We start from the raw sequence: 114,392 nt of genomic DNA, 5'->3' as shown, positions 1-114,392 counted from the left end.
TCTAGAGTGAAGGGTTGAAGACTACAAATCTGGCTGGGATCAATAGATCGCCAATTCTATTGAAGTCTTTATTTTTCCAAGAGATGTAATAGACAATTGCCATATACTTTGTAGTAAATGCCAATGGTTTAGTCTTTCTTCAAAGTAGGCTCACCCAAAGTAAGTGTGATGTCTAGGAAGGTTCTGAGATTAGTGGTACTTAAGCGAGCCTTGCTCCACCGACATCTCTTTACTCACCTGGTCACATTTATTTTGGAATTACCGAAAGAAGTTAGACGACTACCATTGTTTTGCATTAGCTAGCATTTTGGATTAGATTTTCTTTGGTCAAAGAGATAATGATGTAACTCTGTTGGCTTATGAATAAAAATTTCGAGTTCTTTTCATTATGACTCCATTTTGATTATGGGCATACTTCTTTGTGACTACGATGGCTGGGCCATCAGTATTAATTCAAGGACAGGGAATAGCCCAAGTTCCCCTTGCCAAATGGCACCTTGATTACTGTCACAGAAACTCTCTACGCTCTTAGGGTAAATTGCACCTATCAATAGCCAACGGATTCCATGCGAAAACGCATGTAGAGAACATAAATGTGTTCATTTGCAGTACCTCTAATGATTGCTAACAAAGGCGCATCTTAGAGAAGTTTATGTGTCTTTGTAGTGGACTCTATGTCACTATTTGAGCTATTAAATCCAATAAAGTTATGAGACAAGGTCTCTTGGATTTAGACACATATTGGCTTTGTCACGACATGATAGGTCATCCTGGTCACGATATGATGATCCGTCTACTAAAGACTTTACATGGACATTCTATCTCTCGAGCGAAATGAAGCATAAATCAAAAGTTGATTTCTAGACTAAATGTGACCGACACTGCAACTAGGGCACCGCCTCTATCCACCACCAGCCTAGGGCTGGCAAGGTCCCTATCCATGACACCATGGATAGCGTCCATCATAGTGATGGCGCCCCAGGTGATGCTGCAATCACCAACTTGCTTCAAATAGTGTTTCAGACACTCAGGCCTAACCAAAATCCTCATTGGTTTGCTTTTAAAAGCTTTTGCTCGTTTTACAAAGCCCGTTCATTAGATAAATTAGGACTGAGACCGTCCTATGCAAAAGATATAAAAATACTCATTATGTTCTTACATAGAATCCGTGGGGATTCTGTGGACTAGTTCAACCAACTTGCGGACGTTTAAATATCTCATGATGTTGGTTGACACGCAAACACGCTGGTTACGCGTTGTGCTATTGTGCACTTATAAATGCTGCTTATGCTACACTCCTATCACATATCATACAACAACGGGTTTACTCCTCGGATCATCCTATTTAGTCAATTGGATTTGACATTGCTAAAGAGTTTACATCGAAAACTTTCGATAGTTATTGCATTGGGACTGATGTTGGACATCATATTCCAATGAACACACCCAAATGGTCTCGCGGAAATGACTACAATAGTAGTCCGGACATTGATAATGCGCCGCAATCTCCTTACATCCGCTTGGGGTGATGCAATATCGCATGCAGCTATGCTCATTCGTCTACGACCTACCGCCACTCAATCTACCTCTGCATTACAGCTAGTGACTGGGTACAAGTATCGTGCTTACGCATATTTGAGTGTGCCACTTATGTGCCAATTGTGTCGCCACAACGCTCTACGACAGGTTCTTATAGACGAATGGGCAACTACGTTGGATTTAAGACTCCAACAATCGTCAGCCACTTAATGCACTTGCCAGGCGATCTCATTACCGCTAAATTTGCAGGTTGTCACTTTGATGAGACAGTCTTCCCGTCGTTAGGGGGAGATAAGAACACGGATGTTCAGCAGGAATGACATGAATTGTCATGGCCTGTCCCCACTATGTCTCATCTCGATCCCTGTTAAAGTGACGAGATCACACAAATATGCTGCAAACATGTCTGCAAGGAAGAACGTCGCTACTAGGGGACGTAGACGTAGCGCCACCATACACGGAGGTAGGCATGGAGCCAACACCATATAGAGTGGCACTTTGGCGTTACAGGCCATGGCCCCAGCTAGGATGCGTGGGAGGCCCGTGGGTTCGAAGGATACTTTGACACATTCCAATACTTTGATCATCAAGACTCAAAATCTGTCTCATGAGAATCTTTCGTGTCAGGGTTATCGTTGGAGGACGCCTCATTATTAGAATATATTCCTGAGAATATAGAGCTCTATGAAAATTACACTATGTACATGAGATGTAGGATAGAAACTTCATCATAATTGATGATGTAGTTGAGCATTAATTTGTTGAGTGTGACGATATCGAACCATGCTCCGTTAATGAATGAATGCCAACGTAGAGAAATCTGGCCTAAATGGAAAGATGCGATCCATGTTAAGTTGGATTCTCTAATGAAGAGGAAAGTTTTTGAGCCAGTGATGCTAACACCTCTTAACATAAAATCTATTGACTAATAGGTCTTCATTAGAAAGCGTGATGAGAAAAAGAGATGGCAATCTCGCCTTATGGCGCAAGGCTTCTCACAAAACGCCTGGGAATCGACTACAATGAGATATATTCTCTCGTAATGGATGTCATTGCACTCCACTACTCTGTCAGTTTGGTAGTTTCCGAATAACTGATTATGTAGCTTACAAATGTGGTCACTACGTATCTCTATGAGGATCTAGATACGAAATATACATGAAGGTTCATGGTGAACTTCATTTATCCAAGTCAAGTGGCTCTAGACCACGGAGGGCGTTTACAAAGAGGTTGAAACACTCACTAAAATGACTACTTGATTGGGAAGGGATATGCCAACGTGTTTCCATAACAAGTTTCAAATTCCATCGCGGTTCATGTTGGACATGATTTTCATTAGAAGCCCTTAAAGGGTTAAGGGAAACCGCTGAACACTTCAAATCCGAGTTTGAGATGAAGGATTTTTGGAGAACAGGATTATGTCTCGGTTTGGAACTTGAGCATTGTGTTGATAGATGCTTAGGCATTTTGACAAGGTCAAGCCTCCAAGCATCCCCATGATCGTCCATAGTCTTGATCTTAAAAAGGATCCTCTTTGTTCAAAGGATGATGACAAAGATGTGCTGGAAGCAGAAGTGTCTTACTTGAGTACAATAGGCACATTATTGTACTTAGTTCAATACACAAAACCGGATATCTCATTGCAAAGAACTTATTAGCTAGATATAGCTCTGCGCCAACGCGACGCCGTTGGATTGGTGTAAAAGATATCTTTCGGTACTTGAGATGTACGATTGATATGGGCTTGTTTTATCCCTACAGAGAGATGATGGATTCAGACCCATCACACACCAGGATCGCCGCCAACATTGGCCTGCCTCCACTATCCCCATCCCAAAACAACATGTGTTTTGGAATGTTTTGCTGATATTGGGTATCTCTCTGACCCATACAAAGGTCATTCCCAAATTGGTTAAGTGTTCACCATGGAAAAAGGTCGTGATATCTTGGAGGTCTACAAAACAGACCTTAGTCGCTATATCTTCAAACCATGCAGAGATTATTTCTCTTCACGAAATGGTTCATGAATGTTTATGGATTTGATCCATAATTACGCATACTCGAACAATTATGGTTTGAAGTCTACCACATATGAGCCTACTAGCATTTAGGATAATGCTGCTTGCTTTGAACAAATGAAGCAAATGCTACATCAAAAGTGACAATACCAAGGATAATCAGCAACAACAGACTCTCCTTAAGATCAATTTGAACTAGATTTAATATGAGGACAGTATAGCAGACTTGCTCACTAAGTCATTGCCTAAATTCCACTTTCGAGAAACGTGTTGGTAGCATCGTTTGCGGAAGTTATCTGAACTCCAATGACCGTAGTCATTAGGGGGAGGTGTCTACATGTATAGTCTCGAAATGTGAAGGGTGTGTTGTGCTCTTTTTCCCCTTCGACCGAGGTTATTTTTGTCCCACTGGGGTTTTGTTACTCGGCAAGGTTTTTAGCGAGGCAACTAGAGAAACACCGCGTTTGGGCGACACAAAGGGGAGTGTTCAAGTAAATTTCTATTTGTGTGTCTGACCCAAACTCTAGGTTACTTGACCTAGTGATAATAGAGTTAAATTACAGATATTCTCGGAGAATCTTAGGAGATATCCAATCAATTTACGATTATGTTTCCATGTACAACTCTATTTCTATGCTTGTAATCCTCTATATAAAGAGACCCCTATTATCAATGAAGGGGGGTGTATTGTATATGGAATTAGTGGAACTTTTAAAGAAATCTATGGAATTTAAAAGTCTGAGTGTATTCAATATAGACTTTTAACAGTCCATGAAAGTCTTGAGGTATTCAACTAGGATTTTTAAAGACTTCATGAATTCCACCAAAATCTAGGGGTATTCAATTAGGACTTTTAAAAATGAATAAAAGTACAGAGGTATTCAAAATATCATTCATACTTATGGAATTAGAAAATCATTGATAATCATGGACTTTGTAGTGTTAACTATACATACAAAACTCCAATAATTTTCCAGCCTCCAGACCAAAGATTTCAAAAAGTCTATCAAAGTTTCCTCTTCAAAAAAAAAAAAAAGGTCTATCAAAGTTCTTCTCTCTACGCACGAAGAAGTTTGTCCTTCATCATCTCTCTTTCTTAATTTTTTGTCTTTTCTCTAATCTTTTATATTATCAACCTTTTTTGATACCCAACATGTTCATGGTTGTTGAATGTGATTTTTGTTTTTTTGTTTTTTTTTTTTTTCAATTGTGATACTTTGAACCCTAATAGCAATAAAAATGATTTATGAAACCCTAAAACTCAAATATTGTGGTCTAACCCTAAGACCTTGAACCATACTAAATTTTATTTTATTAATTAATTATTCTCATTAATTTGAATTTATATTATGGTTCAAAAAAAGGTTGAACAATTGAATTTCAATTGATTGACTGTAGATCAAGACATTGACCGATATTGCTACAATATATGTTAATCAGCAAAAACAAAATTGATGAGAATAATTAACCATAAACATTAAGTGATCTATATTGTATATTTATGTTGTTGGGAGATTAGGAATGAGAACAAACTTGCTAGACAGACTAACAATCATTTATTTGAGTCAATTTCTATTAGAAGATACTGGAGCATTGAAGAGACAACAAGTAATTACTTTGTTTTGTGTTTGGGCTGCATTTGCTTTAATTTTTTTTTTTTGTACATCCTAGGAAATATGTAGAAGTCATTCATAATAAAGTATATAGATTTTCATGAATCAATAAAAGTCTGTTGCTAAAATCAATGGTTTTAAGAAATCCATAACAGTCTATCAACTTTTTAAAGAGTCTGTGGACTTTTCAAAAAGTCTGTCATTTAAAAAAAGTCTGCACAAATCCAAATACAATACACCCCCCGAAAGCACGATTCAATTCTCTCAAATATCATTTCCCTAAAACAATTATTTAATTTTCATTCCAAAAATAATATAAATCCAAAACTAGCTAAAATAGAAATAACTGATGTAGACGTATTTTAGCCAAAATAACTTTTTAGCTACTTTAGCTAAAATTTGACTTAAAGTTTTAAATATACACCCCTAATTACTTAATACACACTCCATACTCAATACACCTATCATTTAATTTCTCATTCTAATATTTTACTAAATACACAACCCAAATTACATAAAATATCCTTAAACTAAAAAATTATGAAATACACTATTATTTAACTACATTAAAGGCTACTATTTAATTTGATTAGTATATATAATTGAGCATATTAATTACTTGTGTTAGTTATTAAGAAATCCATAAAGATTTATTATTGTTCCCTTCAAGTAGATGCTTAGAAAAAGGTTTTGTATTATTTGAGTTCTCATTTGCCAAACACGGAAACACCCTATTGATCAAGTATAAAATTTTGAGTCGAATATTCAACCAAAATTGTATCAGTTGTTTCTCCACAATGGCAAAACTACGAAATTGTCATTGGATGGTCAAACAAATTAACAATTACAAAGTTTTATACATGTGATGTTTTATGTTATATAATAAATTGACTAATCATAACTTTTAGGAAAAAAAAAAAAGAACTAAAAAGTGGGAGTAAAACGATATATGTTTTAAAAACACTTAATGTCATTGATTTTGAAATTCTAAATTATATGGTCTCTCACTCTATTTAATTACAATTTATTTAAGGAAAATATAAATTAGATGGTTTCTAACTTTATTCTTGTTTTAAATGAGGATGCCATTTATAGAAGTTCATTGTGTTTATAATTATAGAATAATATAAGGAAGATATGATTATTCTTATTTTTATTCTAATACATAGATGTCTATTTTGATCATTTAATTTACCTATGAAATCTGATTTGAAATATAAAATAATAAGGATGTGTATTAAGTAGTTTGAAGTGTGTATTTAAAATTTCTCACTATTTTATCCAACAAAAGTGGTTAGCAAAATAATTTTTTAACTACTTTAGGTAAAATTTGACTTAAATATAGCTAGTATTGCTAAAGATACTCTTAGACTTGCTATCTAGTGTTACAACAAGTGTCCAATGATCATGAATTATTCATCTTATGGGTTAAACAAAAATTGCACATTATATTTAACTTGTCTTATAATTTGGGCTATAGTTTATTTGAAATATCTTACTTTTTTTTTTCCTGACTTTTGAACAACTAAAAAGACATTTTAGAGTGATGGCTAGTGCCACGCATGTGCTATGATAACAACAAACAACATTATGATGATCTCTAGCCTGGAATACATCACAAGACTATTCACATTACAAGGAATACAAGGTAATTTCCCAATATTCCGAAACAATTCCCCTCATAAAATAATTAGGAGCCCAATTTTGTTGGATACAAGAGTTACTGGGTTTGGTTTAGTCGGCGTCCACACCATGATAAAAACAAGCAGATAGAACATTCTAGATTTAAAATAATCTCTATGGGTCTTTATATGATTATTTTTAAAGCCATAACCAATCCAAAAAAGAGAATAATTCTTCATTTACCTCTCTCATAAAATCAAAATCAAAATCAAAATCAAAATCGAAATCGAAATCGAAATGAGGAAACCCTTTTCATGGGTGTATTATGATTCAAACATGAAATTGTAAAATTTTCCATTTGAAAATCCACAAACAATGAAAGAAAAAATAGTTTCTAATAATAAGAATCTTTGTATTATTTTATTCCAGGACTGAAATACAAGTAAACCCCAAAAGCTTTTCTTTCCAAGCAAGAAATTGAGTTAAAGTCTATATAAATATCCCAAACCCCCAACACACCCCCACCTACTCTTTTTATATCTCCCTTCTCTTCTTCTCTCGGAAACAATCTCTCTGCTTCGGTCTTCGTCGGTCTTGCTGCTCTTGTTCCACCATGACCGATAAACCTGAATCGTCCGACCCGTAAGCCCCCAGATCCAATTCCTCTTCTTTTCGATTTTGACCTAACCTCTTTGATTTTCTCAAATTTTTTTTAGGGATTTTGATTTCTGATGCGATTGGTTTGAAAATTTTTGCAGTAAGGGGACCAAGAGGGATTTCAGCACTGCGATTCTCGAGCGGAAGAAGGCGGCGAATCGCCTCGTCGTCGATGAGGCCATCAACGATGACAACTCCGTCGTCGCGCTCCACCCTGAGACCATGGAGAAGCTCCAGCTCTTCAGGGGCGACACAATCCTCATCAAGGTACGGTTTTGATGCGCCTATTTGGAATATTGTTGAAGAAATTGATGGAATTTTGCTTGATTAGGTTTTGGGTACTGAGTGAAGGATGGGTTTGGAGTTGGGTTGATGGATTTTGTGTGTTTTGTTTGAGATCTGACGACTGGGTGTGTTTGGGTGTCCGATAGTTAGGGTTTTGATGTAAAGTTTCGTGCTTTTCTGCTGGCTCTGAACCCTTATAGGTGCTGTGGTTGGACTGTTTGTTTATGACCGAACATTCTAGTTTTCGTTATAATTTAATGGGAATTGTGCAGTGTATGCTTGATATTGGCATTGTTTGCAAGTACAGGAGCTAATTATCTATCTTTCTTTCAGGGAAAGAAAAGGAAGGATACAATCTGCATTGCCCTTGCTGATGATACTTGTGACGAACCAAAGATTAGGATGAACAAGGTTGTGAGGAGCAATCTAAGGGTTAGGCTCGGGGATGTTGTTTCTGTTCACCAATGTGCTGATGTCAAGTACGGGAAGCGTGTGCACATTCTCCCTGTGGATGACACTATTGAAGGGGTTACTGGAAGTCTGTTTGATGCCTACTTGAAACGTGAGTCCGTATCTAAATCTGTATATTCCCAGCAGTAACGAAAGTTGACATTGAATGCATGAGATAGAAAGGATTTGCACAGTTTTGAGCTTCCTACAGAGCTTATGTCAATAAAAAACAAGTAACACCTAATAACAGTGTAGTTCTCGTATGTTTTAACTTCTGCAGTTGGTACTGCTGTTTAGTTATATCTGCATGCATAGAAATTACAACTTTGCTGTGATCAGAGTAATTAATAAGTGGATCATCTATCTACATCATAAATACATGTGAAAACTATGATACTATTCTTTACTGGAATTTATTTAAAGAGTATGCAATGGTGAAAATGTTATGGATATCCTTGTCGTATAACACATTTTACAGTGTTTGACAGTCACTTTTGCTGTTGAGTATTGAATTTTGAGTTTATTACATCTGTGTTGTAGCTTAATGCTGGTTTAATTCCCAATGGCTCGTATATTTACCTACTCTTCTGATCTATGTTGCAGCGTATTTCCTGGAGGCCTACCGCCCAGTGAGAAAGGGTGATCTCTTCCTCGTGAGAGGAGGAATGAGGAGTGTAGAGTTCAAGGTTATTGAGACTGATCCTTCTGAGTACTGTGTTGTTGCTCCAGACACTGAAATCTTCTGTGAGGGGGAGCCAGTAAGAAGGGAGGATGAGGATAGATTAGATGAGGTTGGTTATGATGATGTTGGTGGTGTCAGGAAGCAGATGGCTCAGATTCGTGAATTAGTGGAGCTGCCACTAAGGCATCCTCAGCTCTTTAAATCAATTGGTGTGAAGCCACCAAAGGGTATTCTGTTGTATGGGCCACCTGGATCTGGTAAAACTCTAATTGCCAGAGCTGTCGCGAATGAAACTGGGGCATTCTTTTTCTGCATCAATGGACCTGAAATCATGTCAAAATTGGCTGGGGAGAGTGAAAGCAACCTCAGGAAAGCTTTTGAGGAAGCAGAGAAGAATGCACCATCAATTATCTTTATTGATGAGATTGATTCAATTGCTCCCAAGAGAGAGAAGACACATGGAGAAGTTGAGAGGAGAATTGTGTCCCAGCTCTTGACACTTATGGATGGACTTAAATCCCGTGCACATGTAATTGTTATGGGGGCTACAAATCGTCCAAACAGTATTGACCCAGCTCTCAGAAGGTTTGGTAGATTTGATAGGGAGATAGATATTGGTGTTCCAGATGAAGTTGGGCGTCTTGAGGTCCTTCGTATTCATACAAAGAACATGAAGCTTGCTGAAGATGTAAGATTAAATGCTGTCCTTCTACTCTTTTTATTCCAGTTGTGCTATTTTTTCTTTCCTTGATAAAGTGCTTATAATGTGGTTTTCTCTATATAGGTTGATCTGGAAAAGATTGGCAAGGAGACACATGGTTATGTTGGTGCTGATCTTGCTGCTTTATGTACTGAGGCTGCACTCCAGTGCATCAGAGAGAAGATGGATGTCATTGACTTGGAAGATGAGGAAATAGATGCTGAGATACTCAACTCAATGGCAGTTACAAATGAACACTTCTCGACTGCTCTTGGAACAAGTAACCCATCTGCTCTTCGTGAAACGGTAAGTATTTAGATTTTTATTTCTAGTGATAAGAGTTTTTGATGACTGAACGATTTGTTGAATGAAATCCATAACATGATGTTTATGTTTATGTTGGCCAGGTTGTTGAAGTGCCCAATGTTTCCTGGGATGCTATAGGAGGTCTTGAGAATGTTAAGAGAGAACTTCAAGAGGTATTTGAGTTTACTCTGTTGTACTATTATATACAAAATTATTTATTACTTTAAGATATTTTTATTCTACATAACAAAAAATTAATATATGTTTTGTCTGGTGATGCAGACGGTTCAATATCCTGTTGAGCATCCTGAGAAATTTGAGAAATTTGGGATGTCGCCCTCAAAGGGAGTTCTATTCTATGGCCCTCCTGGGTGTGGTAAAACACTTCTTGCCAAGGCAATTGCCAATGAGTGCCAGGCAAACTTCATCAGTATCAAGGGACCTGAATTGCTTACTATGTGGTTTGGAGAGAGTGAGGCCAATGTGCGTGAAATCTTTGACAAGGCTCGTGGATCTGCTCCATGTGTCCTGTTCTTCGACGAACTTGATTCCATTGCTACTCAGGTTTGAACCTGTCTTTAATTTTGTTACTGCACTTGACTTTTATGTTGAATATTGCAATTAATCAACCAGAAGTTGAATTATGGAGAATGGACTACTTGAATATCCATCCAGAGATCTATGCTTATAGTATGCTAATCTTATGATTATTTTTTTTCCTTGCTTATAGTATGCTTTTACTCTTATCTATACATATGCTTATTTCTTTACTCATACATCTTGCAGAGAGGTAGCAGTTCAGGTGATGCCGGAGGTGCTGCAGATAGGGTTTTAAACCAACTCCTTACAGAGATGGACGGAATGTCCGCAAAGAAGACTGTTTTCATTATCGGCGCCACCAACAGACCTGACATTATAGACCCTGCACTTCTACGTCCGGGCCGTCTGGATCAATTGATATACATCCCTCTTCCTGATGAGGAATCCCGCCTTCAAATATTCAAGGCAGCCTTGAGGAAGTCTCCAGTTTCCAAAGAAGTGGACCTTACCGCCCTTGCCAAGTACACCCAAGGTTTCAGCGGTGCTGATATCACAGAAATTTGCCAGCGTGCTGTCAAATATGCCATCAGAGAGAATATTGAGAAGGTATGAAATTAGACTTCCTGGTTGCTTGGGTTTATTTTGTTTTTTATAATTTTTTTATTGTGACCTGGAGAAATATGAATTCATTTGTGATTAACTAATACTTTCTAATCGTGCAGGATATTGAGAGGGAGAGGAGGAGAAGCGAGAATCCTGAGGCTATGGAGGAAGACGTGGAGGATGAAGTTCCTGAAATCAGGGCAGCTCACTTTGAGGAATCAATGAAGTTTGCTCGTCGCAGTGTTAGTGATGCGGATATCCGCAAATACCAGGCATTTGCTCAGACATTGCAGCAGTCGAGAGGATTTGGAACAGAGTTTAGGTTTCCAGAAAGTGGCTCTGCAGCAGCCGCCACTGGATCTGACCCTTTTGCAACTAGTGGTGCCGGGGCTGATGAAGATGACCTTTACAATTAGAATAGTTCCATTATGCACACTTGTTATCTTTTTAATTTCAACTTGCATTTTGGATTCCATCTATGTTGTGATGGAATTGCCCATTTAATCGATGATGTGCCCGAAAAGGCCTTGGGGTTCTTCCAGCCACTGGATGACCCAAGGATAGGTAAGTTAAAACAGTGTTATCACAATGGATTATTTCAATTCGACAGTTCCATGTTTTTAAAGACTTTTCTGGTTTTTGGTCCTTTTCTGGTTTTTGGTCATCTCTTACTATATACTACTTTCTCTGTGTTTTATTGCTGTGTCGGGAAGGTTTCAAGTTTCTGGGCTTTTATCCTCAATATAATGTGTTTTAACAAATTGCATTTGGATAATGGAAAAACGAGCTTCTGATAAGTCGATGAATTGTTTCTCTGGCCGCTATTTCATGTTTTACTACAGAACTGCTATCAGCAGAGTTCAGTGTTCAAAATGGACTGAGGAGATATTGGTCCGGCACCTGCCGCCTTTCATTCTAACACCCAGACCTGCCTACCCCCATGTCTTGTCCAATGCACAATGGTAGATGGCTTGATCTTACTTCACACCACTCTGGTCTACTTCCCGACGAGGGCTTCAGGTATTCAATCCTTGCACTCATTAGAGAGTAGAGACCAGACTGTTTCTCACCGTTTGGGATCAAGTTCTCATACAAGATTCTCAAGTGCAATAGTTGGATATGAAGTTCAAGATTTTCACTTTGGGCTCCGCTGCTGCTTCATGGATGTGCTGATATGTAATGCAGAAGTTTCGTGCTTTCCATACTAGTTGCGGTGTGTGCGTCCCTTGGATGCGTAAGACCGAAAAAGACAGTGGCATTTGAGAATAGTTGGAACGGAGTTTAGGTTTCCAGATGAGGCTCAGAAGTGATGACACCGCACCGCCTAAATATTGGGGTGTCAAGTTTCAGACAATAGTTGATCCAAGTGGTGCTTGTGTTGCCCGAATGGATCTCAAGAAACAAATATTTATGCAACTACACGTCTACACTAGTTGTTCCTCGTTAATATTTTTTTCTGACCAAAATTTCGTCGGTAACAATTGCTTCTCATCAAAATTTGTTTAGTTACTTTGGCCGACGATTATTTCATTGACAATGGTTGTTTCTGATAAAGAAATTACTCTTATTTAATTGGTTTTGCCCAAGACTGTTTCATCAGCAAATGTTGTTCCTCATCAAAAAACTAAATTTATTTAATTACTTTTGTTGTTGACGATTATAATGTCGGCAACGGCTAGCCCTCATCTCTTTGCTTTATTTTATTTTATGTTAGTTAACAATCATTGATTTCATGGATCATAGAACCTTTCACTGTTGCCTTCCAAAAATCTTGACCCGATTTCAATATGCCATTCTCCACAAAAAGCGTGTGCTATAATATAGTAAGCAATTGATTCTAAAAAAATAATAATAATAATATAGTTATTCAAGTAAATCTCTAATTTGTGTTTAGTCCAAACTCTAGGTTACTTAACTTAGTGGTAATAGGGTTACATTAGAAAGATATAGATTCATATTCAATGTACGATTACTTTCCTTGTATGATTGAGATTCTATGCATTGTAATCCTCTATATAAAGAGACACATATTATCAATGAGAATACACAACGATTTTCTCTCAATTTTTGATTCTCTAAAATACGTTATCAGCACGAAGCCTTAACCCTGAAACCCTAAAATTGTAGCCCTTAAATCCCAGATATCTCTACCGACCCACTTTGAAGCCACAGACTCCAGGAACTCAGAACCGGTGGCGCCACCCACAGAACCTGCCAGTATCAACCAGAACCGGCCGTTGGAAGTGACTGAACTGGCCCCAAGAAGAATCCGTTTGGACTCCTGCCTGATTCGCATTCTTCTCGTCCACCTTTCACCGCCATCTTTTGACAGAAGGTATAGCCCTACCCCAGAATCCTGGAACCGGCCAAAAGCTTCCCAGAACCGGCAATCAAGACCCTGAACCGACCAGTAAATAATCTGACATTCCTAGCCGGTCTACATCTGCCAGATTTCTGCATATTCACCACCGAGCCCAGAAACATACGTAACCCTAGGTCCAGAAGCTGAGGTGCAGCCCACAGCCTAGAAACTTGACCAGCCTCGGCCCATAAGGAAGAAAACCTGAAGCCCAGAAGCAGAAGAGGTCCAGCCAAGAGCCACGTCAGCATCCATGCAGGCACTCAGTCAGCACACGTTGGCCTGCCACGTAAGCATCGACTGCCACGTCAGTAGTTCGGTCAACCTTTTTCGGGCCACTTTCGGGCCAATTTTTCCGGCAACTTTTCAGGGTAAACTTTACTAAAGGTTCCTGTTTTTGAAGTTTTTTTTAATTATTTTCTTTTTTTTTCTCGGGGACTTGCAACCTCCCTTCTTCTACCCCCCTTTTCTTCTTCATAGGGGAGACCAAAAGCTGAACTGTGGGGGTTCGTGCTCACTCCAAGCTTGGAGCTTGTAGAGTCCTCCAAACTTAGAGTTTGTTGAGAAGAAAACGATCGACCACATACATCGTTGTTTCGATCTAATCCAAAAATCACTCTTGGAATAGGATTTTCTTGGAAGCGACTACACTAAGAAAATCCTTAATTTCTTGGAAGCGACTACGCTCAGAAATTTATTAATTTTTCGTGGTAGCCTTTTTCGCTTCGAAACTAACCCTATTTTCTTGTGGTTTTTCAGGATGAGTAACCTGAACAAGTTGAGCTTCGCTCCACTAGAGACAACAGGCACAAGATACCACAAGTGGGTCCATAATGTGCGCCCACATCTAAAGATTGATAGGATTCTGAGTACGATCCAAGAGCCAAGTCAGGACGTGCTTACTCCTCAACAAACTGCTGCTTTTGAAGCAAATAGAGCTACGAGAAGGCTAATGAAGCAAAAGCCATCATTCTCATGACAAGGCACATGAATGACGCGCTCCAAAATGAGTACCTCAATGAGGAATACCCAAGAAAAATTTGGGTAGAACTCGAGCAGCGTTTTGGCAGCGTCCGTGATTCCCTGCTTCCAGACTTAGAAGTGAGATGGCATAGCCTTTGCTTCTGTGATTTCAAGTCTGTACTTGACTACATTTCAGAAGCACTTCGTATCAAGTCTTTGATGGAATTTTATGGACAGAAAATCACTGATACAATGTTGATCGAGAAGACTCTCTTCACCTTCCCCGTCTCTGCATTGATGGTAGCCAAAAATTATCGGATTGATGTCAATGCTAGACGCATCACAAGATTTCATGAGCTAATTGGTGCCATGAACGTAGCTGAAAAGCACGACAAAATACTTGTGAAGAACTATAACTCTAGACCCGTGGGAACTAAGTCAATTCCGGAGTCTAATTATAGTTGCGCCTCCAAGGGAGGACGCAAGGAGCGAAACCCTAAGAATAGGGATAATTCTGGACGTTCTGGTCCGTATTCTAGCCCCAAAGAGGAAGGAAACCGCCAAAATAGGCATACACGGAACAGTGGAGGAAAACGTGTGAAGAGAGAGAGAGGCCAAGCCTACGGTTATGGTGGTGACACCACCAAAGGCGATAACCGTCCTCAAAGCACTCCTAAAGTGCCTCGATCAAAAGAACTTGACCATAATAATGCTTGTCTCAGGTGTGGACTACCAGGACATTGGGCAATGGCGTGTAAAGTATCTCAGAATATTGCAAACGCATACAAGATGTATCGTGAAGCAAGGGAGGAAAATTACATGGAACAAGAAGATCAAGATGGAGATCTCGATCTAAGGGTGGAAGACTACAAGGATCAAGACCCAGAAACTAGCGATTTTGATTAAGTCTTTTTATTTTCCAAGAGATGTAGGCAATTGCCATATTATTTTTGTAGTAGATGCCAATGGTATTAGTCCTTCTTCAAAGTAGGTGTACTCAATGTAAGTGTGATGTCTAGGAAGGTTTTGAGATAAGTGGTACTTAAGCGAGCTTTGTTCCACCGACATCTCTCTACTCACCTGGTCACATTTGCATTGGAATTACTTAAAAGAGTTAGACGACTACCATTGTTTTGCATTAGCTAGTTTATTGGATTAGATTTTCCTTGGTCAAAGAAATGATGATGTAATTCCGTTTGGTTTATTAATAAAAGTTGATTACTTTTCTTTATGACTCTTTTTTAATTACGAGCTTTTCTTTTAGGAATGGATTATGGAGAACTACAATGTCTTGCGGATACTGCGACTACGCACACCATTCTACGTCATAGGCAATTATTCTTAGAGATGTTGCCTACATATTCCTCTGTGACTACAATGGCTAGGCCATCAGGTTTAGTTCAAGGACATGGAATGACCCAATTCCTATTGCCAAATGACACCTTGATTAAAGTCGCAGAAGCTCTCTACGTTCCTAAGGAAAATCGAACCTTATTGAGCTTTAAAGATATAAAAGCCAACAGATTTCATGCAGAAACACATACTGAGAACGGAAAAGAGTTCCTTTGCATTACCTCTAATGATTGCGAACGAAAGCACATCTTAGAGAAACTTATGTGTCAATCTAGTGGACTTTATGTCCCTACAATTCGACCAATTGAATATAACAATGTCATAAGAGAAGATCTCTTGGATTCTGACACATACTGGCTTTGGCATGACCGACTAGGGCATCCTGGTCTTTATATGATGCTCCGTATACTAAAGACTTCACACGGACATCCATTCTTCAGAGTGAGAAGAAGTAAGAATCGAAAACTGATTCCTGGACTTAGCAAGACCGCAACAATTGCAGCATCTGGCGCTGCAGCCGTCTTGGGACTCCATAGGGCCGCCCAAGTCCCATGTAATGACGCCATCAATGGCGCCAACCATGAGCATGATGCCATGGTTGTTCCTCCCAATGGCCATAACGCCATAAACAATAATTCCTATGGCTCCACCGCCGTGATGGGAGATGTAGTCACACATTTTGCTTCTAATAGCGCTACAGACGCACATACCCAACCAAAATCCTCATTGGTTGCTTCTAAGGCCCCTCGCTCATTTTGCAAAGTCTGTTCCTTCGGGAAATTATAACCGAGACGGTCCTACGCAAATGATCTCAAAATACTCATTCTGTTTTTACAGAGAATCCAAGGGGATATCTATGGACCAATTCAACCATAATGCGGACCTTTAAATGCTTTATGGTATTGGTTGATGCGTCGACACGCTGGTCACATGTCGCGCTGTTGTCCACTCGGAATGTTGCTTATGTTAAACTCCTCGCCCAGATTATCCGTCTACGGGCTCACTACCCTAACCATCCCATTAAGTCAATTCGACTTGATAATGCTGGGGAGTTTACATCGAAAACGTTCAATGACTATTGCATGTCACTGGGGATTGATGTAGAGCATCCAGTTCCCCATGTTCATACCCAAAATGGTCTCGCAGAAGCCGCTATCAAATGACTACAGATGATAGCATGGACATTGGTTATGCGCACCAATCTCCCTGTTTCTGCTTTGGGATATGCAATATTGCTTGCAGCGACGCTAATTCGTCTACGACCCACTGCAATCCAATCTTTGCGTTACAGCTAGTGACTAGGTACAATCCTGATATCTCGCACTTAAGTATTTTTGGGTGTGCCATTTATGTGCGTATTAAACTGCCACAGCGTACTAAGATGGGTCTACAATGACAAATGGGCATCTACGTTGGCTATGAATCTCCAACTATTGTATGCTATTTTGAACCCTTGACAGGCGATCTCTTTACCGCTAGATTTGCGGATTGTCACTTTGATGAGATAGTCTTCCCATCGTTAGGGGGAGATAAGAACACAGATGTTCAACAGGAACGATGATTACACGCATTTTTATGCATGTAATTGTATCCAAAACACTAGAAATATGTTGATACTTGAGCCAATTATAGTGTAGTTAATCCAATTTTATTTGTTGTGTAGGAAATAAGTGGAATTGCGGAAATCGAGAGAAAAATGGTAGAAAATTGAGCAAAATGAAATTTCCGACAAAAAGACGAAATAGTCAAAGCGGGTCAACATGGTCAACTCCATCAAGGAAGCAGAATTTAATTGCCTCCGATAGTATTTGCGGAAATGAATTGAGAAGGGAGATGAAAGAAGAAAAAAGAAAGAAGAAAAGAGAAGAGAAGAAAAGGAAAAGAAAACCAAAAAAAAAAAAAACCTTTGCTGATGTCTGCATCAGAATCAACAATTTCCTCCCCCCACCCCCCACGTGCTCCTTTACCATTTCTTCCCCTTTCTCTTTATTTTTTTTTCTTTTTCCTTTCTTCCTATCACTTGCTGCCACATGTCATTTTCTATCATTTTCTCTTCCTATTGCAGCCACAAACCAATGGGAATGATCCCATTCCCTCATATACCCATAATTATCCCCATCTCTTCCTCTCTCTCATCAGTAGCCGCACCAAACAGAGGCAGCCCCTTTGGGCTGCTCTCTCTCCTCTCGTCCTTCTCTATTTTCTAGATTTTTGTTAGTTTTATTTTAGAGAATTAAATAATTACTCACCCAAATCTTCAAGGATTCATCAAAGGCCTCAACCTCTACAAGATTCAAGATTTGGGTATTTTGTGGGGTTGTAATTTAAGGCTAGTCATGCTAGGTTCATAGCTATTTGTGACTATCCTTGTTTTCTCCTACACTTCTCTACTCTTTTCCCTTTGAATTTTGTATTTTTGATGTTCATAATTATGGGTTGTGAGTAATTTTCTTGTTGAGGGTTAGGGTTGTGTCCCTAACCCAAATTTTGTGTAAAAGATGCTTATTTTAATGTAATGTTGCAATTTTCATATGATGGATGCTTATATTTATTTTTGTTGGGTTAAAATGCATGTCTAGGAGCCTAGTCAACTCTAGGGTGTGTATTTTGAGCATGTCTACAATGGAGTTAGAGGCTTGACCCCCTCTAATTCCTAAGCTAGAAACCTTCAATTTTGTATTCGAGGGGTTATAAGCATGGTGATTTACACCCGTTGCGTGAATGCTCGGGCGGGTCGTTTAGTAGTCTAATTCCTCGATCTTTAGGCCTCTTGATGTGAATTAGAGACCCTTGAACCGGCTCTAATTCATGCCAAGTGAGTTCCTACGACCCTTGAACCGGAGTAGGAATACCATGAAAGAGAATTTCGGTCCTTGAGCCTTGAACCACCTTGGATACGACTACCGCCAAAGTAGGAAATTTGCATCTACATTAGATTAGTTTCCGACACATGAGATTTGGGTGAAGGAACCTCCCTAACACCCGACATTCCCATTTATATTGTTTACGCTTTTATTAATTTCCTTGCATTTTTATTAGTTGCTTTACATTTTATTACTTTTTGTTAATCTAAAATCAACTCTCAAAATATTGAACTCCAACTCATTGTAAATAATCATCACTAGGCTCTTAGTTTTGATTAGGCTTTGGTGAAAATCAAAGCCGAGCATTGCTAAGGCTTGGTGCCTTAGATTAACATTTTTATTTATTTTCTTTTTCTTTTCTTTGTTTGCTAAGTGTCTTTATTTCTGATTACCCAAGGATTGTGGGTTAGCCACTAATCCCCGTGGTACGATAAACTTTGGGCATAATATTTCCCTATCTTGACAATGATACGTACGCTTGCATAAATGTGTATCAAGTTAAACGACATGAATCGTCGTGGCTTGTCCCCACTATGTCTCATCTAGATCCCCGTACCGCACAGTCCGAACTTGAAGTGCGAAGAATAATCGAGCTCTAGAACATAGCAGACATTCTGCCTGATGCGTTTTCTGATGTTGCTAAAGTGACGAGATCACACATACTTGTTGCAAATGTGCCTGCAAGGATCGATGTCCTAAATACTGAACATAACGCCACTCCTGTGACACCAGGAGATGGCGCCATTGCCCAGAATGGCAATGATGTGGCATCTATGGCCACAAGTCCCTCAAAGAATCGCGGTAGACCGATTGGTTCGAAGGATACTCACCCTAGAAAGAGAGCGAATGAGGCACAAACAAATCCTTTGATCATCAATGCTCAAAATCAGTCCAATGAGAATGTTCCGGATTATGGTTATATCCAAGAGACATCATTGGGGGACGCCTCAATGTCAGAATCTATCCCTGAGAACGTAGAGATCTCTGTAAATTACACTAGTGTACATGAGACGTGGGAAAGAAGCACCATCATCATTGATGATGTTATTCGCGTATTCAGTGGCGCGTGAGATTATTGAGACCGATGACATCGAACCAGGCTCCGTTGATGAATGCCAACGTAGAGTTGATTGGCCAAAATGGAAAGATGCGATCCAGGCATAACTTGATTCTCTAGCGAAAAGAAAGGTATTTGGCAAAGTTATACCAATACCGCCCAACACCAAACCAGTTGGTCACAAATGGGTATTCGTTAGAAAGTGTAATGAAAGAAACGAGATTGTAAAATATAAAGCTCGCCTTATGGCTCAAGGCTTCTCACAACACCCTGGAATCAACTATGAGGAGACCTATTCTCCCTTAATGGACGTCATTACGTTCTGCTACTTTGTTAGTTTGGTAGTTTCTGAAAAACTGAACATGTAGCTTATGGATGTGGTTACTACATATCTATATGGGGATCTAGATACAGAAATATACATGAAGGTTCAAGATGGACTTTAGTTACCCAAATCAATTGGCTCTAAACCACGGAGCGCGTTTGCTATAAGATTAAAACGCTCACTATATGGATTGAAACAATCTGGACGGATGTGGTATAACCGTCTAAGTGACTACTTGATTGGGAAGAGCTATGTCAACAATGAACTATGCCCATGTGTGTTCATAAAAAGGACAAGTTCCGGATTTGCAATGGTAGAGGTTTATGTTGACGACATGAACATAATTGGCACCCTTAAAGAGTTAAGGGAAACCGCTGAATACTTGAAATCCGAGTTTGAGATGAAATATCTTGGGGAAACACGGTTTTGCCTCGGTTTAGAACTTGAGCACCATAGAGATGGTATCTTGATTCATCAATCAACTCATACCCAAAAGATGCTTAGGCGTTTCAACACTGACAAGATTAAGCCTTCAAGCATCTCAATGGTCGTCCGTAGTCTTGATCCAAAGAAGGATCCATTCCGTCCAAAAGATGACGATGAAGAAGTGCTGGAGGAAGAAGTGTCATACGTAAGTGCAATAGGCGCATTATTATACTTAGCACAATGCACAAGACCGGACATCTCATTCGCTGTGAACTTGCTAGCTAGATATAGCTCTGCGCCAACACGACGCCATTGGACTGGTGTTAAAGATATCTTTCGATACCTAAGTGGTACGATTGATATGGGCTTGTTCTATCCCTACAGAAAGAAGATGGATTCGAACCCATCGAATACCAGGCACGTCACACATGATGGACTATGTTCCCTCTCCCCATCCCAAATGATATAAGGTACCTCTCTAACCTACACAAAGATCGCTCCCAACTGGTTATGTTTTCACCATGGGAAAGATCGCGATATCTTGGAGGTCTACAAAGCAGACCTTAGTCGCTACCTCTTCGAATCATGCAGAGATTATTGCTCTTCACAAAGCAGTTCGTGAATGTATATGGCTTCGATCCATAGTAACGCATGTTCAAAGCAATTGTGGTCTGAAGTCTACCACAGATGAGTCAACAAGCATTTATGAGGATAATGCTGCTTGCATTGAATAAATGAAGCAAGGCTACATCAAAGGCGACAACACCAAGCATATATCGCCCAAATTCTTCTACAATCAGTAACGACAGAAGCTCCTCAAGATCAAAGTGAACCATGTTCAATCTGAGGACAATGTGGCAGACTTGTTTACTAATTCATTGCCCAAATCCACGTTCAAGAAACATGTGGCAAGAATTGGCTTGCGGAAATTATCTGAACTCCCCTGATCGTAGTCATTAGGGGGAGGTGCAGACATCAGGGGGAGATGTCTACATGTTTGTCTAGAAGCGTGAAGGGTGTGTTGTGCTCTTTTTCCCCTTCGATCGAGGTTATTTTTGTCCAACTGGGTTTTGGTTCACTACAAGAATAAGTTAATCACACGACACATGCGTTTTTTCTGTCATCTGAGTTAGTCAGATGACAGATTTGTTCAATCAGTCATTTGTTCGCTTCTTAGCCAACACATGGTCAGATTCCATCTTTTTAATGAAATTGCCAAATTCCGGACAACAGCAACAACAACATCTGTTGTCTGAGAAGCCAAAAAAAAAAAATTTAATTTACATTTATTTTAAATTGCCCGAAACCAAAACACACACTCAAATGCCTTGGCTAGTTGGCTTTGTTTTAGGTCAGTCCCGCACAAACTCTTTCCATTCCCGCCGCACATAACTCCCTCGCTCTGAGCCCTAATTCCATTCCTGCACAAACCTTCTTCGCTCTCAACCTCTTAATTCCATTCCAGCATAAATCTCTCGCTCTTAGCCTTGATTCGATGAGTTAAGGCTCATCTCTCACTCACAATCGTTTGCTAGAAGACTATTAAAGATGCCATCGGCGAGCTTGGTGACCATAGCTTCTTCTTCATCATCTGTAGCCAGCTCTGTTCACACCAACAAAATCATCTATCTACAAATCTGGAAGCCTCTATATATACCGAAATTCGCTGTCTCTGGTTATGGGGTTCGGTTGTCAATCAAAGCTTTCAGAGTTTGATAACGTTCACTCCTCCAAATTAGTTGGTTCGGTGATTGATCAAATCTTGATAGAGTTTGGTTCTTCTTGATACCGTTACCTCTTCGATATTATCAGGTATGGTTATTGATGAAAGCTTGACAGAGTTTGGGTCTCTTTTGATGGAGTTTGGGTTTCTATTTCCCATTAGACCAGACAAAATCGTTTTCCTTTTGGGATTTTGTTGTTCATTGAGCACACAGATAAAGAGAGGGATATGAGAACTGGGGAAGGAGGAAAAGAAGAAGAAGAGAGTTTAGAAACTCTTGCTTGCTCGAGAGAAAACAAGTGGACGATATTTTTTTTAATCTCCTCAAATTTTCTGATTGAACCTGTTTATGAGTTTTGTATTCAAGTGATTTTTTTCTCAGAAGATTTGTGTTTTAGGTGTGGGTTATTTGTTTTCTTGCATGTTTATGGGTAATGTTTGAAGTAAAGAAGTAGATTGAGGTAACTTTGTGAATTGAGGAAACTTTGTTTATGGGTAGTTTGTTCATTTTGGGTTTGATTGGCAGATTCTTTCTCTGCTATTTGAACGATCCCACCACAAACACTACTGAAGCTACTGTTGCTAGCTTGTTAAACTTTTTATACATTTGGAACCTTGACAGCTATAGTCAATTGTGCTCTTATTTTTCGATTGACCAAACTATGAATTCTTTGAATTTGTACAGTTATTCTACATAAACATATGCATCGATATTCTGTTTGCTGTCAACAATTGCAGAAATATATGTGCTACTAACTATAGGGGGAAAACGCAATATGCTTTCCTCTGTGTGATTGTGTAATGGCCATGAAGCATAAAACACTGCATATTATGGTCAAAAATGGGAAGCAACACTATTCTTGTATATGTTACCAGAATTTAGTGGAAGGGCTCAGGATGTCTGTTTATATGCATGAATTTCTGTTAGTGTCCTATCAATATAGCAAAAGAAAATGCAACATTTTTTTGTTGAATTTTGCAGTTAGAAGAAAACTCTGGGTTTATTGATTATTTGATAGCAGATAAGATGGCCCAGGCCCCTCTTCTCTGCTAGGATTATGAGTTAGATTTCTATGGTTTTCAACTAATGTTGTGGATTTTTAACACTGATAATGTGAGAGCCCAAGCTCCAGAGGTATACTCTGTGCTTGTTTTTAGAAGCATGGTGTTATTATTTTCATATCTCGAATGGTAAATGCAAAGAAAAGGATGGTTATTGTTTTGGTGAATCAACTTGAGTGCATCTTTATTATAGGGAGGGGTTAATGGTTGAATTTTACTTTGGCTGGACCTTGACTCCAATATCATTTTTCTATTTACCTCACCTTTGAAGTCGCAATAACTTTGTATACTCTTCCAAGTAACCAATCCTTTGCTCTGATTCAGATCCTTGTTCTGTAAATTTATGGAAATTTGAGTTCATTTTTAATTTGGATTCGTTGAATCAGGACCTTTGTCTTCGACTTTCACTTCCAATTCGGTTTCTGAGGGCTTTTGTCTTCGTGTTGCTTATCAAGTAGCTCTCTATTTTATGTCTTTCTCTCTGCTCAAATCTTAGTGTACTAGATTTGGATTTTGGTTGGATGATTTTAGGTTTGCTTAATATGGGCGTAGTGTGATAGTTCTTGTTGCAATTTTGCTTGCTTGTATGGTTGTCAAGAACATTTGGAGAAAGAAATTTGGTATTTTCAGTTATGCTTCATGATTTGAGTAAAGAAATGAATTCTGGAAATGACAATTTTTGGTTGGGTTGAAGTCCTAAAGAAGCAACAAGAGACGAGGCAGGTTGCGTTGTTGGCATAGGAGGCAGACTGGCAGAATCAACTGGGCTTTAGAGCAGGCCTTCAATTTGAAGCCTGATTGCAGTGAGATTGGGGATGATTTCATTGTTTTTCGAAGACTGATGATGGAATGATGCTCAAGTATATGTGGTTTTTTTCTCTATATTTTGCAGGTATCTTGAACAAACAACTAATTTTTTTGGTTCCTGGTAATCGTTGCTCTCTGCTATTTCCTTTCCCATTCCCATTTAACTAATTTTGGTTTCCCAATTGCATATTTTCTATTTTTTTTTCCTATCATCACTATGGATTATGCTTTAATTTTCATGGATTCTCAAAGAAAAAATGAAAAGGTAGTGTTCTGAAATTTCATTTGATTTGATCCGCAAGTAGTAGAGTTGTTGAGAATTGGTTTCTACATTTATAGCTAGCTTTTTGCTATATATGGTTAGTTGATTTTTGGAAATCAATATCAACTATAGTAGAATTGTATTGGACTGTGATCATTCAATTATGTCTTATGATTATAATTGGGAATCATTCCCAGTGGCATGTTAGTTTGGTTGTCCCGGAACATTGACATTAAATTGATATGCAATTGTGGAGTTGTTTATAAATTGATTTGGATGCTAAGAATTTGATTATTGTTTCAGTAAATGATGGAAATTGTTAAGGTTCACTCTAAATTGCATCAGTTGATAGTTGTAAGCTTTGTATTGTAAAGAAGGGCTATTGTAATGTCTATTTACGGGGGCAAAATGGTTTTATTCAGGGCATCAGTAATCCAATTGCTCAAATCAGATGTGTTCTTAAAGAAGACATTGAAGTTAAGCAACGAGGACATCATTGGCTCTGGAGAGTATGGGACAATTTATATACTTACACAGGATGACAGCATGGCCTTTGCTGTGAAAAGATTGAACAGAGGAAGTGCAGATAGAGATCGAAGATTTGAGAAGAAAATTGAAGCAATGGGAGATATAAAGCACCGGAACATCGTGACTCTTAATGGATATCACACTGCTCCACATTATAACCTTCTTATATACGAACTGGTAGCTTATGAAGGCTTGGATGGAGTGCTTCATGGTCTGGTATATATTAATTCAATTTCTACATTGCTAAGATTTATACATTTGAGTTTCAGTATTAATTTAGTTTGCTATATTTGAAAAGTGCAAATGAAATGCTGATTTGAAAGTAACTAGCATTTGAAACATCAGAATTCCCAAGGAACACGAATAAAAGTTGAGTTCTTAAAGTTTTCAATTTCATGGTTATTAATCAACATGTTCACCAATTCTTTGTGTCTACTGTACATGCAATGCAGATCACTATCCAACAAGCATTTGGCTTGGCTGTCCAGATACAAAATAGCACTAGGTGCTGCAAAGAAGAATATCATATCTTCATTCCAATCTGAAATTGAAGGTGACGACTGATTCGAGAGAGAGAAAGAACTTGGGGACAGGAAGAACACGAATCTGGGTATTGATTGTTCTTGGAACCATTAAAACATATATGTAAGCTTGTGGTTGGTGACTTCTTTTAGTTAGTGGTGGTTGGTGACTTCTTTTGGTAACCTTGATTTTACAAGATATATAAACAATATTATTATTACTTGCTAGATTGAGGTTACTTTTGGTTAGAATTGATGGATTTGATCATATCGGGATATGGATATGTACTTTTGGAAACGTTTTGGATTGGCAATGTAAGAACAGATGGCATTGATATATGACAATGTTTTATTTTGGATTTGTTCAGGATATGAATGTTCATATTTGCAACAATTGTGCAAAGTTACTTCAGACATCATATATAGGTCAAATAACTGTAGTTTCCAAAGGTATCACACAACTGAAGGGTTCACAAAACCATTTTCTGCGGTCCACTCATACAACACAGCTAAAAATAGCAAATAATACATGTTATCTGAACTTCATTTCAGACAACAGAAATAACAAATTGATGTTGTGTGATCTCCATTCCGGTAACATGTATAATAAAGTTACTGTCGTCTGATATTGAAATCAGACAACAGATATAACAATAATATGTTGACTAAGATTCATTTCAGACAACAGAAATAACAAATTGATGTTGTGTGATCTCCATTCTGGTAACATGTATAATAAAGTTATTGTCGTCTGATATTGAAATCAGACAACAGATATAATAATAATATGTTGACTAAGATTCATTTCAGACAACAGAAATAACAAATTGATGTTGTGTGATCTCCATTTCAGACATCATGTAGTTGTGTTTCTGTTGTCTGAGATTCATCACACATAACACAGTTTTCCTAAAACTGTTGAGGTAATATAGCTTTTCTCAACAGTTAATAAACGAACTGTCGTGTGAGTTTATAAAAGACAACAGTTAAACCTAATTATTTTAATTTGGAAATATTCAGACGACACATACTTAGCTATATATGTTGTGTGAATTTTGAACAGACAATGGTTTTTAACTGTCGTCTGAATGAGGTCAAGCAGACGACAGGCTACTAGACAACAGTAGCTTTTTCATTCAGAAGACAGTTAATGAACTGTCGTCTGTTTAACTTTGTGGTATAGTGGTTACTCGGCAAGGTTTTTAGTGAGGCAACGAGAGAAGCACCGCGTTTGGGAAACACAAGGGGAAGTGTTCAAGTAAATCTCTAATTTGTGTTTTGCCCAAACTCTAGGTTACTTAACCTAGTGGTAATAGGGTTACATTAGAAGGATTTAGATTCCTATTCAATGTACGATTACTTTCCTTGTATGATTGAGATTCTATGCATTGTAATCCTCTATATAAATAGACCCCTATTATTAATGAGAATACACATCGATTTTCTCTCAATTTCTGATTCCCTAAAACAATAGTAAGCAATTTTTGTTGGTTTTGCATGCTTCCTAAGTGTTGGACCAAAACATGAATTTCAGACATTTTATACTTTAAATGCAGCTCCTAATGCCATATCCCTAAATTTGAGAGTTCTAAACCCCAAACTTACTCTATACTTTTGCAAAAATTACAATTTTGTTATTGACTCTATCCAGAGATGTGCATTGGTTTTAGTCCAATCTATTTTCAAGAATCGGCATCCGATCTAATTATAATTGAGTTTTTTTATTTTAAAATATAATCAGATGCAGTTAAGTATTCCAATAAGGCAATATGATTATAAATTTATAAGAGTTAATTACATATAAGTGCATATTTGAATGTTTTTTTAGCTATAAGGCCACAAACTAGTTTTTTTTCCCTCATAAGGCCACTAGATTAAAAAGAGTGTTATATTTTGGATATTAAAAACCAACATATTTACATAAATGCCACTAGAGTACAAAGTCAACAATCATTCTCTCTCACCTCTCCGGTCAACTCAGGCGGGTCTCCGGCCGACCTCCAACCCACTTTCGGCGAACTCCAGCGACCACAAAAGCTACTATCACTAACACCAAAAGCTACAGTGGCTAGCAACAAAAGCTACACTGATGAGATTGTCGGCAACCTCCGGCGAGGTCACAAAAGTTACTATCACTAGTAACAAAAGCTACTCTAGTGAGATTTATGACAACCTCCGATGAGATAACAAAAGCTACTCCTTACCAAAAAAACCTATGCTTCCCAAAAGGAAAAGCTACTATCTCCACCAACAAAAGCTACTCTCACCAATACCAAAAGCTACTCTCACCAACACCAGAAAACTACTCTCACAAACAGCAAAAACTGTTTTCACGTACCAACACCAAAAGCTACTTTCATCAACAATAAAAGTTATTGTCACCAACACCAACGAGCTACTCTTGTATCAAAAACTACTCTCATCATCAACAAAAGCTACTCTCACCAACGCAAAAAGCCACTATCACCACTGCAAAAAACTACTTTCACCACCAAAAAAACTACTCTTACCAACGTAAAAAACTACTATCACCACCACAAAACGCTACAATCATCACCACCAAAAGTTTCTCTCACCAACAACAAAATATTCTTTCGTCAACATCAAAAACTCTTATCGCTAACAACAAAACGCTACTTTCACCAAAACCGATAGCAACTCTCACCGACTCTGAAAACTACTCTCACCAACATTGAAAACCGCTTCACTTGCTCTCTTTCTGAAATGATACAAGTGCAAGAGAACTATTGCCAAAATTCAACCACAAAAACAAAAACACAAACCAAAATAAAACACCATCAGAAACATAGATACCATAACATCAAAATTGAACAATGAGGCATAAAATTAAGATCCAATTTCATTTTCTTCTTAACAGAAACTTCAGCAATTCTCATTATGTCCTACAATTATGATCTAATCCAATTAGAAAACCACAATGGATCTACAACATTATATAGGCAACAAGCAATAATCAATTGATCGAATAGAGATCAAACTGAAACAATTTCAATCACAGGAACTAATCTGAGGTTTTGTAAATACAAGATCAAGGATAACAATGTTATAATTCACCGAATCAAATTACAGAGTAAGAGAACGGAGACGGGAGGTTCCAGGCTTCTGGCCGTAGAACATCATCACCCGGATCCACTACCTCAGCTCACTGAATGTTCTCAGCTGCGGCGGCGTGACGCTTTGGACTCGCTTGCGTTTGACCACGTTTGTCCACGACTATGAAACCTCAACTTCGCAGTCTACGATAATCGCTTTGTTCACAGCTTCTCTTCCACAACTTGATCGAGTAACTTTCCGAGACGACTCTTCAGTTTCGCTGAACCTTTTCTTCTTTAAACTCGACCTCACCTCACTCTCCGATCGAACTGAGAATCCGCCTGACTCACACGAAATCTTGCTGCTGAAGTACGAGCACGAGGTCGAGTTCACAGAGAAACCAGAAGCCTCACTGCGTGCATTTGGTTTATGAGACGAGTAGAGAATCAGACAGATCTGAGTTGGAATCCAGTGAGGTAGCTCTGATCGGAGCTTCGTCGTAGTCTTCAGGCGTGGCTGCACCGTTTTGAAGTTTTGCAAGCTTAGATAGATTGGAATCTCACCAGATCGGAGGCGGTGGTCGTCGGAATTGAATGGGGAGACAGAGAGTGTCGTGCTGGTGGTCGCCGGAATCGGATGGGGGGATAGAGAGAGTCGTTCTGGTGGTCGCCGGAATCAGAGACGGAGACCAAAGACATGAAAAATCTGGGGTCAAGGAGGGAGAGAGAGAGAGAGAGAGAGAGGCTGATGGAATTAATTAGGTTTCTGGAGGGTAAAATTGTCAGGAATTAATTAATTTGTGGAAGCAGGTGGCCTTATGTGTACAAGAAAAATTAAGTGGCCTTATCACCAATTAAAGTTGCAAAAGATCACTTGTGTGTAATTTTCTAAATTTATAATTGGATCGGATAGGGCAATCCAATATAATTTTATGAAGTAAAACTTTAATAATATTTAAATATAAAATCCATACATAAGAAAACAAAATATTCATTGTGTAATTCCGAATTAGGTTAGGACTATGTTATATCAAGGGTCTCTTACCTCAAATATAACCAAAAAAAGTTAAATTTATTCAGATAAATGCTAGAGGCATCCATAAACTAGATAGAACCCAGTGTCACGTCTCATACCTAGATTTACTAGTCATTTGGATGGTAAATGACAAAATCTTTAATTTTTACTTTTATTTCGAACATTTAGAGGGAGCTCCAGATTTAATTTTTTCTTCGGTTCATTTTTGGTGGAAATTTCCTTAAGAAAGTTGTATATGACATTAAACCAAGTCCGTGGGCACGTCACACACTCAAATCCGAGTTCATATGAGTAAAATACGGTCTATAGAAGATTAATTTTTCGTTAGAGTTTTTTGAAACCTTGCTAGTGGTAAGCACATCATTTCTCGTCGTGAGTATAAAAAGAGAGAACCCTAGCTGTTATGGGGAGACCTTATTCTCTCAGGTCGTATCCACGGAGAGAGAGATATATGCAAACCGGGTTTCGACCTGTCCTGCAACCAGATCCGACATTTTCTTCACCTTCCGGCCATCTTAGGCCGCCGTACAGGTCGAAAAATGACCGCCTCCTCATCCTCTTGAGATCCTTGTTAGTCTTTTACATCGATTTACCTAGAGGATGGAGAATCGAAGAGTTTTGTGCTCGCGATACTAAGCGTGCTGACTCGAATAGATTTCTGATCTCTGATCACCATTGGCTGAGCCACCACTTGAGCTTGGAAGCCCTTTTCCTTGCAAACCCAATGCCACCAGCCTCAACTCTCAATTCGGCCGGACGCCTCCAGAATAGAGTTCGAAAGTTTCGAAATACTGAAACTTTTGAGGTAGATTCTGATCTCCTCATTTGAAATTAATCTTAGGTGGAGTTAAAGATGTTTTTGTGCGCATTGCGATAAACATTTTGATATAAGTTTTGCAGCCTAGTGGTCGTAAAGGCAATGCGTCCGTGTGGCCGCTCATAAGGCTGTGTGCCATTGCTTTTGATTTTCTATTTTATTCCATTTTGTCGAGGATGCTGTTACGAGCATATGAATACAGTTTGGTAGGAATACGTCGAACTTTAGGATCGATAGGGATTTCTGAATTGTTAGAAATTCACACCCGAATTCATGTAATATGACAGTTGGATCATCATGATTTTTTATTAGGTTGTTAGAACTAGTGAGTTTGTGATACCCTATAAGTTTGAGCCAATTCCAACGTGGTTTAGGATTTTTGGGAATGTTGAAGAATTATTGAATTAGGGTTTTGGGGTTTCGTTTAAATTAGAATTTAATTAAATATTAATTTATTTCCCACAAGAGTGTCGGATTCGAGCATTAATTTCGATTTGAGATTTTCTTTGGATATCATTTTACATATGATTTAAGATTTTTGATGAATAATTCAGATTTGTGTTATAATTATAATTTATGATTTCCAATAAATAGCTCGGATTTGTAGTTCATTTGTGATTCATGATTTCTGACGAATATCTTGGATTTAAGATTGGTCATGATTGAGAAATATGCTTTGGATTGAATCATAGTTATTATTGTGTTTTCGGATTATTATAGGATTGTGGATGTATTGATCATCGATTATGACACTAGGGGAGAGAGGATGGACTAGTGGTCTTGATTTCTAGCACTAGAAGAGAGGGGATAAATTTGTGGCCATGATCGGAGATGATGTCTCTAACACCATCATAGTCAGCTAATACCATCATCATCATAGATTTAGGATTCATAATAAACTTTGTATTAAGACTTATCACCAAAGTTAGAGCTAAGAAACAAGTGAAAAGCCAAGTAAGTAACAATTCAGAAGGAAGAAAATGTTGCGATAGGGTACATAGAGAAAACTGGAAAATAGGTTGTAATCCACAACCAAGATCTTCTAAAAAGAGAAGATATAAGTGGAAGCCATTTAAAAAGAAAAAAATTTCAAAAAAGAAAAAAAATTTCAACAAAGAAAAAATATATTAGAAAGAAAAAAAACAAATTTAAGTATGAATCTTTACAAGTGGAATCCGTACTTAAGTGATTTGGTTTGATGTTAAACCAAACTATTCCATTTACTAGTTTAGATTGGATTCCTCCAATCTTTGACTGAAGTGGATTATTTAGTCTTTTGTCAAAGACTACAACAAGTATTGGTGTGTCCAACCCTTGTCTGAATAATGTAGTTATAGTGATCTGCATTAGACCAATATGAACATATCTTATGTCTGGATATTTTTTTCTTCCATCTTTCAATTCTCTATTTGTCAAACAATGGGATTTCCGTTGTTCTTTCTTCAGTACATTGAGCCGTGGTGTTTCCACTAAATTGCTCAAATATTCTATGAGAAAATATTTGAAATCTAGAATTCTTATAAATATTTTGTTTATTTATAGCACATTTGACTTATTCTAAATTTTGTAATTGTTCATTAGAAAAACTTATTTATTCTCCAATGACATATTTTAATCTTATATTATGAAGTTCTTCTTCAGAATTTTCTTTAATATGCTCTTTAGGCATAAAGATGATCTCTTCATCATCTGTGCTATCACTTCCAGTTTCTAACTCATAGTGAATTTCTCTGTAGTCAGACATTTCTTCTCCGAATAGTATTTGAGGTTATTTTTTTTCAATCATTTTAACCATTTTCTTGGTGTTTTTTTCCTTTTTAGGACTTTCCGGTGCAAAGTGCCCTTCTTCATTACAAATGTAACATATGCATTTCTTTTGTTTTGGATTTTTTCCAAACTGTTTTTTCTTTCTCATATATTTTTCCTTTTTTGAGTTTTTTTTCTTTTTAAATGGATTCCACTTATATCTTTTTTTTTTTTTAAAGAAGATCTTGGTTGTGGATTACAACCTATTTTCCAGTTTTATCTAAGTATCCTATCACAGCATTTTCTTCCTTTTGAATCGTTACTTATTTGGCTTTTCACCTATTTTTTAGCTCTGACTTCCACACACCTTTCGTTGATAAGTCTTAAAACAAAGTTTATTCTGAATCCTAAATTATCATGTTTAGAAAATCAGGATAACCTTTTATCGCTAATTCATCCCATGGGTTTGGGAGTTTATGAAAAAATTACATTGACCAGTGTAGGCTTGACTCTGGTTTTACTTTGAAATAGTATTTTTATACATTTGAGCGTATTCTTCATACTGACATATATTGCAAAATTTCATCTCTTCATGGATGATTTTTTCATCCATTGCTCCACACAAATACTCTTTTATTATTTGTGTAAAATCTTTTAGTAGAATCAAAATCTTTAAAATTCATTACAAAGTTGATTTTTGCAGCTTTTTTTCCTGAGCTTTCACATTCCTTTAGTCATTGCAAAGTGTCTCCTTGCAATGTTGCTGCAAGATAATCTAAATTTTTTTCTATTGTCCATGGACTTTTATATGAACATTATGAACACTCTTAGTTCATTAAGCGTGAATCCCCACAATTCCGCTTTATTAAATAATCGAACTCATGTTCGTATATTGAAAATCCTACATAAAATAAAAGAATTTAAAAGACAAGAAAGCATGAACTTTAATCTTTAAAACTTACTTGTTGAAATTTGGAGCAGATTCGCTTCTGAACAGCTCCCACTTCGAATGGTGTACAGATCTCAAAACGACTCTAATAGAGTTGAAATTTAGAGATCAGATAGAAGAGGCATAGACGAACAACTTTGATGAAGGAAGGATTTTGATCTAAGGTCCGGATCAAGACGTTTTGGGGCGTGAAAACAGGCTAATCTACACAGGAACGAGCGTGCTGATGTGCTGCAGGGGCAGCAGGCCTGCGACGATGGTGTAGGGGCAGTAGGAGGCACACGGGTGCTCAAGGGCTGCAGGATCAGTGCACGATATGGCTAGCAAGGGCTAGGAGCTTGCGGCAGTTTTTGGTGAAAGAAATTTCGGGTGTTAGGGTTTTTTTTTTTTTTCTGGTTAGGGCTTGGGCTAGAGTATTGTGCTGATAACGTGTTGTAGAGAATTGGATAATTGTATTGTATTCATCTCACCATGAGGTTTATATAGGGTTATATCATGTATACAAAAAGCAATACATAATAGCTATACTAATCAATTGCACATTACAAATATGTTAATCGCATACATTACGAGTCTGTCAATCGCATACATTAAGCAATACCTATTGCATGAATAATCATTATCATTTACAACACTTTATTACATATAATTTCTAGAAATATGTAAAGTATGATCATAATGTTGTTCATCATATAAACATTCTAAAGGTTTTGTTATAATTTTTTTTGCCATTTATATTTCATAGAGGGTACCTAAAACCGGTTCTCTCTGGTGCTTAAAACCAATTTCCAAAAGCCTGACATCCATCACTTGATTGAAGCGGCTATAGAGGGATATGAGTTTTGACTGTAGGGTTGCCACTTGGTTTGATAATTACCAAACCGACCGAATACCAACCGATATTTTAAGTTTGGTAAACCGACTTTTTGGTAACTGAGACCGATAAAACCGAAATCGAAAATTACCGAAAAAGTTAGTTTGGTTTTGGTAAATGCTGAATCTACCGATTATCTAAATTTTAGCTTTATAATACTATGATTTTCAATACACATACATGTATATTAAGAAATAAACATAAAAATTTTCATAATAATATGAACAGTACTACATATATATATATATATATACACACACACTACATTAATACATGTATTTTAAGTAACCTAGTCAAAGATGGTTAAATAACCTAGTTTTATATAAAATGACTCAAACTTGATGTCATATATACAAAAGAAAGCTATAATTAGGAGATGAGTACAAAGTTTACGACTATAAAATTGAAGAACCTAGTTTTGTTCGTTCTAATTTTAATTACGAAGAATTAGTTGTTCTAAAGTTGGTAATACTGAAAACCGAAATACCGAATTTGGTAGTTATGATTAAAAACCGAAAATTTTGGTTGGTAATTGGTAACTCAATTTTGAAATCGAAAGCTTTGGTTTTAAAGTTGGTAATACCTATAACCGATTCGAACCGATCAAGTGACAGCCCTAGTTTTGAGAGAGTATACTATGCTCTTGGAGCTTTATTTCTGAATGATTCAAAGTTATTAAAATATATATATATATATATATATTTATTTAAATTTACTTAAATTGTTGATTCAAACATCCTCTCACCAAACACATTTTCCTTCATCGCATATTATCATTTGTACTACCTATTTTGGTTTTGTCCGCCATTATGTCTTTTCTCACATAAACTTTATTGTTACTTCCTCACAAACTGTTGATCCAATATTAGTCGACTAAACCTCAACATCTGTGTTTTCACTTTCAAATCTCACTTTACAATGGATATTGCAACCTATTTTGAGCCCTTTTGTCCTCAAAATCATTGGACTCTGTATAATAATAGTACTTTGATTTCATAGCATGGAATTTCATCATCATCATTTTTTTTTGTGCTTATATTATGGATGGTCAATACGGGTGTTAATAGTATGGGTCAATTGGTAATGCATGAGTGTCTACACTTGAACAAGTATATATAGCGCGGGAAGGGAGTCAGTCATGTCCACCAATGATTAATGTATTGTCCTTAATAAAGCAGGCATGGGTTTTAAGAAGAGGGTTGTTTGAGTAACCACATATAGCTAAGTTGGGGTCTAGGAGGCACTGATTAGACAAGTATCCACCCCCCCCCCCCCCGGGAAAGTGAAAGCAGCATAGATATGAATGGTATAGTATTTTAGGTATTGATTATCATCCATTGGTTTACTCGACTATTGCTGTGATTGGACTCCAATTCCAGCTGATAATGATGATGACAACTTCATCTTCTATTCCATATAAGGCAGCCGCTTGATTTAGTAATTACTAAAATGATTAAATATCAATCGATGTAGGTTTGGCATACCGATTTTTTAGTAACTGAGATCGATAAAATTAAAATATAAAATTATCGAAAACGTTAGTTTGATTTTGGTAAATACCGAATCTACTGATTATCTAAATATTAGCTTTATATACTATAGTTTTCAATACCCATACATGTATATTAAGAAATAAACATAAAAATTTTCATAATAACATAACATTACTACATATACTACATTAATAATACATGTATTTTAAGTAACTTGGTCAAAGATAGTTAAATAACCTAATTTTATTAAAAATGGCTAAAACTTTATGTCATTTGTACAAAAAAAAGCTATAACAAGTATATGAATATAATGTTTACGACTATAGAATTGAAAAATCTAGTATTATTTATTCTAATTTTTATTACAAAGAAGTAGTTATTCTAAAGTTAGTAATGCTGAAAACCGAAATACTAAATTTGGTAAATAAGATTAAAAACTGAAAATTTTAGTTGGTAATTGATTCAAACCGACCGAATAACAACTCTAATTCCATATTATAAGGCAAGACTTCTCCTCCTCAAACACACCCAGATCGTACAGCATGATGTTTCTGAAACGAGAGGACACAGCTGTTAGTTGGCAAAGTCTCTCCTAATAATGGGAGGCAAGACATGGTAAGCAAGACACATCAAATCATATCATAACCAAAATAATGATGTTAGGAGCAGCTAGATTTCAATTATGCCTGTTGCCACATCTTGCACCCCACCACATTTCTCATCTGCACTCCATTTTCCTCCCAATGTTATGTAGGGCAACCCTACAAAGGGGTCCATATCCTACATTATATGACTCAGCCTACACATCGATGATCGATCTTACTCACTAAAAGTGATGGGTATATCATTTCAACTATGCTCACTTCTGTAAGATTCATGTAACATATCCATCATAATGAAGCTATGCATAATCGATAACAGTGCAACCACCACTGGATAGTAGTTGATGAGCTGAACTGTAAACTCATCGGATCAACAAGCACAAGAACATTAGATTTACTCGAAGTGCTTGCTCATTTACTAAGCAATTGATTTTGATTCTCAAAACTAAGAAAAAAGTTCGATAAAATGCTTCAAAGTTCAACCATGTATCTCTACATACATCTATAGTTCTGTATTTCGTCTCCCTGATCTAACTACGCACATTCAGAATATTCTACCTCAGAACCCTACTTCTACAGCAGTACGAGCTCCAAACTCCATTCAATGATGACAATCAAATGAGTCATGGGATCGACAACTGTCAACTGACAAGTTGTTGGAGAAGATAACCAAGAAAGAGAGAGAGTTAGGGTTCTGTGGCTCCTTTAGGTCTTCCAGTACTTGTGGTTCACACACACGTGTGTCTGCACATTAAGTTTCAATGGTTGTTGCAGAAAAGTATTGTGTCAATGGTGACTTTTGGCGCGATGAATGTAACAGAGCACACAGTAACATCAATATTTCAATTTTCAACCATGTCAGCGATGCACGTGTTTGCCCTACTGTCAGGCCCAGCAGAGGAACAGCATATTGTCCTTGACTTTAATTTACATTCACGTTTTCATCTTTTGGATTTGGCATTTCATCATTAGAAGACATACTTGATCGATTGTTCTCTTGGATAGTAAAAATGGAAATTCTGTGGATTCACAATGCTGTGTTATCTGTTGCAAATTGGCAATAAATGCGACTTAAGTACTCAACCAAAGAATCTATAGCTTCACTCGCATGTGTTCAGAGTTAGAAATTTATCATTATAGAAAAATGCATGATGCCTCCTTATTGTGCCATATGTTATCTATCGATGAAGGTTAGCTACCCCCAGCCTCTTGATCATTCTTTGGATTCTTACATATCCTTCAACGGAAGCATGTTTTGAAATTCATTCGTACTCATTTGATACCGCTAATGCTTCCATAAACCTTAAAATTCATCCTCAATCTTTTCTGCAATAACCAAAATCTTTTTCTTCCAATCTCAAACCCTCTTTAAGTAATCATTTCCTAATCATGAAAACTCCACAAATATAAAAACAAAAATCCAAGCTAGATGCCACATATGCAACAATACTTCGAACAATACAAATATGCTCTATAGTTTACAGTACGGATCCATTAGCTCCTTGTGTAGACCATACATAAAAAAGTGATAATATAACGACTCCTAACTCAATATTCTGAAATACTAATATGTATATCTTACACGAAAGAATAATGCTAGGTGAACTACTTTTTTTTGGTACCACATGCATCCCACCTTTTGTGACAGCTGATGTAACAGAAAGTCTAACCAACCACAGAATTTTATTAAATACAGTGGTTGTGCCACATCAACTGCCACATAAGGTAGGATGCATGTAGTATCTAAAAAAAATAATTTACCTAGTATTACTCTACACCAAAGTGTATAATTTACGCCTGTAATTGTCAAATGATTACTTGTCAAAGGTAAGGTCTCCATCTTGATTGAAATAATTGTGTTGAACCCGAAAAAAGAGAAATAGGTCGACTGGAAATTTTACCTTCCGAGACGCAAAAATTGACTGGGCAGATCGGAGGTCGGTGAAGTGTCAAAAGTGTGTGCTTATTACAGTAGTTTAGCAGTGAATCGCATGGTCAGAAACGAAAGGAATGGTAGACCCAGAAAAAACGAACTGGAAAGGGAAACTGAGACGATGGCTGCACGAGGGGGCTGTGTGGAAAGTCTGTTTCAGCTACACCATTCTGCACCAGATCCTGCCACCAGTCTCTCTTTAGTCTTTACGATTCTCGCTGTCCCCTCTGCTGACATACCTTCTGGGCACCACATCTACGAAGCATGGGCCACGGCCCACGCACCCCGCATCTTCTATCCTCGTATGCTCGCCGGAAAAATGATCGGCCACGCCCCTGGCTCGTTTTATTGTTCGGAAATGGATATATATAGATTGGTTCTATAAGTAGTAAACTAACTTCATTAGTCCGTGCAATGGGAGACTAGGAGTACAAATGTCCCTAACTTGTTTGACAATTGATATTGTATAGAGTGTTCTATAGTTCACCTTTTTCATTATTTTGAATAAATTCGTCATCGTAGATAGTTCACCATTCATTTGCTCAAACCTATAATTCTATCATGTAAATGGTTTTCTATACACACACACACACATAATTAGTTAATTACATACTTGTCTGCAAACAGCCAAACACATGCTCTCTGCATGTATAAGAAAATTTCTCTGATAAAAAGAAAGTAAAAATCAATAAAAAATTTAGAAAATTATATAATAGTGAATAATTATCTGAATGATATACTCTCTGGCTCTCTGCAAATAACTCTAGATAATGGGTAGTTCTATAGAGTATAGAGAAAGTTGATTGTATTTTCTTATTTTCGTATTTTTATCTAATTTTTTGTTGTTTTAGTATTTTGACAATTATGTGCCTGAAGAACAAAATTGAGTTTTTAATATTTCAAAGTTATTTTAATACATTTTTTCAATTTTAACTAATAAAGTTTTTTTAATAATATGCTAGCAGTGGCCTACACACACTGTGCGTAGAAAGATTTTTTTTTTTTAGTGTGTGGTGTAGAGTTAAAAATGGTGGAAACTCCCACCACGTCTCCACTACATACAATTGAATTTTTATTTTTATTTTTATTTTGTTAATTGACTTTATTATCTATATTGCTTATTTCTGATTCAAAGTATTTTAATATATAAGGGGCAAATTGATAAAAAAAAATAATAAAAAAATTATGGAGAACAAACTCTCTTCTCTTAATAATAGTGTGTGTGTAGGGCCCTTCTAGTGAGAGATTCTTTTTTTTTGGTATTTTATAGGGATAGGGCATTATGCCAACTTTTTGATAATATTTTGGCATCTCAACCATTCATTTTTGAGGTCCTAATGTACAGATCATTTATGTAAATTTTTAGCCAAATCGATTATTGTTAAGGCATTCAAAACTGCGATTTAAAATTATAAGCATGAACGGTTCAGATTTGACAGATTTGGTTCGTCTATTGATTTAACCTAGTTTGATATCTTAACGATCACTGATTTGGCTCAAAATTTGTAAAAATAATCTACACATTAGAATCTAAAAACTGAACGATTGAGATGCAGAAATGTAATAAAAAAGTTTGTCTAATGTCTATCCCTAGAAAAGACCAAAAAAAACCCTTAATATATATATAGACATACAGACATGTGTATGGCATTCTCTCTTTTATTACATAAGATTTTGTTGCAAATCAAGGAATACAAATATGCACTCCAAAAATACTAATAATACATGAATGGTTTCCTTGTTCGTGTCTAGTGTTCCCTAAGCAGGAGGAGGCCACTTGTGATTAGATTGTCGATTCAGACAATCATGTGGGATATATAGGGTATGGGTGGCATCCGTTTTATATAAATGCATCAAAATATAAACAATGTCTCTTAATTCCATGCATTAATACAACTATTTATATAGGGCCCTTATCTCAGACATGGGGAGGATTATTTAGTTGGGCTCTTTGGAACTACAATGATAAAGCTGGAAAGTTAAAGGGAGAATAATGGAACTTATTGTTCTTTGCTTTTTTATTTATTTATTATTATCAATGGAAAAAAGAAATTCGAACTTACCACCTTTAAAGAAAGAAATCTATAACACCAAACTAATTATAGTATCTGAAGTGGTTGGAAAGCTAGTAGGAAAAATTAAATCATGCATTTAAACCTTAACTTACATCGAGCCAAAATAAAAATAAAAATATGCACTACTATTATTCACTTCTGTTTCTGCAAAATCTTCTGGCCTGGTTTTAGTTTAGAAGTTAGTTATAACCAATGATCTAAATCTAATGAAGGGTAACTTTTATATACATTTTAGACAGTCCACATAGTTCAGAATATGGATGATAAGGATCTATCGCCTAAAACCAAGAAAACTCATGACCTCTGAGGATTGGATGATAACAGCCCAGAATTCCTTCCAATCTCATTGATCCATTGGTAAACTCCATGAGCTCTTAGTTTTAAACAGCACCATACAAAAATGGAGGAGATAGAAGAGGAGTAGTTGACAGAAAAACGAACGATAAGCTAAAAAATGAAAATAATTTAAGATCCAAGTAATATTGGACAGCAAACAGATCTTGATGATTCCATCAAAAAAGGCTAATTATAATTCCATGACGAACAGTTTAATTACAGTCCCTAGATAAGATATAAGTAGATTAACAATACTAGTAATTAACACAGAAAATAGATTAAGCAGCAGAACTAACAATCTGCAGCTGCAGCTGTATATAAAGGAGGGTGGGCTAGCTCGTGGATCCTCAGGGATCGTTACGTTCGTGCCAGCAGAGAAGCATTGCTATGCAACGTCGGAGGATGTAGAATTTGGTCCTCTGCTTCTTCATAAGATGAGTGCACTTTTGACCAAAAGATCTGCAGGGCTCGCACCCGCCATTGTTGTCCAGATTCCCAGTGCTATTATTGAAACTTGCAGTGGTTGTAGCAGTAGTGGTAGTACTATCACTTTCCTTCATTGCCATGAGGATGGATAAAGGTCTCTCGCCTGCAGCCTATTCTGCTACTATAGTTTTGTCACTACTACACTGCTAGTCCACTTGAAGCAGTAAATTAATGAGAAAGGTAGATATATATGGTGGTGCATGTGCTTCCTCTATTTATATAGAAGAGTTGTTTCACTTTACATGCAAACACACACAAAGGTAGCAAATGTAGAAATTATTTGTTACCATAAAATTATGCGGAATCACATGATGACAGTGCAAGTAATTCAACAGAAATAAAACTATATATTCTCCAGCAACACATTAATGAACCAGGAAAGAACACAAGACATTGCAAAAACTGCATGTTTTTCTTCTTCATATGCAAATGAATGGAAAATGAAACTAAGGGCTGTGCTTAATATATAGAGCAGATATCAAAATCGATGACCACAAAACATAATTTAGGAAAGTAACTAAGACAACAGTAAAATAAACTAGAAAACTTAATCTCGACTTGATTTTTAAGAAAATCTAACCAAAACACAAGACTAACTAAATAAAAGACCTAAAAATAACTAAGACCTAGCTCTGCTAGGGTTTGGATTTCGGCGTTCCTTTAGGTTCGCTACTCCTGCACCTACTTCATATTCATGGAGTCTATCATGGGTTTCAGCCTATTTCTCTTTACCCTCGTCACTCTCCACAGTGGCGGTGGTGAGGTGTTTGTTTTGATTGCTCAGGCGGAGGAAGTTGGCGGTGGTGGTTGCCTCCTGGGGTTTCCGAAGTCTGGGCAATGGAGATGTGGTGGATTGTCGGTGCAGATGGCTGCTGACATAGATCCGGTGAAGGAGGATGTTGTGAGGGGCGCGTGGGACAGTGGTGGTGTTTTGGCTGTTGTTCACCGTGGATGGCTAACAGAGGTGGCAAAATGCGGCGATTTGGTTTATCCAGCTGGAGGCATCGCCGCCTTGCGCAACTGGGGGTTGACAGGGACTGATCGAGATTTGGCTGGTTCTATTGGTTTTGATTTTGATCTTGCAGGTCTGGTGGTTCACTCTTCATCTTGGTCTTGAGTCAGCGGTGGTTCTGGCAATGGGAATGGAATATGAGTCTGTTGCTTCTAACCCAGAGCCAACTGTGCATCTAGATCCGGATCTGGGATCTGGGTGGAATCTGCAATAGGATCCGGATTTGGGATTTGGGATCCGGGTGGTTTTTGGATTTGGACTGCGACACGCTATCTTTGTTGTGCTGTATGTCAAATGCTAGACTGGCTTGAGACTTATGGGCGTTATTGGTATTGGATTCAAGACCCAAGTTTATGGTACATGTTCATGAAAGATCGTCTGCCAATATGGCCATGTTCTGACACCCTTGGCTGGCTTCGATCTTTAGGTGGGAGAGTGCCCTCATTACAATGCCAAAATTGGTTTTTGTCAATTTGTGCATTGGAGTTGCATGGTAATCAAATCACCGACTACTCAATTCACTACACGACTGCAATCCGTAGTGTAAAATTAGCGATGTGTTTCGACATTGTTGCTCTTGCATTTTTAATTCTTGTATTTCTGATGCAATTTTCGCATCTTTTTCATTTCATACTTTTATTTCTTTCTTGATGCTTGACATCATTTTGTTGTAATTTTTCAATTTCAATAAAGGGCTGACCTCATTTTACTCAAAAAAAAAAAAAAAACACCTAAAAACATTAGAATGTGAAAAATACAAAATTCCCTAGTTTTCCCACCGCCTGCGAAAACCTAATAGTGGAAGGTATAAGCGTACTATCAAGCTTTCACAATGATGATCCTAACTTTCCCAAATCATTCATCATGAGTCACCAAGGATCATAATTATATGCTCATTCAAAGTTCATTATTTGTTTTCCTTGAGCAGCGTGACATCTACAAAACACTCATTTTTGAGCTATTGCGCTAAGTAGGATACTTAATATGAATTTTTCGGAGAATTTCTAATGAGAACCACTAAAATGAGGATTAGATGAGGATCTTTTTGTGAGACTCACTTTTCGATCACATTTCCGTAAATCAACTTATAGATGTTTAGATATTCATGTATAGATTATTTATGTAATTTTTCAACCAAATTGAAAATCATTAAGACATTCATAATCGTGATTTATCAGTCATGAATATGAACAGTTCATGTTTGACAGATTTAGTTTGTCCATTGATTTGATCTAGTTTATAACTGATAAATCACGATTATGAAACATTCATGTTCATAACAATTAGCAATTTATTTAGAAGAAAATTTTCAGACGTGATCTACTCATGCATACATAAACATCTAACAGTGGATTTGCCATAGTAAAATCGAAAAGCGGGTTTCCCAAACAATTGATTAGAAAGTCTTCAACTTGTCCTCATTAAAGTGGTCATCATTAGAAGAGCTCCCATGAATTTTATATCTTCAAATCATTCATTCTTATGCTTTCTTTTCAATTTGTTTGTTGAAACTGAATCAATTGTTCTTGTACATCATATGACCTTATTGAATTCTAATCTTCAGGGTAATTGGGGTTATGTTGTCGAATCCTAATCAAGAGCTTGATTTTATGGAAATACTATCTAGTCATATAAACATACCAGAGGCTACTTCTAGGCTCACAAGGTCCCTTCTCTTCTCTGCTCTGTTTTGTTATACCGTATCAATATTTGAGAGATTTTTCTATATCTCAAAATTGTTTGACAGCTTTTTTATTTTGATCTTATTGAAAACTTTTGAATTAATCAGATTATGTTTTTTTTTTTTTTGGGGGGGGCTGGGGGATTGTCCTGTTGGGATTGAATACAGAGCAGAGAAGAGGCAGAGAAGAGAAGGGACCTTGTGAGCCTAGAAGTAGCCTCTGGTATGTTTAGGTTGTAATTATATGAACAGTGAACACTGCTATGCACCAGCTGTCAGGGAAGGATAGTTACGTACACAGCATAAGTAAACATGATAAATGGCCTACTAACTACTTAGTTAAAAAGTTAAAACTTGAAACATCCAAGCCAGTGAAACAATTCATTAATATCATGCAAGTCTTGCTTGATAGCAGCTAACATGTGGTGTCATATGTCCTCCTATGAGCCTTCTCTTGGTGCTGCACAGGAAAATTTTAGTCGAGATAGGCGTCACTGATTTTTTATTTATTTTTTTCACTAAGATTGTGTACATATATATATATATATATATATATATTCATTTTCATATTTTAGTTTTTCAAAGTGTTTGATGAAACACTTTGCCTCCGGTTAATGTAGAAATTCTTTGAAAAATGCGAGTTACATAGCCCCCACTTTGAGATTGGGATTGCTACGTGAGACAAGAAATAAGCCAGAAATTCTAGTAATTTGAAACGTTGGAGTACTAATGATTAAGTTTTTGGTCAGCAAATGAATAGAATCTTTGACCATACCCCCACACACATATTTTTGAAGGCTTGAACTCTAGACTACAGAGACTGCTAGCTATGATGGCTCACTCAGTCCAACTATAGATGTCATTCTGTCATCAAAAAAAAAACTATAGATGTCATTTTCCTTGCATTGTAGTGATAAGAGTGATCACAGAAGTCGAAAGACTAAAGACCAAATTTGATTCTATCATTGTAGTGGTAAATAGGTTCTAGCTTTTTTAGAGAGGTATTTATGTTGATTGTTCACCAGTCAACAATATGGTTCGTCTTGCCATTAATGGTAAGTAATATGAATATTTTTATCGATTCCAAAAGTTCAGTACTCTAAATTACCGTAAAATTTCTACATAAAAGCGTCAAAGATCACGTCCATGAATGGGTCATCATGCCATGTGCTATAAGCCAAAGTTTGAGGCTATGGTGAGTTAAGGCTCCTTGATCTGGTCCAGGAGAAGAGAAGACTCAATAATTTCTGCTGCTCTTCTTGGTCTTAGGGAACCTTTTAATGTGATGGGTCTCCATCTACCATGATACAGCATCACTATCATCCCCACCTGCAATGATTTTAATTCAAACTATCTGCAGTTTTAAAGGCTGGCAATAAGGCATCTCTGGTTTCAATTTCTATTAATCCTCGTTCCTTATTATCCAAAAAAAAAAAAAAAAAAATCCTTGTCCCTCGCTCCACTCCCTAATTTTCACAGCCAAAAGCTTCTTGGTCTGTGGCTCCAATTAGATGGATTAAAACGTGTTGCTGGTGACTGGTTTAAGAGGTTTTCTTCTTCTTCTTTTTTTTGTCATAAGAGGTTTTCTTCTTAGGGCAAGCACGAGATAAAGAAGTCTCATTTTGGTTTGGCTTTTGGTTTTCTTACTCAATACCTTCATATTGATTTATTGAAATAATTTATCGAACATCTCACCTTTATTTCTTTGCATACGACTATACGAGGTCTTCACTCCCTCAACACTTTTTAGTCATATCTTACTTTTTCGTTTAATGATCTAGATTCAAACTACCTACAGATTTAAGGTCAGCTAGGCATCTATAGGTTTAATTTCCATTACCCCTAGTCTTGCTTTTTCTTATTCAATGGCCCTTACTCAAGTCTTTTCGAGGCAGTTTATTTGTTCTTGCCTCTTTGCTAATCATTGAGGTGATAACTAAATTGAAATCTACTGATTTTTCCATCTTCTAGCCTTGAGGTGATAACTAAATTGAAATCTACTGATTTTTTTTGTTCTCTTGCAAATATGCCAATTGTAGTGTAGAAAAATAAGGGTCTCCCGCAGAGGATTAATTTAAACTCAAGGCTTCAACAAAAGTCACAAGAAGTGACTACTGCTCCAACTGAATAGCAGTTGAAAAATAAATTGAAAACGTAACCAAAACAGTTCAGAAAAAAAATGAAAATTTACACAGTTGTACTAGACACACAAGGCGTCTGACATACAATATTTGGTGATTTTTTAAGGTTGTTTGCTATCATGTAAAATACATTAAAAAAAATTAAAAAAAAAAGAAGAAGAAGAAGATAGAACAGAGAGTAAAGGAAACTGAAAACAGATTTTAGGATGTTTGAAATCAAGATGATGAAACTAGCTAGGAAGCATCCACCCCCAATAATCACACATAACACACTTTGTCCAATTTGTCACCAATTAACTTAGTTGAAGATGCTCAGATTGGCTCGGTACGCTTGAGCACAACTTATTAGTCTTTCTTACTCTGTACGCTACCTAAATGTATTCTCAAGCAATGCAACCTAAATATACGTTTATTAGGAGACCCACTTTTCAATTACATTATGGAAAATCAACCACTAGATGTATATATATGCATAAGTATATCACTTCTGAAAATTTTCTTCCAAATTGATAATCATTAATCTACCAAACTAGATCAATCAATGGACAGACCAAATCTGTCGTTCATGTTCATAATTGACAAATCATAATTATGAATGTCTTAAAAAATTTCAATTTGATTAAAAAATTACATGAATACATAAACATCTAACAGTTGATTTGCAGAAATGTAATAAAAAAGTAGGTCTCGCAAGAAAGTTCTTAACTAGTCCTCATTAGAAGCTCTCCCACTCTGTTATATAGTAAAATGTTATGGGATAATGACCATTTACACAATTTTGAGGTTAATATTTTGCCCATTTGGCCAATTAAGTTTTTTATTTATTGTTTTTAATTTATTTTTAGGACAATTTTGCCCTCTCCTTATTTGTTACTTAGAGAGAGAAGTCATTGGATAGCTCGTCGGACTCCGGTGACCGGAATCCGACAACCGGTAACCGGATTCCGACGTCCGATTTTATTGCCCCTAATAATACCCAATAATCATATTATTGCCCCCAAAAAATCGTATTATTGCCCTCCAAAAATCGTATTATTGCCTCCCAATAATCATATTAATGCCCCCCCAGTAATCATATTATTGCCCCCTAAATTTTTTTTCTGTTTTCTTTTTTCTTTCCTTTTGGGCATTTTGCCCCAATTTTACAAAAAAAAAAATGCTCTGGGCACCCACATCTTCTTCTCCTCCCATCTTCGTAGCCCAACTCAAACCAAGCCTGCCCACCAGCCTAGGACCCAAACTAGCTTCCGCTGCCGATCGACTGCCGTGACCACTGTTCCCTAGCACCTCCGCCGTCCTACCATTGGTTGCAGATCGAGACTAACCCACCTATCTTCACAATCACTGCCTTTGAGGTCACAACCACCAGAATTGCGGCCTCACCACTCCACCTGTTAGCACAACCCCTGGAACACCCCACCGGAACCCGACCGGATATCGATCTGACATCAGATCACCAAGAAACTCCGACCCAACTGTAGATCACCCAGACATGCCCGATCTGAACAAGAGACACCGGATCGGGGAGAAGAACCCCCAACCTAACACTTTTCCAACACCAAACACCGATCTGGAAAAGTGTGTAATTTATTAATTAAAATGAGAATAATACTGTCAATAGATGTTAGATTAAGTAAATGGGAGTAAGAGCAATTTTTAGACCAAAATTGTGTAAATTGCGTCCAAAGTGTCACGTAATAGGACCTAAACCCGCTGTCGGACCCGTTTCAATCAGTTGCACTATCGGATCTGTTCATTTTGAGCACTGCAGACTTTTGGTTTTTGGCTACATTAATAGTAGTGATACCCGCCAAGACGTTCTTCTTTTTCAAAACCTGAAACAATGTCCTCCCAGAGCACCCTGAAAAAACTGATCCCCTCAGACGCCACCATGATATCAAACCAACAAGTCGCTCAACAAATCGCTAAAACCCTAGTGGAATCAGGCCTTCAACACCTCAAAACCTCCTCATCTCTGCTCTCCAATCTCAACCCCAACATAACCCACCTCGTCCTCTCAGACCCAATCCTCCCACCTCAATCTTGCTTGACCTTATTCAACTTCCTCAGAAGAAACCCGTCTCTCAAATCCCACAGACCCAATCTCCAAGCCCATGTAACCCTCTTTTGCAGGCTCCACCAAGCTAAAAGATTCGCCCACATGAAGAATGTGGTGAATGCTATAGTGAACAACGGTCGTCTCCGATGCCCCGTTTCCGGAATCGTTTCTTTGATCGAGAATGGTTCTTATGCGCCTGGCTCGGTTGAGAAACTCTGGGATATGCTATTCAGGGTTTATGCGGACAACCAAATGTTTGAAGAAGCCATTGGGGTTTTTGATTATGTGTACAAGAATGGGCTTGAGATTGAAGAAAGGTCCTGCTTTGTGCTTTTGCTCGCATTGAAGAAGTGTTATCAAGTGGACAAGTGTTTAAGTTTCTTTGATCTAATGCTCGAAAAGGGTGTTCGGATCACGGTTTATTCCATGACATTAGTGATCAATGAGCTTTGTAAGAGAGGAGAGGTGGAAAAGGCTAAGACATTGATGGGTGAAATGGGTGGGAGAGGGATTGAGGCTAATGTTTATACGTATAACACGATTACGAAAGCCTACATTGAAATGAAGGATTTTGGTGGGGTCAATGAGGCCTTGAGCTTGATGAAGATGAATCATGTGGAGTATAATGTCGCAACATACAACCTTTTGATTGACTGGTATGGGAGTTGTGAGAAGATTGGAGATGCAGAGAAGCTGTTTGATGAAATGCGTGAGAGAGGGATAGAGCCGGATGTGTACGTCTACACTTCGATGATTAACTGGAATTGTAGAGCGGGGAAAATGAAAAGGGCATTGTTTCTGTTCGATGAAATGACTGAAAGAAGGCTTGTTCCGAATGATCACACTTACGGCGCGTTGATTAATGGTGCTTGTAAGGCAGGGCAGATGGAGATGGCAGACATTTTGGTGAAAGAGATGCAAGGTAAAGGAATTGCCATAAACCGTGTTGTGTATAATACACTGATTGATGGGTACTGCAGAAAAGGGATGATAGATGAAGCTCAGAGGTTCCAGGATGTAATGGAGAAGAAAGGGTTGAAGGCTGATGTGTATACTTACTGCACTATAGCTAGGGGATTGTTTAAATTGAATAGGAATGAGGACGCAAAGAGGTCCTTGTTAACTATGGCAGAAAGAGGTGTGGCTCCAAACTCAGTGTGCTTCACTACTCTGATAGACATATATTGCAAGGAAGGAGACTTGGTCGAAGCAAAGCGGGTATTTCAGGAGATGGAAAGTAAAGGAGAGAGGCCTAATAACGTAACATACAATGCTCTAATTGATGGGCATACCAAGAAAGGTAAACTGAAGGAAGCGCATAAGATAAAAGAGGAGATGGAAGACAAGGGTTTGATGGCAGATTCGTATACATATTCATCGCTTATACATGGTGAATGTATTGCTGGCAACGTGGATGCGGCACTGACATTGTTTCATGAAATGTCCCAGAGGGGTTTAACTCGAAACGTTGTCACATACACAGTAATTATTTCGGGTTTGTCTAAGGTGGGGAGAAAAGAAGAAGCTTTCAAATTGTACGATGACATGAAAAAAGCAAGCATCATACCTGATGACAGGGTATATAATTCACTTGTACAAGGCCTTTATACAGACAAGTCTAGCTCTATGACAGATGAGTAGCATTGTGGCTTGTGACAATTTGGTGTTAGAAAAGGAGCATAAGCCCCAAGTCCTTGGCTGCCAAGTGATTCCTTGAGCTTCAGAAATGCTCGGCTCTCCAGTTGCCGTACCCGTTCCTTGTGGTAATTGTGGCTTGTGGCTTGCGGCATTGTGGCAGCCAAGGGCTTGGAGCTAAGGCAGCCAAGGAAAAGGAAAGCTTATTTTTATTGTTTTGTTAGAAAATGGAAAATGGATCTACTTAACTCTATGGCGAATTCAAGCTTTTGCAAGTAGAGTAAATTGATTGAATTTTAAAATATTTCATTATGAAACAAAAGAATCATATTACTTTGAACTGGGTAAAATCTATGCAAATAGATACAATAGAAAGCATCGACCCCTCGTTTTGGAGTGTTGGCTTCGAATAGGGATGTGAGAAATATACAATGACACAGTAGTTTCAGCTCTTCTCCAGAAGAGGAAAGAAAGCCATCATTACAGCATGGAAGCATAAGATCTAGCCTAAGCTAGCACAAATTTTTCACCCCTTAACCTAACATATTGGGGCTCTCCATATTCCAAGCCACGGCTTGCTGTACAGTCACCTCAAAAAACTGGAGAGCTCAAAAGCTGAACTCCAGATTTCCTTAAAAGATACCAGAAATCTGAATTGACGGAGTAGATACTATAGCCAAACTTTAAACGAGCAAAGGAGCATAAGCCCCAAGCCCTTGGCTGCCAAGTGATTCCTTGAGCTTCAGAAATGCTCGGCTCTCCAGTTGCCGTACCCGTTCCTTGGACAGTCCAAAAATCTCACCAACCTCTGATAGTGATCTCTGCTTACCATCTTCAATACCATATCTTAGCCTGATTATCTGCCTCTCTCTTTTTTCAAGAGTGTGTAGGAGGTTGCGCACATGTTGCCTCATCAGCTGCTTTGCCACACTTACATCTGGGATCTCAATCCCAGTGTCAGCAGTTACCTCCTGCAATTATGAATGAACAAGAGTCTTATTCTTCTTAAACCATTGGAGAACTTTGCTCAAATTATATCTCGGTTAAACTTGCATATGACATAGAAAGAGAGATTACATATGACCTGGAAACCGATACAACAATCTCTACCTGGAAAGTGGTATCTTGGTCTGCCCACACGGTTTGTTGCATTGAAACAGGCATTCTTGTAGAATATAGCAATTTTCCCAATTTTTCAACCGACATTCCAACTCGTCTTGCTAATTCTTCTCTGCTTGGGTTGTGATTTCCTTCCTGAATATATGATTTCTTTGCCTCCAATACCTTGCCAAGGAGGGTGTATACATTCTCCTGCGGATGAACAATATAATGATTTTCTGTCATGCTTAGCAAAAGGTTCTTTTTTTTTTTTTTTTCCTTCAACAGGCTATGTAACAATCAACTTTTTGGTAGTCAGGCATGGAGTAAGAGGATTTGATATGTCAACATTTGTAGATTCTCCACCACAATAAGAAGTGGATAACCAAGTTATGAATTCAGGATATAGATTTCAAAGGTATCAGTACTTTTAGTCATCATTAACATTACCAATTCTAGATTTTCATTTGTACCAAAATCCCAGAGATAACACTTCCACAGAAACTTTTAAGAAGAGGCACAATCAATTGACACCAAAGAATCAAAGATAGAGACTATGACAGCGAAGAAAACATCAAACATGAAGTTAGTTATAAATTGAAGACCAGAGAGGTGATAAAGATGGTTATTACCGGCAAGCGGATAGTCCTGGAATGTTGAAATATGGCCTTCCTAATTGTTTGTCTCACCCACCAGTATGCATAAGTAGCAAATCGGCAACCAGCTTGGGGTTTGAATTTCTCAACACTTTTCATTAGACCCATACTTCCCTCCTACAAAAGAATCAGGGGAAAATAAAAGTGTTAAACTTCTTCTCGAGGTAATACCAATGCAATGAGCCAGGCCTTATTCTGAAAATCTAGTTAATGCTCTTTTCAGTTAGAATGAAGTTGTTTAAAAAGCTAACCTCTAACCTTACCAACCCTAACCTATCGAAACAGCTATCCAGTTTTTGATAACTCTTCCCGTGTCATCGGCAGTAAGATAGAACACATGTAAAATGTATGTCATGCTATAAGTTGGTAATCCTGTCAAGATGAATATGATGATATCATGAAGATAGGCATGTGCAGTAGTCGATTTGTACAGGTGGCAAAAACTTAAATGTAGGACTTGCCCATTCAATTTCATCATCTAAGGCAATGTTTTACTGCATTTCTAGCAAAAAAAAGGTGAAAGTTTCGTGTGGAACTCAAAAATCCTTCAGTAAGACTGTATATTACATAGATTATAAGAAAAATGTTCCCAAAAGTTACCTGCAGTAAATCCTGAAGGCCAAGACCTCTCCCTTGATATTGTTTAGCAATGTGCACCACCATACGTAAGTTGGCATATATCAACTTTTCACGGCTGCTCGTACCAGAGCGAAGTTGTGATTGCAACATCTGACAACTAATACCAACAGCTTCAGCCCATTCAACCAAAGTTGGTTCACGGCCATATTGAGATTGAAGTCTACTCTTCACCGCTTCTAACTCGAATACATCCTGTTACATAACTCCGCACATCAATACAGTATAAGACCCTTTCTAAACCAGTAATGCTGAAAATGAGCGCAGACAGCCATGATTTAGATATGCACCTGAACTCGGGCAATCAACTCAGTCTCTTCTTTAAGTGTCAAAAGTTGTCTCGTTTCAGGTCCCCACAAGAATAATCGCAGGGGATCATTAGGATTTAATCCGTCACTAGATTTTCTCCGTACATCTGAACTTCTATAACTGCTAGTCTCATGAATTGGAACTTTTGAGTTAAGCAAATTCCTTTTCTTAAGTCGCTTGCGCCGCCTCTCTAGAAGTCGGGTTGACCTTACAGTTTCCTCTTCCCACCCCAAACTGGAAACAAAATATTTGGCTTCAGTTCCAAGCAATTGACGTGGAAATGATAATTAAATGAGTTAGTGCCACAAAACTGACCCCATAGAAATAGACTCATTAAAAGCAGCTCCGATCGAGTTGGAGCTTTCAGCTAAAGAGGCTGCTTCTATTGAGGCCGACAAAGCATTTTTAGCAAGGGACAATGCATCACATGGCTTAACAGCCATATGCTCATTAGCAATGGTATTAGACTTCGAAGCCAAAGTGGTGGATGAATTTTCACCTGTTTGTAAGGGTAAACTGCAATGCAGAAATGTAAAATCAGGATTACATAAGGATGCAATTGAGTAGTAACACAACAATCACCGCAATAAAATTAATGCAAGTGATGAGAAAGAAGAGGTTTATTTCTCTTACACATGCAACTGGCGAAAGTCTTTGACCAACTTGTAAAAGTCATCAATGTTGAAATCTTCCTCAGCAGTGGTATTCTCTATCTGCATCCGATCTAATGTGGCCTTTTATAAACACATACATAGATCAAAGAGTTTCCCATGAGAGAAAAGGTTTAGTATGAGTTCTAAGGAGGAAGCAATTCCAAGTATCTGAGCCAAATTGTAAATGTGTGAAAAGAAGAAACCTCCAATAATCTGGAATTATGGTGGCATTTGAAAAAAGAAAGATTGTATCCTCAATATGCATTTTGAAATGAGGAAAGACTAAGTAAGAAACTTCCAAAATGACGATTACACAAGTTGTGCAGTGCTCTAACCTGAGATGGTTTCTCTTCCTTAAATATGTGCAATAGAGGCTTGAACTCATCGCGCTGCTCTTGTATAAGAACTGAAGTAGGAAAATGTCGAGTTATAAATGTAGTCGGCAGAGAAGTAAGTGCAGGAGCTGCTTGCTCATGAAGCATCAAGACTGCAAATTAGGGTACCAAAAACAGACAAAATGGAAGTAAATTATCCCTTATTCAAATATTTTTGTACACAATTAATATCTTTTGCAGGGATAGCATAAACCAGTCACCGACTATTACTACATTCTACATTTCTTTCATTAACTCCTACAGTATCAGACCATCTAAAAACTTGATAGTCAAGACATGTCGTCTCATCTCATTCTAGACCTTATTACTCAAACACAAGACACAAGAAAACACAATTCCACTACTACCAAAAGTGCTCAAACCGTAGCATAATAGTCTTTGTATCCACAACCGAACACATAATACCAATTTCAAGATATGGCATTCAAACACAAACAGCAAAAAACTTTAAAACCCATATCAAAACCACAAAGACTCAACCCACCCACCTATTGCTAAATTCCAAAGTCTAAAACTTTTCCCGGGAAATTCCCAGAAAGAAAAACAGAGAAGAGAGCAAAGCAAACATGAAAGCAATGAGCTTTACCTGAAGTAGTAGAAGGAGAAGGAGGAGGAAGAGGATGCCTGAGTTGGGTTGTTGATGGAAATGCTGAAGATGAAGAAAGAAAATGCCTTCCAGCCTCCATTGGATTAACAAGAGATATATATGTAATGTGTAAGTATCAGTAGAATTGTGTAATAGAATGAAACAGAGTATCACATATTGTCTTTGCTCTCTATCTATAGCTTGCAAAATTTGCATAATCTTTTCTGTTTTTTTTGCAGATAATGTTTCTGCGCCTGCTCTTTTCTAAAGGCTATTTGGCACCTCAAAATTATTTACTTGTTTTTTCCATATAGATCAGGTTTAGATTTTTATCTCACATTTGGGCTCATGTCAGTCAATGCAGGCCCTGCACATCTGGCCCATTCCGGCCTATAAAAAAAAAAAAGGGTTTGCTTACAACTTTGCCTTTTTTTCATTTTTTTTTTTATTTGGACCTTCACAGCTTGAGTATAACACACACACCCGCAAAATAAGTAAATAAATAAATGTGTACTTCAACAAGAGAAGTGTTAATTCGAACTTCACACCTGCGAAGAATTTTTTTGAAAGAAAAATGACACTTTTTATAACATAAATGTAGGCCTCATCATTTAGCCCACGGATCGAGTGGGCCGATGGAGGCCCGCAAGCCCGACGGATAAAAGTTTGTCTGCATAAAAGCCCACATTGGTGGGTAGAGGGCCAAGCTTGGTTGAGGGGTTTAAAACCCAGCCCGACCCATAGGCTCGGCCCATAAAAGCCCGCAAATTAAATATTATACTATGTATAGTCAATTATATATACTATATATTACATACTATATGTGTGTGTGAGTATAGAAATTATATATCATACAATAAATGCATATATATATATATATATATATATATATATATTATATATAGGAGCTGAAATTTGCACACCCAATTTTACATTCTACACACCATTTGCCTTTTTAAAATATTTCTTATCAATTCATGATCTCTCTCTCTCTCTCTCTCTCAAAACCCAGAATGATGATGATTGTAGTTAAAATCTCATAAGCAAATAAGCTTCTTGAAGTGGATTCATTGCCAGATGGATTTGTTGACAGCTCCACAGAGCCACTGGCTCCTCCAACTCCCACCTTTGAATAAGAGAAGCCTTCGGGCAATCAAGAGAAGCCTCCAAATCATACCACTTTGTTTGCTTCTTGTTGTTGATCCTTGCAAGCTACATATCATGTGTCTGATGTCTTGTATGAAATTAATTTTTGTGATGGAATCATTAATCAAAAGGTATATAATGAATCAACACACATATACATACCCATCCGGCACTCCAAACCTTCAAACACCCAAAATTTCCTCAATCAAATTCAACTCAATTGTAATCATCAATGTTAAACTTGGACTAATCAGCGACGATGAACTGAGCAAAAGACCCGAGGGTGGCGAAGGAGCAAACAGCATCACCGACTTTAAACTTGGAGACGGCGGGGCCGACAACGTCGAGGATGCGTGAGTAATCGGAGGAGGGTTGGAACCGGAGATAGTTAAGGCAGTGAAGGTTGAGTTGAGTAGACTAGCTGCCATTGCTGTGGGGGTATGAGATTTGTATCCAGGGGGGAAGAGAGAGAGTTTTAGTTGTAGGTTGTGGAAGGGAGAGGATGAGACAAAAAAGTATAGGGGTGATTTGGTAAAAGTAGCACAAGGGGTGTGTGGAATGTAAAATTGGATGTGCAAATTTCAACCCTCATATATGTGTGTGTGTGTGTGTGTGGAGATGATTGGCACAAGTAATAAGGCTTCCCATTGAAAGAGCAAAACTAGTCGTTAGTTTACTATTTTCTATTGTTTGCTTCAATTCAAGATAATGTTCATGGTAGAAGTCCTTGCTAGATTGTTTTCATTTGGATACCAGTGTTCAAGTCAATGGATTTTTGTTTTGCTTCATGGAGGAAGGGTAAGCGTCCTGGACCTCGCTTCTGGTAGAAATATTTAACTCCTAGGCAAGGATTGAAAATTGTACCAGCTCGAAATAAGCTTCCCCATTGCTTTGTTTTAGTGTGTGTGTGTGTGTAATTATTTATTATTTAAAATTAGAGAATATAGACCTGAATTGGCACGGCCCGAAAAAGCTGGCAATGCCAGGTTTTTATGGAAAGCCTTGAATCTTAAAATTTATAATAAAGCCCGGCCTGATCTGACCCGTTATTATGTAAATATATTATTAAGGCATGGTCCGGCCCGACCCGTTGACGACCCTGGGTGTGAAACTGTCTAGGAAAAGGACCAAAAATCACCCTCTCTCGCACAATTGCTCCATGCATCCCTTTATGGAAGTAATCCATGTAACAGTTAAGACTTTGCGAATAAGTAATTCCACTGAATTTTTACTATTTTTCCAAGTGCGATCTAATTCAAAAATGGAGTCCCCCTCCCCTGGTCATATCAAAATCAACTGTGATGCTGCTTGGATTGAGAATTCAAAGCTTACTGGTGTTAGTGCTCTAACTCAAGATTCTCATGGCATCCTGTTTGAGGGAGCTACTCTTTTATGTAGGACGAGGTTTGTATTGGAGACGGAGGCGATGTGGCCAAGCGTATCCCTTCTTCACCGATCATCCTCAAATCAGATTCAAAGTCATTAGTGGACAATATCAACAATTCTTCAATTACATGTGATTGGAGATCGAATTGCTCCAATTGTGTCTATGATTAGGAATTCAATTACCTCAAATGTGCGTTTCACTTGGTTTTGGATTCCAAGGAAAGCGAACATTGCAGCTGATTTGGTTGTCTCGCTAATAGTGAGGAAGAAGTGCCCGAAGGTCTGGATTGACCGACCGCCTTCTTCCCCTGTGTCTGTCCTTTCTCGCGACGGTCGTCCTTGCCCACCCTTTCAAAATGATCAGTGGGGACACCGCTGACCATCTGAGGTCGTGGGTGTTGGTGTTTTCATCAGAGCTGTGCTGTCGGCTTTGTTTTTCTCTTGTATTCTCTTTTCCAGTTCTGTTCGTTTTTGTTAGTGCTCTGATTTCTTAATTTACTTATCGTTTGATTTCCTAGTCTTTGCTTTAGTTAGCTGACTGTGAGAACCTCTTGTGTGGCCTTCTCCTTTTAAGCTGTATTGTTTCTCTAGGCCTTGGGCCTCTCTATCGAAGCTTCATTTGACCAAAAAGAAAAGAAAAAAAGAAAAAAAGCTAGTGGTATGTCACGTGTCCAACACTCTCCCGCATGTGTATTGGTTATGACTTATGACTACGTTCGATTATAAAGTGTCACTTTAATCAGCCAAAAATAGAAACGTCACTTTATACTGCTAAGTTTTAAAAGATTTATTTTTATAAGCGAAACTTACAGGAAAAGAATGGATGAGTACATGGCAATACAACTAACTCTAGTTAAATTAACGGGATTTGTCAATCATGAGTTTCATTTACGAGTGTGGGTAGTTATCAAACGAGAATCGCTCTAGTCACCATAACTGACTCTAGTTTAAATTAACGGGAGCTTGAAAACTAAGCTGAGGTGTGCCACGAAGGGTATATTCGACCTTACGCTCGCAGTACTTTGACTAGTGTCAGCGTGTGAAACAAGTCTCGAAATTTGACAGCAAATACCTGAACAGTGTGGTTGTGTTTTTTGCAGTGCTTGATTCTATAAAGCGCGTGGATAAGACAGCAATTTAATAAAACATTATACTTTTTCAATAATACACATTACTTTTTCAATAAATACGAATCTGGTCAGCTTTTAGGAACTGAACCGTCAGATTTCAGCTTCCTCCGAGGGGCACTTTCGAATTTCCATTCATAACAACGGGAATTGGGAAATAATGAGTCCACAAAAGGACCCACCCAAAAAATTAGTTTCTGCTTCACTTTCACTCGACGTGCGTTCCAGCGCGTGGGACTCTTTTTCTACGACACCTGACAAGACTTGGCTCGACCCCACCTAACATCTTTCAAATTTTCCGAGTTGGGCCCAGAGCGGGACCCGCAGCGCGGAAACAGTGAGACCCCTCGGGTCTCTTATCCCCCACCCAGATCTCACTCTCGCAATAAAAAGGGCCCTTTCTCTCATATACTTGTGGGGTCGCATAGAATCCAATCCCTCTCTCTCTCTCTCTCTCTCCCCAAAAACCAAACCCTAAAATTTCTCCGGCGGACCCCAACCGCCACCGCCATGGGCTCCGAGATGGCCCTCCAAGACTACCTGTCCCCGGACCCACCACACCACCACCACCACCAACTTCCCACACTCAAGCGTGAGGACCCTACCCAAAACGTCGCCGTTCCGGCGGCGGTGCTCACCTCCACCACGACCGTCACTACCGTGACGACTGCTGAAGACTCGGCCAGGACGACTCAGCAGCTCAGCCGCACTCGGAGGTCGGCCAACACCAAGGACCGCCACACCAAGGTCAACGGCCGCGGCCGCCGTGTCCGAATGCCCGCCATGTGCGCCGCCAGAATCTTCCAGCTGACCCGCGAGCTCGGCCACCGCTCCGACGGCGAGACCATCGAGTGGCTCCTCCGCCACGCCGAGCCCTCCATCATCGCCGCCACCGGCACCGGCACACACCCGGCGCAGCTCTGCACCTCCACCCCCGCCATCTCCGCCTCAATGCCCTCCCTCCACTGCCGCCCCACCATCAGCACCGTCAACACCACCGGCGCCGCCGGTCAGCTCGTGTACCACCTCCAGCAGCACCCTGTTTCCCAGTCCCACCAGCAGCAGCAGCTGAGCTGCCGGCTTGACTTGTGCCAGCCGCTGCCCGGTTTGGACTACTCGGCTGTGGCCGGGAACAACAACGGCGGGTACCAGAACAGCCACGGGTACAACCACCATGGATTCACGGCGCTGCTGTTGCAGTCTGGAGTGGGGGACGGGGGAGACGCCGCCTCCGGAGAAGGCTCTCAGGGACTCGACTAGTCTAGTCGAACTGAGAGTCTGTATATCACAAGGATATAGCAAATAATAGAGAGGGTAGTGATGTAATGGAGGAGGTTCTATTCTGTTGAGCTGGGTTTCGAATGAATGCGGGTTTGTGTTGCTGTTCGTTGTTCAATGTTTGTGTGAAGTAGGAAGTGAACTATATCATATGTAATGTAAGGGGATCAAATCCACAAATGAAGTGAAATGAAAATGAATGGGTTTGATTTGGAAATCTTTGGATGAGTTTAAATATTGCATGAGTTGCTTGGCACTTCACTAAATATGGAGGGGACCATAGAGAGAGGTTTGGACCCACCATTGTTGAGCTCCTTCAAATTGTTTAACAGGGAATTCATTCTCCAGTCACAAATGCTTATAAAATAACACCAACCCATTTCTTCAAAACAGTCTGTATAGTTAGCCCTGAATGGAACTCTCATATTTACCCATTCAACAATGAACAAGGCACTGCAACCAAAAGCAGGAAATCTGTATTCTGTTATGAATCCAGCAGAATTCTGATTCAAAATGAATATATACTCGAACGATATTCAAGAAGCAAACAGGCTTGTGTTATAAGCAGAACGAACATTCACAGTTCAAATCAAAAGCAAAAAAAAACCTATATCTATTGTACTGGTTTTGCACTGTTTCTGAAACTGGACCATTCTGCATTGAAGCATATACTTCACCAGTGACCTTTGGGTAATTGCACCGTAACTATCATAAGTACATGACGTAAAATAATGGCCACCACCATTTTCCAAATTCAGCTGCACACTGTCGTATGGACTCAACAAGATGCGCTTTCAACAAGGCAACAAAGTGTGTGGAAGTGCAAATCATTATAGCAAAGAGTAACATATTTGTCGTGCTTCGTTGAATATATATCACATTAGTTCTAATATTACATAAACGTGGGCAACTATGTAACTCAAACCATAGTAAAGTAGGAAAGAGATGCTAATTCGTTAGGGAGAGAAAATTTCTTTTATATATGGAATTAAAAATAATTCAACAGGGTTTTACTTCCAATCAGGACTTGTATTATATAAGCAAGATATCCAGCAAGTAAACCATATAAAGACAATTTTATTCTCCAAGTTGCAAATATATCCTTCAAATCACTGCATGGCTCCTCAAGCAACAAGCACAGCATATATTTCCCCATAAAAAAGAATCGACTGTACAAGATAAATGACCGAAAGGTTATAACAACCTTCGTTCCCATCTCTATATGTCGCCAAAAATCCAGAATCTAACCATATTATTTATGCTCATGACGTTGGTCCCCTTCGTCTCACTATGGCTCTAGACATAATGGCAGAACAATTTGCTCCATGATTATTGTGCTTTCCATTTCCTAGTGCTCACCGACTACATTGGACTTTTCTGTGTCCTTATAAATTGCATACTTTCCATGATACCGATACTTTCATTTCAAGTATCTAATATATGTTTCACATTTCCATATTTGTGCATACTCCTTTCTTTTTTGAACATGTATAAAACTAATTATCCTACTTTAACGGTCGGAACAATGTCAGACGGTTCTAGCATGATGATAAAATTCACACATGCAACCCAATCGTAATAATAGTAAAGTTTGGAAAAGAGAAAAGATACCAACTCGCCAATGAGATAATCCAGCCTGGACGAACTCAGAATTTTGTGGGTCCTGAACCAAGGATCTACCCAGTTTTGGAAACAGCAATAGCTACAATCGAAGGCAAATAAGATGCTATGCTGTCCAAAGATTCCTAATTTTTATTCCCAAATATCCACCACTTTTTCTTCTTTCTATACTCATCTGAGGGTGTACCTGAAACAAAACAAAACACAATAAGTGAAGCATTAGGGATAAGAAAAGCAAACCTATTCAAATCTCAATATGTATAGATATTTAACAAGTCCACATATTATAAAAGTTAGGGGCACACATTATCGACAATTCCACGTAAGAGCATTACTCATTTCTAGTTGACTTTAGCTTATCAAGTTATCCCCTCCTGAAGTTTAAATTTACTCAATACAGTGAGCTACACGTGTACATGAAAATGAAAGCATATACCTTCTTGAGGATAAATTGAGTTGTAATGCACCTCTGCCCAGAAACTCAACATAATAACTGCACAAGACATAAAGAGTTTTCTGTAAAGGTTATGATGAAAAAATAATGCACGAGGATATCGTATGCAATAGTTCGATTAAGAAGTAAAATTCCAAGAAATCTGTTTGTTGCAAGTATGATTATGAGACTAAGATTGAACTCAAGACAGTGATATGATATTTGTAATTAGGTTAACGGGAGAAGTGAATTTAGAAAACAACTGTTACATGTGAGATATGCATCACAATCAAATTATTCAAGAACAGATACAGAATCATAATGAAATTTATCATACATAAAAGTCAATTAAATGATTGAACATCCAATTGCTTATGCTTAAAACAAAATTAAGAACACAACAAGTATACCTTGTTTTGACGTTTGGACATTAGGAAGAATCTCTATGCAACATGTATCCTTAAAAGAAGTGAAGACAAATATTTTCACACCATGCTGCAATAAAATTATTCATAAGTATCAGTCATTGTATGATTAGTGTTGAACAGTTGGAAACAAATCCAGTAAAGTGGCAGACCAAAAGCAAAAAACCAAGAAGAGTGCATGATGAAGTATTCACAAGTATCAGTTCTCATGGAAATGTTCATACCGAATCAGCAGCAGCCTGCAATGTAACATGATCACCCCACTGGCCACTCCTAGTTTAATTCACATGAAAGCGGTATTAATTTGGTGATCCCAAAACTTAATACAACGGGAAAAGAACAACATATTATGAGTTCGACTAATACTTTGACATCTTCTCCAAATAGTCATCGTATGCCATAGGAACATATCCCTCGTAAATTTCTGGGTGAGACTTAAGCTGGTCACAGTAAACAATTGAAAAGAAAAATCAGAACCCATGGCAGATGCACAAAATTCCAGTGCTAAAGTTCAGTTTAACAAAATAGTATCATATTTCTAACCTGATTTACAACTTTCCTTCTCACATCATTGTGGTGGTCTGGTGAGTGATACAATTGGTCTGATAAAGCACTAAACTGGAAAACAACGGATGTTATAAAGATGTAAACTTGGAAAGAGCTAAGGTCAGCTTCCAGTTCCAGGGATAAGAATAAGACTGATCGATCTAAATGATAACTACATACACGTCAAGCGAGTATGATAAACAACAGAAACAGGTAAAGCTGCAAAACACTAACCTGACAGTTACCATCTCCTTGAACCTTACGCTCCACGACGCCATATAATTGCAGTCTACATTCAAAGGGGATAAATACGTTTAAAACACCCCAAAGACAACAATTGGAAGAATTGATAGTGCATATACTTTTACTCCTAGAGAGGAGAAGAGCAGGTATTACCTGTCAAGCAGCCTCTGATGATCTGAAGTAGCTTCATCAATTGAAGGAATTTCTCCATTAATTCTAGGAATATGCTAAACCATATAAAAGCAAAGGTTAATACTTGTGTCAACATTTTCAAAGTACAACATGTGTTGAAAGCCAAATAGCAATCTAAATACATTTACAATAATTGTGGAATTTCAAACTGTAGAATGCTCGAGTCTTGACATGTCTGTGTAAGTCCCCAATCTACATTCTGAGTCTCAGTATCAGATTATTGCTCTATATATATATACGGAGCCGTTCGAGAGCGGACGTCCGCAACCCAGAAAAAGTGCGGACGTCGCTGCTCCGGCCTCGATAGAGCGGCGACGGAGCGGCGCGGCTTGCCAGGGGTCTGCGATCGGGTGGAGTCGCCGGCGACGGGTTTTGCGGTGCTGCACAGAACCTGCAGTTGCAGGTGAGGTGGCTGCCCAGAAACCGGCAAGCCTGACCTCCGACCTCGAACGGTGCCTAGAACGGTCCGGGACGCCTCCGGCCTCCCTCCTACAAGCCCTGCGCCGCCGTCGCCGCCTGGAAGCCGCTTGTTGAGTCGACGTCCGCACTTTAGCGATAGTGCGGACGTCCGCCCTTGATCGGGCCTGTATATATATATATATATATATATATATATATAAACTATGCAATGTGTAAAACTTTCTCTAAGGTAACTCCTTCACAGTGGTTGATAATAAAACCAGTATCAATAATTTGAGATTAGAACATGGTGACATAAGCCAAACTAATAGTGATAAATGAACTACATGTGTGTGTGTGTGTGTGTGTGTGTGATATATATATATATATCTTCAATAACTATAGAAAAGTCAAACTAACAGAACATATACTTACAGGAACGGGCATCATTTCATTGAAGCTCCAGCCTACTTCACCGTCAACTGCACACTCATCAGTTAACTCCAAACGACCTGGGCTAGAACATGAACTAGAAGGCACCACTGTGCATGCTCCTTCATTTGGATAATCACTGTCTGCATGGTGTAAAAAATGCCTATCAATACAACTAAAGTGATATAGGTTCACAAACGAAAAGGTGCAAGCAATAGTTTTCTGGATACCTGAACAATAGTTCCTTCTGGACAAACTATACCAATCATCTGCATAAGTAGATGCTTGTGATTGCTCTTCATCTCCATGTGAGTATCGAGAGGCTTCTGCTACAGATAGTCGTGAATATTCTTCTTGAAGTGTGTGTGCAATGATCTCATCATTCTCTACATGGTTAGATTCAGTACCATATTGACCTCTAAAATATTGTCCATGGTAGATGTCATTAGCATCGTGTTGTATCATGTCACCATTATAGACAGTATTATAACCTGGATCGCCATCAAGTAGACTAAGAGCCCACTGCATAATACCAGACTCATGCTCTTGGCCAGCCATCCCCTTAAAAGAGTTAATCTTCTCCCAAAGTAACGATGGAATCCCTAAGAAGTTCAACTAATATAGTGATATCTGCCCAAAAGCAACAAATTATGTTCAAAAGACAGTCAATGCCTTGACGTGCTCTAAAAATAACTGTAAACACTACTGACATCTCCAGCTGCCCAAATCTAGAAGAAAGCATCAACATGCATTATTATTGAATAATTGCAAGGCGAGTCTAAAATTTTAATATAACTACTCAATATAATAGAGAAGTTGACTTTGACACAGAATACTGAACAAATATAGAATAGAAGCTCTAATGGCAATTGTTTGGACACCTAGCAGAGAGAAAACTACGCTAGCAATATTTGTGAAAATGATGTCAGCCCAAGTGATCACAATTTAAATCTTTGCTGGGTACAAGTATGTTTATTGTCAACTTTAAATAACACTTCCACGTCTAAGCAAATGTACTGAGATCAGAAAGGGCTTCTGACAGACCGTCAAAATACCATGGAAACAATAACCAGCTGGACACTTTGATCATCCGTAAACTAAAGCGACGGATAAACCCATGGACCTAACAACATATGCTTACGAAGAATAAAATACAGCAAAGAAAGACAAAAACCTAAAGCAGCCTGACCTTCGCGATTTAATCTAGATGGATGACAAAAAGGAAAAATGAAGAGTCAACATTAACTCAGGCTGCTCAAAATCCTAACATAAAACTTATAAAGAACAACCCTTTTGCCAAAAATATGCAGGGAAAAGAATCACAAATAATCAAATAAACTTTAGCCACTGGTTATCATTACTACGATAACCTTTTATATTAGGAATAACAGAACAGAAATACAGATAAGGAGGTAACCATATTACCAAAAATAAAATAAAAAAACACCAATGCGAGCAGCAATTTAACACAAAAGAATTTACGAAAAATAAAAATAAAACTACAATTACTCTTATTTAAAATTCATATTACTATATAATCAAATAGTGAATACCTACAGCAAATTTTGTTTGCTATATGAGTCAACTTTTCTCCAGAACAAGCCAACTGCTCCATGCACACACACATATCATGCTAATTCATTCATATCATCATCATCATCATCTCTATTCTCTCTAACAATACCAAAATAGAAACAAATAAATCATTCTCAATTTCAACAATCCAACACCAAAAACACAAAAACAAAACGAAAATTCTGCAGATTACAAACTCAAAAAATTAGAAATTAAAAAAAAAACGAACTTTCAGCAAATCACTATAACAATTCAACAATTGAACAGACCTATAAAACGATCAAAAATCAACGAAATTGATAACTCACCTAATAAGCTTCGAATCAGAATCGAATAGTCAGAAACGCTTCTCTTCGGCAAAGGTCAAGAGAGAATTAGAGAGAGAGTGTGTGTGTGTATTTATGGAAGGGTGGAAATGCGATGAAGCAAAGAGGACGAAGAAGCCAATTTGAACAAATAAGCAAAATAAGGAAAGCCCACTGACTTCACCCGACTTATATATACAGTTCTCTCGCCTCGTTAAACGTCAAGCAAGTCCCCGATGGTAAACTCCGCTCTGGACGGCTGCGATTCACGCGGCAACTGCCCGAACGTTTTCGGGAGGGAGAGATCGACGGCGGAGGTTTTGTCGCGTGAGAATGGAGGGTCGTGATTGGAGCAAGTTCGGCCGATTGGGCCCGAAAGTCGCAGGGGACCTTTCCTATATAAAGAGGGCCCTTTTTCTAATTTGCGGAAGAAAAAATGGTCCACACGTGGGGACGGTGGGGATGTCATACATTCGTGTTATTTTATGATATATATATATATATATTTTAATAATATTGTTTGCCAAAATTATAATTTTTAATTAGAGTGACGCCGTCGAGATTATGTAGGACTAGTGAAAAGGATAACCATGGCACGCGTGTGTTAATATTATTGATTATTTTCTTTCATTTACTTATTAGATTGATTGAAAGTAATGTACGGGTGTTTGGTATTGATGTACATCAATTGCGATCTTAGATATATGTATTAATTTTATTGATTGGCTCCTATATCATAAATTAGGTTAAAATTTTTCGCTATTTAGCTGTGTAGTCCTTGTTTTACTTTGAGTGAGCAGGCAAATCTAGAATGAATTTTTCTAGCTTGAGTGTGTAGCTCTGTTAAGACAAGTAGGTAAAAAGCACTAGTTATTGCTTTAGAGCGATAGCTCTTGTGATTGTACTCTTCTAGCAGTGACCTAATAAGGTCATAATCATCTTCTTCTTCAGAAATAATAATAATAATAATAATAATAATAAAAGATTGATTGAAAATGAGGAAAATAATGAATTCCACGAAAGAATCATAATGTGTAGATTATGTTTACAATTTTTTGAGAATGTATTGTTGATTTATCTCTCCTTCATTTTGAATATGTGAAAATTCATTGAGTATGAGAATATTTTAGTTGGAAGAATAAGTTGGGACCTCATTGAGGGACTTCTTTTCAACATCTAGTTAACTTAATATTCATTTTCATAAATTTGTGATCCTGATTATCATTTAATAAGCACATAGTTGTTTATCACTATACTATAAACAATCATGATAAATTGATAATTATTAGAGGTTTGAATAAGTTTCGGTGTGATTGTTTACGTATAGAGATGTATTTGAAAGAGAGATTTGGGAAACAAATAGTATAAATCATGAATAGACATTGTTCTAAACATAAGCAATCTTCAAGCCTCGTTTGATTCACAAATTGAAAGTCATAGAAAAATTATTATTTTGGTATTTGATGGAGATGAACAATCAAGGTTCTCACATGTTAACTATACGCAAAAATGAGAGCCGAGAGGGAGAGCGTGTTATCTCTGAACCCTAGCGCCGCCGCCGCCTTCAATGGGGGATGGCGAGGCATTCTTTGAATGGCAATTCTGTTATGGCTGCTCCGTTCCCGGCGTGGCTGTCTTTGCAGTAGGGGCAAGAACACTGGTCTCTATGTCGGGCGTTGCAATTGGAGTTTCGATGGCGGAATTGGTTTTTTTTGGTGGCTTTCTTGCAGAATAGCATTTGGGTTTTGCACTGGTGGAGGGCCTTAATGCAGACGACACCAGAGTTGCTAGTGTGGCAAAAGGTAGTGATAGTCACGCGCTGCCGCTTCTGGGTGCTGCACAGACTCTGGATTAATCTTATCGAGGCTTGGGCTGACCTGATGCTTTGGGTCAGGTGGAGATTGGTCTTGCTTTCAGGTTTTCTACTATTGGGATTGTCAACGGCGTTCTAGGGTGGCAATTAGTTCTTGGTTTGGTGGTCGCGGTGGGTTGAGATTGCGATGTTGGGGCTGGCTGAGGTGTTCTAAGGAGGAGGTGGGCCTCTGGTTTGCTGGCTGATTTGGACGATGTTATCTCTTGGCGGTGGCTAGCTACAGCACGGGGTGTCCAGATCAATTTGGGTTATCCAAATGTTGGGCTGGTTGTAAGCCTTCACCACTCTTTTGGTAGGCCAAATCATCTCTTGGGTCTGGATCCGGCCGACGAGTTTGCAGAAGTGAGGCAGCGGTACGTGCAAGATTCTGAACTGGTGTTGTGGTGGAAAGGCCGATCGTTGAAAAACCTGGCAGTGGCGACGGCGAAGGCTTGGTAGGAGGCGCAGGGATTTCATCACCCTACTAGCTTGGTTTTTGCTTGGGCCTGGGTTTGGGACTTGGCTTTTGGGCTTGGTCTTAGGTTTTGGGCCATTGGGTTTTTAGCCTAGTTGGTTTAGTTAGATTTTTGTCCATGATAGTAGAAGCTTCTCTAGAAGCCTTTGTAGAAGTATCTTTCTTTTCGTACTACAATGGCGTGCTTAGCGTGGTAGAGTTAGGTAGAATAGGTTGCCTACGAGGCGAGTTATTATTGTTAGCATAGACTACTCGGAGCTTACATTGTCTATTAGAAGTATTTTACTTTGTACTATTCTTTGACCATGATCAAGGGTTATATTAATTTAGGGGTTTTGTCCATTTACCCCATTTTTAGAGATTTTTTTTTCCACTTACCCCATTAAGATTTTTTTTTTGTTTTTAAATTTTTTTTAATACCATTTTACCATCACCTTTGTTACTTAGAGAGAGAGAGAGAGAGAGAGAGAGAGAGAGAGAGAACCCATGGGAGACTTCACGGGAGCCCGGTCACCGGCCGCCGGAATCCGGTCAACTTTTGCAGGATTCCGGTCACCTGCTGCCGCCCACCGGAATTTGCTGAAAATCTCACTTGAAAGTTTTTTTGCCCCCTATAGACATCTATTGCCCCCTAATAGATGAGCAATAGACGTCTATTGCCCCCCAATAAACGACTATCAACCATGTATTGCCCCCCAATAGGACTTTCAGTTGCCAGAATGGGAACTAATCTCCCTAAATTTAGACAAATAAAACTTTGATTACAGAAAAAAAAAAAACAAGGAGATTACATCAATTCAAAATGTCTATTGCCCCCCAATAGTCGTCTATTGCTCCCTAATAGAACTTTCGATAGCCAAAATGGGAACTAATCTTCCTCAAATTAGATAAATAAAACTTTGATTAAGCAAAAAAATGAGTAGATTACATCAATTCAAATGTCTATTGCTCCCCAATAGACATATATTGCCCCCCAATAGACGTCAATAGACGTCTATTGGGGAGCAATAGAATATTATTTTTCCTGTTTTCTTTCCTTTCGGGCCTTCTGTTGCAAAACAGAAGTAGCACCATTTTGATTTGCCCCCAATACAACTTTTTTTTTTCCTTTCCTTCTCGGATTTCTTCCCACAGTTTACAAAAAAAAAAAGATTTGGGCACCCAGAAAATGCTCTAGGCACCCAAGACCAAAGCACCCTCAGGCGACAAACCTACCGGCGTCGGACTTGGTGGGCTACTGCTCAATGAGAACATCGCCGGCTACTCTGACGGAGTTTCAGAGGAAGGAATGCTTGAGGAAGATGCTTTGGGCACCCAATCATCTTTCTTCTCTGCCACAACCTGTGTCAAGCACCAGAGATCGAGCACTGGAGGATACGCGACGTTGATGATGTCAGTCGATTCGAGGCAGTGCGTTCGAGACTGAGTTTGACCGGTGATGTAGCTTGATTTCAACCAGAGTCTGAGTCAACTGCTCCTGTTAATGTCAGACTCTCTGGTGGCTGCAACTTCCGACGGTGAAGTCAATTTTTGTCTGGAGGGTCCGATGGTCTGAAAGCAGCGAAGCTGGATGCAGGGGGCGCTTAGATTGGCCGGAGATCTGGGATAGTGTTTTGATCCAATCGGGGTCTGGGCGCAGTGAAGGTCCGGCAGTGCTGCGTTCTCTGATTCTGGAGCAGCCATGGCACAGAGAGAGACAGAGAGACAGGAGAGAGAAAGATCGGGATGAGAAAAAGGAGAAAGAGTGACGTCGTTGTAATTCTTTAATTGGGTTGAGGGCAAAATGGTCATTTGGTGTGAAATTGTGTATGTGGGAACAAAAATCTATTGCTTGGGTAAGTGGGAAAAGTTTGGCCCATTAATTTATGAACTCTTATTTTGCAAAAAAAAAAAAAAAATTCTCACGTGTTGGTTTCATAAAGGAAACAATAACACAAATCGTCTTTAGGACAAGACGTGTAATTACACTTTTTCTTTGGCAAATATGCAATTACAATTTTCCAAGAGAAGCATTCTAGATTTCTAGTCATGAAAATGGTGTGATTAATATTGAATCTATATAATTAATATTGAGAAATGAGAAGTTTTTCAATCTCAAGTAGGATGAAGGGTACCAATTTCGCCTCACTTTCCCAACTCCCACTTACCAAGGAGGCAAGGAGGAGAATCTAGTTTTTCTTATATACAACAGACTAGTATGAAAACAAACGAGATTTTATTCCTTAGTAGTCGTTACTGATTCTTTTCAATACGTTTGATATAACTACGTACTTAGGGTCATTGACCCAAAGCCCCAAAATAAGATAAAATTATCCCACTTACCCCAACAACACATTTTTATTCTCAACCACCCAATTTAATTTAAAAAGACAATTTTACCCTCAGCTAAATTAATAAACTACACTATATGGCATCGAGCTCTCTCTCCTCTCCCTTATCTCTCTACTCCGATCTGACTCTCTCTCTCTCTCTCTCTCTCTCTCTCTCTCTCAGAGCCGTGAAAGTGCAGCCGGCGATGGTCGTGCAGCCCAGAAGCCGACGCTCGTGCAGCCCGTGGCGAGTTTATGTAGCGAGCTCGGAGTTCCTTTACATCACATTGGTGCCCGGCTGCCCGCCGATGAACCTCGTTGCCGTCGCCGCAGTAGTTTCCGATCAGATTGGGGAGCAGATCCTTCATTCTCTCTCTCTCCCTCTCTCTCTCATATCAGATTGGGGAGCAGTACCACCGTCATCATCTTCTCTCTCCTCCCTCGGCTCCGTCGTCTTCTTCGTCGTCGTGGGTGGCTTCGCTGAAGTCGATGATGGCCGCAAAGCCGCACGCTAGGTAGGGGAAGGATGAGGTGAATCTGTCTCCGTTTGGTTTTTTTTTTTTTTTTTTTTTGCTTGCTTCGTTTTCGAAATAGTTCAGTGGCTCGTTGCGTTGCTTCAATTATGCAGGCGTCGCTTAATTGATTAATTCATAACAAAGTTCACTGCTCGAATTGCTATACGGTTGCTGAAAGAATCAAGCTCGTACGTGGGTTATAGAATTCCATGTGATATGTTGGTTCAAGTCATATTTGACTTATTATTATGAGAAATATTTTTGGCATTGCTCCTTTGGGATGGTATGCAGTTTGTCAATTTATCGTTGCGCCTTTCTGTTCAACAATTCATAATCAAAAAGTTCTACACAAACTACTTTGCTTTTGGGATGGTACTAAAATTGCTGCAAGCGGTCTATTGCTTTTGGGGGGCAATAGACGTCTATTAGGGGGCAATAGACGTCTATTGGGGGGTAATACATGGTTGACCGAAACGTCTATTGGGGGGCAATAGACGTTTTGAATTGATGTAATCTCCTCTCTTTTTTTCTTTAATCAAAGTTTTATTTGTATAATTTTAAAAAGATTGGTTCCCATTTCGGTAATCGAGACGTCTATTGAGAGGCAATATATGTCTATTGGGGGGCAATAGACGTCTACTGGGGGGCAAAACACGACTGATAGTCGTCTATTGGGGGGCAATACATGGCTGATAGTCGTCTATTGAGGGCCAATAGACGTCTATTGGGGGGCAATACATGGCTGATAGTCGTCTATTGGGGGCAATAGACGTCTATTCGGGGGCAATAGACGTCTATTGGGGGCAAAAAAACTTTCCGGTGGGTGGTAGCCGGTGATCGGAATTCGGCGGCCGGTGACCGGATTCCGGCGAAAATTGGCCAGATTCCGGCGACCGCTCACCGGATTCCGGCGAAGTTGGCCGGAATCCGGCTGCAGGTGATCGGACTCCGGTGAAGTCCCCTATGGTTTCTCTCTCTTCCACTCTCTCTCTCTCTCTCTCTCTCTCTCTCTCTCTAAGTAACAAAGGTGAGGGTAAAATGGTATTAAAAAAATAATAAAAACAAAAAAAAAATCTTAATGGGGTATTAGGGAAGACCTCCTTAGAGTGTTGTGGGTAAGAGGGAATTAAAAAAACTTAGTGGGGTAAGTGAGAAAAAAATCTCTAAAAATGGTGTAAATGGACAAAAACCCTTAAAACACTGTTCCTTAACCGATAACTAGCCCAAGCTTCTCTAATAAAATAAACACTAGTTAGCTTGTTTAACCCTACTTTTAAGGATCGAAAGTGCTTGTATGGTTGGCACTTAGCGTTTTCTAGACGCTGCTATTCAACGAAGCCTAACCACGTTACACACCCATCTCTCTATGGCTTCTAGCTTCTTCAATGTTATGATTCAATGTTTGAGTGCCACACATGAGTTTTCAAGACGTGTAATTTGGGGAGACGTTGAAAGCTACACAATTTAATGCAAATTATATATATGACAAACCACAACAATATTCTTCAAAAGCCGGCCACAAATGAAGAAAAGAGAATATCCTAGTCACCCATTGGAGTACTTTCTTTGGAAAAATTATACCAGACATAATTATTTGGCAATGAGTCGACCGGAATGATCGGGTGGAGTTGCATGCTTGCAGTTCAGACTTTGCGACTATCTGGTCCAAATTAAAGAAAATAAGAAAGGGAGCAAGTTTTATTTTCTGTTTTTTTCTCCGTGGGTTGATATCTAAAGTTAAACTGAAGAAAAAGTGTGGAGTATAAAATAGGATATGAATACAACTTTTTTCTCTATAAGTTTTTAATATGTAGTGTAACACATGAGATTTAAAATTTAGTTAAGCTGTCAGGCTCAATCTCACACTTATATTATTATTTAATAAAAAAAATTATACGCGAACCAAAACTCCAAAAAATCTGAGATAAGCATAAGTAAATTTAAGTGGCTGTCGACTAGCTCAACCAATTTTTTTTCTCAATCAAATTCAAACCTGCCCGCGTGAATCATCGTGCTGGCACGCTATATTTACGTTGTCAATATATGCCGCCTGAATCCATACGTTAATAACAGGTCATACACTAGAGTAAACCAGTTGGGCACCACAATTGAAATTGAAGTGATGATCGATATTCTAGATTTCTATATAAGCAAAGGCCAAATTTGTACTGTCTTTTGCTCTGTGGACATCCAAAATGGAAACTTGTTTTCTGTATTTTGTCTAATGAGATGAATACGAACCCAGAAACGTACAAATGAATGATCCAAACAGAATTATATATGCAAAATTGAGTGATTTCTTGTACCCCAAGTTTTGTTTCTAGCAATAGCCCCAAGTTCATGACTTGGATTATTGGAAGCATTAGTCTTGTCCCTATTAAGAATTCAAGATAAAGAGATGCAACTTCATAATCAAACACTCCAAACTCCAATGTCATTTCCAAAGCTTTATGACACTCGGATGAAAAAGATAATAATAATAATAATAATACAATTTTTTTTTCAATACAAGGAAAAAATAATAATAATAATAATACAAGTTAGAAAAAAGAGTTACAATTACAAACAGAGTGGTGATTACCTTGATTACTAGTGAAAACTTAATCTCACATGTGCTTTTCTAGGTACTCAAATAACAACCAAGATGCTCCTCTATAATTGAAACCACTACAATTAGCATCTCAAAGCTTCTTGCACTACATGTTACTTACCAAAAGAACTTGAAACTGCTTTGAAGCAGTCTGAAATCCGTCTTACATCCTATTCTTGGCCCAATGTCTATAAAACTTCCCGCAGAAGATTTGTAAACTTGATCGCAGATCTATACGTAGATTTTGGCAGCGCAGAACTGGAAGATGAAGGGTGTTCTATACAAGAAAATAGCTGATCTGCGTTTTCTGTGTCAAACTATAATATATGCATTAGATAAGTCGAGGGGACAACCACCAGGACTAGTCCTTAAAGGTTACTTCCGATCAGCATGTCCTTAAAAGCTTCGGTGTCCACATACGAGATAACCAACCAGTTTCTCCCCTCCTCATTTCCACATTTCTTTTCTTGCTCACTGTTTCATGGTCCCTGGAAGTTTCTATTGGTGCCAAATTGACCGGTGGTAGTGGCAGACTTGCTGTTCCTGTTGGTGCCTCCATGATCTTATTTTCGCCAGATGGTGCCTCCTTGAATTTGATTTGGCCCGATGGTGCCTCCTTGGTTTTTTTCTGGCCTGATGGTGCCTCTATAATCTGATTTACCATTTCCAACACCTCAGTCATCTTTGGACGGTTCTTGGGGAGTCTGACCAAACATCTGTTGGCTACAATTGCAAGCTTTTGAACTGACTTGAGGGGGTACTTACCTTCAAGCCTAGGGTCTATTATTAACCTGAACTTCTTCAAGTCTGACAGGTATGGCTTTACCCATTCTAAGAGTTTCTGCTCACTCTTGGGCCGGTTTCGATCCAGAGGACGCCTACCTGTAATGAGCTCATAGAGAAAGACCCCATAGCTCCACACATCATTTTTAGATGTTAGACGTCCAGTCTGGATATACTCAGGTGCTGCATAACCCATGGTTCCAACAACCTGATGAAAAAAATCATCAGTCCTGTAAGTGTAAGAGTGGTTTGTGGATGGAACATAAGTGCAAGTGTATTTCCGTTTCATTACGTGGAAACAGGCCAAAGAATTGTATTTCAAACAAGATGAAGACAGTAATAAGTATATATATGCTTTTACTTAAGCATGAACTAGACATCCTGAAAATCTGAAGCAGAAGAAACCACTAAATGCCAGATCCAGGTTTAAATTTACGATCTTAAACTTCACGATATATGTTAACTTTGCTGAAGCTCTATAAACACGGAACTCCAATTATACTGAGCAACTTTGTTTCACAGCTTCATAAAAATCACAATTTACAAGGTTATTAATGTTAAAAATGATTGTATGATTTAAGTTTGAATAATCTGAAGATGATTAATGCAATTTCAAAGGCCTGGCTGGAAGAAAAAACTTGCAGGTCTGACAAGTCATAACTAACATACAACAATAAATAAAGTAATTCTTGAACTCGTTTTAGCAGAAACTTGGGTAAAGTCCATGACATTGGAGCATTTCCTATTATAGAAATACTTATGAATGCAATACATAGCAAGTACAATTAAAGCATTCGTGAACATACCGCTGTTGAGACGTGGCTTAATCCTTCTGCTGGACCCAACCTAGCCATTCCAAAATCTGATAGCTTTGCGTTCCACTCCTCATCCAACAGGATATTTGAAGATTTGAAATCCCTGAAAATGATCTGGAACAGGATATAAAGAAGTCAATCTAAGAGAACGGCATTACCTCACAAAACCTATTCTCCCATCTCTTCTTGTTTATAGTATTTCTTTTTCTTTTAGGTTGAGGTTCTAAAACTTAAATGTAAACATAGCCATAATAAAAAGTATCAAAATTCTTACATATATTGAGGAGGAGAAAAAGATTTAAAGTACCTGAAAATCCATTTCTTCATGTAGGTATGCTAAGCCACGAGCAGCATCTTGTGCTATTTTCAATCGCATAGCCCATGAAAGAGGTGTATCTGAACGATTTGATAAATGGTTCTCTACACTTCCATTAGGCATATATTCATAAATAAGAAGTCGCTGGATTCCTCTTTCATCATCCTCAGCACAGTAGCCCACTAGTTTGACAAGGTTTGGATGCTCAACCACGCCGAGAACATTAACTTCTGTCACCCATTCCTTGTGCCCCTGGAAGGTGGGATAGAATGTATAAGCATAAATCAGACAAAAATGTTTGAATCAACTTGACCAACAATCTCGATAATAAGCACAACACAAGGTCGACCGTGCCATCAAGACAGAGATGTTGTTCTCCCCGTTAGGAAGACAATCAAATAAGAAGTGAAAGAGAGGATGCAGTGTACTAATAATCAACATCAACAAAAGATTTAAACAGATAAGAACCTATGTGTTAATGGATCACTACCATCCAATCATTGTCAGACATTAGGATTCTCTTTATCAAGCTTAATGAGTAACACAGTACCACATTTAGTCTTTAACTTACTAACTATCAACCACTAGTTTTGTTTAGTGAACAGCCAAAAATGAATCATAAAGACATAAAAACCAGGTTACCATTAGTGAAAAGGAATTTTTCTAAATTTTTTACAAAATGAAAAAAAAAATCTTGCCTGCAACCCTCTTTTACTGAGCTGTTTCACGGCAACTTCAAGTTTTTGGGATGGATCTTCTAAACTCTTAATCTGCCCTTTATAGACACACCCAAACCCACCCTCTCCAACCATGCCAGATCGGCCGAAATTCTTAGTGGCTGCCTTCAGCTCAGAAACTGTGAATATTCTGAGGTTGCTGGGCCTCTGAGAGAAACTAGGATATTGGTTCCTCCTCAAGGACTCTGAACTGGCGTCAGAGATATTCTGGGAATCCAACTCAGATCCAGATCTCTTCATTTCACCATCGGTAAATGTTATATTTGGGCTTTTTGGTTCATCCTTTTTGTCTCCAAGATAGAAGGAGAAGCACTTCATAGCTCCCAACAGTGTACAACACATAATCCTCGCAGAATTTAGCAGCTGAAAACAAAAAAAAACCATAGAGTCAGACAGCCATCGATTTCAAAACCATTCAAATGAATTCTGCAACTGCAAACACTTTTACTATCAATAATGATCCAACAAAACTCAAATCAAATATTACAATTGCTGGTTACAATTCTAATACAAGTTTCTTAAAGCACCCAGAATTATATGCAGATGTTTTACAAAGAACCAAAAATGTCCTGATTTAGTAACTTGATTAAACAAAACCATTATAGATTAGAAACAATCTTTGCATAAATCCAACCACGAGTTCAAATAAAGAGCACTCGAACCAACTAGAAAACAAAATCAAGAGGGAAAAACAAAAAAATCAAAACCAGGAATCTGATTCTATGTTTTTCCACTATATTTTGCCTAAAGCTCCATACTTTCACTTCCTCTACTAGACCCAAGACATCAATTCTCCTCAAGTTCACAATCATACAGTGTGAATCTAACAAAATAATCTCAAGGTCAAAAAACAAGAAAGGCAACGATAAAGATGGTTTAACTGAAATTATCAACAACAACAACAAAAAAAAAAGCACCTTGCTTTAACGATCTCAGTTTGATTGCACAAAACTACGTCCTTGATTCTCTCACAACTCACAAAATTCCCAACAACTAGTAGTAGCAATGAGAAAAACCCAATTGATCCATTTTGCTTCCCTCAAAAGACTTCCAAAGCTTAGAGACAAAAGAACGCCCAGTCTATGCTTCTCAAAGAAGTGGTCACTGGTCAGCTTTAACCTCACCAACCAAGCGTGTAATAATCAAAACCAGCAAATTATAAGACCAACTGGTCACAATCATCGACCTTTTTTTATTATTTCCACGGCTGGTAAATCTAATCCTAGTGTGAACGGAGGGTTGGAAAATGCAACATGACAGAGACTAGTAAACAGAACAACAAGGCTTGGAGGAGAGAGAGAGAGTCTAGGAGAGAGAGAGAGGGAATGAGGACGGGTCAACTAGGTTATCCCAGTCTTTCTGGCACAATTACATTTTATTATAGCTGCTGAATTTTTTGAAGTTAAAAGCAACAATGAACATTTTCCAATTTCCACGTCTCGTGTTATCGGTAGATGCAGAGAGAAATGGTATTCAAGAGGCTAGAGTCTGTGTTGGAGTCTTTGGAGAATTTTTTTAGATATTGAGAAAAATATGGATGATTAGCATCTTTTGTGATCCGATGGTTGATTTGAAGTTTGTTTTGAAAGAACGTGAGTCTTTGTCCTTGCTAATTAAAAAGTTGAACGGACATTAGAGTTAACTTTATGAATTTATTAGCGTATCGAAGTGCCTCGAGTGTTTGACGATATATTTATTTTTTAGAAAAAATTTTAAGAATCAATATTCAGATATGAGCTATTGAGAATTAAAATGAATTTACTTTCCAAAACATCACAATCGTATATGAGGTTAAAACCTCGACCCAATTTAAGTAAGGGAGAGGATCATCTCCTATGCAAGTTAATCACCTGAGCTACCTAAATTTTCAACCACGTAATGACATGCATAAAAAGAACATCTAATAGTTTACATAGTGCCACGTAGTGATCGACACTTCTCTCTCTCTCTCTCTCTCTCTCTCTCTCTCTCTCTCTCTCTCTCTCTCTCTCTCTCTCTCTCTCTCTCTCTCTCTCTCTCTCTCTCTAACCCATAGAACCTTCGCCGTTTGCTCTCTAAATCGAGCTTCATTGGCGAAACCCTAGCCTCATCCTCACTGACGCCAGTGTCCTTAGCTCTAGCTTCCTTCATGTTGTCACCGGACTCCGACTTCTCATCCGATTCGAAATCGTTGTTCATTACAGATATCTCAATCACAAACAAGTTCGCAGAGAATACTCTCTCTGTTAAGTTTTTTACTCATCTTTATGGGTTATGGTGGTTGCTAAATTTCCTTTTGGGATTGGTTGTGATTGAATTGATGGGACGAAATTGGTTGGGATTCAATTTTTGGGTTCGATTTCTGAGGCTGGGTGTTCCACTAATGGGTTTGACGGTACATTTGTTAATTTTTTAGAAAAATTTCAAGAACCAGTACTGAGATATGGGCCATTGAGAATTAAGGTGAATTTACTTTCCAAAACATCACAATTGTATATGAGGTTAAAACCTCGACCCAATTTAAGTAAGGGAGAGGATCATCTCCTAAGCAAGTTAATCACTTGAGCTACCTAAGCTTTCAACCATGTAATGACATGCATAAAAAGAACATCTAATAGTTTACATAGTACCACGTAGTGATTGACACTTCCAACTCTCTCTCTCTCTCTCTCTCTCTAACCCATAGAACCTTCGCTGTTTTCTCTCTAAATCGAGATTCATTGGTGAAACCCTAGCCTCATTCTCATCGACGCCAGCGTCCTTAGCTTTAGCTTCCTTAATGTCGTCACCGGATTCTGACTTTTCATCTGATTTGAAATCGTTGTTCATTACAGATATCTTAATCACAAACAAGTTCGCAGAGAATACTCTCTCTATCAAGTTTTTTACTCGTCTTTATGGGTTATGGTGGTTGCTAAATTTCCTTTTGGGATTAGTTGTGATTGAATTGATAGGACGAAATTAGTTGGGATTCAATTTTTAGGTTCGATTTATGAGACTGGGTGTTCCACTAATGGGTTTGTTCCCTATAAAATTTAATCAAATTAATACTTGGGTGTGAATGAGCCATTGGAAGATGATGTGAGGCAACTAGTAACAAACATTGAGAAAAGATTGATTATGAATGATCGAAGGCATACCATGGGTTCTTATTCATAATCAATGTTTTCTCATCAGTTAAGTTTGGTCTCTCTGTTTTATTTTCAGAAAATCAAATTAATTCCATATCAAATTTCATTGAAACCCACTTGATTAGCTGTTACATGCATTGGTGCTGAGTGAAGTGAAATAAGAATAAAGGGAAGAAACAGAGAGAGTCCATGAATGATGCCATCTTGCATATTGAAACTCATTAGTTTCCAGTATATTAGTCTGCATATACCCAATTTTTACTAGCAACTTTTCTCTTGTTTAGTCTCAGCCTGTGGACAGATTGGTAAAGAACAAAGGGGAAAGAGGGAGAGAGATAGAGAGAGAGGCGTGAAGGAAGAGATGAATTTAATAGCGAGAGAAGAAAAAGAGAAGAAGACAAGTTAAAGCTTGTTTTAAACCGTTGGATTCATTATATCCACATGTCATTGTCTAGTCAAAAGCTTAGGTAGCTCAAGAGATGATCCTTTTCCTTTAAGTGATTGCTGTCAATAACACAGTTAATCCTTATGCCATTATTCATCAGGGCCGGTCCTGACATTTTGGAGGTCTGAGGCGAACATTCATAAGATTTTTTTTCCTATAATAAATGAACTCAAATACACTAGTAGCAATGAAAAAAATGGAACAAAAAAAATCTATATTGTATTCTTAAATTAGAAAGGACATTGGTAGAAATGAAAAAAAAAGTGTTTAATACCAAAAGAAACCAGAAAGAGAGAGGGAGAGAGAGAGAGAGTATAAAATGAAACTATTTGGTAGCAATGAGAAAAAGAAAGTTTTTTTTTTTTTTTTTGAAACGGAGCTGGTGCGGCTGCCCTTAAGCCTTGATTAACGAAATTGCAGAATACATGGGAGGGACGTAGAGCCTGAACCCCAGATTACAAGAAGTATAAAGAGAATATCCTGAAATAATACAAAGATTCTCCACAAAGTCTATGTATTCTAACAAGCACCAATTAGCAAAGAGTGCACAAATGACAACTCTATTTGCTTTGACATAGTGGTGACATACCGGAAAGATAACTCTATAACAAATAAGCATCATTACAAATAACACAACTTTCCCACTTTGTTGCCGCACGAAAATAAATCCGGCGACACTCAATTTCATCCTGCCACTAGGAGGTTGCGTCCATTTGACTAAACAAACAGCTCGCCGCCTCGCTAGGCCAGACAAAGCACACAGAGTGTGCATACCGGGACCAAGCGCACGTCGCCCTACCAAAAAGTGGTAGGGACTTATTGCCGGTATAAAGCCACGTATTACTAAATTGCAATAAGACATAATAAAGTAATAAAGCATAAAAGAAAAAAAAATTTGGACCAGAGACCAAACCAAGGCCCAGGCCCAACAGTCACCGAGCCCAAGCCCAGAAAGAAGGCTGCCAACGTCACCCCTCATCCCGATCGCGCACAGAGATCATGTCGTCCCTCCATGTGCGGCACAGCCAGCGCATCGAGCAATCTCAGGCCGATCCTCCACCCCGCCGCCCTCCCCATCATGCCGGTCAACATATAGCCGCTGGAAACAGACCCGATCCAATTAGGTAGATGGTTGCAGACGCAAGAGGCTCCAAACAACCCAATCCGGATCAGGGAATTCCGATCAGATCTGAATCCTTCGGAACCCGCTGTCGTCGCCACCAGCTCGTCGCCACCAGGCAGCCGCACCTTCCTCCATCCACCCTTCGCTCGTGCTGACACCAGCCCACGCTGCTTACCCCCACTGCAACCTCTGCGCGATCTAAAAGAAGAAGCCACCATGAAGTCTTCCCTCCGACTGGACACCCATCTATCACCGGACACTTGGTCTACTAACGCCCTTCCGACGCCGCCTCCAAGAGGGCATGCCGTCGGACCGGGCATATGTCTGAATCGAAACTGGCCAAGCGCGTGCGGCACGTTCTATCGTTCTATAAGAAATAAAAATAATAATAAATAAATAAATAAATAAATAAATAAATAAATAAGTGCTTAATACAAAAGAAACTAGAAAAATAAAAAGAAAGGAGGACATAACATAAAATGCAGCAGTTTTGCCTCAAACCTGGGTGGCATTCTAAGCCACACTACACAATTACCGCTGCTCTAGAATAGCAGCTTGCTATTGTGGTGGCAAAGAATATATATAAAGGCTTATTGAACTACAAATATACATAAAAAATAAAAGCTGTCAGAGGCCCGCCTGAGACCGGTGGCCTGAGGCAGCGGCTCAGGCTGCAGCCCTCAGGGTCGGCTCTGTTATTCATATTTCAAAGAGTAACCTAGAATTTCCATACTCTCTCTCTCTCACGACTGGTCTGATCCAATCTCGAGCAATCGGGCGCTGCGCCTGCTATGCTGCTTTGTCCCCAACGTCTTCAGTGAATCTGTCATGAATTGCTCGTCATTGATCTCCTATCTTAGATCCTAAATTTCGATAATGGAATTTCTCTAACTCACGTCACTCATTCTCGAACGTCAGGACAGATTTCACTTTAGGAGTTCAGTCGAGCTCGATGGAATTTCTCTTCCTTTGCTCAATTTCAGAGAGAGTAACCATTGCGAGCACAAATTCATATTCACAGCACAAAATTGGAGAACTCTGCAAATTCAATTCTCATTTTCAATTTAAGAACGATAAAAAAAATGAAAATGAATACCCAAATGCTGAAAATGAAGGGACTTACCGAGCAATGGAATACGTGGATTTTATAACAATAAGAAGACATGGGTTCACTAGTTTCACGATGGAGAAGGTGACGGCCATACATATATGACGGATTTGCTCTCACAATTTTGACAGAAATCACACAAAATAACTGAGAAACTGACGGTGTATACTTAAATTGGATTGGGTTTTTAACCCCAAGCACCATTGTGAAGTTTTGGAAAGTAAAATTCATCTTAATTCTCAGTGACTCATGCCTCATGCCTCATGTACTGTTATAAAAAAATATAAAAAATTCTTTTTTCTTTTCTTTTTTTGGCACGTTCCTTTTGGATTGATCGCCATATCTCAAAGACTTCCTAAGCCGAATGATTAATCCATTAAGAGCCCAAACGACCAACACCACATTGCAACTCCTCCCCTTGACAGTACACTAAGTATCTACATTCATAAGTTAGTTTGGTTTCAAATTATCTAGAATGCATGGTCCATTATTGTAAGAAGTTGATCTATTTAAACACAACTCTAGCCATTGTGAGATTGCGACGTAACTTCAAGCACACAAATTGATGTTATCAATTTAAACACTTTTAACTCATGGGTAATGATAAGGCACCTAGAGTTTAAGATCTTAATCATATGTGTTACGTCCCGAACCTAGAATTAACGATTTACTCACTATTTAGACGGTAAATGTCGATTACTATCAATTTTTACCTTTTACTGATACTTTAGTGGCCCTAAAAGGTTGACTTTTTTTGGGGCCGTTTATGAGAAAATTTCATTCATGAAAGTTGTAGAGGACTTTAAACCGAGTGTGTGCATATGTGGTGCGTAAAAATTGGACTTAGTATGTGGAAGTTATGGCCGAAAATGTAAAAGTTACTGTTTGTGGTAACAATTGGTTATAAAAGAAGAAATTACTGTGGTAGGTTTCCAAAACCGGAAACCCACCCTCTTCTCTCTCCTCTCCCCCGAACTCTCTCTTTCCCTTTCGGTCACTCTGCCTCCCCCTCGATTTTTCGCCGTCCGGCCACCACAAGAGCGCCTCCTTCCTCCCTGCACCCTAGCGGCCTTGGGTTGTGACGATTTGGCCAAGAAACCTCGGATCGAAGCGAAGTCCTTCACAGCTGCAGTTTGGAGCTTTCGTCGATTTCCGGCAATTCCGGCCACCTCCGGTCACCAAACGGTCATCGAAGGTCGGGTTTTTGCCAAGGATTATTTCCCCTAAGGTCTTGCATTCCAATTTGCTGTGTGGAGGCCGGATTGACAATTGCAATATCTAGGGTTCTTGAGTTTTTCTGGAAAAATTTCACCTGCTAGTTTGGAGCCCTTCAAGGTAAAATTGGAACTTGTTGTAGTTGTGAAAAATGTTAGGTATGTTGAGTATGTGGTGCTGCCAGAATTTGGTGGCCATCGGAGGTGGTGGCCGCCGGCGAGTGGGGCCCACGCGCTGCCAATGTTGGTGGCGCTTGGAGGCGTGTAGGGCAGTGTTTTAGTTTCAGTTTTTAGCCCATTAAATTGTAGAGATGTTGTAGAGCTTGTATGTGAAGTTTGGTGAATTTTGGAGAAGTGTGAGTATGGATTTCGATGTTTGTTCAAAGGTGGAAATTGTTAATTGAATTACGAGGAATCCATCCATCGGATTTCCTTGATTCTGCCCTAAAGCCCATACATTAAGGGAATGACATTAGTGAAGAAGATTGTGAGGTTTTGGGCATATAAAGGCAATGTTAGGGTTTTGTTTATATTTATCATAATTTAGTTTTCCATCCAGTAATTATGGGTTTACGAACGTTATATTGTACAGGACGTGAGGAGGATTCCCTCGAGGAGGGTTAGGATCGACGACAGGCTTAGCCGTACACTGTGAGTGGACTTTTGTTTTCAAATAAATGATGCATGCATTTATTTATTAAAGTATGCTCTATTTAATTGTCATATTACATTTCGAGCATATGAGTTATTTTCGGAGATTGATTTCGCTTTATTCCATATAATTGCTTTTGATAGTGATTTGTTTCCGAAGTCGGTTATGATTTATAATTCTATTCGACGAATTATTATTTCCGATGTGATTTCCGGATTTATACTATTTATATTATATTTATATTCGTCGATTTGAGATTTCTAAGAGATTTTTAGGATGAGTTTTCGATGGAGCAAGTCTTTATATTTATTTATCGACTTTCGGTTTTGGCATTGGGAATGCCTTATTGTTAATCTAATTATTTTCTTAGCGTGTGGGACATGCTGTTGATTTATACGACGTTTTAAGAGAATTTTCGGGTACGGTTGGGAATCGTACCCGTGTTTTCTTTATTCGTGGGACATGGGGAAGCCTTATAGATTTACTGGATTTGAATGGTTTTTACCCACCATACCTGGGTCACTATATTTTATTGCTAGCTAGCCTATTAGTACTCCTCCCTGCTTACTATGTGTTCGTGGGTGAGTAAGAGCAGAGCATGTGATGCTCCAGAGTGTGGGACACTCCGACCCGAGCTTGGGAGGCTCCCTTCTTTCGTATGGTGAAACTTCTTCCCCATATTTTATCGTTGCTTGACTAGCGGGGTAGTCTGATTTTCATTATAGCCAGCGGGGCTGGTCTTATCTTCTTGAGAAACGATATTTCGATTTTACAATATATTTGTTTTTCGAATCTTGTGACTAGCGGGACTAGTCGGTTTACCGTTTTGAGATTTTTAGATTTAAAGCTAAATGTGTTTTCTAATTGTTGCATGCATCGGTATTTAAGTGAATAAATGCGGGAAAGTATAAACTCTTCTTCCGTTATGCTTGTTTATTTTGTCCACTCACGCTAATGTTTTTATGTACTTTCCCCTGGGCCCTTTGGTTTCAATTGCCCAGATCGCAGCGTTGCTGACCGGCTTAGGAGTTGAGGCTAGCACCAACTTTGCCATCTATCCTCAGTAGGTTATTTATTAACCTACCTTATGTATCATATGTAAATTGTGTTCTATAGATTGCTCTGTTTACCTTGGAAGGATGGATTTATACATTTGTATAATTATGAGTGTATGGGAGTTGTATAATATTGGAGGAAGTTGAAAGATTTGATTTGCTGGGTTGTAATATATTTGAGTGGTTATGTTTGTGTAGTACGGTGTATATACTTGAAAATTTGCGGAATGTTGCTAGGAAAAAGGGTGGCTTCAAGCATTGAAATTTATTATACTTAGAAGTGTTTTCAGCAGGTTTAGGGTTGTCCACTTTTAGGGGAAGTTCTGTCGAATTTTCCCGAAAAGTGGGCCCCGCAGGTCCATCTTGGAGTTAGGAGGGTAATTCCGGGGTAGGTCCTGACAATATGAGTCAATCATGTCAAATACTGTACATATCATATTGTTCAATATTTTTTCTTTTGAGAAACAGAAACATGTCAACTATGTTATTGATCATCGAAGTTACACATAATTAATGACCCACTCTTATGGGGCTATCAATAGAGTCATTACCTAAGTAATTCAACATTTTTAAGGACAATGAAGCACATCCAAAACTAGCCTACACTTCATATGGGAAAATTCAATGACACAGGAAAAGTAGATACTCTTGGCGACAAGTCTCAAGCTTGAGCAGATTCTGGTGCCATTTCCAAAAGAAGAGTAGCATCCAACTCATCAGTAACCCCCATTGGACCATCCACACCCTCCACTGCATCACTCGCAACCTCTTCCACCTTTAATTATCTCATCAAGCAGCTTGTGCTTCCGTAGAAAGTGTTTCTTTTTTGGTTAGACCAATTCTCATTCACCTTGATTAATTTTGTTCTTTTGACCTTTTGGTCTTTCTCTCCGAGCCGGTATGCACCACTCCATTGGTGTTTGGGATGTTAAAGCTCTCTTCCACATCTAATGGAGTTGCAACTAATGCCACATCCATCAACTTGGGTCTCTTCCTCGAATTTTTTAGCTTGTGCCTCATGCCGAATCCAAATGGTTTAGGTAGCTAAGTGAGACACTTAAGCAACCATCAGAGACTCTATCGTTATAGCAACACCCCAACTTGGGATAACCTAAGATCTTCCATCGAGAAACCGAATAGTTGCACTAGAGTTGTCTGCGGTTGGCTTGGAATCCTTGATAGTGACATCAACCCTCTAGGATTCTTTGTCACTGCAACCCTCCAATTATATGGTAGGACAATGTGAGCTTAGTCTCGATTTATGCACCTTGTGTGCCTTGGTGGCCCTAGTTAGGCGGCAAGTTCCTTACTTCGTGAAATGGTCGCAACCTCCTAGTGGCATAATGAAATTGAGTGTCACCGAATTTATTTTCATGTGGCAACATAGTGGGAAAGTTGATCTTATTAGTATATTATGGCTTCGAGTAAACATTTATTTTCCAATATGTCACCATAATTGTAAAGCGAATGAAGTAACTAGTAGAGCACTCTTTGTTGGTGCATGCTACAATACATAATTTTATAATAGACTACTAATATTGTTTTGAGATGTTCTCTGGATGCTTCTTGTAATTTGGGGTTTAGACATCATGTCCCTACCCCCTCCTCCGGCGCCGGTGTAGTCGAAAGTTTCATTAATGGTCAAGCTGAGGGCAGCCGTACTAGCTCTTCTCTCAAAGAAAAAAAAATGGTAGAAACACATATGGAAGACTTTAAGCATGAGATGATTATAAAAAGTCTAAAACCGGAGACTTTAACATTAGAGGTGTTGTTTTGCCTTGGACGATTTGATATAGAAAAGAAAAACAAAATAAATAAGTTTTTTTATTTTATTTACATTAAAGAGAAATCAAATCTATAAGCTAATTTAATCTTAGCTCAATTCTCAAACTCTGCTCAATCATTTAGACTTGTAAGTTTGTTGACATTGAAAGGGCAAGAACTCGTGTACGTATTACAATTGGGAATGAGATAATCGATCAATAGAAGATATTCCTTTACGATAATTCTTTTCCTGGAAATTGAGTTGTTAGGGTTATCTTTATTTGGTACGGGACTTTTCTTATATATGAGATGGCTAATTGACCATACTTAAAAGGTCTTCAATGTTATCAAAAAAAATATGGTGGGGATCGATGACGAGGAAGTGCTTCTTCTTTTTTGCTGGAAAAGAAAGAAGAGAACGGTACAAAAGAAAAAGGTAGAAGGAAAATAGGATTTGCCAGACAAAAATTAAAGGGAAAAATATTCTTTACAGATTTGTCATAGAATTCATTGGTATTGTCAAAGGTGGAATCTAATCATGAACAGTATTCAAAATTAACTCATGGTGCAAGTGGACTGTGGTTCATATTAGAATTTTCGATGAATCTATCAGCATGGTTCACTCTTGAAAGTCTGAAACTTTTATGAACATCGTTGATGAGGATGATGGAGGAAGATGATGGAGTTATTATCATATTGAAAAAGAAATGAACTAGTAAAATATTTATAAAAAAATACAATCATTTAATTAGATAGATTTTTCATTTTTTGAACCAAAACCATTCATTTATCTCAAGCCAGAATGACACGGATACATACATTCCCTTGCCAATCCTAGGGCAAGTTTAGGACGTGGTATGCTAACACCACCCATTAGACAACCAGTGCTCACTTATTGTAAAGCGAGCCTATGAACTATGGAAATACACAGTAAATAGGCCAAGTTTAAAAATAAAACTTTGGGAATACCCTCCTAAAAATAGGAAATTTGATAAAAATAGACAAAACTATTTTATTAGATCCGAAGACCTAGACTGCCCAGCCCAGGCCAAACAGCAAGAAGCCCAGTGTCTTCCGATCTCCACACCTTCCGACCGCCCATACAACGAAAGCCACCACGATCTGCTGCAGACTTATCCACACTGACGTCACCACTAACTGTTGTCCTGTTGCAGGAAAGACACCATCACCCTCCGCCATCAATAGGAAAAGCAAGCATGCTGCAAACACAGGTAGATCTAAAACATATATATACCATGTTAAAAAAAAAGATAGATTTTTCGTTTAAATGACTCGGTTTAATTAACGATGTGTCAATGACATATACATATACCATGTTAGATTAATGCCACAACATTTACACCTTCAGTTTATCAAACTTATAAGGGACTATGTCCTTAATAAATGGCAGGAAAGTTCATAGAAACTTAGAGCATTTTTAGCAATTCTAGCTATTTTTTAGTCAAATTTTAGCCAAACTAGCTAAACAGTCATTTTGGTTGGCCACTTTAAAAATATGTCTGCATCAATGCTCTCTATTTTAGCTAATTTTGAATTTATATTATTTTTTAAATGAAGATTAAATAGTTTAAATATATTTATAAATTACATAAAATAACTCAAAATGAATGTTTTAAATTATAGAGAGCCTCATCTCGCTCTCTATATTTAGGAGCGAGATAGCTAAAAGTTATAATGGAGAGCCACTTAGGAGTCTGGTGCAGCTGTTAAAATAGATAAAAAAAACTAAACATGCTCTCTAAAATAGCTAAGGAAAAAAAATAGAGAATCTGTTAAAGATGCTCTTAGAAGTCCAACAGTTACCATAAGATATAGCTAAAATAAGAAGATGTTGCCAGTCGATAATAAACATACAGAATTGCAATAACAACTTGTATTGATATATTAAGCGGAAGTGCGAGGAAGACCTAGATGGCAGCACTTTCTGTCGGATGTAGCTACCTTGCTGTACCCCAGATCCAGCGATGGCGACCCCCGTCTAGTTTAGCGACGCCAGACGTCTGGCCCTCTTCTTCTCTTCCAAAGGTTGAGGTGAAGTTTTGATTTGGGCTTGGATCAAGAGGCTTCGGTTGTATCCTGGTTGCAGATGATTATAGGAGGCAATCGAGGTTAGTTCCGATCTGGTATGGGATTGGGTCTAGCATTAGTTGGCTACCGGTCCTGGACGCCTTGAGTAGGACAGGCAGGTGCAGCAGACTTGCTTGATATCGGCGGCTGATGCGGATGGGAAGGCCGCTGAAGATCATGTTGGAGGTGGAAATGCAGGGGAACCCTGATAGTCAAGATTTGGTTTGGGCCTGGGCCTATGGGCTTGGGTTCAGGTTGGGGCCAGTTGGGCCTGTTTTTGGGCTTTAATGTTTCCTTAGGGTTTAAGCTTGTATGAGGTGAAAAAACTTCTATAAGTCTTCTATGACGTTTCTAGTTTATTGTTTGTACCACAATTGCGTGATTGACAAGTGAGAGCTAGTTGAATGATTTCTTTTCCGTATGAGGCGAGGTTTGTTCATTCTTGTATAGGCTTGCTTAAATGTGAGCGTCCCAGTGATCTTTAATGGTTTGCTCTAGCATAGATGGGCTAATTCGGACTTTCTTGCCAGATTTCTTAATTATGTAAGGCCTTTGACTGTTGATCTAATGAATTCAACTTCTATTTCAAAAAAAAAAAAAAAAACTTGTATTAATATGAGACCAAACTTTTTGGGGTCAACTACAAATGCAAGTTTTCTCCATTAAAATTAAGTAATTAACCTTATTTTGAAAAGTGTTGACATTATCACTTCAGTAATCACACAATGGATTCAACATTCGACCGTTGATTATTTAGATTCCTCTTTGATAAGTAACTTTGCCATATTTCAGCTATGTTTTTTTTTTCTTTTTTAGGAGAATGAATAATATATTCTAACAACTTCACATAATTATTGTCACAATTGTGAACTGATATTCAGTAACTTTTTATGAACAGTATCTGACCCAGTGACCTAAATAGTGGAAATAAAAAGTAAAAAATAGTGAATAGTATCTGATCTAGTGACCTCAACAGGTAAACTAACTCTAACCTTTATAAATGCAGGACATGTGACTTCACGAGAATTGTCACTATAATGTATAGTATATAACTTCGGTTTGGAGAAAAAAAAACACCCATGCATTAACCATATCAACACTTAAAATTTCTTGAATCTAGTTCGGTTGAATTAAATAAACAAATAAAACAAGTTATTTGTGAGTTGGAGGATTGATCTTAGACTTGATGGCTGATCCACAAATCCCATTTAAATCGTGTTGGTGCAAAACTTTCTCTCGACTCTTGGAACAAGTGCACCACATCAGGCAAATGGGAAAGGTAAAATGAGAGGTTTTGCTTCCTAATTATGCACTATTCATTGATTTTGCTTTTGCCTTTCATCTTTTTGGCGCACGTACCCCTAAAAGACAAGACTTTTACTTCTCAATCATCTTCAGAAAAGACAAGACTTTTACTTCTCAATCATCTTCAGCAGAGTTCATTTTTGTCTTCTCATTTTTGCCTTGCTTCTGCTTCTGCTTCTGCTTCGAAGAACCTTCTTCTCTGTTTCTGTCTTCTTCCTATCATTCTGTAGCAACTAGCAAGGTCAAAAGTGAGAAGAGGAAAATGTAGTAGATTTCATACGCTATAATTACGTAGGCCCCATTGGATTGGTCGCCTTGAACAAGAGGCAAAAGCTGCCAGCGGGTTTGGTTGACCAGGCTTCTAAAATCGGGCAATAAGCCATGCGGGAATCTGCCAAGCGGAACCCCTAATCCACGTGGCTTTTTATTATTTTAATCTTGGTTTTTCAATTTTTTTTCCCTTAATAGTTAAGTACGTTGGCCATCGGCACCAACGATTATGTATAGTCTCACAAATTTCACGCACAAACAGTCGTGTAGTTTGACTCCCTGAAACTTCCAATATATATGGCCGCACATTTCTCCCCGCCTTTTCTTTACACCACCAAATTCCGGTCCTCCTTCAGAATCCACACGCTCCCCTCTCCCAGCTATTGTCGTTGCTCTCCAGCCCTCGCCGCGTTTCGGCCTTCATCCTCCATTGTTTGGCTATCACGCAACCGCCTGTTGCTCCTTGCAAACGGAGCATTTGAATTTTCACCATTCTCAATTGCATTGTCGTCGGCGAAAGGGCTCATTACTCGAGTTTTGTTTTGGTGGTGTCGCATGCAGTTTGTTTGTTGCATTATAGGGTAGTTGGGGCTATGATTATGACGAGGAGGCTGAAAATTTGAATATAATTTTGGATGGTTTTCCTAGAGAATAATGTGATATGGGGAGCTCCAGAGTGAGGATCAGAGCCCGTTGGTTTCCCCATGTTGTGTTCATCGTCGTTTTGAGATTGTTGCCGTGCTTTTTGTGCCAGGACGAAGATGATTTCAGTAAGAACAAAAACCCGGCCACGCTTCCTCTTGTTACTCAGCTCTTGGAGAGCAAGCTTTCAAATCTCACCAAGTATTTAAGCAAAGACCTTAGAGGTCATATGGAGTACTGCATTAAGAATGTGTGAGTATTAATTAATACCCAATTCCACCTTCTTTGTTTTTCGCCATACAGTGTGTATCTCTCAAGGTTGGTCTTCTTGTATTTCAGGGAAGATGATTGGAATGGAGCATTCAATTATACGGGGAGGCTTGAATTCCTGTCTAATTGTATAAAAAACTCGAAAGGTATGAGCTTTAGCAATTTCCACACATTTTAATTTGTTTTCACTGCTAGAAATGTCATGATGATGTGTAGACTATAGAGTCAAAAGTGGAAGGGTTTGTGATTCTGATAGGTTGATGACATACAATGACGACGTTCTTGTTTTGAAATGCGTTGTTTAGCTTTTATGTGTATTGTACAGTTCCTAATGACAGGTTTGATACTAACAGGAGAAGTCAGTAGTCGAATATGTACAGCAGCGGAAATGAGGTACTATTTCTCGAGTTTCACTAACATTGGGATCACTGACGATGGGGTACCGCATCAGTTAACCTACTTGAAACCAAACCTGAACTGCAACTTGACCAATTGGGAAGCCGGATGCGAACCTGGTTGGGGTTGTAGTCTTGATGGTGAGGACAAGGTTGACCTCAAAGTTTCACACATTCCTGCTAGAACCACAGATTGTCAGCCTTGTTGTGAAGGTTTTTTCTGCCCTGAGGGAATCACTTGCATGATCCGTAAGTATATGGATTAACAGACCAATTTTCATTATTGATAGAGATGCAGTCTACAATGTGGTCCACATAGTTTTCTGGTTGTTAGTATCTGTTAATAGTTTTGTTTCGTTTACTTCTTATTAATCCTATGAGGTGATGCATTACTTTGTCCCGCTGATTTCATTCTTTATCGTCATTGTTTTAGTTTTCATTCTTATTTGGAACTTAGATTGGGTTTTCATCAATCCTTACTTCTACAAGGATGTGCGTTCACGCTTTATATGTCTTGCAACATTCATGTGATTCTTGTTTAGGTTCAAAATCAAAGTATATCATAACATTTGCTGCTTCTGTACAAGCCTAATTACCGAGCAAAAGATAGTCAGAACTCTTGATCCCATTTTGTTGATATTGTTTTTATTTTTTATTTTTTTTGGGGTCAAGTTAAACCTTTTGTTATCAGGGCTGTAGATATTGTATGTGATGATATCGAATCAAACCTAATACCTCCTTTTCTTTTAAATGAAGCTTGTCCTTTAGGTGCTTACTGTCCCCGTGCAAAACTAAACCAAACGAGTGGATTATGTGACCCGTGAGTTCATATCCTGGTCTTTGGCAATCTTCTGATGCTTCTTTATCCCAGGTTCCTAAGGTTTATACTATGCATTAATGTTCATTGGTGGATTAATTTTGCAGATATACTTACCAAGTACCTGCAGGAGAACCAAATCATACTTGTGGTGGTGCAGATGTTTGGACTGATGCGAGTAAAACTGATGTATTTTGTTCATCTGGTTCATACTGCCCCACTACCATAAAGAAATACACTTGCAGTAGTGGGTATTGATTCTCATCCGATAACTTAAATAACTTGCATTTGCGGCTGCTACTTGCTGCAATATGATAAAGCATGAACTTACAATCATTATGAAAAAAATCTACTCAAATTTGAGAAAATAGGCAACTTCTTGTGCTGTGCTCACGATCTGTATTTACTCATGTTGTCTTCTCATGTAATTTCAGATTTTACTGCAGGATGGGTTCCACATATCAAAAACGTAAGTTTTCTATATTGCAAGTCTATTTCATGTGTACTTTTCTTAAATAAAGGAACAGTAAATGAAGAAGATTTCATGCACCCATATCCTCTTACTAATTAACGTACACTAGTATTTCTATAAACCATTTTTCTTAGCCCTGTCCCATTTCATACTCACATTTCTGCGCACTCCAAAGGTTTTGCTTAATATATATATCTAAGTTGAGTGTTTGGTAGATAATGTAACATTCGTTTGCACCAACCATTTGCAGCATGCTTGAAGTTGACTGACTGTGGTCGAGGTACTGCAAATCAAAAGATTCATGCATACGGGATCTTCCTTGTTGTAAGTGTTCTCCTATCTGCTGGAAAGATGAAAATTTGAAACACAAAACGATAGGCTAGTTGTGAGTTGCTTATCATTACGAAGGGTGTCGATCTTGGTTGTGCCTTCAATTGAATCTATTCTTTATAAAAGCACACACTAAAACTTGCTTTCTCCCTCTCTTAAGATATGTTTAATGACCTTTTTACCTTTTTCTGGACAATATTCAACTATGCAGTTTCTTGATTATTTAAAATTTCTTCAATTTTCATTTTCAAAGAAAGAGCAAGAGAAAATGAAAAGGAATGGCATACTTCATGACATCAGTAACACCATGTCATGACATCAGTAAACACCATGTCCCAAGTCCCAAGTTTATGCTCTTCAAAACTTGATTCTGCACATATTTGTGGAGATACATGTACATACACTCTCTCTCTCTCTCTCGACCCCCCTCCTCTGTCTCCACAGACACTCACCACTCACCACTCACACAAAACATACATACATATATATATGAAATTGATTAATCAGATGCTGTTCATTGTCTCTCCAGGTTGCACTGAGTTTTATTTTGATCATAATTTATAACTGCTCTGATCAAGTTCTGCTGATTCGGGAAAGAAAAGCAGCTAAGTCTAGGGAAGCTGCAGCAAGACATGCACGAGAAACTGCACAAGCACGCGAAAGATGGAAAGCTGCAAAAGAAGGCCTTAAGAAGCGTAAAGTGGGATTGCAAGAGCAGATGTCCCGCACATTTTCTCGCAAAAAATCTACAAGGAATTCAGAGCCTCTGAAGATTTCAGGTCATCTTAAACCTGGTACAGATCATACTTCAACAGCACCTAAGATACCTGGTACATTAAGCTCATCTGAGCAATTATCACCAGCTTCAAAATCAAAGAATAAGGAACCAAGCAACCTTACCCAAATGTTGCAATCCCTAGACGATGATCCGCATAGTACTGAAGGCTTTAATCTTCAGATTGGTGATAAAAATATTAAAAGGCAAGCCCCAAAAGTTAAAAATCTGCATACTCACAGTCAAATTTTTAAGTATGCATATGGTCAACTCGAGAAGGAGAAAGCTATGCAACAAGAAAGCAAGAACTTGACCTTTACGGGTATAATCCAAATGGCCAAGGACACTGAGGTCAAGACTCGCCCTGCGATCGAAGTAGATTTTAAAGATTTAACTCTCACTCTGAAAGGAAAAGATAAAAATCTTTTGAGGAGTGTTACTGGAAAACTTTTTCCTGGTCGAGTTTCAGCAGTCATGGGCCCTTCAGGAGCTGGGAAAACAACATTTCTGTCTGCATTATCAGGAAAAGTAACTGGATGCACTGTGACAGGTTCAATTCTAATAAATGGAAAAGCTGAACCAATGACTGCCTACAAGAGAATCATTGGCTTTGTGCCTCAAGACGATGTTGTGCATGGAAACTTGACTGTGGAGGAGAATCTCCGATTTAGTGCAAGGTGCAGGTATGTGATTTACATCCTTAAAAATTTCTCCATCATTGCTTGAAAAAAAAAAAAAAAAGTTTCACCATAATGTACCATCAAATTTTTCTTATTGACAAACCCTCACCGCCCTGTTTTCATCATAATAAATATTTATCTCTTTATTGGGTGTTTCTCAGTCATCCTTTATCAGACTTCTATATGCTGGTGAGGTGGACACAGATACTATATGTTAGTCTCTTATGTCACCGGCAATTATTTCCTCATTGTACAAAGGCTAAGGATTTGTTGAATGCAAATTAAGAAAATCATGATGCTATTGCACAGGCATTTCTACTTATCTTCATACATGATTCTATTTGGTTGGGTACTTTCCTAGCTACACCCTACCCACTAGATATGATAGGTAGTCATCATATGTTAATATTAAACTCTGAATCAATAATCATGTAAGTTTTGTACGTGTCAATCAGTAATTTTCTTTGCTTCACTCTGAAAGCGATTACATCTTGTTGGTGGTCACCTTGATACTGCAGACTGTCTGCCAACATGCCAAAACCTGATAAAGTCCTGGTTGTTGAAAGAGTTATTGAGGCTCTGGGACTAGGGGCAGTGAGAGATTCCGTGGTTGGTACTGTGGAGAAGCGTGGAATCTCTGGAGGGCAAAGGAAACGTGTTAATGTTGGGTTAGAGATGGTCATGGAACCTTCATTGCTGATCTTGGATGAGCCTACGACGGGTTTGGACAGTGCATCTTCCCAGTTACTTCTTAAAGCCCTTCGACGTGAAGCTCGTGAAGGGGTAAACATCTGTATGGTACTTCACCAGCCAAGGTACCATCTCTCTCTCCCTCCCTGAAATTTCACTGCATGACAAAGAGCATGAGGTATGCCTTAGAGACCAAATTTTCTGATAAAATTAACTGACCACATGATGTTAAGTCGATATATGTTAGTTGAAAATCGAGCATGATGATTGATTAAGTCGCAATCACTAACAAGTAAACACTGGTCCGAAAATGTGGTTCAAGAAGCACTGAAACTAACCACTGCTATTTCTCCCTCCAAAGTTTTCTGATGAAGAGTATGTAGTCAGCCATTAGGGAAGAGGCCATCATTAGTTGCATTTTTTTTTCTTTCAATTTTTTGTTTCTTAATGGTCTGAAGCTAGTGTTTTGATTGTTTGATTTTGGTGGCGGGTGACAGCTATTCCTTATTCAGGATGTTTGATGATTTCATTCTTTTAGCCAAAGGTGGTCTTACTGTATATCATGGATCTGTAAAGAAAGTTGAAGAGTATTTTGCTGGCATCGGGATTGTTGTACCAGAACGTGTTAATCCTCCGGACTACTTCATTGACATTTTGGAAGGTATAGTGAAACCAAGCTCAGGTGTGAATCATGAAGAACTTCCAGTTAGATGGATGCTACATAATGGGTACCCAGTACCTCAAGATATGATGCACTATCTAGATGGAATTGCTGCAAGCTCAGCGGGCCCAAAACCTGTAATGAGGAGAGATCAATCTTTTGCTGGAGATTTGTGGCGGGATGTGAAGACTAATGTTGAGGTGAAAAAAGATCACTTAAGACATAACTTCCTAGTGTCCCAGGATTTATCAGACCGAATTACTCCTGGTATCTTCCGGCAGTACAGATATTACCTAGGGAGGTATAAGTATAACCATATACGCATTCATTCTTCAAATTTTATTCCATCTGCCTAAACATATTCTCTCTATATCAAAAATATACTATTGGAGGTGCAATACCTTTTCCCAAAGCCTGCCCATGGCTAGTTAACGCAGAATATTTGTAAATTGAAAAGACTGACTAGAGGTTCAACATCATATAGGGTTACAAGTTCGTTAAGTGCAACTTGCTTTTAGGGGTTAAGTTTTTACTGGTAATAATTTTGCTAAACCTCGAGTCAATGAGTCATGTATTGATCAGTTTTTATCTTGGTATTAGATGGTCCTCACTGAAGATTGAAACTATAGTTTATTGGGAAGAAGGATAATTGGCAGTGCTTGTTTGGCAGTTAAAGTTCATGACCTTTTAGTTTTTGACATGAAATTCTTATAGGTAACTTGTTTCAGGGTAGGTAAGCAGCGGCTACGAGACGCTCAAATGCTGGCAGCGGATTATCTGATTATGTTACTTGCCGGAGCCATCTTAGGGATTTTTTCAAAAATGAATGATGAAACATTTGGTTTCAACGGCTACACTTATACTGTCATTGCTGTTTGTAAGTAACAAACAAACTTTCTGGCAACATTCAGTTTAACTTGGTGTTTTAAGCCTTTAATTAAGAGACAGTAATTTCATTTGGAGATCTATAATTTCTTCATATTTCTAACCTTACCATATGACAAATAATCATATCTTCTATGGCAAAGTTTTAATGATTATTACATGCAATATCTAGAGTAGACAGTACTATTTCTCTGTCTATCTTCGCACTGTGCATGTACATCTAAATTTTAATCTTTACCGTGTGCCTTAGCTCTTTTGCGAATAATCTTTATTTTTCTAATTGCAGCACTACTTTGCAAAATATCAGCATTGAGAACCTTCTCTCTTGACAAATTACACTACTGGAGAGAGAGTGCATCTGGGATCAGCAGTCTGGCTCATTTTCTATCCAAAGATACAATGGACCATTTCAATACAGTCATCAAACCTTTGGTGTATCTATCCACATTCTATTTCTTTAGCAACCCAAGGTCATCGTTTCAAGACAATTACATTGTTTTGCTCTGCCTTGTGTACTGTACGACTGGCATAGGTTACGCACTTGCCATCTACCTTGACCCGAGTCCGGCCCAACTGGTATCTTCTGGAAGATCAAGTTGATCAAACTCATTACATGTTTAGGCTGTGTTGTACATTTATATTTTTTTCTTAACCTAATGACTTCTTTTCTGTTCTGTTCTCTCCAGAGCTCAGTGCTTCTTCCGGTTGTATTGACCCTCATTGCAACCCAAGCTAAAGACAGTAAAATTGCAGGGCATGTAGCCAAGTTTTGCTACACAAAGTGGGCACTAGAAGCTTTTGTTATTGCAAATGCCGAAAGGTTTGTCGTGACTAGTTCTTCCTCCTTTTCCTCTCAATCTAGCTCAGTGGTATTATCAACCCGGAGTTACTAATCCTCTAGATTTCCTTGTCAGGTACTCTGGGGTGTGGCTGATCAGTCGCTGCACGGCATTATATAGAAGAGGCTATGACCTTAATGATTGGACCCTCTGTCTGGTCACCCTCGTGGTGATCGGTCTACTTACTCGTATCTTGGCTTTCATTCTGTTGTTGATAACTCAAAAGAGGTAGATTGGTTCTCACGTCACCCTTTCCCCGGTTCATCTTGTCCATAGATCCTACAGGTCAAAAAGGAACACACTTGTAATTTGTATCATAGTAACTGATCAGAGTGAGCAACATTCTTCAGCAACAGGAATTGATGGCCAACATTCTAAGCAGAAATGTCCATGCGTAGACGAGTAGATCAGATCCCACATCCTTTTGTACAAAACAGGAACACTATTCGGTTAACTTTGTTCTTTATGTATAGTTAGTAGTTTACATTGAAAGTAATATTCTTGCACTGAAACTTTAATTAGTTTCCTCTTTTTTCCTTTTTTCCTCTCTCTCTCTCTCTCTCTCTCTCTCTCTCTCTCTGGAGCGAAAATGAAAGATTAAGCAACTACCCTTGGGATTTAATATCGAAAAATATTAATGAAATTTCTCTTCCGAACAAAAAAAGCAAATTTTTTTTAAAAACAAAATTAGTTTGGGTTGCTCTTCGGCCCATTCTTTTGGTGACAGACATTGGCCCATTCTCTCCAGGCTACGGGACTCAATAGGAACTCTCCTACGCGCGCAACACGTTTCTATGTTTTTCACAGAAAAGCAACTCGACCCAAAAACTAGACTATGAAATCAGCGTTTCGAAACGGTTACTTCTTCACACTCTCTCGCTCCTTAAACCCTAACCCTAACCCTAACCTTCCCTCCACTCTCTTCTCTCTCCATCTCATCCCTCCTCACTCATCTCCGTCCATCTCACCGCCCCCATTCCGCTCCGTCTCTCCGATCGCCAGAATTTCTGGCCTCTCCTTCACCTCCATGGCGGGCGGTGAACCCCACGCGCTTCCACTTCTGGAGAAGCAGTTCGATGACTTCCGCTCTCAGCTCGAAGAGTCGGGAACACTGCGCGACCGCATTCGAGCCGTGGTGGCGGAGATCGAGTCCACCTCTAGGTTTATTCACTCGAGCCTCCTCTTGGTTCACCAGTCGCGTTCAACACCCGGTACGGCGCCGTTTTTTGTGTGAAGTGATTGTAATGCGTTCTCGTTTTGTGATTGTTGTTGGTTGAAGCACCTGCTACGGCACCGTTTTGTATGCGTCTTCCGATTTGTGTTTTTTTTTTTTGTGTGTGTGATTGTTTATTGGTTAAAGCAGAGGTTTTGGAGAAGCCAAAGGCTCAAATTGTTGTGCTGAAGGAGCTCTACAATCGGCTCGCTGAAATTGTGCGTGAAAGCCCTGGGGGATATTACAGGTTAGTGGAATTGAGCTTTCGGATTTTCGTGGAAATTGAAGTGTGTTTGTTATAGGCTAGTGGAATTTGAGCTCTACTTGTTTCTGTTTATGATAGAAAAAGAAAGGAAATGTATGATTAGGTATGATAGGTTTGTGCAAGTGTGTTATTGGAAAATAAGTTTTAGTTTGGATTTTGGGACTGGCTTTTTATGTGTTGCTTTTGTTTAGATATCATGGTGATTGGAAGTCTGAGACGCAGACTGTGGTTTCGCTGCTTGCTTTTATGCATTGGTTAGAGACAGGGACGCTTTTGTTGCACACTGAAGCTGAGGAAAAACTTGGGTGTATGATTCTTATCTCTGTTATTGTTTATTTATGATTGCAATATGGATAAGTCGATATTCTTTTTATATGTGCAGATGAATTTCAAATTTTTCAAGATTTCGTATAGGTGTCAAATTTGACAAGTAAATGCATAATAGTATTGGCAATTACATATGATTTAACCGGCTGAGGTAGGATGAGCAACTGGGTCCAGGTTTTTCAACCAATTATTGATCTTAGTGACAGAACACCAAAAGCTTCCAAAAATATGATAGAAGTTAAATGACTCTGATGCATGATCGTATGAGCTACTATACATTAGAATCATGACTGCTCATAATCTGTACTATAGCTCTTTATGTAGTTTAGTTTGTATTGCACAGTATAATCTCTATTTTCTGAGCTCTATATCTACTGATTTTTCAGTGAGCGGCTCAGAATTTGGTCTGGATGTTGAAGACTATCTTGTTGGTGAGTATTGTAATATTTTGAATACATTGTTCTGTGAAACAAGTCGACCATTTAATTTTATGCGACAATGTTAAGGCACAAGGTTTTTCATGTTTTCCTTATATTCTATGAAAAAGCACCAACTGAATACAAACTTATTACTTATGATACAATTCAGCCTAAAACACAAGATCTTATCTCATTTTCACAAACTTAAGATGAGCTTGTGTGTAGGTTGTAGGGCTGATATGTCCTTATGTATTTTGCCCAGGAGATCATTGAAAATGCTGAATGATCATATTAATAAGCATTGTCGGTTTCTCTTTTTTTCTTTCTAAATAGACATTGATGTGGAGACTTTTCTAACATTGCAGGTATTTGCTTCATGTCTAATGAACTGGTAAGGAAGTATCTAAAGTACCCTTGCTCTGTTCTGCTTATTCACACATTACAATGTTTTCTTAAGTTTCATTTCTGTTAAATTAAAAATGGGGAGAAAAGAATGTCTTGAGCATCAGGCGTGCAGATGATATAACTGGTACATATGTTCCTCCTCACATCAACATATTCAAATCTAAATTCTAAATTGAAGGGTTAGAATGGAATCATAAAAATAGTATACTCTATGCTTTAATTTATTATGGTGTATACCTGGGATTGTAGTTCAGTTTTATGCTAGAATGATGTCAGGTGCATGTGGTTGAACACATTGACCTATATAGTGTATCTAGAAGGATGCCCTCCATTTGCAAATTCACGGGGTAAATTAGCTTATTGATCGATATAAATGGGTTCATTGTGCGGTACATTGCTGCAGCCTAGGTATGTGGTTAACCAAGTGACAGCTGGGGATTATGATTGCCCAAGAAAGGTGATGAAGTTTTTGACAGACCTCCATGCAGCCTTCCGACTGCTCAATCTTCGAAATGACTTTTTGCGCAAGAAATTTGATGGTATGCTACTAATTACAATTCTATTTCTACATGGTCCTCTTGCCCTCTACAAGCTTCATGATTGTTAAAAAAATTTGCATTGCACCTATGTGAATCATTTGTGAACTGATGCAGGTATGAAGTATGACCTAAGAAGAGTTGAAGAGGTTTACTATGATGTAAAGATCCGAGGCTTGGCAGCCAATGTGGATTCTGTGGAAAAGGCAGCAGCATAAGGACAATCATAGAGTGCAAAAGTAGTACACTTCCTCTTTGTTCATCTTGATTATCACATATTCTAGTATCCTGCTCTTCTGGAGAAGCAGATGAACTCTCTAGGGTTTTGTGTCAGAAACTCAGGATTGTATCGGATAGCTTGTTCTGCTTGTAGTTACCGCAGAATGGAAGAGGGCGAAAACAGAGAATGATTACTAGACCAAAAAGGTTATCTTTAGGCTTTTATATGTAATCCCGAAACATCGCTGAGGAAGAATAAAGGTCTAGATATGAGAATCGTTGATATTATTCTGCTTCCACTAAACGAGAACAATCTCCCTGCTCTTACATTGTTCCAATTATTTCAGTTCAGTATTTTGGGTTCAGAATCGCGTTAGATTCTCTATTATGGCTTTGAAAAATGGAAGTAATATGCTCTGAAAGCAACGAAGGCGGGTGGGGCTGCAATGGATTTAATCGGACTTTGAATGATCCAAACATTTCTAATCATTCTCGTAGTCTATACCTGTCGTTCTCTAGGTCGAATTATCCTAGCCCATCGTTACGGGTGTGTGATAGGGAGGTTTCGGCCATTGTCATCCATCCAATTTAGCAACCACTATTTTTACTTTTTGCTCATCAACACCTCACACTTCGTAAAAGTTCAAACTTGAAAACGCAGTGGGACAACGCCATGTAAAATATCTAAGGCTTGATTGAGCCTACTTTACATTTTGACTAATACTATGAAATGAGGAACCACCTTAATAATTGCACGGAAAAAACACAACAATTCAAGGACCTATACAATTGGTGTAGTATGAAGCCAACCCAGCCTCTAGATAAGATAGACACGGTTTTCCAATCGCACTCAAAAGCGTAACGACCAGCAATTGAGGAATGATTAATTTACCTTCATCGTGAGACGTGAGATGAAAGCTGTGTTCTTGTTTTCTAGTTTCTAAATACGTTAAATAAGGACACGTGGAAGTTGAGGGTGAAATTAATGGAGTGAAAATTGAGATTACCGCCCTAACCAGATAAGTAAGCACATGTTCCACACTTCATCTACCTACAGTAGTCGTCTGACGGTAGCCTCACTTCTGTCAGCAAGATTTGACTGCAATTTTACCTTGGGCAGTTAAAATATCTTGTTAACCCACACATTTCGATGGACAAGCTTTGCTAAGCACACACCCACACACAAATATTAAAATAACAAAAAAAAAAAAACTATTAAATTCCCATCGGCCTCAGTCCCCTAACGCCGTCAATCAGTAACGTGGATGAGCAATGGCCGCAACCACCCCGTTTGAATGTCGTCCACGTGTCCCCTGGACTCGAAACTCCAGTTCGGGTCATGAGTCTCTCGCAACCCGACCCGAGAAGATTATAAAAAAATAATAAATAAAAATCTCCCATTTTGGATTCCGGACCCAAACGCACCCTAACCCCTTCATTTCGTGCCCTTTTTGGCGGTTTTGAGCCCTTTCGGTTTCGAACATTCGCACGAAAAATTCTGACGCCCCTTTTTCTCTCGCTGAGTCACTCCAAGGTCAGATCTCGACCCTCTCTTCCTCTCTCTCTCTCTCTTTGCTTAGATCTTCATTTTTTCCTTTTGCGTTTTCGATTTTCAGCTTCGTCTCGGAGAGATCGCAGATCGGCGTCGTTCAGCTCCGCTAGGTTTTCCGATGCTCGTTCACCAGGTACTGTTAATTTTCCGATCTGATACTTTTTCTCTCTGCGCTGCTTAGCTGATTTGTTACTGTGAACGCAAAACTCGGTCGATTGATTTTTCTTCAAGCTTTGACTTAATTGAACTGATTAGCTGTCCAAGTTTCCATGTTTATCTCTAGCTTCTCATAATTAAAGCCAATAACATTAATCGGAGCTGTAATTAATTTTTTTTTTTGAATATTTGTACAGTTTCTAAGTAACGAATCGGAGCTTTTGGATCTCCTTTTCTTTCCCTGTCATGTATTTTCTTTCTGAGAAAAATGCTAAGTGTCAGAGTCAGGCTTTATGAAAGGTCTATTCGCTGTTTAAATAATTTTTTTATATTTTTTATGAAAAAATAATCTGTTTTTTCTGGTTCGTTCTGATTAGATGGTACTAATCTGATTTTAGTTAGTTATGCTTGAGATCAAGGGGTTGTAGTGTAGAAGTAGTAAGATGTCTAGTGGTGGTAATGCAGCCACATTATAAAACCTCATTCGGAATGTTTCTATTCGTCACCTGTAATTCATCAACGCCTCATTATAGATCATGCAATTGTAAATTATATGAAGTGAGTACAGAGTGTCGCGTATTCTTTGCTATATGAAATGAACTGCAGGTTAGGACAAAGCACTGGCTTGATTGTGTAAAATGAGAAAAAGGTTGTGCCTTTATGGACATGTCCAAGCTATTAATACAATAATTAGCTTACTTGGATCCTTTGTGAAATTCCTTTGCCGTGTTGATGCTGCATAGGTTGTTTATTTGGGAGGGCATTTTGCACAACGAGAACTGATAATTGTCTTTGGATTGTAGGGATCAACCTTAGAAACCGTAGCATGAAATGGATCATGAAGCACACTTGCGCAAGAAGTTTGTCGACATGAAATCCCAAAGGGTGAGAATTTATTAATACTTCCTTGAACTGCTTCTAGGCACTTGCTTAACGTAGCATGTGTAACTTTTTTTTTTTTTTTTTCGTTCTCTAAACTGCTTTTTCCAAGCATGCTTTCACACTATGGACGGCACATAAATTTTCCTAACTATTTAAACTGATAGTTTCTTTTCTGTATGCCATTTTTACATTTTAATATGAATTTTGTGGTTAAAAGTTGATGCCTGGGCCTTATAATTAAAATTATACTTCCTCAGTTCCTTGACTGGAATTTCGACATGTATGATATTTTTGCGTCTTTTCCTGTTCAGGTGAAAGTGGAAGATTCATTTGCTCCTGCACTGGATGATGAAACCGAAACAATTGAGCACTTGCTTGCAGAACCTAAAACTGAATGTGTTACAGTAGATGGTGTCTTATGTTTTGGCAAGGAGAATGCAGAAAAATGCTTAAACTTTGATGATTTTTCTTCTGGATTTGACTATGGACTAAATACATATACTGGTAATACTACTGAATGTTACTGTTCACAATGTTGATCATTACTAATTTTATGTGTTTTTAGGAAGTCCTATTGTCATAGGATTCTTGCCTCTTTACCTGGGAGCACCTTGTGTGCACATCCTTGCAAACAATTTTAACATGGTTTATTTAGCCTCCTGAGCTTTGTCCCCTAGATTGAAATTCTTTCACCATTCATACTGATCCTGTTGCATGAAGAAACCAAAGTAATACAGAAGAAAAAGACTCTAAAGGAAGTGTAGACATTTAGCACCTGCATGCAATGAACTCTTGTTTCTGCAATGATGGAATAAATACCAAATGGTATTTTTCCAAAAGATATGTGTTGGTTATTGAATTCCCGTTTGGACACTAGAGATTCATTATGTCTAATAGTTTGATATCGTTCTAATGTGTTATACTTTCTGGTTTTTGTCAGGTGGGCGGCATTCTGCTCACCCTCGTGGGCCGCGTTCTGCTCATCCTCGCCAAGGAGATTATGAATTAGAACTTGGAGTACGTACCTAACTACTTCGACTAATTAATATCATGTCTGATTCATTCTGTGCGTTATCTTTTCCGAAATCAGCTCCTATTTCAGTTTCATCCCACCTTTTTTATTTTTAAGTATATAATTTGATATGCCATGTATAGGGAATCTGGACTTTATTACAGTTTTTATTTGCTTCCATATGTGATTGCTTCTTTGATGAGAAAGTGATTTAGTAGGTTCTTGATGGATTGCTGGATGAAGTCGAAGAAGTGGAGGATATTCATGCAACAAATGGTCTTGCAAGTCCATGTGATGATTTTCTTCTAGGTAAATATTTTTATGATCTTCTGTGTGTTATTGTGATAGCTTAATATTGTGAGAACTGGTACGGTTTCTCTCTCTCTCTCTCTCTCTCTCTCTCTCTCTCTCTCTCTCTTAATTACTGGTGGTGTCTTTTTCTGTGTGCAGATATTGGATTTACGGGGAAGGTTTCTGAACTGGAATTTGGTCCTTGTGAAAGATCACATCTTGGAAACTCTGAAAGTCGGTCTCCAGGGTTAAGTGGCAGTAGTAATAGTGCAGTAGGGGTTTCAGAATCGTCTACAGTGACAATTCAAGAATTTGAGTGCAAAAATCATTCTTGTCCCAACGAATCACCTCATAAGTTGCCTGGTGACTTCAGGCGGAAAAAAAGACGTCAGGCACCAGTTGAAGGAAGTACCTGCCCTAGTTCATTCAGTTTACAAAATCTTGAAGAGTTAGATAATAATCAGAAACCTGTAGTAAGTGGATTATTGTCCAGTGAAAATGAGAAGAGCTCCGTTGAAGGAAACAAAATTGGTGCTATTATTAAGAAGAAAAGACTGCCTAAGACTACTCGGAGACATGTTGAAGATTCGTCAAAAAGGAAAGCAAAAGATTTAATGGGAAGTGAAAATATTTCTCATCTTGCTGCTACAGATGATCAGTGCTTGAAGGCTAGATCTCAGAACAAACTTCATCATACAAGACCTATGACATTGTCGTCAGTTCCTGAGGAGGATTCAATTTCAGATAATCTGACGCTGTCTGAATTCAAGATTCGGATAGCACGTCCAAAGAAGCAGGTAACAGTTCTTGTAGGGAAATCCAATCCTCCTTATCTTTCTTCCAAAAAAACTTTGGATGAAAGTATGGAATCTTCTTCTTCATCTCCTATATTTCTATTTGTCTGGTGTTTCTGTATCCGTGCTATTCTCCTTGTCAAATTATCAATAGATTAATAAGTTGCGAACTTTAAGAGTATTATGGGTTCTCTGGAACACCTCATTGAAATATGTGAGATTATCTGTGTCATGTCTATCTGCAAAAGATGACTGTATTTGTCATCTGGCAGTACCCTTGGTCAGACCCAGGTAAATTTTACATCTCTTGTATGGAGGATATGCTGCTACCTTTCTGTAGCTTTACTTCTATTGATTCCGGGGGTCTCGAATTACGTATAGCCAAAGCACACTAGAATTCTACATGCGTGATTGAGTTGAAAAGCATTTGTAGTATTTTCTGTATTTTCTGAGGTATCTGGGTAGCAGTGTTCTTGTTGCACTGAAGGCACAGCTGTCCTGTTGTACATCAACTTAAAAGCATAAAATATAGGAATCAGAATGAACTGTTATTGTGTTATCTTCTTCTATTCATGATAGTCTAATGCTTTTAGAATTTTTATTGGCACAGGCAATTCGGACTGAATTTCAACCCATTACATCTGAGTCTGAAGATGAAATTGTCAGAGTGACGATATCCGAAAAGCATGATCGAAGGAAGGATCAACCGATTAAATCCAAGTCTGACAATGAAAGGGCGATCACGAAGATATCCAAAAAGCATGATCGAAGGAAGGATCAACTTATTAAATCTGAGTCTGAAGATGAAACTGTGACAAGGAGAAGATCTACCAGGCATAATCGAAGGAAGCATCAGCCTATTAACTCCGAGTCCGAAGATGAGATTGTGAGAAAGAAAAGATCTAAAAAGCATGATCGAAGGAAGCATCAAAGGATGTGGGACGTCTCTGAGGTGATGGCATTGATTGATGGTATTTCTGAATATGGAGTTGGACAATGGACACGCATAAAGAGGCTTCTATTTACATCTTCTGCTTATCGCACACCAATAGATCTCAGGGTAATACTGCCGTTTTCTACCAACAAAGGGAATATAGTCTTTCCATATCTACAGAAAATGGAGAGGGCCAGTTCTCCAATCTAATCCGTCCAATGCGCAAGCCCTCCTGAATTTGGGACAGGCCATGTGAACGGTCTCATGTGCAATCTACGGTCCAGATTTTAACTGGCTTTCTCCATCTTGTGTGAAATTAGGAGGAGCTTGGTTTCAATTTTAACAGTTGCCTTTTGTGTTATTATCTCATTCAATTCACTACTTGTGCATTCTGCAGGACAAATGGAGAAATCTTCTGAGAAGTAGCTGTCGAAGGAAACTGAAGAAAGAGGCAAGCTTTCTGTCTATTTGTACTTCCATGTCAGTTGGGGTTTGTTGATGTGTTATGTAAACTAAAATTGTTTGCGGTGCGGTGTGGCTCAATACAGGTTGAGGAAAACGAGGAGAATGACATGCATTTACCAAAGTCACTAATATACCGTGTCCGTGAGCTGGCAAAGAAACATCCATATCCAAGGCAGCGTGGTAAAAAGTGTTCCCCTGCCATACTCCCTGCTGAAAGCAAAGGTGCTTCGACTGACCTTATCATTAAGTATGTGAGAAGGAAGAACCGTTCTTGAAGTTCAATGTTGCAGCAACTTGATAGTCAGGACTGTACTTTACATGTAAAAAGTGTGTTGGTATTAACAAGATTAACACCCAGTTCTTGGATCCCCAGAAAAAATGATTACTGAATGTGGGCCGAATTTTCTTTTGTAATCTTTTCGAGATAATTAGATATTGTGTCAGACAAGAGGAGTTATATTTGGCATTAATGCATACCTTTTTAGGAATTTACTAATGCGTAACTTGCAAAAATTGTTGCTGGACAAACTCGTAAATGTTTACATTTTATAGGTGTGATCAGCTGTTGGATGTTTTACCCTAATCTACTGCGTGTTATTGTCTTCTGTATTTAGAAGGATCCAGAGGCTCGAAAGGTGCATGGAGTGTCATGTTTTCAGAATGTCAATGCCATTTTGGTTTTGAAGTTTACTTGTATGTGATTATGGCGTGTAGAGAGCAGACGGTTTATGTTGCCATCGCTTTTTATCTTCATCTACTAAAGTTATCAACTTCAATCGCATCTCTTCGTACACTTCTGATTATCTTGAGCATTATTTGAATCATCTATTGCTCATTAGCTCGGGCCATTGGAGATCAAAATTATGAACATCAAACTTTAGATATTGTAAGGGTAAAAAGAGAGCAGAACCTCGGACACAAATAAAAAAAGGAACATAAAAATGGAAAGGAAATATTCACTTTCAGTAACTTAGCAGTTACTATTTCCCACGTCCTCATATTAGCAACATAATAGGATCCCATTTCATAAGAGGATTAGAGGGTAAATATATGCATACAAAAGCGTATATATAGGACAACAGTCACAATACCAAAGCCCAAGCAGGTATTCATATTCATACCATATTAAGATCATATGCTATTAACTACATGTCACAGATTAAGCCCCATCATTCATTACTCAGTTCCACCATCACCATCTCCTGGAGAAGAACCACTTGGATCATTGTAATACTCTCTGGGTATGCTGTGATGGTTGTTGATTCGGTGGTTGTACATGCGGCTTCCCATGTACTTAGCATTGCTCTTCTCCACGGCATTTTTCGTGCTTTCACCGTGGTGGTGCCTCTGCTCTTGTCCATATATTCCTCCCAGCATAGCTCTTCTTGGTGCTCCCAAGCAAGAGCTTGCCATAATCATCAACACCAAAAATAGTACTGCCACCACCTTCATTTCGCAAGTTTGTAGATGAACATGAACTGATGTGTAACTCCGATTTCTAAGAAGAGGATTTATGGTTGTGGTACTTCCAAGTTCCAAGATTAAAGCAAGTCCAAAAGCCAAAATGTGAGTAGATGAAGAGTGTGTAAGAGGTTGGTGTTTTGGGGGGTGATGAGTTAAATTAGCAAGGAGTTGGTGGATTATATAGAGGAAGGGATGAAGGAACTTACTATTGGAAGCTGGTATTAAGATTAGTAATTATGGTGTCTCCACTAAATATCAGACAAGATTAAGTGGGTTTTCCATATTATTGAGCTTAATATATATATAACCTCTTTTGTGCGTAAAGATTACTTCTTTGTCTATAGCCACCTCAATAGGGAAATTCCACTTTCCAAGTGGGAATTGTAGTATTCACGAGCACAAGTCAATTCCAGCATAATGGGCTTTGCTGTTTGAGGCACTTTCATATGTCATTTTACAAGTCTATATCGCCAGACAAAGTGTTGGATTTAGGTAGACTTCTTATAATCACATTTTAGCAATCTGTCTAAATGCTTTCTTGCCAACTGTGAACAGAAGTTTTCTACATGTTATCAAATATGCCATTCTGTAGTAAAATAAATAGATGACGGTGAGCATTATCACTGACACTAAATTTACTAAGAGAAACAATAAGTTGTTTTCCTTTGAAAAGCATATCTTTGATGTCTGGCTAGATTTGTTCCTCCACTTTGAAATTGAGAATCAATTTTACTACAACTTGTAAGAAAAAGTGAGTAGTGATAAGTTCTGATTGTACATTAGCCCAAAGATCAAGTTTTGTCTGGTAAAAATATCAGTATTTTTCTTTCTGAACTGCCTGAAAAACAAATGCAAAAGCAACATGCGCCTCCAGTTATATATCAATCCTAATCCACTAGCAGGGGACTCACTTTCAATATCCAATCAAGAATCCACAAAAATCTTCTACCCTTTTGAGTTTTGAAGATATTAGTAACTTTTAACTTTTAAGCCTAACCAGGCTCTGAAGGGCACACAACTACCAAAGAAAAGGACTGTTTAAGGAGCAAAGCATGACGTGTGGTTGTTTCTTGTAGTTAAGGATGTTCAAGTGATGTTGTAGGTAGTATAGGGATGTCTCGACCTAGCAGAGCTCTGCTAGGGTTGGGAGAGCGCCGCCCTCGGGTTTGGCCTCTCTGCACCTCTCTCCGTCCTGTATGGAGTCTTCTCTGGGGGCTCCAAAATCAAGACCGGCTATCACCGTGTCTTCTCTATAGCAGATTCCGTCTGTGCCATCATTGCTGGTAGGCCTGAAGGCCTGTGTTCTACCGGATCTTCTACCTATTGATGGTGGTGGCTCGATTAGGCCAAGGAGGGCGAGGCTCAAAGCTCAAGGTGCGTTGCTGGTGGGTGAGGCAGCTTCGTTTCGATCATGGTGGAAGGGATCGGAGGGTGAGATCAGGGGTCATACTCGGTTTGGGTCTTCTATCTGGCAGCACCTCCATCGAGGACGTTTTCTGGTTTCTCGACGTCCCTTGATGGTCTGGCGGCAATTGGTTCATCTACTTGGGTGGTCTGACTTCCGCGACGTTGGCGCTGGTTTGGATGGACGGATTGGTTCACTTCCTCGTTGCCCATAGGTTGATGGTACGATGAATGACGACGTCCTCTCTTTACGTGGGTCATCTGGTGGTACGGAGCTCCGGAGATTTCTGGTGCCATGGTGCAGGGAGACCGGTGGCGTGGTGGCTGGATCTCAAGCCGTTTGGTGCGGCGACAGGACTGGAAGGGACAACCCTGAGTGGGCTAGGGCTTGGGCCTCTTTTGCTGACTTGGACTTGGGCCCTAATGGTTTGCCTAAGGTTGCAGCTTATGGGCTTTTTTTGTTTGCCCGGAGTGGAGATGAGGCTAGGGTGCCCATGAGCTTAGGTGTCCTAATCAATTTCAAATGGGCTTGGGCTTTAATCAAGGTGGCTTTGGCAGACTTGACTTTGGGCTTAGGTCGGATCTGGATCCGTATTTGGGATCCTGGTCGCTTACACATTCGGATCTTGAATCCGAAACAGCTGCTCATATTGTTCTGGTATTGGTTCTGGTTCTTCAGAGTTCGTTTGCCTAAATCCGAGGTTCTGACACCCTTGGTCGCTTCCGATCTCTTGGTGAGCGAATCGCCTTTCCTAGGTGGTCATATCATCTGTTACAGTTACAGTTACTTGTCTAATTACACTGCTTTAGTGATATATGCAGTGCAGCAATGCCTTATGGCATCAAGTCACATGGTTACCTGGTTACCTTTTATTCTCGATGCGATCGTGCATCTAATTATGCTTTATTGTTTTTTCTTCATTACAGATGCGTTTGTGCATCTTGTTATGTTTTATTGCTTTCTTTTGATGTGTTATGCATCACTCCATGTAATCCTCAATTTTCACTTAATATAGTGTGTCGTCTTCCTTTCAAAAAAAAAAAAAGTGATGTTGTAGGTATGATGAGGCCGAGTGATTATGAAAGCACTAGACATTGGGCCTGTTAGAACCAAATCTTAACACTGAAATGACAGCGATAGTCTTTTTTAGGATTAAATACTGTTTACTCCCTATACTTATAAGATTTCATCGTTTCAGTCCCTGACCTTCGAATTTCACCTAAAAAGTCTCTAAATTCTCAATTTCCTCCCAATTGGTCCCTGCCGTCAAAATTTTCTGTTAAAATTGCTGAAAATGTCTATTATGCCCTCACTTACTTTGTTTTTTTAAATTTATTTTTTCTCTCTCTTTTATTTCTTTTTTTCATTTCACCTCTTGAAGGTCTGTGGATTGGAACCATTTTGATGAGGAGATGAACAGAAGGAGGCGAGAGAGCTGGAAGAAGAAGAAGAGGTAAAAAGAAGAAAAAATTTTTTTTTTTTAAAAAAAGAGAGGAAGAGCAATATATATATATATATATATATATATATATATATATATTAAGTAAATGAGGGTATAATAGACTTTTTAGGGGAAGATAACGGAGCTTTTGATGGATGCTTGACAGCAGGGACCAATTATGACGAAATTGAGAGTTCATGGACTTTTTAGGTGAAATTCGAAGATAAGGGACTGAAACGATGAAATCCTATAAGTATAGGGAGTAAGCAGTATTTAACCCTCTTTTTTAAGGGTCACAATACATATCAAACCAAAACCCAAATATATCTATCCTGAATTGGACCTCTGACTACCAAGATCAGGATGGAGTGTCAGGGATGGTACTAAAACAATTGAAGAACACTTTATAAGCATGCCGTCACTATATCGCAAATGGCAGATAGAAAGATAGTTTTGAAACTATTAGTCCGGCCATCCAAAGACTTTATTTAAGGGTCTACATTACTAGACAGACAACAGATTACCACATTTTAGAATGTGCAGACTTATCTGACTAACTTCTCATCAATGTCTTATTTCATAAAGATACAATCTAAATTGCGACGTAATTTCAAAATCCGTTTGGTCTACGGATGGTGAACGTTTACTCGTGGGTCAATCACCATCAAAACGAGTATTGTAGTGGCGCTGCCTTTGTCTCTAACTCGTTTATAACTTTCATAACTTGATCCTAGTCCAAATATGAATGAGGAAAGAGAAATTTACGTAGAAAATTTTGGCCGAAAGATCTCAAAAGGAAATTCATTAATCGTTCATATTTGGACTAGGCTCTAATTATGAAAGATATAGACAAAATAGAGACGAAGTCTACGCCATCAGAATTACTTGTTTTAGTGGTGGTTGACCCGCTAGTAAACATCCACAATTGGTGGACTGAATTATTTTCGTATAGGGATGTAACATACAAACTCCAAGAAATATTGCAAATAAGTGCATCTCCAATCCTAGAGTCAAAAGCCAAAATGGGTATTGGTCCTAAAACATGGGATCTCCAACCCATTTCAAATCCATCTTAAAATGACTCTGGGCTCAAAATCAGTCTCAAAATGAGACTGAATCCAAGTCTGAAAGTCAAATTGACACCGTGGTTTAGCTGTGGTACCCAACTCGTGTTGCTGGAAAAAGACATTGATCTAACAGAAAACTCAAAATGAATGGATCAAATTCATGGCATTTTAAAAATAAATAAAAAAGTAAATATATATTCAGTTTTCCTTGAATCTAACAGCCAGAAATATGTTTTCCCTTAAATAGTTAAATTCGACGGCCATAAATTACTATAAAAGAATTATACAAAAAAAAGTCTTTAAAAAGTAAAAATAAAAACATAATTTTAAATTTTAAATTAATGACGATATATTACATAAATTAATTATTTATTATATACAAATTTATATATTATACTTAAATGATTGTTTAAAATATTTTTTCTACTTCATTGACAAATATTTTTTTTTACTTTTCTTGAATTTTTTTTTTCAATGAGTTTTTGTCGGCATATGTGTAGTTTATTTTGGTCATAAGAAGCTATTAGCGATGATTATTTTGTCCCTAAATGTACGTGTTCACATTCTGTTTTATTTTTCTTGGGAATTTATTTCAGACAAATAATGCGTTACCAAATCTGGTTCCAGTTATAAATATATGTGTGGGTGTGGGTGTGGGTGTGGGTGTGGGTGTGGGTGTGTGTGTGTGTTAATTTCATGTGTGTTCTTGCCTTCTTGGCATATCTATTAAATCTGCTTCGAGTTATGCATGTGTTATCATGTTGTCAGGTCATCATGTTCTTCCCATAGCCATAATAAACTGGTAGAGGGCATTGTCATTTTCATATATACAGTGGTGTAGTGGGACACCATATACAATACTTGTACATATATGCACAACACTTCCAGAGACTCTGATCAGTTCTGATGCAGCAAATAACTACTAAGGAGATGCTGAGGATCTTGGCAATGACTAATATAGTATAATAGATATATAGATATATGTTATATATGTGGATTGGTTCATTGGTTGAATCTGCAGTAATGAATAATGATGATGATATGGTTCATTTACTACTTGTATATATAGTTGTATTGACTTTGGAACTTGAGGAGGCTTTGATGTAAATGATAGTGTTGTGTACTTTCTATTCATTACTCGTAATCAACTTGGTGTGTTATAGGCTTGGTGTAATGCTACAGATTGTTTATTTAGCTCAATCATATGCCAATCAATATAGTAGATGTGTCTGCCTTTAAGAAATGAATATATATGGAGAAATTTAAGTATGCACTATCTTTGTTCTCAACCTGATCACAGAGCATTTGATGATTGATACATGTTCCACAGGACCACAAACAATTTCTTAATTTTTTTTAACTCATTAAGGGAACATTTGACATTTAGCAATATTGAACATGATACAAAGTTACAAACTACAAATAAATACAGCAGAGTCTTGGAAATTGTCAGTAAATACATAAACTGATCGACCTAGTAGAATCCACTTTTATGATCATTTAGTTAATTAAGGCTTTAGGACTGATAATATGAGATGCAAAAGGATATGGGTTAGGGTAGATCTGGGCTTAAATTGGGTTAATGTTGGCGCCTTGGCGGGCAAAATGACTTGTATAGTTTCTAAATCATCTTTTTGATTTATTAGTGGCCTCATCTATGGCCTGGTATGAAGAGTATCTACAGGCTAATCAACCTCGGACAGATACCACATCAGTTTCGACAGAAGGTTAGTAAATGTTGGGCAGCTCCCTCAGGTGACAAATTGAAACTGAATGTGGATGGTGCTTATCTACCCAACGTGCAGTTTGGGGGTACAGGAGGGGTGCTCCGTAATGCTCAGGGTCAATTCATTGCTGCCTTCTCTATGTGTATGTCTTTTGTTAGCTCTCCATTACATGTTGAACTTTTGGCTATGAAAAAGGGTCTGGAGCTGCTGCAAGCCATGCAAATCACAAACGCAGTAATGGAGAGTGATTGTCTCCTTGTGGTTCAAGCCATCAATGCCTTGGATTGTGATTTGCCACCATTGAGAGCCTTAGTTGCTGATGTTCGAAGTCTAGCTTCTCAGCTCTAGTAATAATTTATCTGTTACTTTTGCTCCTAGACAGGCTAATTTTGTAGCTCATAGGCTGGCTGCTCTTAGTTTTGAATCTGAGATACAAGTCGAATGGTTTGTAACTGCTCCAGATAGTATACTGGATGCCCTCATGCACGATCTTAATCGTACCTAGTTTAATACAATCTGTCTTTGATTCAAAAAAAATATTAGAAGGAAGTACTCGAACTCTAATTTTAAATGTGGAGTTAAATTTTCTTGAGTTCTCTTTTATTATTCATTCTAATAAATAGTTTATGATTGACTCATCATTGAATAAATAAATGGTTGTTGTTGTAGTATATATGAAACATGTTGTATTGTTCATTGTATAAAATGTCTATTTCATGTATAAGATAGGTATTTTAGGTATAGTGACTTGTGAGTCAAGCTTTATGCCAATGGGGAACAAGTGTGGCAATCATCATCATCACAACCACAATGTGGAGCTGCAAATGGAGATGCCACAAAATGAGGCTACAAATGGATATGCCACAAAATGAGGCTACAAATGAAGATGCCATCAAGTTGTATCATTATTTACTCTAAATGTATCCCTATAAATACCTCATTTGAATGAAATGAAATACACACATTGCTCTCCATTCTCAGAATCAAATCTCTCTCACTCTCAAGTTAATTTATGTTCATTCCAAAGTTATTTTATGTTTGTCCTTAAACACGTTATCAGCACGAGGCTCTAACTCCAGCCTGCTTGCACGCCCCGAAACATCTTGATCGGGACCTCAGATCAAAATCCTTCCTTCAACAAAGTTGTTCACCTCTGTCTCTTCTATCTGACCTCCAAATTTCAGCCTTATTGGAGTGGTTTT

At 38.4% G+C, this 114,392-nt stretch overlaps 10 protein-coding genes and 2 long non-coding RNA genes across 15 annotated transcripts; 8 read left to right on the top strand and 4 right to left on the bottom strand.

Annotated features, from left to right (window-relative positions):
* Positions 1-7,276: 7,276 nt before the first annotated feature.
* LOC112191835 (cell division cycle protein 48 homolog) lies at positions 7,277-11,662 on the top strand. The gene is made up of 9 exons (XM_024331261.2): positions 7,277-7,435; positions 7,552-7,717; positions 8,069-8,297; positions 8,789-9,555; positions 9,652-9,873; positions 9,975-10,046; positions 10,156-10,437; positions 10,660-11,019; positions 11,136-11,662. The coding sequence occupies exons 1-9, from the start codon at positions 7,407-7,409 to the stop codon at positions 11,430-11,432; spliced, it is 2,424 nt and encodes an 807-aa protein (XP_024187029.1). The 5' UTR covers positions 7,277-7,406; the 3' UTR covers positions 11,433-11,662.
* Positions 11,663-21,897: 10,235 nt separating this feature from the next.
* LOC121052117 lies at positions 21,898-22,338 on the top strand. The gene is made up of 2 exons (XR_005808041.1): positions 21,898-22,175; positions 22,301-22,338. It is a non-coding gene; the product is annotated as an uncharacterized LOC121052117 (long non-coding RNA).
* Positions 22,339-24,018: 1,680 nt separating this feature from the next.
* On the top strand, positions 24,019-25,172 carry LOC121052096. The gene is made up of 3 exons (XR_005807973.1): positions 24,019-24,076; positions 24,640-24,956; positions 25,044-25,172. It is a non-coding gene; the product is annotated as an uncharacterized LOC121052096 (long non-coding RNA).
* Positions 25,173-40,364: 15,192 nt separating this feature from the next.
* Positions 40,365-40,985, bottom strand: LOC112193176. The gene has a single exon (XM_024333251.2). It carries the CDS (start codon positions 40,744-40,746, stop codon positions 40,528-40,530), a length of 219 nt encoding a protein of 72 aa, XP_024189019.1. The 5' UTR covers positions 40,747-40,985; the 3' UTR covers positions 40,365-40,527.
* A 6,245-nt stretch (positions 40,986-47,230) lies between these two features.
* Positions 47,231-49,469, top strand: LOC112193172 (pentatricopeptide repeat-containing protein At2g32630). Its single transcript, XM_024333243.2, has one exon. The coding sequence runs from the start codon at positions 47,344-47,346 to the stop codon at positions 49,198-49,200; it is 1,857 nt and encodes a 618-aa protein (XP_024189011.1). The 5' UTR covers positions 47,231-47,343; the 3' UTR covers positions 49,201-49,469.
* Positions 49,470-49,503: 34 nt separating this feature from the next.
* Positions 49,504-53,801, bottom strand: LOC112193173 (RNA polymerase sigma factor sigF, chloroplastic). Of its 2 annotated transcripts, none has more exons than XM_024333246.2 (9): positions 53,528-53,801; positions 52,882-52,952; positions 52,527-52,627; positions 52,209-52,409; positions 51,875-52,127; positions 51,549-51,779; positions 50,925-51,065; positions 50,305-50,505; positions 49,504-50,165 (listed from the first exon to the last, which is right to left on the bottom strand). In XM_024333246.2, exons 1-9 carry the CDS (start codon positions 53,625-53,627, stop codon positions 49,878-49,880), a joined length of 1,587 nt encoding a protein of 528 aa, XP_024189014.1. In that variant the 5' UTR covers positions 53,628-53,801; the 3' UTR covers positions 49,504-49,877. The 2 variants fall into 2 exon arrangements, with proteins under 2 accessions (XP_024189014.1, XP_024189013.1); XM_024333245.2 differs by having other exon boundaries at positions 52,882-53,033; positions 53,528-53,800.
* A 3,791-nt stretch (positions 53,802-57,592) lies between these two features.
* Positions 57,593-58,548, top strand: LOC112193175 (transcription factor TCP11). Its single transcript, XM_024333250.2, has one exon. It carries the CDS (start codon positions 57,697-57,699, stop codon positions 58,444-58,446), a length of 750 nt encoding a protein of 249 aa, XP_024189018.1. The 5' UTR covers positions 57,593-57,696; the 3' UTR covers positions 58,447-58,548.
* Positions 58,549-58,997: 449 nt separating this feature from the next.
* On the bottom strand, positions 58,998-64,899 carry LOC112193174 (OVARIAN TUMOR DOMAIN-containing deubiquitinating enzyme 12). 3 transcript variants are annotated; one of them, XM_024333249.2, is made up of 12 exons: positions 64,638-64,899; positions 64,308-64,428; positions 62,985-63,384; positions 62,758-62,897; positions 61,885-61,958; positions 61,723-61,777; positions 61,486-61,560; positions 61,309-61,382; positions 61,167-61,215; positions 60,928-61,012; positions 60,521-60,577; positions 58,998-60,271 (listed from the first exon to the last, which is right to left on the bottom strand). In XM_024333249.2, the coding sequence occupies exons 3-12, from the start codon at positions 63,310-63,312 to the stop codon at positions 60,210-60,212; spliced, it is 999 nt and encodes a 332-aa protein (XP_024189017.1). In that variant the 5' UTR covers positions 63,313-63,384; positions 64,308-64,428; positions 64,638-64,899; the 3' UTR covers positions 58,998-60,209. The 3 variants fall into 3 exon arrangements, with proteins under 3 accessions (XP_024189017.1, XP_024189016.1, XP_024189015.1); XM_024333248.2 differs by having other exon boundaries at positions 64,312-64,428; XM_024333247.2 differs by lacking the exon at positions 64,308-64,428 and having other exon boundaries at positions 64,638-64,896.
* A 7,346-nt stretch (positions 64,900-72,245) lies between these two features.
* On the bottom strand, positions 72,246-76,274 carry LOC112192599 (serine/threonine-protein kinase PCRK1). Its single transcript, XM_024332400.2, has 5 exons — positions 75,944-76,274; positions 74,988-75,389; positions 74,281-74,541; positions 73,965-74,087; positions 72,246-73,366 (listed from the first exon to the last, which is right to left on the bottom strand). The coding sequence occupies exons 2-5, from the start codon at positions 75,366-75,368 to the stop codon at positions 72,761-72,763; spliced, it is 1,371 nt and encodes a 456-aa protein (XP_024188168.1). The 5' UTR covers positions 75,369-75,389; positions 75,944-76,274; the 3' UTR covers positions 72,246-72,760.
* Positions 76,275-89,494: 13,220 nt separating this feature from the next.
* On the top strand, positions 89,495-97,152 carry LOC112194732 (putative white-brown complex homolog protein 30). The gene is made up of 14 exons (XM_024334952.2): positions 89,495-90,054; positions 90,142-90,218; positions 90,426-90,716; positions 91,224-91,287; positions 91,392-91,535; positions 91,719-91,753; positions 92,007-92,080; positions 92,616-93,544; positions 94,060-94,356; positions 94,729-95,193; positions 95,621-95,769; positions 96,064-96,353; positions 96,464-96,597; positions 96,692-97,152. Exons 1-14 carry the CDS (start codon positions 89,822-89,824, stop codon positions 96,846-96,848), a joined length of 3,339 nt encoding a protein of 1,112 aa, XP_024190720.1. The 5' UTR covers positions 89,495-89,821; the 3' UTR covers positions 96,849-97,152.
* A 260-nt stretch (positions 97,153-97,412) lies between these two features.
* On the top strand, positions 97,413-100,338 carry LOC112192825 (translin). The gene is made up of 7 exons (XM_024332709.2): positions 97,413-97,827; positions 97,980-98,076; positions 98,286-98,401; positions 98,808-98,852; positions 99,206-99,231; positions 99,649-99,784; positions 99,899-100,338. Exons 1-7 carry the CDS (start codon positions 97,452-97,454, stop codon positions 99,997-99,999), a joined length of 897 nt encoding a protein of 298 aa, XP_024188477.1. The 5' UTR covers positions 97,413-97,451; the 3' UTR covers positions 100,000-100,338.
* Positions 100,339-101,408: 1,070 nt separating this feature from the next.
* Positions 101,409-106,637, top strand: LOC112192263. Its single transcript, XM_024331915.2, has 10 exons — positions 101,409-101,534; positions 101,617-101,685; positions 102,512-102,593; positions 102,902-103,094; positions 103,531-103,607; positions 103,821-103,911; positions 104,053-104,690; positions 105,298-105,747; positions 106,019-106,072; positions 106,170-106,637. Exons 3-10 carry the CDS (start codon positions 102,540-102,542, stop codon positions 106,359-106,361), a joined length of 1,749 nt encoding a protein of 582 aa, XP_024187683.1. The 5' UTR covers positions 101,409-101,534; positions 101,617-101,685; positions 102,512-102,539; the 3' UTR covers positions 106,362-106,637.
* Positions 106,638-114,392: the final 7,755 nt, after the last annotated feature.

This window comes from Rosa chinensis, chromosome 3 (genome assembly GCF_002994745.2).
Source record: "Rosa chinensis cultivar Old Blush chromosome 3, RchiOBHm-V2, whole genome shotgun sequence".
NCBI classification, from domain to species: Eukaryota; Viridiplantae; Streptophyta; class Magnoliopsida; order Rosales; family Rosaceae; genus Rosa; species Rosa chinensis.
This window is presented reverse-complemented; position numbering and strand designations above follow the sequence as displayed.

Excerpts from the sequence above, each read along its gene's own strand:
- LOC112191835 (XM_024331261.2), top strand. The coding sequence starts at position 7,407 with ATGACCGATAAACCTGAATCGTCCGACCC. Across the intron at positions 8,298-8,788 it reads GTTTGATGCCTACTTGAAAC|CGTATTTCCTGGAGGCCTAC; the intron begins GTGAGTCCGTAT and ends TCTATGTTGCAG. Across the intron at positions 9,874-9,974 it reads CATCTGCTCTTCGTGAAACG|GTTGTTGAAGTGCCCAATGT; the intron begins GTAAGTATTTAG and ends TATGTTGGCCAG.
- LOC112193176 (XM_024333251.2), bottom strand. The coding sequence starts at position 40,746 with ATGGCAATGAAGGAAAGTGATAGTACTACCACTACTGCTACAACCACT.
- LOC112193172 (XM_024333243.2), top strand. The coding sequence starts at position 47,344 with ATGTCCTCCCAGAGCACCCTGAAAAAACTGATCCCCTCAGACGCCACC.
- LOC112193173 (XM_024333245.2), bottom strand. The coding sequence starts at position 53,627 with ATGGAGGCTGGAAGGCATTTTCTTTCTTCATCTTCAGCATTTCCATCA. Across the intron at positions 52,628-52,881 it reads AGGAAGAGAAACCATCTCAG|GCCACATTAGATCGGATGCA; the intron begins GTTAGAGCACTG and ends TGTTTATAAAAG. Across the intron at positions 51,780-51,874 it reads AGTTGATTGCCCGAGTTCAG|GATGTATTCGAGTTAGAAGC; the intron begins GTGCATATCTAA and ends GTTATGTAACAG.
- LOC112193175 (XM_024333250.2), top strand. The coding sequence starts at position 57,697 with ATGGGCTCCGAGATGGCCCTCCAAGACTACCTGTCCCCGGACCCACCA.
- LOC112193174 (XM_024333249.2), bottom strand. The coding sequence starts at position 63,312 with ATGGCTGGCCAAGAGCATGAGTCTGGTATTATGCAGTGGGCTCTTAGT. Across the intron at positions 61,383-61,485 it reads GAAGGAAAGTTGTAAATCAG|CTTAAGTCTCACCCAGAAAT; the intron begins GTTAGAAATATG and ends TACTGTGACCAG. Across the intron at positions 61,013-61,166 it reads TGCAGGCTGCTGCTGATTCG|CATGGTGTGAAAATATTTGT; the intron begins GTATGAACATTT and ends ATTTTATTGCAG.
- LOC112192599 (XM_024332400.2), bottom strand. The coding sequence starts at position 75,368 with ATGTGTTGTACACTGTTGGGAGCTATGAAGTGCTTCTCCTTCTATCTT. Across the intron at positions 74,088-74,280 it reads ATGAAGAAATGGATTTTCAG|ATCATTTTCAGGGATTTCAA; the intron begins GTACTTTAAATC and ends ATCCTGTTCCAG. Across the intron at positions 73,367-73,964 it reads TAAGCCACGTCTCAACAGCG|GTTGTTGGAACCATGGGTTA; the intron begins GTATGTTCACGA and ends TTTTTTCATCAG.
- LOC112194732 (XM_024334952.2), top strand. The coding sequence starts at position 89,822 with ATGGGGAGCTCCAGAGTGAGGATCAGAGCCCGTTGGTTTCCCCATGTT. Across the intron at positions 93,545-94,059 it reads CGATTTAGTGCAAGGTGCAG|ACTGTCTGCCAACATGCCAA; the intron begins GTATGTGATTTA and ends TTGATACTGCAG. Across the intron at positions 96,354-96,463 it reads ACCCGAGTCCGGCCCAACTG|AGCTCAGTGCTTCTTCCGGT; the intron begins GTATCTTCTGGA and ends TGTTCTCTCCAG.
- LOC112192825 (XM_024332709.2), top strand. The coding sequence starts at position 97,452 with ATGAAATCAGCGTTTCGAAACGGTTACTTCTTCACACTCTCTCGCTCC. Across the intron at positions 98,077-98,285 it reads AGCCCTGGGGGATATTACAG|ATATCATGGTGATTGGAAGT; the intron begins GTTAGTGGAATT and ends GCTTTTGTTTAG. Across the intron at positions 98,402-98,807 it reads AGCTGAGGAAAAACTTGGGT|TGAGCGGCTCAGAATTTGGT; the intron begins GTATGATTCTTA and ends CTGATTTTTCAG.
- LOC112192263 (XM_024331915.2), top strand. The coding sequence starts at position 102,540 with ATGGATCATGAAGCACACTTGCGCAAGAAGTTTGTCGACATGAAATCC. Across the intron at positions 103,912-104,052 it reads ATGTGATGATTTTCTTCTAG|ATATTGGATTTACGGGGAAG; the intron begins GTAAATATTTTT and ends TTCTGTGTGCAG. Across the intron at positions 106,073-106,169 it reads GAAGGAAACTGAAGAAAGAG|GTTGAGGAAAACGAGGAGAA; the intron begins GCAAGCTTTCTG and ends GGCTCAATACAG.